Source organism: Symphalangus syndactylus, chromosome 9, assembly GCF_028878055.3.
Source record: "Symphalangus syndactylus isolate Jambi chromosome 9, NHGRI_mSymSyn1-v2.1_pri, whole genome shotgun sequence".
NCBI classification, from domain to species: Eukaryota; Metazoa; Chordata; class Mammalia; order Primates; family Hylobatidae; genus Symphalangus; species Symphalangus syndactylus.
Genome location: NC_072431.2, coordinates 104,102,627 through 104,246,805, shown reverse-complemented (window position 1 = coordinate 104,246,805; position 144,179 = coordinate 104,102,627). Strand labels below are relative to the sequence as shown.

Genomic DNA, 144,179 nt, shown 5'->3' with positions numbered 1-144,179 from the left:
GCGACAGAGCGAGACTCCGTCAAAAAAAAAAAAAAAAAAAAAAAAGAAAGTAAGTGCCATGGTTTGTGTCCCCTCAAAAACTTATGTTGAAACTTAGTCCTTGGCCAGGCTCAATGGCTCACGATTGTATTCCTAGCAGTTTGGGAGGCTGACACAGGAGGATCGCTTGAGCCCAAGAGTTGGAGACCAGCCTGGGCAACATGGTGAAATCCTGTTTCTGCAAAAAAATACAAAAATTAGTCAGGTGTGGTGGTGCATGCCTGTAGTCCCAGCTACAGAGACTGAGGTAGGAGGGTTGCTTGAGCCTAGGAGGTCGAGGCCACAGTGAGCCACGATTGCACCACTGCATACTAGCCTGAGCGAGAGTGAGACAGTGAGGAAGGAAGGGAAGAAGGCAGGGAGGGAGGAAGGAAAGGAGGAAGGGAGGAAGGGAGGGAGGAAGGAAGGGAGGAAGGAAGGGAGGAAGGGAGGGAGGGAGGGAGGAAGGAAGGGAGGGAGGGAAGGAGGAAGGACCAGGCAGGCAGACAGGCCAGGCACGGTGGCTTACACCTGTAACCCCAGCGCTTTGGGAGGCCAAGGTGGGTGGATCACTTGAGGTCAGTGTAAGATTCTCCCCGGGGCCTGAAAGCTTAAGGAGATGAATGACTCCTCCCTTCTCAGGCCCAGTCTTAAGGCTCAAGGCTACTTGTGCCAGCAGCATGCACCAGGAAAATAGCAGACGCAGAAAGAGAGCCAGCCGGAAGACACGTAAACCTGAAGATCTGAAGATCGAGAAAGAGGTCATCCGGGTACAATGTAGCAGTTATGTCAGACTAGGACACTTCTTGTTTACAGGAGACTATAAAACCTTTGCCCCCTCCTCACTTGGGGCTGACGCCATTTTAGGCCTCAGCCCACCTGCACCCAGGCGCTCATTAAAATGGCATGCTGTTTCACACCGCCTCATGTTGTCTATTGGCAGGCTTTCAGGGTTCAAACCGATAAAAGAACCTTACATCTGGAGCCAAAACCCGGGAAGAGCTCAGGTCTGCGTCCCCCACGGGCCTACCCCTCCACCCCGGAGAGCAGGCCACAGCAGCCGGACAAAGGAAGCTCCTCAGCCTCCAGTCGCCTCTCTGTGCATGCACATCGGTCACTGGTCTCGACTAATGTTAAGTTTCTCCGGGAGCCCAGTTAACAGGGAAAAAATCTCATGGCCTCTCGGTTTTTTCGGTCCGAAAATCCAACGCTGGTCCAAGAAGGCTCTAGTGTGTGCCAGGCACTCACTGATTGTCTGGTCTTAGGGGGACTACTCTAAGCCATTTGATCCCGTTCCGGGAACGAAAAAGGCAGCGGTGACGGTCGCTCCTTTTATGGTCTCCCTCCAGCTGTCCAGGACGGTCTCCTTTTTCCCTGTTCTCCCGAGCCTACCCCTCTGTTATAGGAAACTCCTGGTCCTCCATTCCAAAAAACAGTACTCTAGGCTGCCTCATAAAAACCCTGCAAACCTTAGGCCTCAGGCAAAATATCCACCCTAAGCGCCTTGTCTTTTTTTTTTTTGCAATACAGCCTGGCAGCAGTACAAATTAAATAACAGGTCCAAATGGCCTATAAGTAGAACATTCAACTTTACAATTTTAACTGATTTAAGCAATTATTGCCGACGACTGGAGAAATGGGAAGAAATTCCTTATGTCCAGGTCTTTTTGCACTCAGATCACAACCCGACCTCTGCAGTTCTTGCTCACCTGTTCAAATCCTCCTCCTTCATTCCCATGGCCCAGATCGCCTTTCTCCTCCCAAGCCTACCTCTTTTTCCTCGTTTAATCCAGCTGACTGCTGTCCACCCCTCCCAGCCCCTACCTTTTCCTCTCAACTGTCTTCTTTAACCCCCCAAGCTTCCTCATTGTCTTATCAGTTGCCATCTTCCCAGCCGCCATCTTCCCAGTCAGCTGTATCCACTTCTTTTCCTACACCATCCCCCCTCAGGACAATTCTAGTATTGCTTGTACCCATTCTCGTCCACAACTGCCCTCTCCTGAGGCTTGTAAACCTATCCCGCCACCTTACGCCCCTATCTATCCTCCACTGCCTGTTAACGCAACCCCATTTCCCGCTTCAAACCCTCAGCAAGAACCACTATCTTAAACCTTCGGTTCATCTCCCAATCCACCCCTGATATTCGGCGCAAGCTTCAGAAGCTTGATGACGGCCCTCAAACCCCACAAAGAGCCCTTCTTAATTTAGCCATCAAAGTCTTTAACAATCGTGATGAGAAAAGTAAAAGGCAAAAACCTGCAGAGTTTCAAATGCTGGCCTCCGCCATCAGGAGCCCTGCAGCCCCACGGGGCCACAGCTCCACACGGAAGCCTCCTAACACTCCACCTCCACCTGGTGCCTGTTTCAAGTGCGACAATGAACCACTGGTCCAGACAATGCCCAAACCCAGGTAAGCCCACCAGGCCATGCCCCGTCTGCGGAGGACCCCACTGGAAGTCGGACTGTGAGCAGCCCCTGCGAGGACCGCCCCCATCCCTTCCTGAGCCGGCCTACTCGGGTCTCATTGGTCTTGCTGCTGAAGACTGACAGCGCCCTGGAACGGATGCCCCAGCAACTACCATCGCTTCATCCAAGCCAAGGGTAACCCTGATGGTGGCAGGTAGGCCAGTATTTCTTTTTTAATTAATCCTGGGCAACCTACTCTGCTTTACCTAATTTTTCAGGACCCACCCAATCCTCCCACGTCTCTGTTGTGGAAATTGACCGACAAGTCTCCAAACCCCGAGCCACCCCTCCACTTTTCTGCTCCCTGCACACTTTTTCCTTCGCTCACTCTTTCTTAGTCCTGCCCTCATGCCCAACTCCGCTCCTAGGCAGAAATATCCTTTCAAAACTCCACACTACTCTCCACTTCCACATTCCCCATTGTACCCAATGCATCCACCCAGACCCCTCCAGTACTTCCAGCTTTCTTCTACTCTTTCAACTTCCCATCCTAAAACGTGCAGCCTTTCCTTGTCCTCCGTCCATAGTTAACCCTGCTGTTTGGGATACTTCCACACCCGCAGTCGCAGAACACCACACCCCCATTCGCATTACCCTTAAAGAGCCCACCCAGTTCCTATCACAGAAGCAGTATCCCATCCCCCAAGCAGCTCTCACAGGCCTACAGCCTATCATTTCTCACCTCCTCCCCAGTCACCTACTCCGCCCAACGGACTCCCCTTTTAACACACCAATTCTACCTGTTAAAAAGCCAAATGGAACTTATCGCTTAGTCCAGGACCTCAGGCTCATTAACCAAGCTGTACTCCCAGTATGTGGAACTGATATATTTTACTTTCCACAATTCCCTCTAATACTACCCATTTTTCTGTTCTAAACCTAAAGGATGCTTTTTTTTCCACAATTCCTTTACACCCTAATTCCCAAAACCTCTTTGCCTTTGTGTGGGAAAACCCCGACACCCACCTTTCACAACAGCTCACCTGGTGCATACTACCTCAAGGTTTCAGAGACAGCCCCCACCTTTTTGGACAGGCCCTTGCTCACAACCTCTGTACCTTATTTCTAAAACCGTCCACTCTCCCTCAGTATGTTAATAATCTACTCCTGTGTAGCCCCTCTCAAAGAGACTGCAACGCCCATACTATCTCTTTTAAACTTATTGCAGAACGGGGGTATCAGGTCTCCCCTTAAAAAGCACAAATATACACCCCCTCAAGTCACCTATCTAGGCCTAGCTCTTACCCCGCGAACCCGAGGGCTCACAACCGACTGCATATCCCTCCTCCAGACCCTCCCACCTCCACAAACTAAGCAAGAAATTCTCTCTTTTCTAGGACTAATGGGATATTTTAGGCTCTAGGTTCCCTCCTTCGCTCTACTTGCCAAACCATTATACCAAACTGCTAAAGGCCCTCTCCATGAGCCTTTAAAACCTACACAGCCTATTACCCAACCTTTCTGTCTACCCCAAAAAGCTCTCATCTCAGCCCCCGTCCTTACTCTCTAGACCTGACCAAACCTCTCTCCCTCTATACTGACAAACGGCATAGAGTTGCACTAGGTGTTCTAACCCAGTCTAAGGGATCCACCCTCCAGGTTGTTGCCTACCTCTCTAAACAGCTTGAAGCCACAGTTCTCGGATGGCCTGCCTGCCTCCAAGCATTGGCGGCAGCTGCTGTCCTCACCCTTGAAAGCCTAAAACTACCTCTCCATGCCAACCTAACAGTTTATTCAACCCATAACATCAAAGATATGCTAGCTCACCGCAGTGTACTAAGTCTTATCTCTGCCCCACGGCTCCTCCAACTGTATGCTCTATTCATAGAAACCCCCCAAATCCCATGCAAACCAGCTCCTGTCTAAACCCGGCCACGCTCTTACCTAAAGCTACGACTGCCCAAGACCCTACACATATCTGTGTGAACACTGTTCAAACCTTTCTTATACCTTTTCCAAACCTAACCAACCCCTTCCAGATGCCTCCTTTACTTGGTTTGTAGATGGTAGCTTCTTCCTACATCAAGGACGCCGGCATGCTGGCTATGCTATAGTGTCACCTCTCTATACTATTGAAGCCAATCTGCTCTCCTTAGGCACCACCTCCCAAAAAGCTGAACTCATCGCCCTCACTCGAGCTCTCACTCTAGCAGCCAGACAACAGATCAACATATATGCAAATCTTGGCCGGGCGCTGTGGCTCACACCTGTAATCCCAGCACTTTGGGAGGCCAAGGCGGGCAGATCACAAGGTCAGGAGATCAAGACCACCCTGGCCAACATGGTGAAACCCCGTCTCCACTAAAAATACAAAAATTAGCTGGGCGTGGTAGCACACACCTGTAGTCCCAGCTGCTTGGCATGCTGAGGCAGTAGAATCGCTTGAACCCAGGAGGCGGAGGTTGCAGTGAGCCAAGATCGCACCATTGCACCCCAGCCTGGGTGACAGAGCAAGACTCCATCTCAAAAAAAAAAAAAAAAACATATATGCAAATCCTCATTATGTGTTCCACATAGTGCACTCACACTTGTCCATCTGGAAAGAATGGGGTTTCCTAACTGCAAAAAAACACTCCTGTCATAAATGGCTCTCTCATCAGCAAACTCCTTCAAGCTGCCAGGCTCCTGCAGAAAGTTGCCATCGTTCATTGCAGAGGCCACCAAACCCCAGACAATCCTATAATAGCTGGAAATGCGCCAGAAGGTCAGGTAGCCAAAGAAGTAGCTCTACAACCCGTGCAAAGCCAGTTTCTGTCCCTGTCCCTGTTCTCTCCTCTTTACTCCTCAGAAGAAAAGGAGGACTTCTGAGCCCCAAACCTTCAAAAGCAAGGACCATGGTATATCAAGGAAGGGCGCTTTGTTCTTCCTCACTCTCAAACTATCTCTATCCAAAGCCTCCACAACTCTTTCCATGTTGGTTACAAACCTCTCTTGCAACTTCTCCGTCCTATTCTCACTTTCCTCATCTTTCCAGCTGTGTTCAAGAAATTACCCAGTCCTGCTCTATCTGCCACTCAACGTCACCCCAGGGCTCCCTCCCGCCGCTGCCTTTTCCTACCCACCAAGCCCAGGGCCAGTTACCCGGGCAAGATTGGCAAGTAGACTTCACTCACATGCCGCCTGATAAACGGCTCTGCTATATTCTAGTCTTTGTCTGTACTTTCTCCGGGTGGGTAAAAGTGTACCCAACAACTTCAGAAGGTGCAAATATCCTCACACAAACTCTCATCATGCATAAAATTCCCCGTTTTGGACTCCCAACATCCATCCAGTCCAATAACAGGCCTGCCTTCATCAGCCAAATTACCCAAGGCATCTCTACATCCTTAGGAATAAAGTGGGTTCTCCACACACCCTACAGGCCTCAATCTTCAGGCAAAGTTAAAAAAAATTAACTCTGTCCTTAAAGCCCAACTCATCAAGCTGGCTCTAGAAACCTGCCAGCTGTGGACAAAAAGTCTCCCTTTTGCCCTGATAAGACTCCACACAACACCAAAGTCATCCTCTTTTTATAGCCCCTTTGAAATCATGTATAGCCAAACTTTTGTCTTGGGGCCTCCACCCTTCTTACCAGACTCTGAGCCACTCAGGAATTACCTCCCCTCCTTAGTCCAGACACGGTCTTTCATTCGTCAAGCAGCAAATGAGGCCATGTCTCTCCCTGTTGACACCACCTTGTCCTCTCAACATAACTGTCTTGCAGGCACAGATGTGTTTATCTGTCAATCCGACCCTCGTCAAAAGCTACAACCGAAGAGGAGAGGCCCCTACACTGTGATACTCAGCACGCCAACTGCAGTGAGAGTCCAAGGACTCCCCGACTGGGTCCATCGCACCAGGGTCAAACTCACCCCCAAGGGTACTCCTTCCTCCAAAACATTAACAGCGGGCAATACCCTCAGAGTCCTTGTATATAATAACCTAAACAAAGAAAAACGATCCTTAAAGGTAGGAGGAAGCCAAAGATGACAAGGGAACAAATGGCATCTGCAACAGATCATCGAATATTATGGTCCTGCCACTTGGGCTGAGAAGGGTTCATGGGGTTATCACACTCCTATATATATATGCTAAACAGAATAATTAGACTACAAGCTGTTCTAGAAATACCAAACCGCCTCAGCCCTGGAAATGCTTGCGCAACAACAAAACCAAATGCGCACGGCAATTTATCAAAACGGGCTAGCACTAAACTACTTATTAACAGATCACAAGGTCAGGAGATCAAGACCACCCTGGCCAACATGGTGGAACCCCATCTCCACTAAAAATACAAAAACTCCAGAGAGTGGAGTCTGTGGTGAATTTAATGTCTCTAATTGCTGTCTTAACATAGATGGTAACAGAAAAGAGGTTCTAGAAATTGCTTCAAACAGAAAAGTAGCCCATGTACCAGTCCAAACCTGGAAGGGATGAGACCCAACAAACCTTCTAGGGGGGTGGTTCTCTAATTTAGGAGGATTTAAAGTGCTGGTAGGGACAGTAATCTTCATCATTGGGCTCCTTGTGTTTCTCCCCTGTGTTATCCCACTGATAATAAAAGCTAAAAGCCATTAAAATTCTTGTTGAAAGTACACTTAACAGCCAGACAATCCAGACGACGCTGCTGCTACAATGACACGATGGATACCAACCTGTCTCTCAAGAAAACCCCAAAAATTAAGTTTTTCTTTTTCCAAGGTGCCCACTCCACCCCTATGTCACGCCTGAAGTAGTTATTGAGAAAGTCGCCCTTTTCCCTTTTCTATAACCAAATAGTCAGGAATGTAAGATTCTCCCCGGGGCCGAAAGCTTAAGGAGATGAATGATTCCTCCCTTCTCAGGCTCAGTCGCGAGCACAAGGCTACTTGTGCCAGCAGTGTGCGCCAGCAAGATAGCAGAAGCAGGAAGAAAGCCGGCGGGAAGACACGTACCCCTGAAGATGGAGAAAGAGGCCATCTGTGTACAACGTAGCAGTTACGTCAGACTAGGACACTTCCTGTTTACAGGAGACTATAAAACCTTTGCCCCATTCTCACCTCGAGATGACGCCATTTTAGGCCTCAGCCCACCTGCACCCAGGCGCTTATTAAAACAGCATGTTGCTCCACACCGTCTCGTGTTGTCTATTGGCATGCTTTCGGGGTTCCAACCGATACAAGAACCTTATGGTCAGGAGTTCGAGACCAGCCTAGCTAATATGGTGAAACCCCATCTCTACCAAAAATATAACAAATTAGCCAGGTGTGGTGGCATGCACCTGTATTCTCAGCTACTGGGGAGGCTGAGGCGGGAGAATCACTTGAACCTGGGAGGCAGAGGTTGCAGTGACCCGAGATCACACCACTGCACTCCAGCCTGGGCAACAGTGAGGCTCTGTTCTTAAAAAAAAAAAAAAAAAAAAAAAAAGCAGAAAACAAAAAAAAAAAAAGAAAAGGAAAGAGAGAGCGAGAAAGAAAAGAAAAAAAAGAAAAGTCCTCAATGTGGCAGTATTGGCAGTATTTAGAGGTGGGGCCTTTAAGAGATGATTGGATCATGAGAGCTCTGCCCTTGTGAATGGATTAGTTCATTCACAGATTAATGGATTATCTTTTTTTTATTTTTTTTTTTTTTGAGACGGAGTCTCGCTCTGTCACCCAGGCTGGAGTGCAGTGGCGCGATCTCGGCTCACTGCAAGCTCCGCCTCCCGGGTTCACGCCATTCTCCTGCCTCAGCCTCTCCGAGTAGCTGGGACTACAGGCGCCCGCCACCACGCCCGGCTAATTTTTTGTATTTTTAGTAGAGACGGGGTTTCACCGTGGTCTCGATCTCCTGACCTCGTGATCCGCCCGCCTCGGCCTCCCAAAGTGCTAGGATTACAAGCGTGAGCCACCGCGCCCGGCCCAGATTAATGGATTATCATGGGAAGGGACCTAGTGGCTTTATAAGAAGAAGAGATCATGGCAATGGTGCACGACTGTTCTCCCAACTACTTGGGAGGCTGAGGTGGGAGCATTGCTTAAGCCCAGAGATTGGAGGCTGCAGTGAGCTATAATCACACCACTGCACTCCAGCCTATGCAAGAGAGTGAGACCCTGTCTCTAAAAAAAGAAAAGAATAGAGAAGAAATCACCAATTGGCAACCACCATAATAATAATAAATGATTCAGACAAGAATCACCAATAAATCACAAATAAATCACCTGAAATTTGTGGATATAAATTGGATGAGGAACAGGACATTTATGTAGTCTAAAGTATCTCATCACAAAAATAATCATTGATTATTAATAGTACAAAATACTGTTTCACTTACAGTGATGAAAAAAGAGAGACATTATCTAAACCAATGGATAAAAGTTAACGTCACAGTTGGACGTGGTGGCTCATGCCTGTAATCCCAGCACTTTGGGAGGCTGAGGTGGGGAGATCACCTGAGGTCAGGAGATCGAGACCAGCCTGGCCAACATGGTGAAACCCTGTTTCTACTAAAAATACAAAAATTAGCCGGGCGTGGTGGCAGGTGCCTGTAATCCCAGCTACTCATGCCGCTGAGGCAGGAGAATCACTTGAACCCTGGAGGCGGAGGTTGCAGTGAGCCAAGATCATGCCATTGCATTCCAGCCTGGGCAACAAGAGCAAGACTCCATCTCAAAAAAAAAAAAAAAAAAGTAAACAGTAATAGGACAAAACAGTAAATGGGACAAAACAGTAATGGGACAAAGCACACATGTGCTTTCTGATGTGTGGCAGGAAAACCTATCACTGTGTGTTTTTCACCAAAAATGCATAGATTGAATCTAATCATAAGAAATTATCAGGTAAGCCTAAATTTCAGAACAATCTACAATATAACTAGACTGTTCTTTTTAAAAATGTCAGGGTCATGAAAGACATGAAAGCCTGAGGAACTGTGCCAGATTGGAAAGACTAAAGAGGCAGAATAAGTACGTACGATTCAACCTTGGATTGGACCCCAGACCTATAAATGACATCATTAGGATGACTGGTGAAATTTGAATGAGCTCTGTGGATAAATGAAAATATAATATCTATGTTAGTTTATTTTGTGAGTATTACGTGGTTACATTAAAGAGTGGTTTTCATTTTAGGAAATATGCACTGAAAGTATTACGGGGTAATGGAACTTCCTATCCTCAATTTATTCTCAAAATGTTCAGAAAAATAGAGTCTGGGCACAGTGGCTCATGCCTATAATCCTAGTATTTTGAGAGGCTAAGGTGGGAGGATAGCTTGAGCCCAGAAGTTCAAGACCATCCTGGGCAACATAGTGAGACTCCATCTCTATTTAAAAAAAGAGAGAGAAAAAAAAAGTGTGTGGCCAGGCGAGGTGGCTTATGCCTGTAATCCGAGCACTTTGGGAGGCCGAGGTGGGCAGATCACCTGAGGTCAGGAGTTCGAGACCAGCCTGACCAACATGGAGAAACCTGGTTTCTACTAAAACAAAATTAGCTGGGCATGGTGGCACATGCCTGTAATCCCAGCTACTCGGGAGTCTGAAGCAAGAGAATCACTTGAACCCGGGAGGCGGAGGTTGTGGTGAGCCAAGAGCACGCCATTGTACTCCAGCCTGAGCAACAAGAGCGAAACTCCGTCTCAAAAAAAAAAAAAAAAAAGCGTGTGTATGTGTCTTGAGAGAGAGAGAGAGAGAATAATAAGACAAATGTGATAGAACGTCAATAATTGGGTCATCTGAATGAAAGTTTTATGGGAGTTCTTTGTAGTGTACTTGTAAGTTTTCTATAAGCTGAAATTATTTAAAAATAAAAAATTGGCCGGGCGTGGTGGCTCACGCTTGTAATCCCAGCACTTTGGGAGGCCGAGGCGGGCGGATCACGAGGTCAGGAGATCGAGACCACGGTGAAACCCCGTCTCTACTAAAAATACAAAAAAATTAGCCGGGCGTAGTGGCGGGCGCCTGTAGTCCCAGCTACTCGGAGAGGCTGAGGCAGGAGAATGGCGTGAACCCGGGAGGCAGAGCTTGCAGTGAGCCGAGAGGGCGCCACTGCACTCCAGCCTGGGCGACAGAGCGAGACTCCGTCTCAAAAAAAAATAAAAATAAAAATAAAAATAAAAATAAAAAATTAAGATAGTGTTTAAAAATAAATCACCATGCCTACAAGAAAATTGTTCTAACCTTTCAAGGAACAGATAATTCCAATTTAATACAAGGCTTCCAAAGGATATAAAAAGAAGAAACATTCCTCAATTTAGCCTATGAGGCGAATGTGATCTTGATACCTGAACTAGATATGGATAATATAAAAAATGAAAATTACAGACTAAGCTAGGCACGGTGGCTCACGCCTGTAATCCCAGCACTTTGGGAGGCTGAGGTGGGTGGATCATGAGGTCAGGAGTTCAAGACCAGCCTGGCCAACATGGTGAAACCCCATCTCTACTAAAAATACAAAAATTAGCCGGGCGTGGTGGCGGGCGCCTGTAATCCTAGCTACTCGGGATCCCAGCTGAGGCAGGAGAATCGTTTGAACCTGGGAGGTGGAGGTTGCAGTGAGCTGAAATCACACCATTGCACTCCAGCCTGGGCGACAGGGTGAGACTCCGCCTCAAAAAAAAAAAAAAAAGAAAAAAAAAAGAAAATTACAGGCTAATCCCACTCGTAAACATAGGTGTGAAACTAGACAAAATATTAGTTTTTGTTTAGTTTCAAAACTGAATGCAACAAAACGTAGAAAAGATACTACAACTTAAGTTGACTTTATCCCTGAAATATATTTCATCTAACACTAAAAATTTTTGTAAATGTAATTTATTACATTAATAGATTAAAGAAAAAAACACATATTCTCAATAGTTGCAGGAAAAGCGTTTATGGAAAAACCCTTAGCAAACCAAGACTAGAGAGCAATTCTTGTTAGCCAAATAAAGACTATCTACAAAAACCTATAGTAAACATCATTCTTAGTAAAACATTAAAAATTTTCTCTTTAAAAACCAGGATTAAGAAGAGGATGTTCACTGTTCTCATTTCTAGAGCTTGTAACCAATGCAGTAAGACAAGAAAGGGAGGGAGGAAGGAAAGAAGGGAGGTGAATAGGTACTAGGAGTGAAAAGGAAGAAACAAAACTGGTTTTATTCAGAGATGATATAAATGTTTACATAGAAAACTCAAAATCCATTAGACAAATTATTATAATTAATAAGCTTAGTAAGATAGCTGGATATAAAGTCAATATACAAAATTCAATTACATTTAGATTCATCAGCCTCAAAGAAAATATAATATCCCAAATGATACCAGTAACAATAGCAAAATAGAGAACCTACTAATAAATTTAATAAAAGATGTGCAAGAAATTAAAGGAGACCTAAATAAATGCAGAGTAAGTCATGAGCCAGGTTCCTGGATAGGGACTTATCTGCAAAATCAAGGTAATAATAGCACTTACCTCACAGGGCTGTTATGAGTATTACAAGATAATGCATACAAGAGGGATTAGAACGATGCCTGCCATGTAAGAAAGTTGTCTTGCACCATGCAGTGATCTTGGAATCAGAAGCCACACACAGCAGAGCAAAATAATCAAAGCCTTGTTCCCTGAACGACACTGCAGTGACCACCTCTCAGTTTTCATGTGAGAGTGAAATACACTTTTTTTTTTAAGACAGGGTCTTTCTCTGTTGCCCAGACTAGAGTGCAGTGGTATGATCACTGCAGTCTCAAACTCCTTGGCTCAAGGGATCCTCCCACCTAAGCCTCCCAAGTAGCTGGGACTACACGCATTCACCATGCTGCCTGGCTAAATTTTGTATTTTCTCATAGCGACGGAGTCTCCGTATGTTGCCTGGTCTTGAGCTCCTGGGCTCCAGTGATCTTCTCGCCTTGGCCTCCCAAAATGCTGGGATTATAGGCATGAGCCACCACGCCCAGCCCAGCCCAAATGCTTTTTTTTTTTCTCTTGAGACGGAGTCTTCCTTTGTTGCCCAGGCTGGAGTGCAGTGGCACAATCTTGGACAGAGATTGCAACCTCCACCCCCCGGGTTCAAGCAATTCTCCCACCTCAGCCTCTCCAGTAGCTGGGATTACAGGCACCCGCCACCATGCCTGGCTAATTTTTGTATTTTTAGTAGAGACAGTGTTTCAACATATTGGCCAGGCTGGTCTCGAACTCCTGACCTCAAGTGATCCGCCTGCTTAGGCCTGCTAAAGTGCTGGGATTACAGGCGTGAGCCACCACACCTGGCCTCCAAATGCATTCTTTTTTTTTTGAGACGGACTCACTCTGTCACCAAGGCTGGAGTGCAATGGCATGGTGTCAGCTCACTGCAACCTCTGCCTCCTGGGTTCAAGCTATTCTCCTGCCTCAGCCTCCTGAGTAGCTGGGACCACAGGTGTGTGCCACCACACCCAGCTAATTTTTGTATTTTTAGTAGAGATGGGGTTTCACTATGTTGGCCATGCTGGTCTCAAACTCCTGAGCTTGTGATCCTCACACCTTGGCCTCCCAAAGTGCTGGGATTACAGGCATGAGCCACCATGCCTGGCCCCAAATGCATTCTTAAGGGTCATACTTCCTCTTGATGTTTCACACCTAGCTTAATCTCAATGGAGGGTTTTGGAAGCCAAAGCTAGGAGATGCAATATTTCTGATTTTTGCTTGAATGGGAGAAAAAGGAGGGGGAGAAAAAGACAAAGGGGAAGGAAGAAAGAATATGAATTGATCCTTTAAAAAATTATCCTGTCACGGTGGTTCATTCCGCCTCCAACTTAGAGTGGGGAGGCAAGTTCCTGTCTCTAAATGAATTCACCAGCCCCAGCTCTCACTTTGGTGTGTGGTCCTTCTCGATGAAAAGAGTTAAACTCTGTAAAATATTTTAAGAGATTTATTCTGAGTCAAATATGAATGACATGGCCCGTGACACAGCCCTCAAGAGGTCCTGAGAACATGTTCCCAACGTGGTCGGGCACAGCTTGGTTTTATACATTTCAGGGAGGCATGAGACATCAATCAAATACTCAAGAAATACATTGGTTTCGTTCACAAAGGCGGGACAACTCAAAGCAGGGGGCTTCCAGGCTATAGCTAAATTTAAACATTTTCTTGTTGACAATTGCTTGAGTTTGTCTAAAGACCTGAGATTGATAGAAAGGAATGTTCAGGTTAAGATATTGTGGAGACCAAGTTTTATTGTGCAGAGGAAGCTCTCAGACAGCAGACTTCAGAGAGAGAGAGCAGGTTGTAAAATGTTTCTTTTTTTTTTTCTGAGATGGAGTCTCGCTCTGTCACCCAGGCTGGAGTGCAGTGGTGCCATCTTGGCTCACTGAAACCTCCGCCTCCCAGGTTCAAACGATTCTCCTGTCTCAGCCTCCCAAGTAGCTGGAATTACAGGTGCACACTGCCATGCCCGGCTAATTTTTTGTATTTTAGCAGAAACGGGGTTTCATCATGTTGCCCAGGCTGATCTCAAACTCCTGAGCTCAGGCAATCTGCCCGCCTCAGCCTCCCAAAGTGCTGGGATTACAGGCGGTGCCTAGCCATAAAATGTTTCTTATTGGACCTAAAAGGGTCCCTGGCTCTTGGTTGATTATCTCCTGGATCTGGGAAGGAAGAAAGGAAAACAAAGGGGAAAGGGGCTTCTCTATTGAATGTGGATTTTTCCCACAGGAGGCTTTGCAGGGCAATTTCAAGGTATGGCAAGGAAATATATTTTGGGGTTAAGTATTTTGATTTTCTTCCTTGTCTCATAATATTATGCCAGAGTCAGATTGGAAAGTAAGCCATGATATATAGGATTAAATAAAACCCATTTGATGAGAATTTATGGTTTGTAGGACATGACTCCCTAGACCCCTTAGAGAGGAATTTGGGCAAGATTAAAAAATCAGAGTGGCCGGGCACGGTGGCTCACGCCTGTAATCCCAACACTTTGGGAGGCTGACGAGGGTGGATCACTTGAGGTCAAGAATTCGAGACAAGCCTGACCAACATGGTGAAGCCCCGTCTCTACTAAAAATACAGAAATTAGCCAGGTGTGGTGGTGTGCGCCTATAATTCCCAGCTACTCGGGAGGCTGAGGCAGGAGAATCACTTGAACCCGGGAGGCGGAGGTTGCAGTGAGCTGAGATTACCCCACTGCACTCCAGCCTGGGTGACAAGAGCAAAACTCCGTCTCAAAAAAAAAAAAAGAAAAAAAATCAGAGCTTAGTCCTCATCCTCTTGGCCCTTGCAGTTCTCCCTCTACCTCCCTGGTAGAGAACTGAGAACCCACCAGAACATCAAAACGAACCTGAAAAAGCCTGAGAACAACTTAAGGATATAATTTTCTTCCCTGAGTACATGTGTTGGGTTTAAACTGCTGTGGAGAAAAACCTGACCAGATGTTGGAATGTGGAAAGAGACACAAAGAGGGACACAAGCAAAGAGTGACACTGGGGGAAAAGACACAGTTGCCTGCCTTTCCTTTCTTCCCTAACCTGCTGTCACTCCTGTGTTTCCACGTCAGGATCAACCCCATGTTTACCCTGACTCAGTGCCTACTGCCCTTCCTCTTTCAACAGCTTCTCCTTCTTGGACTGGTAGAAATGAACCTCAGCCTTGAAAGAGTCTGTCAGCTTGGTTCTTAGGGTTCTGTCTCACAATAAATACCATGTCCATGTGGCCCCTGTGCTGGGCTGAGAACCAGCAACAGCAGAGTTCTGAGGTTGGAAGCGTTGTTACTTCCTTCTGCCCTTCCAAATGCCATCTTCAGGACATGGTTCTATCTTGAACTTTTTTTTCTTTCTGTTTCTGAAGTGTATCACCTTTCCAGGATCTTAAGGGAAGGGGGATGACAATGTATCAGACTTTTAGCTAGATTTATTCATGTTATCGTCCCAAGCATCCTCAAAAGAGGGTGTTGTTCAACCCACTGTGAAATCATTAATAGAAACATTTGAGGTGTCCAGGAAGTAGTGAGTGAACAGGGTGCCTCTGAAAGGTCATGTGATGGAAATGAAAGATTCCCTGTGTCAGAGGCCTGTGAACCAGAGCAACTCCATCTTAACAGGAGCTGGGTAAAATGAGGCTGAAACCTACTGGGCTGCATTCCCAGACTGGTAAGGCATTCTAAGTCACAGGATGAGATAAAAGATCAGCACAAAATACAGGTCATAAAGACCTTGCTCATAAAACAGTTTGCAGTAAAGGAGCCAGCCAAAACCCACCAAAACCAAAATGGCCATGAGAGTGACCTCTGGTGGTCCTCACTGCTACACTCCCAGCAGCACCATGACAGTTTACAAATGCCATGGCAGTATCAGGAAGTTGTTACCCTATATGGTCTAGAAAGGGGAGGCATAAATAATCCACCCTTTGTTTAGCATATAATCAAAAAATAACAAAAAAAATGGGATTACAGACCAGCAACTTTTGGGGCTGCTCTGTCTATACAGTAGCCATTCTTTTAATATTTCTTTACTTTTTTTTTTTTTTTTGAGATGGAGTCTCGCTCTGTTGCCCAGGGAGTGCAGTGGTGCGATTTTGGCTCACTGCAACCTCCGCCTCCTGGGTTCAAGTGATTCTCCTGCCTCAGCCTCCCAAGTCGCTGGGACTACAGGCGACTGCCACCACGCCTGGCTAATTTTTTTGTACTTTTTTAGTAGAGACGGGGTTTCACCATGTTGGCCGGGTTGGTCTCGATCTCTTGACCTCATTATCCACCTGCCTCAGCCTCCCAAGGTGCTGGGATTACAGGCATAAGCAACCTCATCCGGCCTTTTTTTTTTTGAAATGGAGTCTCACTCTTTTACTGTGTCTATAGAGTAACCATTCTTTTATTTCTTTACTTTCATTTTTTTTTTTTCTTGAAATGGAGTCTCACTCTGTCACCCAGGCTGGAGTGCAGTGGTACGATCTTGGCTCACTGCGACCTCCGCCTCCCGGGTTCAAGTGATTCTCCTGTCTCAGCCCCCTGAGTAGCCGGGACTACAGGCATGCGACACTACACCTGGCTAATTTTTGTATTTTTAGTAGAGATGTAGTTTCACCATGTTGGCCAGGCTGGTCTGGAACTCCTGACCTCAAGTGATCCACCCGCCTCAGCCTCCCAAAGTGCCAGGCTTATAGGTGTGCGCCAACACACTCAGCTAAAAGCTAGTTTGTTGACTTTTTTTTTTTTTTTTGAGACAGAGTCTTGCTCTGTCGCCCAGGCTGGAGTGCAGTGGCGCAATCTCGGCTCACTGCAAGCTCCGCCTCCCAGGTTCACGCCATTCTCCTGCCTCAGCCTCTCCGAGTAGCTGGGACTACAGGCGCCTGCCACCACGCCCGGCTAATTTTTTTTGTATTTTTAGTAGAGACGGGGTTTCACCGTGGTCTCGATCTCCTGACCTCGTGATCCGCCTGCCTCGGCCTCCCAAAGTGCTGGGATTACAAGCGTGAGCCACCGCGCCTGGCTGACTTTTTTTAAAGTCAAGATATTTCTTGCACATCTGAGTTTATAGAGTGACATTAACATGGGTTACTTATAAATTAATTAAAGATCAGAGAAGTTAAATAACAAGTCCAAGACTACACAGCTAACAAGGAGCAGAGATGAAAATTGAATATACTTTTGCTTCTACCACCCAGGCTTTTCCCATTGTAACTTGCTACCTCTTATGCATTATGAGAATAATCTCCTTCTTCTCTGAAATTACTGCCAATTCACTATGAGCACCTGATGGAGGAAATAAATAAATAAATAAATAAAATTACTGCCAAGTAAACCACTTACAGTTAACCACAACCATCAATTTTGCCTTCTAAATACTTCTTAAAACTTTCAGTGTTCTTCATACTCAATGCCAGCACCCTAGGCCAATTATCCTCATCTCTCACTCAAACATTTGTTATCGCTCTCTAGTCTCTTTGTATTCATTCTTCTAAATCTTATTCAAGGCTGAGCTCAGTGGCTCAGTGTAATCCCAGCACTTTGGGAGGTTGAGGCAGGAGGATTGATTGAGCCCAGGAGTCAAGACCAGTCTGGGCAATATAGGGAGACCCTGTAACAACTACTCTTCTGAGTGATCTTCTCAAAATGGAAATCTGATCACATTCTTGTTCTATCTAAAACTCCTTACTGGCTTCATGATGTTTTAGGATTTAGTCCAAAATCCCTAACCTGGCTATAAGTCCTTGTGAACATTTTTGCAGCTTCATCTCTTATAACTACCTTTGCAATTTTATCTCCAGTGGTCCTCCCGGGCGCTGTGCTTCAGCCACAGGGCCTCTGAACATGTGATTCCAAATGCCAGAAACATCAGATATCATGCCAAATCTCTTTTCTCAGTGAAACCTTTCCTGATTCCTCTAAACGAGGTCGGTTCTGTCAGTTTTTACTTTTATAACACTTAGTACTTTTTCTTCATAGCACTTAAAGCAGATTATACTTCATTATTTTTGTGGTTACATCTTTCCTAATAGATTGTTAGCTTCATGAGGACAGGGATAATGTCTACTGAAAAAGCTGGCTTGTGGGCTGACACAAAACAGATGCTCAGTAAGTACCTGTTGAATGAATGAACAAGCTTAAGAAGATAAACATAAATGAAAGCAGGGGCTAAGGAGAGATTATGATGGTCTGTGGTTCCGGATTTACTTTTGTGAACCTCAGAAAATCTGAGATAGGTCTCAGTTAATTTAGAAAGTTTATTTTGCCAAGGTTGAGGATGCGCCTGTGACACAGCCTCAGGAGGTCCTGACGACATGTGCCCAGGGTGGTTGGGGTGCAGCTTGTTTTATACATTTTTGGGAGACATAAGTCATCAATCAAGTACATTTAAGAAATACATTGGTTTGGTCCTGAAAGGCGGGACAACTCAAAGTGGGGTGGGGGGCTTCCAGGCTATAGGTGAATTTCAACATTTTCTGGTTGACAATTAGTTGAGTTTGTCTAAAGACCTGGGATCAATGGACAATAGACCTGGGATCAATAGAAAGAAATGTTTGGGTTACGATAAGAAGTTGTGGAGACCGAAGTTTTATCATGCAGATGAAGCTTTTAGCTAGCAGGCTTCAGAGAGAACAGGCTGTAAAATGCTTCTTATCAGACTGAAAGTCTGTGTTGATGTTAATGGCGGAGAGGTATAATAAGGCGTGTCCAACCCCCACTTCCCTTCATGGCCTGAACCAGTCCTTCATGTTACACTTTAACAGCTCTGGCTGAGGAGCAAGTTCGTTTAGATGGTTGGGGGGCCTTAGAATTTTATTTTTGGTTTACGTTTTGATGGATCTTCTTACACAGAAATAATTGTGGAGAAAAAATAACAAGCCATTTCAATATTGATTTAAAAACAAGTAGGTATGGATGCTTTAAAAACTAGGTTTTGTTATACAGCTGAAGTACATTAATTTCTGTACAGGAAACATACTCCAGGGCAGCTCATGACTGGCTTCGTTTGGTTCACACTAACTTCCAAGAAAAGTGAATCACAGACAGTGAGACTGTCCAGATGAGCCACGGGAACAGGACAGGCTGTAATTCACTTTGTCTTATTGTTGCCTCACACAATTAAATGCTACTTGGTATTGATTACAAAGGAATGGAATGTTTCCTTTTTGTTGTTATTATTGCTGTTTTTGTTTCTGTTTTTGAGACATGGTCTCCCTTTGTCACCCAGATTGGAATGCAGTGGTGTGAACATGGCTCACTGCAGCCTAGAGCCCCTCCTTGGCCCAAGTGATCCTCCCACCCCTCCCACCTCAGTCTCCTGAGTAGCTGGGATTACAAACACATGACACCACACCCAACTAATTTTTGTATTTTTTGTAGAGATGGGGTTTCGCTGTGTTGCCCAGTTTGCTGTGTTGCCCAGACTGGTCTCTGTAAGGGTTAAAGAAAGAGGAAAGAAACATGAAAAGCAGCTCAACAGTCAAAGACAGGTTTATTTTGGAGGATAAACCTGAGAGGGATTTCTGGCTGATTTCAGTCTGGAGCACTCTCTCTTACAGACTAAGAGTATTTAAGGGTTTTAGGGCAAGAGAGCTTGTTACAGGCTTGGAATATTTCTGTGTGGAGGAGAAGTTTATTGCAGGATTCGAATGTCTCTGGTCGGAGGGGAGGTTATCTCAGGGCTGGCATGCCTCTGGTTGGGGAGGGGTTTATCTTAGGGTTGGAATGTTTCTGGTCAGAGATGTCATTTGTGGTTTATGCTCATGCTGGCATTAATGATTAATTAGGCTGATACCCTTTGGATTTAGGCAGTTTTTGATCAAGGGGAACTTTAAAATGGCAGTGCTTGTCCAAAATGACAATGCTTGTGCTCTGTCACTCTCAAACTCCTGGGCTCAAGTGATCCATCTGCCTCAGCCTCCCAAAGTGCTGGGATTGCAGGTGTAAGCCACCACAACTAGCCTAGGAATGGAATGTTTCTATTGTTAATTTCATTGTCAACTGGAAACTGAAACAGTCTCTCTTGATAGTCATATTTAAAAGCATTTCAGAATCAAAGTAATAATCTCTTTAGGGCTTCACCAAGGTGTACCTGGGGAAGAAAAGAAGAGATACCTCTATTTGAATGCTTGAAGCAAAGATATGGGCTGTTTTCTTCTCCTAATATTTGTCTTTTTCTTTGCAAGTTTCCTTTTGCTTTATGAAATAGATATTACAGGGGAAATCTACATATCCTCTTTCTCTTCTCCACACAATTTTGTTATTTAGTTGGGGATTTATTTCTATAGAAAAAAAGTTGGAGCCAGGTGCGGTGGCTCACACTTGTAATCCCAGCACTTTGGGAGGCTGAGGCAGGCAGATCACTTGAGCCCAGGAATTCGAGATCAGCCTGGGCAACGTGGTGAAACTCTGTCTCTACAAAAAATATGAAAATTAGCTGGATGTGGTGGCATGTACCTATAGTCCCAACTACTAGTGAGGCTGAGTGGGAGAATTGCTTGAGCCCAGGAGGTCAAGGCTTCGGTGAGCTGTGATTGGGCCACTGCACTCCAGCCTGGGCAACAGGGCAAGACCCTGTCTTAAAAAAAAAGAAAGAACAAGAAAAAAAGTTGCCCTTAGGATTAGCCAATGGGGCATTTTTAGCAAGGTTTTTTTTTTTCTTTTTTTGAGATGGAGTCTCGCTCTGTTGCCCAGGCTGGAGTGCAGTTGGCTCACTGCAAGCTCCGCCTCCCCAGTTCAGGCCATTCTCCTGCCTCAACCTCCCGAGTAGCTGGGACTGCAGGTGCCCGCTACCACGCCTGCTAAGTTTTTGTATTTTCAGTAGAGACGGGGTTTCACTGTGTTAGCCAGGATGGTCTCGATCTCCTGACCTCGTGATCTGCCTGCCTTGGCCTCCCAAAGTGCTGGGATTACAGGCGTGAGCCACCATGCTGGCCCAGTTTTTTTCAAGAATGTTCTTTTCAGTTTGCTTTCTGCTTGCTTTCCTTCCCCTTCCATCCTTATGACTTTATGAGGACCTAGAGCCTGTGTTCAGGTCCATATCTGGAACTTCTGGAGTCTACAGGCAGCACAGTTCCTGCCTTCAGGAAGCCCATAGTCTGATGAGGAAGATGGATATCAGCTTTGCAGTGGTGTTGGGATTTAGGGGATCTTTTCAGACTTGCTTTTCAAAAAGTTTTTCTCTTTCCTTTCTGATATCATGATGCCTACCCTGAACATTTCTTGTCCCCTTCTGTTTTATGGGCTACCAGAGAGTCCAGAATTGCAGTAAATAAGAGGAAAAGAGGTCTAACTATGAGTTTTAAGGGTCTTCCTACATGTGAAGTGTTGGGTTTTAGTGTTGGTTCTTATAATAATCATGACTATGAACTTTGTTGCAGTCAGTCATACTGGCCAGAATCCTCTAGGTGAGCAGCAGTGTAATTCTTTTTTTTTTTAATCTTATCTAAAAATGTGTAATATTTTATTCTCCAGTGATGTCAAACAAATGGGCTATTGCGGGGGTAAAGTAACATATAACAAGGAATGCCTATATTTTCCCCTATTAAATATTTTGTACTTTGGCCACTTGCATGGCAGGGTATTGAAGGATTAAGTAAGATGATAACAAGAATGCCTGGGACATGGGGCACCAATTCATGGCAGCTGTTATCAGAACTGATGCATTTTCTCAGTAACACCTGCTCTCACTGTGGGCCAGACCTGTGGCTACCTGAAGAATCCTCTGAGGCTGGGTGCGGTGGCTCACACCACCTCTGGGAGGTGTGAGGTGGGAGGATTGCTTGAACTCAGGTTCTTGAGGTCAGTTTGGGCAACATAGTGAGACCCCGTCTCCACCAAAAAAAAAAAAAAAAAATACAAATTTAGTTGGGTGTAGTGGCACACACCTGTGGTCCCAGCTACTTGGGAGGCTGAGGTAGGAGGATTGCTTGAGCCCAGGAATTTGAGGCTGCAGTGAGCTATGATTGTGCCACTGCCCTCCAACCTGGGCAAAAAAGCGAGACCCTGTCTCTAAATAATAAATAAATAAATGGAATCCTTTGAGAGGAACTTGTTGCTTCCAGTTTTCATATTTTTATGGTTCCTGCTTTACCAGATTTCTCGGTTGGTTTGTTTGTTTGTCTGTCTGTTTGTTTGTAGAGACTGGGTCTGGCTCTGTCCCCAGGCTGGAGTGCAGTCGCCATCAGAGCTTACTTCAGCCTCAAACTCCTGGTCTCAAATGATCCTTCTGTCTCAGCCTCCTGAGTAGCTGGGACTACAGGCACACAACACCACACTTGGCTAATTTTTAAAATATTTTGTAGGGACAGAGTCTCACTATGGTGCCCATGCTGTCAGATTTCTGGTTTTTATCCTTTGAATATACATGCTACACAAATTCAACTAACGTCATTGTGAAAAACATGGGAAGAAAAGCTTAGCACCTGATAATATCTCTATGCACTAGAGATTTTATATAGATAGAATTATATAGACATTTTATATAGATAGAATCATATAATATGTGGTCTTTGTGACTGGCTTCTTTCATTTAGCATAATGTTTTAAAGGTCTGTTCATGTTTGAACACATTCATTACTTAATTCTCCTGTATTGTTGAATAATATTCCATTGTATAGGTATACCACATATTGTTTATTCCTTCATCAGCTGATGGACATTTGGGTTGTTTTTACTTTTTGGCTATTACAAATAATGCTGCTGTGAACAAGTTTTTATGTAGAGATATGTTTTTATTTCTCTTTGGTATATATCCAAGGGGTCATATGGTTACTCTAAGTTTACCCTTTTGAGGAACTGCCAGACTACGCCATTTTATGTTCCCACCAGCAGTGTAGGAAACTTCCAGTTTCTTCACCTAACCAATACTCGTTATTATGCGTCATTTTAATTTTAGCTACACTGTTGGGTGTGTAGTGGCTCTTTGTGGCTTTTTGCATTCACCTAATAACTACTTCTGCATATCTTTTCATATCTTTATTGGCCATTTGTATACAGGCATACATTGGAGATATTGGAGGTTTGGTTTTATACCACTGCAATAAAGCTAATATCACAATAAAGTGAGTCACACAAATTTTTTGGTTTCCCAGTACATATAAAAGTTATGTTTATATAATACTGCAGTCTATTAAGTGTGCAAATGGCATTATGTCTAAGAAAACAATGTGTATACCTTAATTTTAAAATGCTTTATTGGCTGGGCATGGTGGCTCATGCCTGTAATCTCAGCACTTTGGGAGGCTGAGGCAGGCAGATCTCTTGAGCTCAGGAGTTCGAGACCAGCCTGGCCAACATGGTGAAACCCTGTATCTACTAAAAATACAAAAAATTAGCCAGGCACGGTGGCACGCGCCTATAGTCCCAGCTACTCGGGAGGCTGAAGCAGGAGAATCGCTTGAACCCAAGAGGCGGAGGTTGCAGTGAGCCACGATCGTGCCACTGTACTCCAGCCTGGGCAACAGAGTGAGACTCCGTCTCAAAAATAAGTAAATAAATAAATAAATAAAAATCAGGTGTGGTGGCGTGCGCCTGTAGTCCTAGCTACTTCAGAGGCTGAGGCAAGAAAATTGCTTGAACCCGGGAGGCAGAGGTTGCAGTGAGCTGAGATCACACCACTGCACTCCAACCTGGGCAACAGAGCAAGACTCTGTCTCAAATAAATAAGTAAATAAATACATAAAATGCTTTATGGCCTAAAATGCTAATGATCACCTGAGACTTCAGTGAGTCTTCATCTTTTTGCTGGTGGAGGGTCTTGCCTTGATGTTGAAGGCTGCTGACTGATCAGGGTGATGGTTGAAAGGCTGGGGTGGCTGTGGAAATTTCTTAAAATAAGACAACAATGAAGTTTACCACATTGACTCTTTTATGAAAGATTTATCTGTCGCATGCAATGCTATGTGTTGGCGTATTACCACAACAGAATTTTTTCTTTTTTTACTATATTTTAATAACTTTTTGTTCATATTTTTCTTTTGATTTTTTTATACCAGTTAGAAATCCTCAAGAAGGAAGATTTTTTTTTTTAATTGGTGTCAGTTCTTTCAAACCTTGCCACTGCTGTATCACGTTGATGGAATATTCTAAATCTTTTATTGTCATTTCAGCAATATTCACAGCATCTTCACCAGGAGTCCATTCCTGGTTTCTCAAAACACTACTTTCTTTGCTCATCCATAAGAAGCAACTGCAACTGCACATCCATTGAAGTTTGATCATGAGATTGCAGCAATTCAATCACATCTCCAGGCTCCATTTCTAATTCTAGTTCTCTTGCTATTTCCACCATATCTGCAGTGACTTCCTCACTGAAGTCTTGAGCCCTTCCAAGTCATCCATGAGGATTGGAATCAACTTATTCCAAACTCCTGTGAAAGTTGTCATTTTTACTTCCTCCCACAAATGTTCTTAATGGCATCCAGAATGATGGATCCTTTCCAGAAGGTTTTCAATGTATTTTGCCCAGATCCATCAGAGGAACCATCTACAGCAGCTACAGCTTTACAAAGTGTATTTCTTTTTCTTTTCTTTTTTTTTTTGAGACAGAGTCTTCCTCTGTTGCCCAGGCTGGAGTGCAGTGGCATGATCTAGGCTAACTGCAACCTCCGCCTCCCAGGATCAAGCAATTCTCTTGCCTCAGCCTCCCAAGTAGCTGGGATTACAGGTGCGTACCACCATGTCAGGCTAATTTTTTTTGTATTTTTGGTAGAGACAGTGTTACACCTTGTTGGCCAGGCTGGTTTCAAACTCCTGACCTCAGGTGATCTGCCCACCTTGGCCTCCCAAAGTGCTAGGATTACAGGCGTGAGCCACTGTGCCTGGCCAGTATTTCTTTTTCTTTTTCTTTTTTCTTTTTTTTTTTTTTGAGACAGAGTTTCACTCTTGTCACCCAGGCTGGCGTGCAATGGTGTGATCTTGGCTCACTGCAACCTCCACCTCCTGGGTTCAAGCGATTCTTCTGCCTCAGCCTCCTGAGTAGCTGGGATTACAAGCGCCCGCCACCATGCCTGGCTAATTTTTGTATTTTTAGTAGAGACGGGGATTCACCATGTTGGCCAGGCTGGTCTCGATCTCCTGACGTCAAGTAATCCACCCTCCTTGGCTCCCAAAGTGCTGGGATTATAGGCATGAGCCACCACACCCGGCCAGTATTCCTTAAATAATAAGACTTGAAAGTCAAAATGACTCCTTGATCCATGGGCTGCAGAATGGATGTTGGGTTCATAAACATAAGACAATATTAATCTCCTTGTACAGCTCCTGTCAGGCCTCTGAGCCCAAGCTAAGCCATCACATCCCCTGTGACCTGCGTATATACATCCAGATCACCTGAAGCAACTGAAGATCCACAAAAGAAGTGAAAATAGCCTTAACTGATGATATTCCACCATTGTAATTTGTTTCTGCCCCACCCTAACAGATCAATGTACTTTGTAATCTCCCCCACCCTTAAGAAGGTTCTTTGTAATTCTCCCCACCCTTGAGAATGTACTTTGTGAGATCCACCCCCTGCCCGCAAAACATTGCTCCTAACTCCACCACCTATCCCAAAACCTATAAGAACTAATGATAGGCCTGGCACGGTGGCTCATGCCTGTAATCTCAGCACTTTGGGAGGCCGAGGCGGGCGGATCACGAGGTCAGGAGATCGAGACCATCCTGGGTAACTCAGTGAAACCCTGTCTCTACTAAAAATACAAAAAATTAGCCGGGCGTAGTAGTGGTGGTGGGTGCCTGTAGTCTCAGTTACTCAGGAGGCTGAGGCAGGAGAATGGCATGAACCTGGGAGGCGGAGCTTGCAGTGAGCCGAGATCGTGCCACTGCACTCCAGCCTGGGTGACAGAGCGAGACTCTGTCTCACAAAAAAAAAAAAAGAACTTATGATAATCCGCCACCGTTTGCTGACTCTCTTTTCGGACTCAGCCCACCTGCACCCAGGTGAAATAAGCAGCCTTGTTGCTCACACAAAGCCTGTTTGGTGGTCTCTTCACACAGACGCTTGAGACAGCTCCATCAAGCTCTTGAGTGACCAGGTGCATTGTCAATATGCACTAATATTCTGAAAGGAAACCTTTATTTCTGAGCAGTATCTAGACTTACAATAGTGAGTAAGCCATGTTGTAAACAGATATGCTGTGATTCAGGCTTTGTTGTTTCATTTATAGAGCACAGGCAGAGTAGATTCAGCACAATTTCAGATTTCTGAAATGGCAAATGAGCATTGGCTTCAACTTAAAGTCACCAGCTGCAATAGCTCCTAACAAGAGAGCCAGCCTGTCCTTAGAAGCTAGCCATTGACTTCTCTTTACCTATGGAAGTCCTAGATGGCATCTTCTTCCATCTACATTGTTTTATCTAAATTGAAAATCTGTTGTTCAATGTACCTTCATCAATTACCTTAGCTAGATCTTCTGAATAACTTGCTGGAGCTTCTCCATCAGCACTTGCTCCTTCACCTTGTACTTTTTTTGTTTAATTTTGTTTTGTTTTTTACCAGGAAGAATGAGCTTGAAACCTTGCACTTTTACTTTATGGGGATGGTTTATTTCCTCATGAACCAACCCCCTGCTGGCTTCCAACTTTTATTCTGAAGCTTCCTCACCTCTCGGCCTTCATAGAATTGAAGAGAGTTAGGGCCTTGATCTGGATTAGGCTTTGGCTTAAGGGAATATTGTGGCTGTTTTGATCTTCTATCCAAACCACTCAGTTTCTCCATATCACCGATAAGCCTGTTTTGCTTTCTAATCATTTGTGCATTCACTGGAGTCGCATTTTTAATTTCTTTCAAGAACTTGCTTTGCCTCCTTTCTCTGCCATTGTGGTGTGTGATGTTGACTCCACGTCTTCTCACAAGACTTTCAAAATCAAGCAATTTCTGGCCAAGAAGCAAAAGCAAGACAGTCCATTCCACAGTGGATTTGGATGAAAATTGGTAATAAAATCAGGTACAACTCCAATATGTTGGGAATACGCCCCCAAAATCTGGCCATAAACTGGCCCCAAAACTGGCTGTAAACAAAATCTCTGCAGCACTGTGACATATTTGTGATGGCCATGACGCCAACACTGGAAGGTTGTGGGTTACCGGAATGAGGGCAAGGAACACCTCACCCACCCAGGGCGGAAAATCGCTTAAAGGCGTTCTTAAACCACAAACAATAGCATGAGTGATCTGTGCCTTAAGGACATGCTCCTGCTGCAGATAACTAGCCAGACCCATCCCTTTACTTTGGCCCATCCCTTTGTTTCCCGTAAGGAATACTTTTAGTTAATCTATAGAAACAATGCTTATCACTGGCTTGCTGTCAATAAATACGTGGGTAAATCTCTGTTCAGGGCTCTCAGCTCTGAAGGCTGTGAGACCCCTGATTTCCCACTCCACACCTCTGTCTTTCTGTGTGTGTGTCTTTAATTCCTCTAGCGCCGCTGGGTTAGGGTCTCCCCAACCGAGCTGTTCTTGGCACAAGAGAAGACATTGGAGAAGAACCAAGCTGGTCCTATTAGTAATGTCACATTAAGGGAGGAGACCACCCCTCATATTGTCTTATGCCCAATTTCTGCCTCCAAAGAAAGGAGAAGTAAAAACTAAAAGGCAGCAAATGAAATCCACAAACAGACAGCCCGGCACCATGCCCTGGGCCTGGTAGTTAAAGATCGACCCCAGACCTAATCAGTTATCTTATCTATAGATTACAGACATTGTATAGAAAAGCACTGTGAAAATCCCTGTCCTGTTCCGTTCTAATTACCAGTGCATGCAGACCCCAGTCACGTACCCCTTGCTTGCTCAATCGATCACGACCCTCTCACACGGACTGCCTTAGAGTTGTGAGCCCTTAAAAGGGACAGGAATTGCTCACTCGGGGAGCTCGGCTGTTGGAGATGTGAGTCTTGCCAAAGCTCCTGGCCGAATAAAGCCCTTCCTTCTTTAACTCGGTGTCTGAGGGGTTTTGTCTGCAGCTTGTCCTGCTGCAACATGAGATGGTACACATGCCTATGCTGTATCAAGGTCACTATCATCTTACCATAGCAAGCTGAAAATGTCAACACTATCTGAACAGTTGGGCATGTTTTATTGGGAAAATGTTTTTTATTTGTTTATATGCTCTGCACTAGTAGGCTGGTTCAATAATATATATGTGAGACCTTTTATTTGGTTAACAAAAAGCACTTTTCCTTGCATTCGTAACTTGGCTGTTTGATGCAAGAGGCCTAGTTTTGTCCTATCTTGGTTCTCAACATGCCTTCCTCATTAGGCTTAATTATTTTTTTCTTTTTCTTTCTTTCTTTTTTTTTTTTTTTTGAGACTGAGTTTTGCTCTTGTTGCTCAGGCTGGAGTGCAATTGCACAATTTTGGCTCACTGCAACCTCCGCCTCCCGGGTTCAAGTGATTCTCCTGCTTCAGCCTCCCAAGTAGCTGGGATTATAGGCATGCACCACCACACCCAGCTAATTTTGTATTTTTAGTAGAGATGGGGTTTCTCCATGTTGGTCAGACTGGTCTCAAACTCCTGACCTCAGGTGATCCACTTGCCTCGGCTTCCCAAAGTGCTGGGATTACAGGCGTGAGCCACTGCACCCAGCCCAGGCTTAATTATTTCTACCTTTTATGTAAAGTAAGAAATGTGTGACTCTTGTTTTCACTTGAACACTTAGAGGCCATTGTAGGGTTATTTCAATATTTTTGTGTCTCAGGAAATAGGAAGGTCCTAGGAGAGGGAGAGCAATAAGGGACAGGTCAGTCAGTGGAGCAATCATAACACATACAACGTTTATTAAGTTCACTGTCTCATATGAACACAGTTCCTAGTGCCCCAAAGCAATTCCAATAGCAACATCAAAGATCATTGATCACAGATCAACATACCGTTATCATAATTATGAAAACATTTGAAATATTGTAAGAACTATCAAAATGTTGTGTCCGGAATTGGTGGGTTCTTGGTCTCACTGACTTCAAGAATGAAGCCACGGACCCTCGCAGTGTTACAACTCTTAAGGTGGCGGGTCCGGAGTTTGTTCCTTCTGATGTTCGGATGTGTTTGGAGTTTCTTCCTTCTGGTGGGTTCGTGGTCTTGCTGGCTCAGGAGTGAAGCTGCAGACCTTCACAGTGAGTGTTACAGCTCATAAAGGCAGTGTGGACCCAAAGAATGAGCAGCAGCAGGATTTATTGCAAAGAGCGAAAGAACAAAGCTTCCACAGTGTGGAAAGGGACCCCAGCGGGTTTCCACTGCTGGTTCGGGCAGCCTGCTTTTATTCTCTTATCTGGCCCCACCCACATCCTGCTGATTGGTAGAGCCCAGTGGTCTGTTTTGACAGGGTGCTGATTGGTGCGTTTACAATCCCTGAGCTAGACACAGAGGTTCTCCAGGTCCCCACTAGATTAGCTAGATACAGAGTGTGGACACAAAGGTTCTCCAAGGCCCCACCAGAGTAGCTAGATACAGAGTGTCGATCGGTGCATTCACAAACCCTGAGCTAGACACAGGGTGCTAATTGGTGTATTCACAGTCCCTGAGCTAGACATAAAGGTTATCCACTCCCCACCAGACTCAGGAGCCCAGCTGGCTTCACCCAGTGGATCCCGCACCGGGGCTGCAGGTGGAGCTGCCTGCCAGTCCCGCGCCGTGCGCCTGCACTCCTCAGCCCTTGGGTGGTCGATGGGACTGGGCGCCGTGGAGCAGGGGGCAGCGCTCATCGGGGAGGCTGGGGCCGCGCAGGAGCCCACGGAGGGGGTGGGAGGCTCAGGCATGGCGGGCTGCAGGTCCCGAGCCCTGCCCCGCGGGAAGGCAGCTAAGGCCCAGCGAGAAATCGAACGCAGCACCGGTGGGCTGGCACTGCTGGGGGACCCAGTATACCCTCCACAGCCGCTGGCCCGGGTGCTAAGCCCCTCATTGCCTGGGGCCAGCAGGGCCGGCCGGCTGCTCTGAGTGCGTGGCCCGCCAAGCCCACGCCCACCCGGAACTCCAGCTGGCCCACAAGTGCCGCACGCAGCCCCGGTTCCTGCTCACGCCTCTCCCTCCACACCTCCCCTGCGAGCTGAGGGAGCCAGCTCCGGCCTTGGCCAGCCCAGAAAGGGGCTCCCACAGTGCAGCGGTGGGCTGAAGGGCTCCTCAAGTGCTGCCAAAGTGGGAGCCCAGGCAGAGGAGGCGCCGAGAGCGAGCGAGGGCTGTGAGGACTGCCAGCACGCTGTCATCTCTCAATGTGACACAGTTATACATCATGAGCTGTTGGAAAAATGGTGCCCATAGACTTGTTTGATGCAGGGTTGCCACAAACCTTCAATATGTAAAAAACACAGTATCTGTAAAGCACAATAAAGCAAAGTGCAATAAAACCAGGTATCCTTGTATCTTCTTTGGCGAAAAGTCTATCTAGTCCTTTGCCCATTAAAAAAACTAGGTCATTTATCTTTTTTTGTTGTTGAGTTATGAAATTATTTATGTATCTTGGATTCCAATCCTTTATCAAATATATGGTTTGCAAATGTTTTCTCCCATACTGTGGAATTATCTTTTCCCTTTCTTTTTTCTTTTTGTCTTTTTTCTTTTTTTTTCATACTGCTCCTTGCAGAGCAGGGATACAAAAAATAGCCCTTTTTTTCCTTTTCTTTAGAGATATGGTCTCACTCTGTTGCCCTGGCTGGAGTACAGTGGTGCAATCATAGCTCACTGCAGGCTTGAACTCTTGGGCTCAATCGATTCTCCTATCTCAGCATCCCAAAGTGCTGAGATTACAGGTATTAGCCACCGTGCCCAGCCTCTTTTCACTTTCTTCATGGTATCCTCCAAAGCACAAAAGTTTAACTTTTGTTACAATTTATTTTATTTTGTTGCTTGAGCTTTTGGGGTCATATCTAAAAAACTATTGCCTAATCCAAGATCATAAAGATTAATTCCTAAGTTTTCTTCTGAGTTTTATAGTTGTTGTTGTTTTTGCACTTAGGTCTATGATCCATTTTGAATTAATTTTTGCATATGGTGTGAAGCAGGGAACCCAATTTCATTCTTTTGCATATGGATATCCAGTTGTCCCCACACCATTGGTTGAAAAAATTATTCTTTCTTCCATTGAATTATCTTGGCACCCTTGCTAAAAATCCATTAACCATAAATGTAAGAATTTATTTTGTACTCATGTCTAGTCCATTGATCTATATGTCTTTCCTTATGCAGTACTACACTGTCTTGATTGCTGTAGCTTTTTTAAAAATAGATGCAGGGACTCACTATGTTGCCCAACTCCTGGGCTCAATTGATCCTCCTGCTTTGGACTCCCAAAGTGCTGGAATTATAGATGTGGGCCACAGTGCCCATCCTGATTGCTGTGGCTTTGTAGCAAATTTTGAAATTGGGATGTGTGAGTCCTCCAAATTTGTTCTTTTATTCAAGATTGTTTTGGCTATTCTGAGACCTTCACATTCCCATATGAATTTTAAGATCAGCTTATTGATTTATGCAAAAAATCAGCTGAGATTTTGATAGAGATTGTATTTAATCTGTGGTATTGCCTCAACTTTTATTTTACCCTTTAAACTTTTATTACTTATTTTTATTTTTTATTTTTGAGAAACAGGCTCTCACTCTGTCACTCAGGCTGGAGTGCAGTGATACAATCACTGCTCACTGTATCCTTGACCTCCAGGGCTCAAGCAATCATCCCATCTCAGCCTCCCAAGTAGCTGGGACTACAGGCGCCTGCCATCATGCCCAGCTAATTTTTAAATTTTTTGTAGAAACAAGGTCTCACTATATCAACCTAGGCTGGTCTCGAACTCCTGGTCTCAAGCAATCTTCCTACTTTGGCATCCCGAGGTGCTGGAATTACAGATGTGAGCCACTATACCTGGCCTTTATTATTTTTTATACAAACACACATATATAAAATTGTAAGTAAAAAGAATCATATCATTCTTGCAGTATTTATTTGGAAAACTTTTCCCCAGCTCTATCTGTTACAGATATTTAGATAGGCATGAATGGGGCAGGAGAGGACTCTCCCCCAACCCACTAGAAACATCAGGTAATGGTTCAAAAATTATCACACTGCCTCTCTAAAAATGATAATTTAGCAGCCCACCCAGGGTGTCAGGGAGAGACAATCTCCTGATGATCCACAGCTATTAACATTAAAAGTGTTAAATGGGCCGGGCGTGGTGGCTCACACCTGTAATCCCAGCACTTTGGGAGGCCGAGGCTGGCAGATTACCTGAGGTTGGGAATTAGAGACCAGCCTGATCAATGTGGTGAAACCCCAGATCTACTAAAAGTACAAAAAAATTAGCTGGGCGTGCAGCTAATTTTTGTATTTTTACTAGAGATGGGGTTTCACCATGTTGGCCAGGCTGGTCTTGAATTCCTGACCTCAAGTGATCTGCCTGCCTCAGCCTCCCAAAGTGCTGGGATGACAGGCGTGAGCCACCACGCTGGCCTGCATGTAATTTGCAATTACAAATGTAGTGACCCAGGAATGTTGTACTAACACTCACATTCTAGTAGATGCATGGCCAAAAAACAATTTGATTTCCCAAAATGGTCAACAACACTTGGAAGGTTCCCAACAAAACAATACATTTTTCCTACATTTACACAGCAGTTTGGTTCCTGGAAAATTCAGTGAATGTTAAAACCATGCAAAAATACTTCTCTTTGTGTGTATGTGGAATGGGGGCGTGTATGTGGAATGGGGGCGTGTATGTAAAACAGAATCAGCTCAGATCATTATAAACAGATTTTTATCTTACAGGAATCTCTGGTGATACAGTGGAAAATCCTAAAAGACACAAAGCAATTATTTGCTATGAAGAGAGTGTGGCATCCCTGCCGTCCCCAATTACATGCTTATAGCGTCTCAGAAAAAAAAAAAAAAAAAAAATTAGCTGGGCGTGGTGGCAGGTGCCTGTAATCCCAGCTACTCAGGAGGGTGAGGCAGGAGAATTGCCTGAACCTGGAGGCGGATGTTGCAGTAAGCCGAGATCGCGCCATTGCACTCCAGCCTGGGCAACAAGAGCGAAACCATCTCAAAAAAAAAAAAAAAAAAAAAGTGTTAATTGAATGCAGATGCCAGGGAGAAGAAAGAAACTTCTTGGGCATGTGCACTAAGAGACAAAATGGCAAAATATGACCTTCCGGGTACACTCCACCGGAAAAAGGGAAGAAAGCCTCACATGGTCATACATACAACTTCCTAAACACACCGCATGTGCTCACTTCCCAAGGTTGAGAAAAGCTCTGCACACGTGGAAAGCCCACCCTAAGGGAAGAATTATGGGAAAGAGGTGAGCCTATAAAGTCCTAGGATCACAGTTAAATGGAGCACTTGGCTCTTTTACCTTCATGTGCCCTCCTGGGGTCTCTTCCAAGCACACCTTCCTTTCTTTCTTCTTCTAAAGCCTTTTTAAATAAACTTCCACTCCTGCTCTGAAACTTGCCTTGTCCCTTCTGTTTTATGTCCCTCAGTCAAATTCTTTCTTCTGGGGAGGCAAGAACTGAAGTTGCTGGGGACCCCTACAGATAGGCTGCCAGTAACTCGGAGTAACTTGGATCTCGTCCACCAGTAACACGTCCACAACATGAACACTTCACACACTCCCATCTTTACTTCCAGATAAGCCATATTAATTACCTAGTTAATATGCCCTTTCATATTCTTCTCTGTATACATATGATCATAAAAATATATATCGTGTATATAGAAATACATATGTAGAATTATATGTACATATACAAACACATATAAACATATATACATATATATATATATATATACACATGCAGTTTTTAAAATGTGTGTGTCTGTGTATGCTATCCAAAATTGGATCATATCATACACAGTTTTAGTACCTTACCTTTTTTTTTTTTTTTGAGACGAAGTCTTGCTCTGTAGCCCAGGCTGGAGTGCAGTGGCGCCATGTAGGCTCACTGCAACCTCAGCCTCCCAGGTTCAAGTGATTCTCCTCCCTCAGCCTCCCGAGTAGCTGGGATTACAGGTGCCCACCACCACGCCTGGCTAATTTTTTTGCATTTTTAGTAAAGGCAAGTTTTCGCCATGTTGGCCAGGCTGGTCTTGAAGTCCCGACCTCAGATGATCCACCCACCTCGGCCTCACAAAGTGCTAGGATTACAGGCGTGAGCCAGCTCACCTGGCTGTACCTTAATTTTCATTTTACAATCATGAAAATTCCTCAAGTCAACTGATAGAGTGCTAATTAATTAGTCTGAATGGCTGTAAAATATTTCATGGTGTGGATAAAATGCAACCCATGCAGGCATTCTGTATTGTTAGGAGTTCAAATTTTTTTTTTTTTTTTTGGTTCTTGGCTCCTATAAACAATCACCATCCTTTAGTAAAATTTCCTTATAAAGTTCTTTTTATATAGATTCTAAGAAGTGGACTTTTGGGCTTGAAGGATGTATTTACTTTTAATTGTAGTAAATATTGCTAAATTGCTTTTTCAAAAGATGCTATAACACTCCACATTTTCAAGAACAATGTGGAAACACCCTTTCCCCTACATCCCTGCCAGCAACAGCTATTGCAAATCTTTTGTATATGCATGTATATATTCCCAGAATATATATGTAGATATATTCTGTCTGATGAACACTAAGTGATTTCTCATTGTTATTGTAATTAAAAAAATACTGCAGATTTTGAAACTTTAATATGCTCTTAGCCATTTAGATGTGTTCTTCTTGATTTACCTGTTCATATCTTTTCCCTTTCTCCATTGGACTATCTTTTTTTGTCAGTTTGCAGGAGTTTGTTGTATGTTACAGAAATTAATCTTTTGTCTATCATCTGAATTACATTTTTACAGATCCATTGTTTGTTCACAGATCTGTTGTTTATCAACTTTGTTTATGCTAACTTTTGCCATATGAAAGCTTTTAAAAATATGCCAAATATATACATTTTCTTGTATAGCCTATGAATTATAATTTTTAGAGTATAAAATGAGTTAAACTTTTTAAAAAGTCAATGGCTGAGTTGCTATTATCACATAATATCAATTGCTGTGCTCACTGCTGCTATTTTGTGTCCTATACTTTCTCAATAGACCTTTTTCTTCTTTCTGCAGCACATCTTTTTATAATTCTTAAAATAAAGATCTGTGTGTAGGAAATTCCCTGTCTTCATGCATCTCAAAATTTTGACCTCACTCTTGAATGACAGCTGGATACAAAGTTCTAGGTTGTGTTATTTTTCCCTAAGCACTTCTGGTATCTGTTGCTGTTGCTAAGAAGTGTGTAACCAGTGCACATCATTCCTGTAATCTGCTTTTTCGCTCTTCATAGATTTTCTATCCCTGATGTTCTGAAATATCACTTCAATGAGTGCAGGTGTGGGTGTATTTTATTTTTCTTTCTTGGATTTTAGAGTGCACTTTCTATGTGAAAAACCATGCTTTTCAGTAATTATTGGAGTAAGTCACTGCAAGCAGCCTCTTTTGTTTTGTTTTAAATACTGATAGATCAAGCTCATTTATGGGTCTTCATCTGGCGCTATTTTTTTTTTTTTTTTTTTTTTTTTGTGATGGGGTCTCACTCTGTCGCCCAGGCTGGAGTGCAGTGGCGCGATCTTGGCTCACTGCAAGCTCCACCTCCCGGGTTCACGCCATTCTCCTGCCTCAGCCTCCCAAGTAGCTGGGACTACAGGGGCTGGCCACCAGGCCCAGCTAATTTTTTGTATTTTTAGTAGAGATGGGGTTTCATCGTGTTAGCCAGGATGGTCTGGACCTCCTGACCTCGTGATCTGCCTGCCTCAGCCTCCCAAAGTACTGGGATTACAGGTGTGAGCCACTGCGCCCGGCCCATCTGGGGCTATTTTTAAACCTTGGTGCATCTGTAGTGCATTCGTATAAATTAATTACCTAAGAATTTGAGATAAATGACATTTGCTAAGGGTACAGGTTATGGCCACTGAGAAGAAATAGTATGGGCCCCTACTTAAAATGTGGTTGCAGCTGGGCGAGGTGGCTCACGCCTATAATCCCAGCACGTTGGGAGGCCAAGGTGGGCAGATCACTTGCGGCCAGGGGTTCGAGACCAACCTGGCCAACATGGCGAAACCCTGTCTCTACTGAAGAATACAAAAATTAGCCGGACGTGGTGACAGGCACCTGTAATCCCAGCTACTTGGGAGGCTGAGGCAGGAGAATCGCTTGAACCCAGGAGGTGGAGGTTGCAGTGAGCTGAGATCCTGCCACTGCACTCCAGCCTGGGCAAGAGAGTGAGATTCTGTTTCAAAAAAAAAAAAAAGGAAAAAAAATGTGATTGGGATGTTGAGGCTGAAAATGCCACACACGCCCTATAAGGGCATGAAAAGGTTTATTATTTATATAATGAGACTTTCTGTAGAGAGTAGGGTGGCTCCCAAGCAGGTCCAAAAATAGCTTGAGAGAGGAGCAAAAAGAGACTGGCCTGGGAGTATAAGGATATTTGGAGGTAGGGCCAGGTGAGGGTTCCATGTGTGTTTGGACTTCCTGATGGTGCCAAAGGGTGGAGAACTAGTTTTTATCAGCTTGCCCAGGTGTGAGACAGAGGGGAAGAGGAAGGTGTGAGACTTAAAAGCTATCAGCAGCCAAACATGAAAAAAAGACTATACGTGACCTGTTATTATAGTATGTGACCCAAAGATGACAATTTTTTTGATCCCAGCTAGTTGCAGCTGATACTGATGTTTCAACATGACATATTTTTATACAGACAAAATATCAAACTATTACATTTGAATTTCCTTTTTTTAAAAAGGACTGAGTCATATACACAAAAGACATTCTCACTATATCCTAACCAATTCCCAAGTCTTGTTCCATCCTACATTATTTTCGTTTTGATCAGTTTCTTTTTTTTTTTTTTTTTTGAGATGGAGTTTTGCTCTGTCGCCCAGGCTGGAGAGCAGTGGCGCGATCTCGGCTCACTGCAAACTCTGCCTCCCGGGTTCACGCCATTCTCCTGCCTCAGCCTCCCGAGTAGCTGGGATTACAGGCACCCGCCACCGCACTCGGCTAATTTTTTGTATTTTTAGTAGAGACGGGGTTTCACCGTGTTAGCCTGGATGGTCTTGATCTCCTGACCTCGTGATCCACCCGTCTCGGCCTCCCAAAGTGCTGGGATTACAGGAATGACCCACCACACCCAGCCGGATTTCTTTTTTCTTTTTCTTTTCTTTCTTTTTTTTTTTTTGAGACGAGGTTTTGCTCTTGTAACCCAGGCTGGAGTGCAGTGGTGAGATCCCGGCTCATTGCAACCTCTGCCTCCCAGGTTCAAGGGATTCTCCTGTCTCATCCTCCCGAGTAGCTGTAACTACAGGCGCGTGCCACCCACCCGGCTAATTTTTTTGTATTTTTAGTAGAGATGGGGTTTCATCATGTTGGCCAGGCCAGTCTCAAACTACTGACTTCAGGTGATCCGCCCACCTCGGCCTCCCAAAGTGCTGGGATTATAGGCACGAGCCACCGAGCCCAGCCTAAACATGAAATATCGAAAGTAAATTATTTAGGGCCTGGCACAGTGGCTCACGCCTTTAACTACTCATACACTGTCGAGTGTTCAAACTGTGTTCACATAAGGCAAACGCCAAGCTGTAACCAATTCAGCTGTTTCTTTTTCTTTTTCTTTTTTTTGAGGCGAGGTCTCGCTCTGTCGCCCAGGCTGGAGTGCAATGGCGTGATCTCGGCTCATTGCAAGCTCCGCCTCCCAGGTTCACGCCATTCTCCTGCTTCAGCCTCCTGAGCCGCTGGGACTACAGGCGCCCGCCACCACGCCCGGCTAATTTTTTTTGTATGTTTCATGCAGACGGGGTTTCACTGTGTTAGCCAGGATGGTCTCGATCTCCTGACCTCGTGATCCACCCACCTTGGCCTCCCAAAGTGCTGGGATTACAGGTGTGAGCCACAGCGCCCGGCCAATTCAGCTGTTTCTGTACAATTGCTTGAACCTGGGAGGTGGAGGTTGCAGTGAGCTGAGATTGCACCACTGCACTCCAGCCTGGGTGAGAAGAGCAAAACTCTTGAGTCACTGCTCCAGCTACTCCTACCCTGTCTCAAAAAAATTTTTTGTGTCTCAGAAAAAGAAAAAAAAGAAGTACAGAGTCCTTCTCAGGCCATGTTTAGTTTGCTTTAACAATATAAAAATCAGTATCACATTTCACTGATGTTGTGTCTAAACTCACATATATAGAAATTTAATGGTAATTTGAATTGCTTAATATTGCAAAAATACTGTAAACTGCCAGAAGCAATTGCTGCAACTACTTTACGAATTCTTCCTGCCTCCAAAACATGATTTGAAACATGAAGGGAAGAAAATGGACACCTGGTACTGAAAAATACTTTATTATGCAAGAATATACTCCATTCCTGCTATTCGAAAGGAAGGACCTCAGAGGTAACTTGTCTTGTTTAGTAACCAGTTGCTGCTGCTCAAATCCTCCCTGCACTTGGAAGTAGTGAGTCTCTGATTTTGTCAGTGACATAACCCACAATTTAACCCACGAACCTCACCTCTCCAAAACTTAGGTGCTTTTGTACGTAGAAATGTTACAAAATAAATCTTAACACATTGAAAGCTAGTGTTTATCCATGTGGTCAAATTGACTTATTTTGTATAGACCTCAGAATAAAACTTGATCTCAGTCTCAAGGAATGTCCTCTAAGGCCACAGACTACGTGCGGGTTGTGCCACGAGCAACCCTAGGGGTCACTATTCACAGGGTAGTACCTTTGACATTTTTAAATGATAATTTTCCAGCAGATGGCAGTAAATTGTCTGGAAGAAAGGTAACCTTTAAAAAATTCTCCCAAAGGTATTACATAGGCTAGCCGCTATGTTGGATCATTCCTCTCCCCAGAGGTAATCTCTTATAAAAGTTTGAATTTGTCCTTCTAGACCATATGTTCACATACATAAATATATGTACATAGAAAAATAGAAGTTTTATTATTTTAAAACTTTTTGAGAGGCTTTGGCAGGAAGATCACGAGGCCAGGAGTTTGAGACCAGCCAGGGCAACGTAGTGAGATGCCACCGTCTCTACCAAAAAAAAAGAAAAAATTAAAAACAAAATAAAATAATAAGTAAATAAATAAATGAAAAAACTTTTAAAATATAAAGAGTGAGGCAGAATAGGGTCTGGAGGCAGGGAACCTAAGGCCGATTCATACTGACTTCCTAGAACTAAATCAAAAGGAAAACCCCAACTTTCAACACCTAAGTATCAAAAGGACCAAAAACAACTCCCTTTGCAAACTGCCCCTGCCCCCCACTTTCTGCTTGGCAGATGGAAAATTGAAAGTACCTCTGATTGGTTGCTTTGAGCAACCAATCAGATGTTTGCATAGGAGTGTAACTTTGTAATTTCACTTTAGCCTCTTATTGGTTACTTTCTGCAACCAATCAGACTGATCGTGGGCCACTACATTATTTGCATGAGGTATCCACCAAATGGCCAATGGAAAACCTCTAGAGGATATTTGGACCCCAGAAGATCCTGCAATCAGGGCCCTTGAGTCACTGCTCCAGGTACTCCTACCCTGTGGAGTGTACTTTCATTTCCAATAAATCTCTGCTTTCCTTGCTTAATTCTTTCCTTGCTTTGCTGTGCATTTTATCTAATTCTGTGTTCAAAACGCCAAGAATCTGACAAGTAGCAGTCAAGACCCTGCACCTTTAACAAGTAGCGCACTATATTTTCTATCTTGCCTTTCTCAGTATGCCTTAAAGATCTTTCAATGTAACCATATGTAACCCTGGAACTAGACCAATCTGGTTCAACATTGTCAGCAACAAAATGTAACAAAATGATGAGTTGTTTCTCAGCTTCTAAGGACCCCCAGGTTGCAAGTCACCTAACCTGAGTATAGCCAGAAGAATCAAGCAGGCCCAGGTCCTGACCTCAGAGCCAGCTGGAATGAAAAAGCCAACCACAGGCAGAATCTAAGTGCTTGGACCAAGCAACAAAGACCACATTAAAAAGCAAGGGTTGCCCTGTTTTGTTGGAGTATGGACTTTTCTAAAAGCTGAGGACCCAACATGACCTCATTGCATGATCTCATCAGATCACTGCTTCTTTGCATGAACCTAATCAGGTCACACCTTATCACATCTTCCTATATACTCCATTGTTCCCCTTTGCCCATAAAACCTGCCCCAGACCCGTGCTTGAGAGACAGATTTGAGAATTGCCTCCTGTCTCCTTGCCAGTCAAGTTGCAATGACACTTTTTTTCTCTCCTTTTTTTTTTTTTTTTTTTTTTGAGATGGAGTCTCACTCTGTCATCCAGGCTGGAGTGCAGTGGCGCGATCTCGGCTCACTGCAAGCTCCACCTCCCGGGTTCACGCCATTCTCCTGCCTCAGCCTCCTGAGTAGCTGGGACTACAGGCACCCGCCACCATGCCCGGCTAATTTTCTTTTGTATTTTTTAGTAGAGGCGGGGTTTCACTGTGTTAGCCAGGATGGTCTCGATCTCCTGACCTCGTGATCTGCCTGCCTCGGCCTCCCAAAGTGCTGGGATTACAGGCATGAGCCACTGCGCCCGGCAGCTTTTTCTTTTTTCAAAAGTCAATGCCATATCAGCTTCTATGTGTGTTGAGCAGCTAGCCCTTGCTAATTTTAAAATCTGATGTATAAAATTCCACACTATGAATATACTATGGATTATTTAAACATTTCTGTATTGGTGAACATTTAACTTGCTTCCAGCTTTTTGCTGTTACCAGCCATGCTGCAGTGTCCACCCTTGTACATATCTTCTCAGGCACATGCGTGAGGGCTTCTGTAGGAGAGATACTGAGAGGTAATATTGCAGGGCCATAAGGCACATATGAGTTTAGTTTTGATAGTGAGGTAGGAGGTGGGACTCATCTCTGGAGGAAGGGCTTGGACACCAGACCAAATTGAGGACTAGCTTAAACAGGGCCAGGGTGGAAGCAGCTTTCCACAAGACATGCCCACCAGTGTGCCCTGTCAGTTTGCCATTGCCATGGCAACACTCAGAAGTTACCATCCCTTTCCATAGCAATGACTCAATGACCTGGAAGTTACCATGCTTTTCCTAGAAATTTCTGCATCAACTCCCCCTTAATTTGCATGTAATTAAAAGTGGGTATAACTATGACTGCTGAACTACCTCTGAGCTGCTATTCTGTGCACACTGCCTATGGGGTAGCCCTGCTCCACAGTTGCTGTTGTACACTGCTGCTTCAATAAAAGTTGCTGTTTAACACTACCAGCTCACCCTTGAATTCTTTCCTGGGTGAAGCCAAGAACCCTCCCAGCCTAAGCCCCAATTTTGGGGCTTGCCTGTCCTTTCAATAGGACATTGCTAAATTGCTCTCTAAAATTGCTTTTCCAGGCTGGGTGCAGTGGCTCACATCTGAAATCCCAGCACTTTGGGAGGCTGAGGCAGGCAGATCCTGAGGTCAGGTGTTCAAGACCAGCCTGGCCTACATGGCGAATCCCTGTCTTTACTAAAAATACAAAAATTAGCTGGGCATGGTGGCCCATGCCTGTAATCCCAGCTACTTGGGTGGCTGAGGCAGGAGAATCGCTTGAACCTGGAAGGTGGAGGTTGCAGTGAGCCAAGATCATGCCACTGCACTCCAGCCTGGGTGACAGAGTGAGACTTTGTCTCAAAAATAAAATAATAATAAATAAATTCTTAAAATTGCTTTTCCAATTTATACTCTCCCGAGCAAAGCATGAAACTATCTGTTGTCAATATGTGATATTCTCAATGCAAAACTTTTTTGACTTGGCTGGGTGCGGTGGCTCATGCCTATAATGCCAGTGCTTTGGGAGGCTGAAGTGGGAGGATTGCTTGGAGCCAGGGGTTCAAGACCGGCCTGGGCAACATAGTGAGACCCTATCTCTATAAAAAAATCAAATAAAAGTTAAAAAAATTTTTTGGGCTGGAGTCAGTGGCTCACACTGTAGTCTTGGCATTTTGGAAGGCTGAAGTGAGTAGATTGCTTGAACCCAGGAGTTTGAGATCAGCCTATGCAACATTGTAAAACCCTGTCTCTATGAAAAATCCAAAAAATTAGCCAAGTGTAGTGGTGTGCACCTGTAGTTCCAGCTACCCAGGAGACACATGGGAGAGTCACCTGAACCTGCGAGGTTGAGGTTGCAATGAGCCATCATCACACCACCGCACTACAGCCTGGGCAACAGAGACAGAGTGAGACCCTGTCTCAAATTTTTTTTTTTTTTTTTTAACTAAACTGTTGAGAAATGGATTCTCCTTTTACGTTTATTAGTTATTGGTACTTCCTCTTTTGTGAGCTGTCTGTTTATATTGATGGGTTAAGAATATGACACCCCTGGCTGGGCGTGGTGGCTCATGCAAATCCAGGCACTTTGGGAGGCTGAGGCTGGAGGATCATTTGAACTCAGGAGTTCAAGACCAGCCTGGGCAACATGGCAAGACCCTATCTCTACAAAAAAAAAAAAAAAAAAAAAGGCCGGGCGTGGTGACACACACCTTTAATCCCAGCACTTTGGGAGGCCAAGGCAGGACGATCACCTGAGGTCAGGAGTTCAAGACCAGCCTGGCCAACATGGTGAAACCCCATCTCTACTAAAAATACAAAAATTAGCCAGGTGTGGTGGCAGGCGCCTGTAATCCCAGCTACTCAGGAGGCTGAGCCAGGAGAATCACTTGAACCTGGGAGGAGGAGGTTGCAGTGAACTGAGATTGCCCCATTGCACTCCAGCCTGGGCAACAGATCAAGACTCTGTCTCAAAACAAAACAAACAAACAAAAATTATCCAGGCATGGTGGTTTGTGACTGTAGTCCCAGCAACTTGGGAGGCTAAGGTGGGAGGATCACTTGAGCCTGGGAGGTCAAGGTTGCAGTGAGCCATAATTGTGCCACTGCACTCTAGTCTGAGTGACAGAGAAAGACCCTGTCTCAAAGAAAAAAAGAAAAAAAAAGAATATGACCTTCAATCTGTTTCTTAAAAGCAGGAGATGAAATTCTCATGTGAAAGATGCAGCATCTTTTTGGGAGGCTGAGGTGAGAGGATCGTTTGAGTCCAGCCTGGGGAACATAGCAAGATCTTGTCTCTAAACAAACAAACAAACAAAACCCCCCCCAAAACCCCCACAGCATTCTTTTTTTTTTTTTTTTTTTGAGACAGAGTCTCCCTCTGTCACCCAGGCTAGAGTGCAGTGGCAAGATCTCAGCTCACTGCAAGCTCCGCCTCCCAGGTTCACGCCATTCTCCTGCCTCAGCCTCCTGAGTAGCTGGGACTACAGGTGTGCGCCACCAAGCCTGGCTAATTTTTCCTTGTATTTTTTAGTAGAGACGAGGTTTCACCACGTTAGCCAGGATGGTCTTGATCTCCTGACCTCATGATCCTCCCGCCTCGGCTGGGACCTCCCAAAGTTCTGGGACCACAGGCATGAGCCACTGCGCCCGGCCACCCCCACAGCTTTCTTATCAAGGATGGAAAGTTGAGACTGAGAAACTTCTGTACAGACCTTGTTAAAATAACTGTAACTGCTTCTGGGTCTTCATTTCCTTATGGGGGCTCCCATGCCATGTAAAACTTGTATTAAATAAACTTGCATGCTTTTGTCCTGTTAATCTGTCTTATGTGAATTTAATTCTCCAGCCCAGCCTAAAAGAGGACAGAGGTGGAGTTTTGCTGCCCCTACAATACCTTCAGTGCTTGTCTCTTTGTGTATGTAGATATATCTATTTATGTATATAAATAAAATATTTATATTTATTTATGCACTATATTTTCTGTATAAATGTACAGAAAATATATAAATATATCTTATAAATACATACAAAAATCTATTTATATATCTTATAAATATATACAAAAATCTATTTATATATCTTATAAATATATACAAAAATCTATATATTTATATATAGTGTATATAGAGAAATATATATAGTATTTATATAAATATATATATAGTGTGTGTGTGTGTATATATATATATATATATTTTTTTTTTTTTACTTACTCTGTCACCCAGGCTGGAGTGCAGTGGCATGATCACAGCTCACTGCAGCCTCCACCTCCTGGGTTCAAGCAATCCTCTCAACTCAGCCTCCTGAGAAGCTAGGACCACAGGTGTGCACCACTGTGCTTGGCTATTTTTTTTTTAAATTTATTTTTTGCAGAGATAAGGTCTCACTATGTTGCCCAAGCTAGTCTTGAATTCCTGGGTTCAGGCCTCTGGCCTTGGCCTTCCAAAATGCTGGGATTACAGGCATGAGTCACTGCGCCTGGCCTGTTTATACATTGTTGAATGCACTCTACATAACATTTGAATGGTTCAAAAGGATATAGATTAAAAAGCAATCCTCCTCTCATGTTTGCCCCTACCTCCTTTTTTCTCCTCACCAAAGTTTATCCTTTCAGAGGAATTTCATACATATACATAGGTTGGTTGTTAAAAAAAACTTAGTCCTGTGTATGTCCATTCACAGAAAATTGTATAAATGAGTATCGGCATACTTTCTTCTGCAAAAGTTGTCATAAAGACATTTGGATATTATGCGACCATTTATTTAGGAAAGATGAGATGTGCACTAAAAATAACAACATCAAAATCATGTTTATGAAGCTGTTTCCTACTCTGTTGCAGTCCTGGACTTAGTAATTTATATCTATTATTTCCTAATGACAACCCTGTTGGATAGGTACTATTTCACAGATAAGAAAACTGAGGCTTAGAGACATGAAGTGACTTGCCTAAAGAATTTGGGGATTAGACGGAAGCTTTTCAGCGCTGGAGCCTGAGCCTTAACCACTGTACTCTACTACCTCCACATGGTTATAGACTACAATGCACCCAATATCCAGAACTAGTACCACGTGTACAGGTACTAAAGGCTATATGCAGAGCACTAAAGAAAACCAAACCCACCCAAGACAAAAAAACCCAGCTCCTCCATGCAAGAAGATGGCTTCTCTACTGGTCTCTTGTTCTTTGGTTGAGTGTTGGTGCCATTTATACCATACTGCAATTTATATCAAAGGCTTAGAAATTAGATGATTGGGAATGGGTTTATGTTTGATATGCTCAGTAATGGCTAAGGTTTGTTTTATTTTTGTCAGTTTTAATCAACCAATTTGTTTTTAGTTTATAATAATAAAATAAAATTCACCATTGAAACCAATGCTTTTAAAATACAGCTTTTTTTTTTCTTTTTCTTTTTCTTTTTTTTTTTTTTGAGACAGAGTCTCACTATGTCATCCAGGCTGGAATGCAGTGGCCGATCTCAGCTCACTGCAACCTCTGCCTCCCAGGTTCAAGTGAGTCTCTTCCCTCAGCTGCCCCAGTAGCTGGGACTACAAGTGTGCGCCACCACGCCTGGCTAATTTTTGTATTTTTTAGTAAAGATGGGGTTTCACCACGTTGGCCAGGCTGGTCTTGAACTGCTGACCTCAAGTGATCTGCCCGCCTCGGCCTCCCAAAGTGCTGGGATTACGGACATGCGCCACCATGTCAGGCCTTAAAATGTAGCTTTTGATAATGCAAGGGCTTTTTTGTTTTTGTTTTCTCTTTCCCAGGAATGAAGTTACTTTGGTAGAGCAGAATGAGCAGGACATCACTGCAGAGCATCCCTTGGTGGTCCTGGGGAATATTGGGCAAGGTGCCTACCTCTGCTTGGGTGTGTGCTCCTGTCAGTTGTGTAAAGCCAAATGAACATGCAGCAAGTCGTGTGGTGATAATTCCCAGTATAGACACTTTAGCATTTACAGTGAGGATTGGTCTTCTTACCTGCAAATTTTGTCAGTGATAAAATGTGAGGATGTGAGATGCCCTTAGTGCTTCAACTTTGAAACAAAAATTTCAGCTACTCCTTTTTCAAATGTCTGAATTGTTACCATTTGCAAATATTTCTCTGAGTAGATTGGAATCTTGTTAATATTGAGCAATCAAATAGAGGGGAAAAATGGGATGTTGACACTGATAGGAGATTCCAACGATCTTTCCCAAATCCCTGATTTCAAATCTTGGTGTTCAACAAAACAGTTTCCGATGGTCATTGATTTCTCTATAATTAGCAAATGCTACAAAATTGAATTCATCAAATAAATGTATAGTAATGGAATTGTGATTTTCTTTGTTTTATAAATGGGGTTCATTTGAAGAAAGGGTTCCGATGCTAAAGGCGTTTGAAAAACCAGTAAATTGGATCACTGTAGAGAGGCTACTATAGGATTCTGAGAGTTGAGAGTGTCTGCAGGAGACTAGAACACAGAAGGTGAGTTCCACCATGATCTGGACAAGATGAAATGTATGGATCTTGGACCTGAGTGGATCAAAGGAAGGGATTGGGTCAAAGGAAGTGCCAAAGTTAGCGTGTTTGGGGTGTTAACTGGGAGAACAGTAGTCCACTAACAAGAATAAGGAGGTGGGTGGATGGATGAGAAGTTAAACCTTTTCGTCTTACAAATAGGTAAGGTCGCTCAAAACGTTTTTCTAGTCTTTTTTGAAGAGGAGTGCATAGGTTAAATATTTTGAAAAACTATATAAGATTGATATTCAAGAGTGGTTATTTTATTCACCATAAATCTATATTTCATTCTTTTGAAAAAACAGTAATTATAATCACAAGATCAGAAATCAAAATCCAAATTATCATTTGTTTAAATTTTTTCTTACATCCTATTATTAGTTGTTTGATGAAAGATAAAAACTATCTTCCCTACATTGCAAATATTTCCTGTGACAGGTGTCCCAAGAAGGCAGATCCATTCACGTAAATGTAAAGTGTTTTTGAATACAATGTTATGTATATTGTCAGTTAACTATAATTTCTGAACATCAAGTCCAGGCAACTTCCATTTTTACTCTCTGTGGATTTTGCAATTTTCCCAAGAGATGGAGGAAGGACAGGGCGTGGAGGTGGCTTTCCTTAATGTACGTAACTAAGTGCACTTAGCTTCGAGACAGGAGAGATTGGAGAAAAGGATCAAGTTATAACAATAGCTAAAATTTACTGGACACTTACTGTTTACCCAGCACAAGAGCTTTACCTGGGTTATTTCATTTAAACTCCACAATAGCCCTATGAAGCTGGTGTAGTGGTACATCTACCACAAATACAAGAAAGTAAAATGTTTCTCAAATGCTCCCATTACAGCCCTAAATACAAAGAACTGAGAAGATAGTCCATGAGACACAGAATAAAATATCTTTCCCCAGCAGAAGGACATTATACCAAGAGAGGCAGAAATGGTTATAATTTTTTTTTTTTTTTTGAGATGGAGTCTCCCTCTGTTGCCCAGGCTGGAGTGCAGTGGTGCAGTCTCGGCTCACTGCAACTTCCCCCTCTAGGTTCAAGCAATTCTCCTGCCTCAGCCTCCCGAGTAGCTGGGATTACAGGTATGTGCCACCATGCCTGGCTAATTTTTTGTATTTGTAGTAGAGATGGGTTTTCACCATGTTGGCCATGTTGGTCTCGGGACTCCTGACCTCAGGTGATCTGCCCTCCTTGGCCTCCCAAAGTGCTGGGATTACAGGCGTGAGCCACCATGCCTGGCCTGGTCATAATTGTTTATGTGTTTTTTTTTGTGTGTATGTGCCTCCAAGAGTAGTTCTTGTGCACAGAAAATATTGTTCTGATGCTATTTTTAGAATATTTGATTTGTTAAAGTTACAAGTTTAAGAGTATAATTATTCCTTAGTTTTTAAAGTTTTCCTAACTCTGTGGAAAAAATTTTTCCTCTGCTCTCACTCCACAGTCAACATGGAAGGCTTCTGTGACCAAAGGTGTGGGAGGTTTCTCCCCACATACCAAGCAACCAGTTAATTCTGCAGCCGTCATCAGCTGGGTGTTCTCCACCACAGCTCAATTCCTGTTTTTTTTTTTTGAGATGGAGTCTCACTGTCGCCCAGGCTGGAGTGCAGCGGCACAATCTTGGCTCACTGCCACCTCTGCCTCCTGAGTAGCTGGGATTACAGGCATGGGCCACTATGCCCAGCTAATTTTTGTATTTTTAGTAGAGATGGGGTTTCACCATGTTGGCCAGATTGGTCTCGAACTCTTGACCTCAAGTGATCCAACCTCCTTGGCCTCCCAAAGTGCTGGGATCACAGGCATGAGCCACTGCGCCCGGCCCCAGTTCAATTCTGACACCACCTACCTGGAGACAGTGTCAGATCCAACAGGTTGAAGGCTCAATCTCACAAGATTGCCTCCTCCCACTTCTGAGGGCAATTGCAAGCTCCACCCAGGCTGTTTTATCTGTGTTTCTGACTGATCAGCTATAAATTGGGGATCCCATGACCCCCTCCTTAGGTTCAAATAATTTGCTAGAGTGGCTCACAGAACTGTGGGAAACACATACATTTATCAGAAAGATGGTACAAAGGATACAGATGAAGTGATGCATAGAGCGAGGCATGAGGGAAGGGGCATGGACCTTCCATGCCCTTCTCAGGTGGACCACCCTCCATACACCTGTACATGTTCAGCTATCCCGAAGCTCTCTGAACCCTGTCCTCTTGTGTGTTTATGGAAGCTTCATTATGTAGGCATGATTGATTAAACCATTGTTCATTGGTGATCAACTCAATCTTCAGCCCTTCCCCACCCCACAGAAATTGGGGAATGGGGCTGGAAGTACTGACCCTCTAATCAGGGTGTGGTCTTTCCAGTGACTAGCCCCTTCCTGAAGCTACCTAGGGGCTGCCAGCCACTAGTCAACTCATTAGCATACAAAAAAAATCACTTTGGAGATTCTAAGGATTTTAAGAGTTTTATACCAGGAAATGGGGATGATGACCAAATATATATTTTACAATATCACACTTGATCTTATTCCATTTATAACTCTAGCAAACTTTATCAACCAAAAAGGCATTTGATTAATGTTTGATCCCATTAACTTAATCACCTCTAAACATTTTAAACTTCATTCGTGAATTTAATATATTTGTTTCCCTTGTAAAGGTCTTTAATTGTCTGATTAACAAGTAACTCAACATCTAATAAATTAAATTTATAAATGTGGCAAATCTTAAATTGTAGTGAGGGTTCCAACACTTCATTAAGTTAATAAGACTATCTTCAACTCATTAGTATCCAGCTATTAAATTACACATTTTAAAACTTAAAGTACAAGGCAAATGGTTACTCCAGTAGGCCAAGTTGTCTTACGCATTAACATGTACATAGAATTCCAAATGTGCCCAGATTCCTTAAAACAAAATATTAATATTTCAGGCTTGAATCTTTTACACATCTCATACTCAATTTTCAGTCTTCCCAGGGTTAAAATGCTCATCTATTAATAATTTTGATGTTTGTTTTTAAAAGCAATGTTTATGGTGATCTTCTCCAGGCTGGAGTGCAGTAGCGCGATCCTGGCTCACTGCAATCTCCGCCTCCCAGTGCAAGTGATTCTCCTGTCTCAGCCTCCCAAGAAGCTGGGATTACAGGCATGCACCACCATGCCCGGCTAATTTTTGTATTTTAGTAGAGATGGGGGTTTCACCATGTTGGCCAGGTTGGTCTCAAGCTCCTGATGATCCACCTGCCTCGGCCTCCCAAAGTGCTGGGGTTACAGGCGTGAGCCACCAGCCCGGCCAGTAGGCAAGGTTTCTTAACCACTGTAGAGTCCCAGTTTTTACCCAGTCCCACTGATGATATAACAGAAATGCCACAGCCTAAAAATGGTGACCATCACTTAAGTTTCCTGGATTCAGGTTGCAAGTTACCAGTCTTAATAGGGTCATAATTCTAACAGATATTCAAATGACTTTCAGTAGACTCTCCAAGGGTTTGTTGCTGCTTTGTCTACAGCTGTAAAGTCATGCTCTTGATAATAAGTTCAGAAAGATTTTAATTTTACAGAATCTCTTAGGGTCTTAGATACATGCTGCATTTTGTTTTCTACTCAATGTTTTTCTTTGCGGAGCATAGGGACAAGAATATAAAAAATACACTTTAATTTGATTTTCTTTCTTTTTTTTTTGAGACAGAATCTCGCTCTGTCGCCCAGGCTGGAGTACAATGGCATGATCTCGGCTCACTGCAACCTCCGCCTCCCGGGTTCAAGCGATTCTCCTGCCTCAGCCTCCCGAGTAGCTGGAATTACAGGCACCCGCCACCACGCCCAGCTAAGTTTTTGTATTTTTAGCAGAGACGGCGTTTCACCATGTCAGCCAGGATGGTCTCCATCTCCTCAGCTTGTGATCCACCTGCCTCTGCCTCCCAGAGTGCTGGGATTACAAGCGTGAGCCACCACACCAGCTTAATTTGATTTTCAAAAGTGATCATGGTTGCATTCACTTGTGTATCATGACTTGGGTGCAATTTTAGGAAATTAAATACCAGTGATTGAGGGTTCAGCAATACAATTTCAAGATCCAGGATGTTAAGACACAACATTGTATATTTATACGTTTTGTTAAGGAGTTAATGTAGGTGTGGTGAACAGATGCATTTTCAGGTGGGCCTGGAATGGTCCCTGGAGGATGATCAGCGACAAGCTGTGTCTAATGGGAAAATTCATGGTTGAAAAATGAAATATTAGGCTGTTTATTATTCTGTGTCATTCAGTCACTTATTAGCAGTTTAAGTGATTATTGTGGTTTCCCATGCAAACAGGTGTGGGGACCCAGCCTCAGGTGCCATTTGGGAAATGCTTTCCTCAGTCAGATCCCTTGGCAGATCTCATTAGCTTTCCCCCCAAATGTTTTATTAAGAGACATTTCAAACATAGACAAAAATTGAAATAATTTTATATAAACACCCATAAGCCCATCACCTAGATGCTATGAACATTCTGCCATTCTTGTTTATCACGTTATTTATCCGTCCTCCTCCCCATCGGCAATCCTCCCCATAACTGTGGGGTCGGGGTTAGGAAGCTTAAGGTGACTCAGGTGGCGAATTCCGAAGGGTGCTTCTGGATCACCTCCAGCCTCAGCGTCCGGACTAATGGGGTCATTTCCTCCCTAACTCAATTTCAGGAAGCAGGAGGCTAGCTCGGCAGGGTGGGGGCGCACCTGGGCCGGGCTGCGCGGAGGCGGCGGAAGCACTAGGCGCGGCGTCCACAGGCGGACGGCTGGCGCTGAGCGCGGGCGCGGGGCCGCTACGTGCGCGGGAAGCGCGGGGCTGCGCTCGTGTGCGCTCCTGGGCGCTCACCGCCCCCGCTGCCGCTGCTGCCGCTGCTGCTGCTGCTGCTGCTGCCGCCGCCGCCGCGCGCCTTTGAGTCAGCAAACTCCGCGGCCCGCAAGCCCGGCCCGGCCCTGCTCTGCTCTGCCCGGAGGAGCCGCCCGTAAGTGACAAGAGACCCGCTGAGGGGGCCTCCCCTGCACCGCCCAGGTGGGGACGGCGGTCCTTCTTTCCAGAGGCGCGGGCCCTTCCCGCTGTTCCCAGGTGCCCGCACCCTTGCGGGCTGGAATAGAGGTTTGGGTCCCTTGGGCTTGGAGCAGAGGAGCCGCCTCCTTTTCAGCCGAGGTGTGCCGGGCAGGGAGAAATGATCAGCTGGCGCAGTAGAGCGGGGAGATGGAGCGTGTCGATCCAGGGATTCTTGGCTAAAAAGACACCCCGGGGAGAGGGTGGGGCAGAGGTGGATTCTAGATTGCGGAAGAAGTGCTGTGGCACCTTACACTAGGCCGGGTAAAAGGGGGTGGGGAGGTGGTTTTTTTTTTTTTTTTATTCATTCATTAACGGGTAGCCTTGAGTTGAGGAATTGGGAGGGGTAGGCAGGTTTATTCGTGGGATTGTGGGATTGAGGGAGAAGGCCCAAGGGAGAATCCATATAATTGACTGATTATCAGATTTGGTGACCAGGAAAGCAACAGCCTGTTTTTCAGCTCTGATGCATCATACTTTTCTCAAATTACACGGATTATTGAGGGGGATCGTCACGGAATGGGGAGCAACACGTCCTGCTGAAAGTAAGGGCTTCTATCTCTACAAGACACGTTAAAAATGATGGTATCAGAAAATTAGAACGGGGAGGAGGTTTGCACATGATCTCCATCAGACATTTCATTTTACAGACAGGGAGGCTAAGGCCGAGGGAGGCCGAGTGTTGTGACCAGGATCATTCAGCCAGATGGGAGCAGAACCAGGCCTACAACCTGGAGGGCTTCTGACTTCCACCCCGGAGTTCCGTCCACCTCTGGGGCCTGGGAACTGGGTTTGGATTGCATAAGCTCCCCCTCCTCTTTCGGGAGGGGGCTGAGCTGGAGGCTGAGGCCTTCACCAGGTAGAAGCAGGGACTGCTTGGATAGTTGACCAGCTTCTGCAGGGGCTGCTCAGTGAGAGAATGGAGGTGAGGTCAGGGACTCCTGCCTTGCCTCTGCCATCACTTCCAGTGATGCCTATTCTAAGGTAGGTACATAGCTGGACCTTCATTATTCTTAATATTATTTACTTTTTTCTATTTCTTTTGAGACAAGGTCTTATTCTGTCACCCAGGCTGGATTGCAGTGGTGCGATCTTGGCTCACTGCAAACTCCGCCTCCCAGGCTTAAGTGATCCTCCCACCTCAGCCTCCCGAGTAGCTGAGACCACAGGTGCGGGCCACCACACCCCTGGCTAACTTCGGTATTTTTTTTTGTAGAGACAGGGTTTTGCCATGTTGCCCCAGGCAGGTCTGGAGTTCCTGAGCTCAAGCAATCCACCTGCCTTGGCCTCCCAAAGTGCTAGGATTACAGGGGTGAGCCACCGCGCTTGGCCTTTTATTACTATTTTTTAAAGGAAGGGTAGACCTGAGATTGACTGATAGGGCAGTTTTTAATAAAAATACAAAAATAAAATACATTTAGAAGAAACTGTGTAAAGATGTGAAATATCAGTGATTAGCATGGACTCAACTGATCGTCCTGTTTCTTCTGCCAGTCCGTTTCATTCTCACTTTTGATTACCATTTAACTGGGGAGGACATCAGTGTTGACAGTGGGACTTGCTCAGGCTGACACTGTGCCCCACCAGGGAGTCTCCCCTCCAGGCTGGTACACACTTCCTCTTATTTTACTAATGGGAAGGACCCCTGAGTTAGGTAACCTAAAATAATAGAAATAAGCACGTTCATTAAAAAAAATAAAAGTATGTTAATCAAAGAGTAACGTTAGTGTTCTACAGCAATTCTGCTGGGCTTTGGAGCAGTGGATACCTTTTCTCAGTCCTAGGATCACTACTTTCATTTTAAGGCTCCATTTTGCTCGTTAAGTTACTGGGGAAAATGACTTCTTTTTTCCGTTTTTAGTGACAGGGCTGTGGTTTCACAACCACTTGGTGAAAGGCAGACAACTGGTTGAGAACAGGGGCCAGTCTATGCAGATTTTCATTTCCTAGCATGGTGGAGAAGGGCTTTTGGCCAAGCTCATGGTTGACTCTATGGGGAATCCCCCAAACTTAGCATTGTTATCTCCAAATATCTTTTTCTTAGTCATCTAGTAGGTATGAATTAGCTCTTCTGTTCTCTAAGCCCTGTTCAAAGAGGAAGGTATACAGTGTAGTGGTTAGAACTTGTGATTCCAGACCCATCTGAGATGAAATCTTGGTATAATAATTTTCTAAGTATAGTTTTGTTGGCAGGGCACTTAACACTCTCTGAGTTTTCTATTATTCAGAAATAAAAAAGGGCGATGGTAATCTTTGCCTCCCAGAACTGTTAATACAACAGCTGACATTTATCGAGCACTTATTATATTCCAGGCATCAAGCACTTAATTATGGGCCAGCATTGTGAAAGAGTTTTTATGTGGCAGTCTCATTAAGCATCACAACAGACTTATGAAGCAGATTCTGTTACTGTCTTCAGTTTACCTCTGGAGAAATTAAGGCATCAAAGTATTTATGATTTCTCTAAACTCAGCTTACAGTTTTAACTACCCAACAAATGTGTGTCAGATTTCTATTATAAACTAATAGTTATCTAGGGCTTACTGTGTGGCAGGCCCTGTTACAAGTGTCCTAAGTACATTAACAACCCTTGAGATAGGTATTGTTTTTCTCCCCTTCTTCTTTCTTTTTACAGATGTGGAAACTGAGGCACAAAGCCCAAGGTCAAACAACGAGTAATGCGAGAGCCAAAATTTGAACTAGGAGCCTGGGTCTGGAATCAGAAGTAACTTTCAGCCACCCACCTGCGAATGTAAAGGGCTTAGCTAGGCTTCAATCAAGGGCAACTCCTATTGATACTTACATTTATTTTTCCCTAAGTAACTACTCCTTGCTCCCAGTTTCTGCAGAAGAGATGCTTTTAGTTCTATAAGTGATTCAACTTTACTCAAGGCTTTGTGATTCTGTATATATTTCTGTTGTAATCTCTGTTATTTTTAAAAGCTTGTGCTAGGCATCAGTGATCTTGCCTCTGGGGATAGGAAAATAGTCTTTATGAGATCTGTGAACCCCTTTCAAATATATGATTTCATTTTTACTTTTTTTTTTTTTGATACTTTTGTAGAGATGGGGTTTTGCCATGTTGCCCAGGCTGGTTTTGAACTCCTGAGCTCAAGTGATCCACCCACCTCAGCCTCCCAAAGTGCTGGGATTACAGGTGTGAGCTACTGTGGCCAGCCTGATTTCATATTCATTTGCAAAAGTGCATTATTCTGGGGGAGAGAATCTGTAGCTTTCTTCGGATTCTTACGTGGTCACCCATGGTGGAAAGAAAGTCATTACTCACCATTGTATTCTAATAATCTCATTTTACAAATGAGGCTACCAAGGCCCAATGGAGAGGCAGAATTACTTAATCTGAACTACACAGCTAATTAGAGGTGAAAAGGGGACTCAAACTCAGGTTCCTGAACTTCCAGTCTCATATTCTTTCCATTATAGCCTGATAGTTCCCTGTGGATTAAGTGCTGCCAGATCAATAAATTATGAATTGCCAGAGACCTCCAGCTCTCTCACCAAGCTGTTCAATGCATGAGGCCAGCAAAGCTGCCTGGAAGTGCCTGTCAAAATACGACATCGTTTGGCATGTGATCCTGTTGGCTGAGCCACTTTACTCTGATTTGGTATGGGAATCTACAACTCGGAGAGATGTGAACCAGGAAAAGAAAAGCTGTTTGGGGAGAAGAAGAGGAATGTTGCAGACATGCATTGGTTGAGGCGCAGGCAGCCATTCAGACCTCTTGGTAGAATTGTCGTATGGGAAAGTTTTTGCTAAGAGATTTAGAAATTCAAAGTTCCCTGGGCCGGGTGTGGTGGCGCATGCCTATAGTCCCAGCTACTTAAGAGGCTGAGGTGGGAGGATCGCTTGAGCCCAGGAGGTTGAGGTTGCAGTGAGCTGTGATTGCACCATTGTACTGCAGCCTGCGCAACAGAATTAGACTCTGTCTCATAAATAAATAAATAAATAAATACAAATAACCCCCAAATTCCCTGAAGTCTGAGACTTCTGCATAGTATGTGGCTCACTGGGAAGTAAGCCATCTCCTAGCTGAAGGTTGATGCTCCAATGACATAAGAAGACTAAGAGAGTTGGGTTGTGGTGGCTCACACCTGTAATCTCAGTGACTGAGGAGGCTGAGGTGGGAGGATTGCTTGAGGTCAGGACTTCGAGACCAGCTTGGGCAAAAGCTGGGTGTGGTGGCACACACCTGTAGACCTAGCTTCTTGGGAGGTCGAGGTAGGAGGATCACTTGGGCCTAGGAGCTGGAGGCTGCAGTGAGCCATGATCTCACCACTGTACTCCAGCCTGGGTGACAGTGAGACCCCAACTCTAAAAAGAAATAATAATAATAAGAAAAATAAGAAAAGCCTAAGAAGTAATGAGACCTTTAATAGTTTAGGCCAGACTTTTAACACGACTTAAATTTTACAAACTGATAATAATAAAGCTTACCTGGAAAATAGATTTGTACTAGTAGGCAATACATTTTTGAAAAAGAATATCGAGGAGAGGTTTGTTCAGCCAGCTATCAAAATATATCACCTGGAGGTAGGACGTGGTGGCTCACGCCTGTAATCTTAGTGCTTTGGGAGGCTGAAGCTGAGGATTGCTTGAGGCCAGGAGTTCAAGACAAGCCTGGGCAACATAGACCCCATGTCTAAAAAAATTTTAAAAAGTATATATCATCTGGGACTAGGAATAGAAAGTTGAGAAATGGTTTCATTGTAAAGACAGGAATTGAGTGTATGATAAAATGGACTGTTATTAAGTCTGTTGGGAAAATTGCCTCTCAGTTTGGAAAATATTAGATCCCTGACTCATACCATTTACAAAAATAAATTCCATTTAAAGATTAAATGTCAAAACCAAAATTATAAATATTAAAATATATGTAAATATAGAAGATGGTTTTAAAGAGCTTTTTGTTGTTGTTGTTTTGAGATGGAGTCTTGCTCTGTCGCCCAAGCTGGAGTGCAGTGGCACAATCTCAGCTCACTGCAACCTCTGCCTATTGGGTTCAAGAAGTTCTCTGCATCAGCCTCCCAAGTAGCTGGAGTTATAGGCACCCACCACCACGCCTGGCTAATTTTTTTACTTTTAGTAGAGACAGGGTTTCACCATCTTGGCCAGGCTGGTCTTGAACTCCTGACCTCGTGATCCGCCCGTCTCGGCCTCCCAAAGTGCTGGGATTACAGGAATAAGGCACCGCAGCTGGCCAGAAGATGGTTTTTAGAAATAACTTTGGCGTAGGAAAGACCTTAAGTTTAAAAAAATTCAGAAACCATAAAGGAAAATATTGATAGACCTAATTTCATGAAAGATTATACTTCATGTCTAGTATATTTGAACATGACCTTTGGCTACATTTCCCATCTTCACAGCTCAGGCACCCCCCGATCTGTCCTTCCCCACTGCAGACTGGCAGGGGGGATTTCCCCCAGGTCACCCTCCTTCCTTCTTTCTTCACATCTTTCTTCCTCTGCAGGAAACAGATTTTTCAGGGCCTTCCATACCTGTCCCTTTGTTTGTCTCTCCTTAGTTATAAGTAATATTTTTAGAAATACATGTAAAATATCAAGAAATAATGGCTGCACCTCTGCCACCTCTCTCTCACCTCTTATTTCGTAAAGCTGGCTCTATATGTTGCTTTACGTGCCTTAGTATATGTTTATGGATATTATACATATTATAGATATATATGTAACACATTTTTTAAAAAGTAAGGAAGAATATATTAATACCATAAACAAAGTTAAAAGGCAGATGACAGGGCTGGGCGCAGTGGCTCACGCCTGTAATCCCAGCACTTTGGGAGGCCGAGACAGGTGGACCACTTGAGGTCAGGAGTTCGAGACCAGCCTGGCCAACATGGTGAAAGCCCATCTCTACTGAAAACACAAAAATTAGCTGGGCATGGTGGCAGGTGCTTGTAATCCGAGTTAGTGAGTCAGGAGAATCACTTGAACTCAGGAGGTGGAGGTTGCAGTGAGCCGAGATCGTGCCATTGCACTCCAGCTTGGGCAACAGAGCAAGACTCAGTCTCAAAAAAAGAAAGGGCAGGTGACAAAGGAGTAAAGCAAATAGTTGCAATATCTATAACAGGCATGAACTCTTAGAAATCAATAGGAAAAACAATCCAGTAGGAATATGGGCAAAGGCTATTAATAGGCAATTCACATATATATGTAAAAATGCTTAATCTCATTAATAATCAGATAAGTGTGGATTAAAAACCATGAAACCGTTTTTGCTTAGGTTTGTAATATCCAGTGTTGACGAAGGTGTGGAAAAATAGATTGTCACTATATATGGTGGAGAGTGTAAATTGGTACCATCTCTTGGAGAGGCACGTTAGCAGTATTTATAACATTTTAAAGTTTGCATACTTTCTGATCAGTACTTCCACTTCTAGGACCTTATCCCTCTGAAATACTTGCCTACTTGAAAAAAGGAAGTTGCTCCAAATGAGCCAAAATGGAAAATGTTCATTATGCATTATATTAGTCAGTTTGGGCTGCCATAACAAAATGCCATAGACTGGGTGGCTTAAACAACAGAAGTTTATTTCTTAGGGTTTTGGAGGCTGGGAAATGCAGGCTGATTTGTTTCCTACTGAGAGTTCTCTTCTTGGCTTGCAGACGGCCACCTTCCTGCTGCGTCCTCACATGGTGGAAAAGGAGAGAAAGAGAATAAGCTCTTGGTGTCTCTGCTTGGTGTCTCACCAGTCCCATCACGAGGGCCCCACCCTTTTAACCTCATCTAAACCTAATCACCCCTCAGAGGCCCTGTTTCCAAATACCAACACACTGGGGGTTAGGGCTTTACTATATGCATTTTGGCAGGACACAATTCAACCTATACTGTATATTAAGTAATGAAAGCAAAGTGGAAGAACGGTAGGAGAAATACAATCTCATTTTTTGAAAAAATCTGGAAGGATGATATGCCCCTAATTGTAGACAGTCATTACCTATGGAGAGTGAGATTAGAATGGGAAAGGGAATGGCATTATGGAGGATTTCAGCAATTTTTTTTTTTGAGATGGAGTCTCGCTGTGTTGCTCAGGCTGGAGTGCGGTGGTGCAATCTCCACTCACTGCAACTTCTGCCTCCCGGGTTCCAGTGATTCTTCTGCCTCAGCCTCCTGAGTAGCTGGGATTACAGGCATGCGCCAACACACTCAGCTAATTTTTGTATTTTTAGTAGAGACGGGGTTTCACCATGTTGGTCAGGCTGGTGGACCTTGTGATCCACCTGCCTTGGCCTCCCAAAGTGCTGGGATTACAGGTGTGAGCCACTGTGCCTGGCCTCCAGTTTTTTTTTTTCAGCTCACTGCAACCTCTGCCTCCCAAGTTCAAGCAGTTCTTCTGCCTTAGCCTCCCCAGTAGCTGGGATTACAGGTGAGCACCACCATACCCAGCTAATTTTTGTATTTTTAGTAGAGACAGGGTTTCACCATGTTGGCTGGTCTTGAACTCCTGACCTCGTGATCTGCCCGCCTTGGCCTCCCAAACTGCTGGGATTACAGGTGTGAGCCACCACATCTGGCCTATATTTCTATTTTTTTCCCCAAACTTTGAAATAATTTTAACGTATAAAAAGTGCAGGCTGTGTGCAGTGGCTCACACCTGTAATCCCAGCCCTTTGGGAGGCTGAGGTGGGAGGATTGCTTGAGCCCAGGAATTTGAGATCAGCCTGGGCAACATAGTGAGACCCTGTCTCTGTTTTCAAAAATACTTTTAAAAGGAATAGAAAAGCCGGGCATGGTGGCTCACACCTGTAATCCCAGCACTTTGGGAGGCCGAGGTGAGTGGATCTCCTGAGGTCAGGAGTTCAAGACCAGGCTGGCCAACATGGTGAAACCCTATCTCTACTAAAAATACAAAAATTAGCTGGGCATAGTGGTGCATGCCTGTAATCCCAGCCACTTGGGAGGCTGAGGCAGGAGAATTGCTTAAACCTGGGAGGCGGAGGTTGTAGTGAGCAGAGATTATGCCACTGCACTCCAGCCTGGGCAACAGAGTGAGACTCTGTCTCAAAAATAAATAAATAAAAATAAAACAAAGTGCCAAAATAATAATTTTTTTTTTTTTTTTTTTTTGGCTCAGGGGAGTAGAGACTGTGTCTTGCTGTGTTGCCCAGGCTGGTCTCAAACTCCTGGCCTCAAGTGATCCTCCTGCCTTGGCTCCCAAAGGGTTTAGGATTACAGGCATGAGCCACTACATCTAGCCCTAAATCTTTTATTTTTAAAGATAGTAAGTCTGTTATCCTGAAATAAAATAATACTTAAAACCTGTGGAAAAAAATAACAAAATAATTTGAAGTATTAACTGGGCCCTCCTGCCTAAAGCCTCCAAGCTGAACTGCCTGGGGAGGGGGTGGTCTCTGCTAGAGTGGAAGACCTGGTCCTCCGAATTTCCAGGTGAGTGTTCCCAGTTGCCTTTTCTGCTATTTATTTTAAAAGGTTTATCCCAGCCTCCATCTCTGAAGGCAGGAGTTGTATGCAGCAAGAGTATTGCTTAATTCAGAAGGGTGATTAACCCTGGATTTCCTGGTCTTTAAGTGCTTTAAAAGAATTAGGCCGAGCGCCATGTCTCTCACTGTAATCTCAGCACTTTGGGATGCTAAGGTGGGTGAATCACTTGAGCTCAGGAGTTTGAGACCAGCCTGGCCAACATGGCGAAACCCCATCTCTATTAAAAATACAAAAATTAGCCAGGTGTGGTGGCGAGCACCTGTAGTCCCAGCTACTCAGGAGGCTGTGATGGGAGAATCACTTGAGCCTGGGAGGCGGAGGTGGCAGTGAGCCGAGATTGTACCACTGCACTCCAGCCTGGGTGATAGAGTGATACTCTGTCTCAAAAAAAAAAAAAAAAAAAAGTCATCTCTCAGTTTAGTTGTGTTTTCTGAGTATATCTTAAAACTAGCTCTGTTACTTCATCATTGGTATTCATTGGTGTTTTCTCAGCATCACTATCCCTTCCCAAATCCCCCCAAAAACCACACACAGAGTGTATGTCTAACCAGGCTTTCTGGAATTAACAAGCCAGATCTTATGTTACTCATTTGTATAGTTAAATGTGTATATTCTCTTGTGCTCAAGAAAGCTGGCTGGTAAGGCAGAATTTATAATGAACTGCAAATGTCATGTCCTTGATTTTTTCTTTTCCCTATGCGGTCTGAATCCCTTAGGAAGATACGAAAGGGAAGTCTTGAGCCCCTTTTTAGATTCAGGCTGGAAATGCCTAATAAATTCCTAATAGCTTCCAAGGTGATGTGCCTTAAGAAGCCTTGGATTCCTGGGGATGGGAGAACAAAAAGGAGGGTGAAGGGGAACCAAAGGAGGCACCAAAGGCCAAAGACAGACTTCATCCAGGACAAGTCCTGTGTCTAAGGAGTGTGACAAGGCTTTCTGACATGCTTCCAGGAACATTTTGTGTTTATTTGGCATGGCATGTTTTAGGAAGGAGATGGAAACATCTGTTCAGTACTCACGATGTACCACACACTGTCCTGGGTACTTCAGTTTACATTATCTCATTATTCCTGTGATATAGGAGATGCTACAGCCATTTTCGACAATTCAGAGATACTTCATGACTTGAACAAGTGGAGGAGACAGGATTTGAGCCAACAGCTGTTGCCATACCCATGTTTTTCCAGTACTTTAAGAGTCCCACCATTGGGTTTGCTTTTAGAGCCAAGATGCACTCTCTCTGATTTAAAAGTTTTTTATCAAGGGAAAAATTTAAAAGTCATACTGGGTACATCATTAGGCATAGGACTCTGAGGTTTCCACTTCTGATCCTCAAACATAATCCATGTAGATTATAAAAGGCTGTAAGTTGGGGACTGGGTCACACATTTTTTCCCTTATACCATAGACAACCAGGGCTTTGTAAAATACCTCAGAGCATTTTAACTTTGACATCAGTGGTGTGAGGTTATTTTCATCTCCTTTTTTTCCAATTTCCTTTCCCATTTTCCATCTCAGGTGTGCATTTTCCTTCTTTGTGCCTTTTTATGCTTCCTTGATTCTGCAAAGGTCCCTTTAGCATGTGGCCAGAGTTCTCTGGGTATCAGAGAAACAGAAAGACTCATCTCAAGCTGTGTGGGCCCAGAATCTTACACAGCTCTCATCAGTGTAGGGCACTTGCCCTGATGTGACCTTGAGAGCCAACTCCTTTGCAGGCAGGAGATGGACCCTACCCAGCCTGGCACCAGCAATGACAATGGGGGCCACCTCTGCAGCCCCAAGACAACCCAACCTCAGCACTGTGTTTCCATTCACATGGTCTCCCTCTGTGTGCAGCAAGCCTCCTCTTTCACATTTTTGTACAGCTTCTCTCTTAAACACAGTACACCTCAGCCTGGCCTACATATAGCCCAGGACCCTTGGGTAATACCTTACTCGTCTTGTGTGTTGTGCACTCTTTTCCTTTGTTTTCACCAGCGTGGCTGCTTTCTGCAGGGTGCATCCTTGGTTTCTGTTACTCCCTGCTCCCTGGTGACCACTTTTGCTGCATACCCACAAAGGCTGGGCTTGGAGTTCTGACCCCAGTTTTGCCATCTCTAGGCAAAATCTATTTCTGGCCTGGCAGGGTGGTTCATGCCTGTAATCCCAGCACTTTGGGAGGCCGAGGCGGGTGGATCACCTGAGGCCAGGAGTTTGAGACCAGCATGGCCAACATGGTGGGAGGGCGACGGAGGTTGCAGTGAGCCGAAATCAACTGCACTCCAGCCTGGGCGACAGAGTGAGACTCCGTCTGAAGGGCGACAGGCTAGTCAGAGATGACACCGGTGGCAGCCAAGAGATCTTTATTGGAGGCTCAGCATGCGAGAAGACGAAGAGAAGGGGAGGGAGAGAGAGAGAGAGAGAGAGAGAGAGAGCTGCTGGGGCTGAGTATTTATGTCCTTTAGGGTGATGTGGTGATTGGTGATTGGTCGGAGGGCAGGACCTCGGGGCTAGCAGGAGGTGTTTCCTTTTGATCGGGTGCTTATTTGGCGGGCTGTGCTTGGCGGGTTTAGGGGGCGCCAAGTGGAGGGGGAAGAACCTGGAACTGATGCCTAAGATGGCGTCTTTGATTTATCCAACACCGTCTCAAAAAAACAAAACAAAACAAAGAAAACCTGTTTCTGATAGTCTCAGAAATGAGACAGAGAGAGAGGGAGGGCCCTAAAGGAGGGGAGATCAGAGGTAATACATTGATTAAGAATCCTCCTCAACTAAAATCAGCTACTAAGAATTAGAATGCATTAGCTTCAACTCTGTTGGTGGCAGGTCCCCTACAGTCTTTGAAAGGCTTTGTCATGATTCTTTCAAGATTTACAGTATTCTTGCAAATTCATCCCTTTGTGCTTCAGCTGTTGGCTGGTTTTAAAGAAGAGAAAGTTTCCTAAGTTAGCATTGGAGTTGGGGGCTTAATGTAAGGATACTACAGACAACTCAAAGGCAACTGCTTGGAACTGGAAAGTCAAAAACTGTAGTTGCACTTTCACTCCTCTCCCAAGGCCCAAGGCCTCTAACTGCCCCTGGCTATTTCTCTGGCTGGGGCTTCTCTACTTGCACATGGTTCAGTGTGGCCTGCCTGGCCCTGCCTGCACATGGCTTCCCATCCAAGGGCTCATTGCCCTCCGATGCAGTCTTTCAGGCTCCCCCGACCCTCTTTGTACATTTTTGTCTTCATCATGACGAACTCCTCAGCTTTCCTCTACTCATCTGGCCACTCTGCTCCATTCCCTTGCTTGTTCCTCTGGTTTCTCTGATTCCTCCAGTTGACAGCTCCTTGGGGCCTGTTCTGAGCCCTCTTCTTTTCTCTATGTTTTCTCCCTAGATCTGTGGTTTTCCAACATTTTTGTGCATAGGAATTATCTGGAAAACTTGTTAAGGCAGATTTCTGGGTCTCAGTATTCCAATTCAGTAGTTCTAGGATGAGACCTAGGAACTTGTATCTTATTCCTGGGTGATCCAGAGGCTATGACACACTCAGGACAAGCTGGTTTCATTCTGTGACTTTAAGTGTTGTTGATAAACTACTAATTCCCTGGTGTGGACATCTAGTTCTCTTGAGAGCTCCAGGTTTAGATATTTAACACTGAATTTGACTGTGGCTTCTTGGGTTTGTCACACACATCTCATATTAACTTGCCCAATATTTGATCCTCTCCCTAGTTTTGTAAGGGCCTAACACTTACATAGTTTGGGGTCCTCTGTAAGAAAAGAAACATAGAATTGAGAATACAAAGCGAGATGTGGGAACGTGGTGGTGCACTGTGCAGATTAGGGCTTGGAAACTTGGCTTCTGTAGCCTTGGGTCATTCCTCTTCGGCTTGTCTACTCACCCCAACACCGTCTCCTCCAGCCTTCCCCATCTGAATGAAGGCCTGTGCCTTGCATTTGTTTGTTTAGACCATAAACCTGGGAGCTGTTTCTCATCTTCAGCCCACTTCTGAGCCCTTGAAGGTCTTGCTTGATTCTCCAATTCAGTACCCTCTTGCCCCGAATCTCAGGTTGCCATTGTTACTTTCCTATTAGCTTCTGATCGAGTCTCTCTCGTTCCACTTTGCTCCCCTCCAGTCCAATTTCCAGAGGCAGACAGAGCGATCTTTTAAAGTACATCAGAACGTGTCACTCCAGTCCTGCCATGTGTCCATAGAAATGGCTGAGCCTGGTGGCAGGGCCAGGGGTGTGGGCAGATGGGAGAGGGTCAGGGTGGGATTACACTGCACAAGCTTGACTGTCCTGGAAACTTGAAAGAAGTGGGGCTGTGTCTGGGAGGTATACAAGAATTATCAATTGCACTTGTTTAAACGTTTCAGTCCCACTTTACCACATTTCACTGGAAGAACTTGAGCTGTGTTAAGGCCTGTGAACACAAATGGGGATGGGTACTCCCTAATTCTTGGCTTTTCAGTGCATTCCTGTGGCATTTGATGCTAAATAGTGCAATCAAACTGTTTAATTACTTTTGGGGAAGAATCACACATTCTCTTTTAACCCCGGTGTCATCTTTTAACGCCGGGTTCCTTAATCTCCTTAGAGAGCTGATTAAGCTTGGTGAGAACCCACAAGTCCATGGCCCAGGGAAATCCAAAGCCCTGCCCAGGTTTTCTGTGAATTCCCTGGAGGAGGGGGTGGATGGGGGAGGCCTCATGTGCTTTCTTTTTTACCTTGGTGTCAGCCCCGACACAGACTCAGCCCCTTCCCTCATGGATGGAGAAATCCACCACCACTACCATGTGTTTTGTTAGTTGAGTGGACTTCACTGGGTTAGTGGAGAAGTCACCCTCTAGGGCTCCTGACCTTGCATAGTCTCCTGGGTCCCTCTTTCCCCCTCTCATCCCTACTCCTGACTCCGTCCCCCTCACTTGTCTATGAGCTCCAGTCTTCTTCCTCTGTAACTATGGATACTCCCCAGTTCCTCTCTTCAACTTACAAACCCAAGTCAAAGTACAGGGCAGAACAAAGGGCTTTATATGTAGGGAACCAACACTCCTTAGAAGTTATAAATAAAAACACACACAAAAGAGTTTTTTATCACACTAATTATCTTCCCCTTTCTCACTGATGTAGCAGCTCTTACTGTAGAGTGGCGTTTGGAAGAGCTGGGGAGAAGATGTGCTCTTCCTGCTGTCCCCGAAGGTCACTGTCTGGGTTAGGGGGCAGGCAGTGTTACTGTAGCTCTGGGTTCTGGAATCTCACAGCAAACAACCTGGAGTCTCTTCATCAGCTTCTGTGCAGTTGATCAGACCCTGAGAAACGAGCTCTTTCTGCCTAAACACACAGGAAACTTCCTATGTTGGGAAATCAGCTTAAAGATTTACAACCAGGCGCAAACCGGATGCTGCGATTTGCTAGTCACCTTGCTTCGCTAGTGGTTGGGAAACCTTGAAAAACAGTGGCATCTATTTTGAGGACTTTGCCAAACTGAGTCTGTAGACAGACACATGTCAAATGCCCTTGGATTACAGTCATTATTGCCAGCAAGTAAGAGTTTAAGAATAATAACTTTGGCATTTCACCCACTTCTATTATTTTTAAAATTATTTATTTTAGAGTCTCTCTCTGTCGCCCACGCTGGAGTGCAGTGGCGCAATCGTGGGTCACCAACCTCTGCCTCCCAGGGTTAAACGATTCTCGTGCCTCAGCCTCCCGAGTAGTTGGGACTACAGGCATGAGCCACCACACCTGGCTAATTTTTTTGTATTTTTTTTTTTTTTTTTTTTTGTAGAGACGGGGTTTTGCCAGATTGGCCAGGCTGGTCTCGAACTCCTGAACTGAAGCAATCCGCCCACCTTGGCCTCCCAAAGTGCTGGGATTGCAGACGTGACCCACTGCACCCGGCCACATTTCACCCACTTTTTAAAATGACTTTCTTGTGTTACTTAGGCTTCTTAGATCAAGGCCAGGCATTGGACATCCGTGAGTAAATGATCCAACTCTTGCAGGGAGTGGCCACAGTGTGGCTGAGTTTCAGACCATTTAGATTTAAAATATTCTGCTCCCTAAATATTATTATCCTATCTGACAAAAAACATGCTTGAAGAGAATTTTTTTTTTTTTTTTTGAGACAGAGTCTTGTTTTGTCACTCGGGCCGGAGTGTAGTGATATGATCATGGCTCACTGCAGCTTTCTGAGCTCAGGTGATCTCCTACTTCAGCCTCCTGAGTGGCTGAGACTACAGGCATGCACCACCACGCCTGGCTAATGTTTTTGTATTTTTGTAGAGATGGGTTTCGTCATGTTGCCCAGGTCTTGAACTCCTGGGCTCAAGTGATCCACCCGCCTCAGCCTCCCAAAGCACTGGGATTATAGGCGTGAGCCACTGTGCCCAGACGGAAAATTTTTGTAAAGGAACAAATGCTCTGTGATCATGAGGAAGGCCCCTCAGCATTGTTTATGCTGGGGGTCCTGGGAAAGTCTGAGAATGAACAGTGACTGCAGCTGGCACAGTGGGAGCCAGGCACAGTGGGAGCCAGGCACAGGCCTCCATGCTTGCTCATTTGATCTTTACAGTAGATCATGAAGCAGGCAGTTATCTCCTCTTACAGATGAGAACACTGAAGCACAGAGATGAAGTAATTTGGCAAAGGGCAGAATGTGAATTCACAACCAGGTTGTCTGGAGTCAAATGCCTCACACTACTTTTACCACTCACTGTGCTCGTCCTGCTCACTTTAGGGGGGCACTCCCTTCTAAACTGCTCCTCAGCAGTGGATCTTCATGACAGAGGCACTGTGAAGGAAAGAGGGTTATTTCCAGTGAGTTGCAATGCTTTTCCTTTAGAAAAGAGAATTTCTCTCTCTGTTTAAAAGCAGAACATTAAATGTTGAATTTTTTTCTCTCATCTGCATCCCTGTATCCTTTCCTTGTCTCAGCCCCAAGCTGCTCTCCAGATGCCTAAAGACTGTCTCTCCCGTCTGGATGTCCCTAACACCCTACCATGTCCCAGTTGAACTCAGTTTCTTTCTTACCTCTCAAAACAGCCCTCCTTTTCCAACTTCCCCATTCTGGGAACACCAGTCTTCTTCCGGTCACCCAGCCTGTGAGTCATCCTTGACTCGCTTTTCTCCATCTTGCCCTGTGTCCAAGTTTTTCTCGTTTATTCATTTTTTTTTGTATTCTTTGAGACAGGATCTCACTCTGTCACCCAGACTGGAGTGCAGTGGCATGATCTCGGCTCACTGCAACCTCTGCCTCCCAGGCTCAACCCATCCTCCAACCTCAGCCTCCTGAGTAGCTGGGACTATGGGTGCGTGCCATGAAACCCAGGTAATTTTTGCATTTTTTTTTGTTTTTGTTCCAGAGATGGGGTTTTGCCATGTTGCCCAGGCTAGGATTTTTTTTTTTTTTTTTTTAGTAGTCTTTATTTTTTAGAGCAGTTTTAGGTTCACAGCAAAAATGAAAGTACAGAGCTTCCCTGCCCCCCATAACCCACCTCTCCCATGATCAACATCAGCACCACGGGGGTACATTGGTAACAGTTGATGAACCTGTACTGATACATTATCATCACCCAAAGTGGACAGTCTGTAGTTTACCTTAGGGTTCATTCTTGGCATTGTATGTTCTATGGGTTTTGACAAATGTGCAATGCCATGTATCCGCCATTATAGTATCACATCGAATTACTTCACTGCCCAGAAAACCTCAGCTCTGCTTCTTGTTGTTTTCCAGTGAGCTTCTCCATTTTTCCTGCCCACCTGAGTCCATGAGCTCTTCCTCTGGCTGGCACATTCCATCAGTCTTTTGATGAAGCTCATGGCTTGTAATTTCTCTCCCTGGCAATCCTTCCAACACCCATCCCAGATGAATCACTGCCATCATGTCAAGCTTCTACTTACTCCATCCCTGCCTTCCAACAGGATAGAAGTCCAAATTCCTCCTTTTGTTCTTCAGGGACTTCCCAGTCCTAAAATGCTTAGCACAGCCTGTGATATTATGATATATATGTTGGTTTTGCTCACAGTTCCTGGCCTATAAATCCTATAGCCCTTGTTACAGTGTTTGGGTGTTTTAGGCCTCAGAAGCAGGCCTCAGAAAACAGTACCTCTTGCTGACTTTCTCCTGTTCTCCCTTCAACCTGCTCCTGTTTCTCCCCAAGGCTAATTTTCCCCTGTGTTTCCATAAAGAAATTCTCAGACTTACCTTGTCTGATTGTAGATCATAAGACCGTCATTTCAGGAGGGGTCCTGCCCTTTACCCTGGGGGAAGCAATGTTGCACCAAGCGGCCCAGAAGAATCTGAACAGACAGGCCTTTCTGGGTTCCCCACTCAGTCTGTTAGTATTGGGTCATGCCCTTTTTGTCCAATCACATTTCTGCATGGTTGCCCCTGCTTCAGTCATCCCTGTTCAATGAAGTCTGTGTAAAAGGCCCAAGAGGACAGGGTTTGGAGGGCTTCTGGAAGGCTGAACACGTGGAGGTTCCTGGGGGGTGGTGCACCCGGGGAGGTATGGGAGCTCCATACCCATACCTTGTCCTGTGCGTCTCCATCTGTGTCCTTTGTACTATCCTTTATAATAAACCAGTAATGAGTTTCGTGAGTGGCTCTAGCAAATTAATCAAACCCAAGGAGGAGGTCATGGGATCCCCAGTTTATAGCCAGTGAGTCAGAAGCACAGCAAAACAGCCTAGGGCTTGAGATGGGCACTTTAAGTGGGGGCAGTCATTTGGGTCTGAGCCTCAACCTCTGGGATCCGATAATGTCCCCAGGTAGGTAGGGTCAGAATTGAACTGGGTTGGAGGACACCCAGCTGCTGTCTACCGCAGAATTGATTGCTTGCTTGTTGGTGGGAAGAAGTCCCCACACACTTGGTCACAGCAATCGTCTATGTTGATTGATTGTCTTTGAGTAAGAGAATTAAAAAAAATGCTTTGAATTTGAGTTTCTCAGACAGCTCTTCAGACAAACCTGCTTGTGATATTCTGCCAGCACGGCCCTCCATTCATGGGGGACTGGGCCCCTCACTTCTGCCAAACTCATTACTACCTCTTAATCACCACAGGCTGGTCCTGTTTTCTCTGCCTGTCCTAATGCGAGCATCAAGACCTAGTCAAGCCCTGCCTTCTCCATGAAGCCTCCCCCTCCATTCTTCCTGTCAGCCCTGCTGTCAGTGCAGTTCTTCTGGCACATCACAGTGAGCATTGCGTTACAAGTGGCCTGTTTCATATCTGAGTCTTGACATCTTTAGGTATTAGAACTCAAGGAGTGTTACTTAATCATCCAAAAAAAAAAAAAAAAAATCCCTCACCAGGACCACCCAGTGAGAACGCACACCCAGTCAGTTCTCAGTGATTATGTATTGGACTGACTTGCCACTGTCCTCTGCTTAGCCTTAGGTGGCCCTTCATAGCTAGTGACCCTAACTAGGTCTGCCGAGTGAATGCACTGCACTTTTCTCAGTATTACCTCTTTTCAGAAGGTAAGTATTACATCTTTTCGTGTATCCGGCTGTTGGCTTCTCCCAGGTTCATGTATGTGGGAAGAACTCTACCGCCAACCTTCATCCCTAAAGCATTTGAGCCGTTAATAACTCAGTTTGGGTTGGTATTTTTCACTCAATGCTGTCTTTTAAGCATTTATTTCTAAGGGGGATGCTTGGGTGCCCTGTTGGATGTAGGGGTACCTTGTGGTGAGGGTGAGGGCTCCTCTGAGTCTGGCTGCCTGGGCGACGATCCTGGCTTCTTCACTTGATCAGCTGCACAGTCTTAGGTGCCTTTTTGAAGTAATAATGATACCTGGCTTCTGGGGCCCTTACGAGGATTAGATGAGATAATTCATGTTGCAAGCTTTGAACGGTGTCTGGGACATAGTAAACAATTTTTTTTGGTCTTATTGCTATTTTGGATTTTTAATGGCATAATTTTAACATTATTCCCCAGTCTCATCCTCCACAGTCCAGTGGAGTTAGTTTAGGAGGAAAGATAGAAAACAGAGGCCACTTCACTCTGCGTTGTTGCTGGTTAAATGCTTTCTTTCCTCACAAGACGAATGATTAACCGTGAGTGGGCTCACAGGTGGGCTGGCGGGAGAGGCGGCGGCAGGGCGGGGGGGGGGGGGGTGGCGGGGGGCGGCTGTCAACCCATCTTCCCTTCCCAGGTGGTTGGGCTGTTTAGAAACTTGATGGAGATGCAGAAATGGAGAAAACCAGCTGGAACTCGTTCAATCAAATTTAATTTACTGCGTATTTTCTGGCCACTGACAATATGCCAGGCACTGTGCTAAGTGCCAAAGTTATAAAGCATAAATAATTTGGGCAAGGTCCCTGCCCTCAAGGGACTTTTCAGAGGACACATAATCCTCAAGAAAATAGATTAATAGATAAATAATAAATTAATATGGACTGCGGCAAAGTCCGAGCAGAAAAATGAAAGGATAGAGTTCCTAGGGGAGTCTGCTTTAGTGGGTGGTTAGGGAACCCTCTTTGGGGAGGTGGCCTTTAAACCAAGATCTGAAGCTGGGAAGGAGCCACCTTGGTGAGTTGGGGGTGGGGAGGTGGAAAGGGGAGAATGTCGAGAGAACAGCAGCACGAGGGGCCAGAGGAAGGATCTGGCGAGGAACTATTTTTTTTTGAGGCAGAGTCTCGCTGTGTCGCTCAGGCTGGAGTGCAGTGGCGCCATCTCGGCCCACTGCAAGCTCCACCTCCTGGGGGTCACGCCATTCTCCTGTCTCAGCCTCTCGAGTAGCTGGAACTACAGGCGCCCGCCACCATGCCTGGCTAATTTTTTTGTATTTTTAGTAGAGATGGGATTTCACCGTGTTAGCCAGGATGGTCTCGATCTCCGGACCCCGTGATCCGCCCACCTCGGCCTCCCAAAGTGCTGGGATTACAGGCGTGAGTCACCGCGCCCGGCCAAGCCGAGGAACTATTAATAGTCTGGTCACTGTGAGAAGACACCTGGAGTGTGCAGAAGAGCTTGGCTGAGGGGGTGGTCAGGGAACCGAAAGGGCGAGGCTTATAGGGATTGTGTAAGTGCATACCCTGTTGTCTGGAACAGTGGTTTAACATTTTTAAATTAAATTATTTTTCTTTTTATTTTTGAGACAGGATCTGGCTCTGTCGCCCAGGCTGGAATGCAGTGGCACGATCTCAGCTCAGTACAGCCTCCGCCTCTCGGGTTCAAGGATTCTCATGCCTCAGCCTCCCAAGTAGCTGGGACTACAGGCATGCGCCACTAGGCCTGGCTAATTTTTATATTTTTAGTAGAAACGGGGTTTCACTGTATTGCCCAGGCTGGTCTGGAACCCCTGGGCTCAAGTGATTCTCCCGCCTCGGCCTCCAAAAGTGCCACTGCACCTGGCCAGTGGCTTAAAATTTTTTTCTATCATTGACATACTTGAGAAGGCATAACATACTCTTGTAGTATGGGGCTGTTGCACTGGGGGGAGGGAATTGTCAGGGTGTGTGGGGTTGAAAAGAGCCCCTGGTGATTTGGACATACCTTGCCTTCCATCTCTTCAAATTGAGAAACACAGCTCTTCACAGAATCCTTAGGCATCTGGGAACATTTACATCTCTTACTTTTCAATTAAATTTTGAAGGGTTATAGAGGCACACTATAGGAACATGGAATTCTGTCAATTGATGAGAACATTGGCTCAGACCTCTGAGGCTGAGTCACTGTTTAATTGGATTACTGTGTGGCCCACTTAGATAAATACTGTTTTTGAATAGAAAAGTTATTTTATTTTGAAATTGTATGAATAAGACTTTGGACACATCCTTTAAGATTTTCACGCACGTGGTTGTTGCCCTTTTGTTGAGAGAGGCAGTGTCGAGGAGATAAGAGAACAGCTGGCATTGCATTTGTGTCTGCACTAGGCTCTGTGGCTTTGGGCAGTGATTTAACTTCTCTGGTAAAATAGGACAAATAAGTCTTGCACTGCCTGCCTCATCAGCTGTCATGGAACAGTGCTTTATAAATTACACAATATCAGAAAACAAAAGTTACTTCAAAAAAATTAAATTTAGTTTCTGTACATTATGGCCCATAGCACATCACAGCCATAAATTACACAATATCAGAAGACAAAAGTTACTTCAAAAAAATTAAATTTAGTTTCTGTACATTATGGCCCATAGCACATTACGGCGAGGATGTAATTCGTGACCATGGAACAGAACTTTTCACTGTTCACAGATGACTGGTCTCTAGAAAAATCTAAAGGAGAATATTTTTATAACTTTGAAGTAGGAGTGGTCTTTGTAAGGATGGTGCAAAGCCTGGAAGCCATAAGGAAAACCTTCATAAGATTCATTATCTAATAAAAAGTATTGGCATAGCAACCACCATAAGCAAAACAAACAGATTACAAACCAGAAAAATATACTTGAACTTTATGTTATGTATTAAGGATTAACTTCCCTAATACAAAAAGAACTCCTATGAACCAATAAGGAAAAGAACAGGAACTCTGTAAGAAAATGATTGAAAGACATAAAGAGTTTGTATAAAAGAAAATAGTGGCCCCGGGCACGGTGGCTCAAGCCTGTAATCCCAGCACTTTGGGAGGCCGAGGTTGGCGGATCACAAGGTCAGGCATTCGAGACCAGCCTGGCCAACATGGTGAAACCCCGTCTCTACTAAAAATACAAAAATTAGCCGGGTGTGGTGGCGCTTGCCTGTAATCCCAGCTACTCAAGAGGCTGAGGCAAGAGAATCGCTTGAACCTGGGAGGCGGAGGTTGCAGTGAGCCGAGATCATGCCACTGCACTCCAGCCTGGGCAACAGAGTGAGACTCCATCTCAAAAAAAAGAAAATAGTGGCACCTAAACACAAGAAAAATGCTTGCTCTTATGCATAATTGAAAACAATACTAATCACATTGAAATAAGCCATTTTTTGCCTATCTAGGATTGACAAAGATAAAACATTTTGCAAACGGATCATGTTAGGGAAGATACAGGAAAACAACCCACTCACTTGTAAATACATTGCTTTGCCAATATCTTAATGATTGAGATGATCTGGCTTGATCCAGCAGTTCCACTTACAGAAATTTATCCTTAGCTGTACTCATGCAGGTATTCACTGCGTACTGTTCATAGTAGCATGAGAATGTCTTATCAGTGGGTGCTGGTGAAATGAAGTGTGTTGCATTCACATCATGGAATAGTGCACAGCCACAAAAAGAGAACGAGGCTAACTAAAAACCATTTAGCAGATACCTGCCCCCGCTTTTTTAAAAAAGAACATTTTATTGTGATTAGAATACTCACCAAACTTAACAAACTTTCCAGTGTATAATACAGTATTGTTAGCCATAGGTGCAATGTTGTACAGCAGATCTTTAGAGCTGCTTAATTAATCTAGTGGACTCCTGATCTTTTTAGAACCTGTAAACTGAAGTCTTTCTTCCCAATGCTATTGCTTCACTACCTGATGCACCTTTTTTGGCTAAGTTTGCTTAACTGAGCTTTTTGTGATTGTTTTGCCAGCATGGGAGGACCTGCTATATCTGGGACTCTATGCAAAGAATATTCAGAGGAATTATATGCCTTTAAAGTCTGCCTGTTAACAAAGGGTTAAATAATTTAGGTATTAGACGAATTGGGGGCCCTGCCAAACGAGTGTGGCTAAAGTCTGTCCTTTTCTTGAACATTCATGTAAGAAAACTCCACCCCCTGTTTGTCCCCACATTCTCTCTCCTAAGGATCATTGTTCCCTTGTGGCATAATAATTAAAAAAAAAATGTGAAATTGAGCCGTCATCAGACTGGTAATGAAATCCTGAGTGCTGAAGAACCTGAATTTCTTTTTTCTTTTTCTTTTCTTTTTTTTTTTTTTTTTTTCTGAGACGGAGCCTCACTCTATCACCAGGCTGGAGTGCAGTGGAGGCGCGATCTCGGCTCACTGCAACCTCCGCCTCCTGGGTTCAAGTGATTCTCCTGTCTCAGCCTCCTGAGTAGCTGGGGAGGCTACAGGCACATGCCACCACCCCACCTAATTTTTGTATTTTTAGTAGAGATGGGGTTTCCCCGTGTTAGCCAGGCTGATCTCGAACTCCTCACCTTAGGTGATCCTCCCACCTCAGTCTCCTTTCAAAGTGATGGGATTACACGTGTGAGCCGCCATGCCTGGCCCAAGAACCTGAATTTCTGACAGGTAACAAATACCATTTTCTTTTTTAAAAAGTTATTCCTTTTTAATTTTGTTAGACTGAAATGGCTTGTCTGTCAATATATTTTCAAAGGGTAGTCCATTCTTGTAAAGGACATAATGTGTCTACTGTTCAGTTTTTTTTTTTTGTGATGGAGTCCCACTTTGTCACCCAGGCTGGAGTGCAGTGGTGGTAGCTCACTGCAACCTCTGCCTCCGTTCAAACGATTCTCCTGCTTCAGCCTCCCGAGTAGCTGGGATTACAGGCGTGTGTCACCATGCCTGGCTAATTTTTTGTATTTTTAGTAGATGGAGTTTTACCATGTTAGCCAGGCTGGCAATATTTTTATATTATGACTAAGTATAATATGGGTCCTGTGTGGCTTGTTTAAAATACATTGCTCTGAAACCCTTGGGCTTTTAGTTGTTATATTGACTTGTGAATTTGCTGAGATTTAGCAACTATTTCCGTAGTATATGCAGTTCCCTTTTTCTCTAGTGGCTTTCAGTTTCATAGTTGAGTATCAAGAACATAGCCTGTGAACTGCATGGGATTCTGCATAAAGTATTTTAAGAAAAAAGAACAGGCCGGGTGTGGTGGCTCATGCCTGTAATCCCAGCACTTTGGGAGGCTGAGGCGGGCGGATCACTTGAGGTCAGAGTTTGAGACCAGCCTGGCCAACAGGTGAAACCCTGTCTTTACTGAAAATACAAAGATTAGCTGTGTGTAGTGGCACACGCTTGTAGTCCCAGCTACTCGGGAGGCTGAGGCATGAGAATCACTTGAACCTGAAAGGCGGAGGTTGCAGTGAACTGAGATTGCACCACTGTACTCCAGCCTGGGTGACCAAGTGAGACTCTGTCTCAAAAAAAAAAAAAAAAAAAAAAAAAAAATAGAAAGCAGATTAAAATAGCAGGAAAAAGAATCAAAATAGAAGCCATATGTAGTGAAAAGAGTCCACCAAAATGAATCAGAAAAGCAGTTTAAACAAAATGTATTAATTGGATTGGTCAGGAGTAAATAATGAATTTGTATGTTTGGGTGCACAGAAAACCCTATAGATGTGATATAGGAATATTTGTTTACAAGAGTTGAACCTAGGAACAAAGGCATTTTTCTAGATAACTATAATGCCATTATCTTACCCTGGAAATTTAACTTTATACAGTACATTATCTAATAAACAGGGTCACATTAATCTATCCCCATTTGTCCCAAAAGTGTCATAGCTTTTTAAAAATCACAAAATATGGCTGGGTGCGGTGGCTCATGCCTGTAATCTCAGCACTTTGGAAGGCCTTGGTGGGCGGATCACGAGGTCAGGAGATAGAGACCATCCTGGCTAACATGGCGAAACCCTGTCTCTACTAAAAATACAAAAAATTAGCTGGGCGTGGTGGCAGACGCCTGTAATCCCAGCTACTCGGGAGTCTGAGGCAGGAGAATGGCATGAACCCGGGAGGCGGAGGTTGCAGTGAGCTGAGGTTGCGCCACTGCACTCCAGCCTGGGCGACAGAGTGAGACTCCATCTCAAAAAAAAAAAAAAAAATTATAAAATACTTGATAGTGTTTTAAAACTGCAAGATAGCTAATATAATACAAAATCAAGTGAATTTATATTTTCTATTAGAAAAGCAATTTTAAAGGGGGTGATTTCTTTTATGTAAATAAAATTGAAGCTGACAAATTTGAGATTTTATATTTTTATCAAATTTATATTTAGAAGGTATCTTTTGCAACTTATTTGCTTAAAATTATACCTAGAGTTGGCTGGGCGCGATGGCTCACTCCTGTAATCCCAGCACTTTGGGAGGCTAAGGCGGGTGGATCACGAGGTCAGGAGATCGAGACCATCCTGGCTAACATGGTGAAACCCCGTCTCTACTAAACAAAATATAAAAACTAGCCGGGCGTGGTGGCAGGCACCTGTAGTCCCAGCTACTTGAGAGGCCGAGGCAGGAGAATGGCGTGAACCCCGGAGGCAGAGCTTGCAGTGAGCCAAGATCGTGCCACTGCACTCCAGCCTGGGAGACAGAGTGAGACTCTGTCTCAAAAAAAAAAAAAAAAAAAAACCTAGAGTAAAAAAATGGGATCTCATTTCATTGCAGCAGATGACAACTTTGGATTCTTGGTCTAGCTTAATTAGTAAATTGGCTTAGAATCACATGATTTCAGACCTGACAGCAACCCAGGATTTTCCAGAAACCCAAGGTTATGGATGGGAACAATGAATCATTGGTGTGATTACATTATCCTTTAACCGTAATGGGTTTGCCTTGCATTAAGTGACCAGAGGGAAAGAAAGCACCTGTTCCTTAACTCTTGTGGCATTTCCACACTCGTCTTTACTGGGCTTGTGCTAGTGGGGAAAACAAATGACAAACTGTAGTTCTGTTTTTTGGTTTTAAGCCTAATAATAATAATTAATGGCAGCAATTACTATGTGCTTGTTATGAGCCAGGCTTTAGGCCAGGTGTTTTATACATATTAACTTCTTTGTACCTTGTAATAATTATATAGAATTAGGTTCTGTCGTTGATCACTGTTTTATAGATGAGGATACCGAGGCGCACAGAGGGTAAGCAGGTGGACCAGGGTCACTTAGCAGGATTTGAGCCCAGGGTGGATGAACACTGGGCAGCCCATGCTTCATCAGTGCAGTGCCCTAAGCTGCTGAGTATTTCTGGGCGCTTTTTTTCTCCATTTATTCATGCTGTCTGTGCGAATGTGTATGGAAAACCCATTACATACCTGATACTACTAATATCGAGGCTGGAGATGCTAAATAAACAAGAATAGTGAGGAGCCATGCCATTTGTAATTTACGGTTTGGTGGGGCACAGACATTAATTCAGCATTTACCTGAATAAGGGTAATGAGAATAATAAAGAATAATTTTTATTCTCAGAATAATCTTTTATTCTTACAATAAGAGTTACAGAGGAAGATGATGGTACAAGGGAAGCTACCTAGGGAGAGCTGACCTTGTCAGAGGGAGTGAGAGCAAGCACCCTGGGTAGTGAGATTGTAACCAAGATTTGAAAAGTGAGTAGTATTAACTAGTGTCAGATGGATTTGAACTCCAGCATTGCCCTTGAGCGCGTTGGTCACTTTGTGGTGATGACCTTGAACAAGTTACTTTACCTCTCTAAGCCTTAGTATCTTCATCTGTAAAATGGGTGATTGTGAGAATTAACAACATACAACATACTCAGCACAAGGCCGACACGTAGTCATCAGTAGTCAGTAGTGGCAGTTTTTATTACTGTTGGCGTTTTCTGTTCATTTTACTGGGAACTTAGAAGAGACAGTTATTTAAGTCTGTTACTCTGTAGCAAGGGCCACTAAATACCTGGGAATAATTAACTTGGAAAAATGGAAGCCTGAATGAATATTTAATGGTGATCTTCTTCTTTTTTTTTTTTTTTTTTTTTTTTTGAGACAGAGTCTCACTTTGTTGCCCAGGCTGGAGTGCAGTGGCACGATCTCGGCTCACTGGAACCTCTGCCTCTCGGGTTCAAGCGATTCTCCTGCCTCAGCCTCCTGCATAGCTGAGATTAAAGGCGCACACTACCATGCCCAGCTAATTTTTGTATTTTTAGCAGACACAGGGTTTCACCATATTGGCCAGGCTGTTCTTGAACTCCTGACTCCATAATCTGCCTGCCTCGGCCTCTCCAAGTGCTGGGAGTACAGGCGTGAGCCACCACGCCCGGCTTTTATGGTGATCTTCTAATACACCAAATGTCCTCGGCGTCTAGGATATGGGAAGGGCCTTTAGGGGACTGTTGGTTTGAAGACACATTCAGAGTGGAGCTTACTTGAAAGCAATTGGAGTGTGCCCAGAATATACTAAAATTTTAAGATGCAAATGTTAGATCACATCACCTACATTTCTGATGGTAGTCAATCTTGAATAACCAGGCTAACGCATATTTCCTGTACCAATAGCCATACGCTATTTGCCCAGTGATTTTTTTTCCCCAGTGTTTGCAGGTATATGTGGTTATTTGTTATAGCTAAGTGTGCAGGCATCCTTGTGCATCCTTTGAGAAAGGCGAGTCTTGCTTTTGTCTCTCTGATCTGTGAAGATGTACATGTATATGCAGATACCCAATCCAGCTTTTTTATTGGAATAATACCGTTTTTTACACCTTCCGTTATTCTTATATTTTGAAGAAAAAAGTACCAATAATTCAGCCAGTGGTCATACTTATTTTTATTATTGTTATTATTATTATTTGAGACAGGGTTTCACTCTGTTGCCCAGGTTGGAGTGCAATGGCGAGATCATGGCTCACTGCAATCTCTGCCTCCTGGGCTCAAGCAGTCTTCCCATCTTAGCCTCCCGGGTAGCTGGGACTACAGGTGCCTGCCAAAAAAATGCTTGGCTAATTTTTGTGTTTTTTTGTAGACATGGGGTTTTGCCATGTTGCCCAGGCTGGTTTTGAACTTCAGACTCAAGTGATCTGTTCGCCTTGGCCTCCCAAAGTGCTGGGATTACAGGCATGAGCCACTACACCCAGCCCATACTTAATTTTTCTTGTACACTTGCTAAGTGCTTTAAGTACATTATCTGATTTAATCCTTCTAGTAGCCGTATGAAAGAGGCACTTTTTCTCCACGTGAGATCCCTTTTTCTCCAAGAGAAAATTGAGGCTTTCTCAGAGAGGTTAAGTAACTTGTTCAAGGTCACACAGCCATGAGTGGCATAGTTGAGGATTTGAACCCAGATATGAATGACTCCAAACCTGAACTCTAAACTTTGATGCTGCCTTTCAAGCTAGTTATTGAAGATGATCAAACCCCTGTGTCAGTGGAGGAAGGGAGGTCTGTGTCAAGAGATTTATTATACTTCTATGGTCATAAGAGTGGCTTATGAACAATGTCATGTCTGAAAAGCATTGGGAAGCTTGTTGAATTTAGATTTATTCACTGAATCAGTATACATAGATATTGTAGCAGTATCTTTCTAGGCTATTATGTCCTCCTTGAGGAACTCTGGTATATAACAACTGAAAATTAAATATACTTATGAAATGTTAGGAGTTTATGTTTAAAATAGCATTTTTACTTCTTCCTCATTCTTGCCATTTCTGTTCTTCAGTTTCTATGTTAACTGCTTTGCCATTTTCAGGTGAACTACTGTTTGTTGCCTTAAATCTATCTGGGAGCTGCTTCAAATCCATTTGGAAGCAAGGGGATATGTCTTTCCAACTCCACCCATCTCTGAACATATCATTTATTTATAATGTTAATAAATAACATTTCCAACTCCACCCATCTCTGAACATATCATTTATTTATAATGTTAATAAATAACATTATAATGTTATTTATTAACATTATAAATAAATGATATGTTCAGAGATGGGTGGAGTTGGAAAGACATATCAGTGAGACCGAAGGCCAGTAAAGCTTTTGTCTGTCAGCATCTGATATCACCACAAACATACTGGTCTGGGCTTAGCTTGCTTCTAGACCATCTGGATTTATCTTCAGCTGAGCTAAACCTAGGAAAAAAGAAGAAAAAACCCATTTGGATTTGCTCTGCAGTTCTTATTTTGTTTTTCTTCTAATGCAAACCCTGCTTCAAAAATTAAGTGTTGATTTTGACTGATGATAACAAAACAAAAATACAACCTGATGTGCTAGCTAAGGTGGGGGAAATGACAAAAGCCTCAGAGAGAAGGAGCCAAGTGTTCACTTCTCCAGGACGTTTTCTTCCCTAGTACTGGTTTTTCCTAATTCAGCGAAAGAGGAAGAAAGGATTGTGGGGCTCTTCTTTATTTTATATATCTATGTATATATATATATGTTACTTGTATTTATATATTTGTTTATATTTTTAATTAATTAATTTATTTATTTTGAGACACAGTCTCACTCTGTTGCCCAGGCCGGAGTGCAGTGGCGCAATCTCAGCTCACTGCAACCTCCACCTCCCGGGTTCAAGCGATTCTTCTGCCTCAGCCTCTCGAGTAGCTGGGATTACAGGTGCCCACCAGCACAACTGGCTAGTTTTCATATTTTTAGTAGAGACAGGGTTTCACCTTGTTGGCCAGGCTGGTCCCCAACTCTTGACCTCAAGTGATCCACCTGCCTCGCCCTCCCAAAGTGTTGAGATTACAGGTGTGAGCCCCTGCTCCCGGCCTATATTTTTAAATCACAAAAATAATATATACAAAAAAGTTGTTAATCCTGGAATGTACAAAGTAAAAAAATGAAAGCCCCCTCCCCCATCCCACTTCTGTTTACCTTGGCATATATTTTCTGGAATCTTCTTTTTTAAATTTATTTTATTTTATTTTTATTTTTTTGAGATGGAGTCTCACTCTGTTGCCTGGACTGGAGTGCAGTGGTGCGATCTTGGCCCACTGCAATCTCTGCTTCCCGGGTCCAAGTGATTTCTCCTGCTTCAGCCTCCCGAGTAGCTGGGACTACAGGCGCCCACCACCACGCCCAGCTAATTTTTGTATTTTTACTAGGGACGGGGGTTTCACCATATTGACCAGGCTGGTCTTGAACTCCTGACCTTTTGATCCACCTGCCTCGGCCTCCCAAAGTGCTGGGATTACAGGCGTGAGCCACCGCGCCCAGCCTGGAATCATCTTCTATTCATACAAGCATGTGTACACATATGTACACACTTAATGGAATCATGCTGCATATTGTTCAGCCATTTGTTGTTTCCTGTTTGTGCAGCATGGACATCTCTCTATCCCAGGATTTACAGATTCACCTCTTTCCTTTGAATTACAAGGTATTCCATGACTACATCCTGCTTTATTTAATCGTTTCCTTACTAAGGGACATTTGGGTTATCTTAACTCTTCCAGTTATAAGCATGGCTCAGTGAGCAGCGGACACATGTGGCTTTGCCTCTGGGTGCTGATCTTTCTGAAGGATACCTGCCTAGAGGTAGGGATGATGAGCCAAAGGTTATGTGAGCTCTGGACTTGTCAGTAGCCCTGCGTTCGGATCAGGGTGAAAGTGTGAACATTGGCCTGTTTCAGATGGAGCCATTTCTTCTTGTGGCCATTTTCTGTTTCCACAAGGCAGGCAGAGTAGCATGGAGCTCACAGCCCCGTGTGTAGGCAGAGTTATTCGATGGGGATGACAATTTCTGCCTGTTTCATCCTTTTGAAATTTATGAAGGTAAAAGCTTTTTCCTCTTGAATCTTGCTTCATTCCAGATGTACTCACAGAGAACTCTTAATATGTTAAGTCTGCTCTTGGAATAAAGCCAGTCTTGGTTTTCTTTCCCACTCCCCAAGTGCATTCGTTTTCCTTCTGGATATTTTGTTCATCTTTGGACTTTGATTTACTGACAGGATCACAAGATTAGCTTTCTTTGAAGAAGACTCCTGCTGGCTTTGTTTAATTTGGTCAGTGTTGAGCCCTTCCCACTGAGCTCTTTCCTGGCCTGCCTGCCTTGGCCACGTGTTCCTTTCCAGGTCAGGTGCACTTCAGACTCTGGATGTAATGGCTTGAGCACTGACAGCTTCCCAAGGTTTTGTTCAGGCAGGAAATGAATCACATACCAGGAGGGAGTGAGTGAACCCTGCTGACTGCTGGACACCCTCCTTACTTCATTGTCTTCTCCATCAGGGGCTGAGCAAATCATTAATTTTTTTCACTTTACCAGTTTTCTTTTTTTTTCCTTAAGAGATGGGGTCTTGCTGTGCTGCCCAGGCTGGCTTTGAACTCCTGGCCTCAAGATATCCTCTTGAGTCTCAGCCTCCTGAGTAGCTGGAACTACAGGCATATGCCACTGTGCCTGGCTCCCAGATGGTTTTAATATTGGGCTATGATACGTATTAGGCCACAGCTTACCTTTGTCAGCTGCATTGCTCATGCCACTCTCCCATGCCTTTATTCCCCAAGTCCTTACTACCCTCCTCCCATGATGGCAGACATCACTAATTGATCTTGTTCTTTTGAACACGATCCAGTGAGCCAGACAAGCCCTTGGGATCTTTCTTGATACCCCAGGCAGCCCGTCCTACCAGATTGGAGTTGGTACAACTAAGGGCCTGGGAAAACCCTTCCAGGATTCATACTTGAGAGGGGTTTTGGGGAATGCTGAGTGGTACCGAGATTTGTGGAATTCTTGGATTACTAAAATATAAAAAAGAACATTGGGAGTCTTGCACAGGATTGCTAACTTTTTGCTCTTTATATGGAAGGCATTAACACCTCCCCAAACCTATCAGATCTACTCTCTGCCATTTTATAAAAGAAAGAATATTTGTCACCCTCCCAAAATAAGAAAGACATAATCTCATAATAAAGGGGAGTCCTTTAAATTGAGATATTCTAGCTACATAAAAAGTCCAGTGCATTGTCTTTCTTTTTCCCAATTTGTTATTAAAAACTTGGTCATAGACCTAAGTACTGTTTAGGGACCATGTTGTAAGTTTCAGACTGCTAGAGATTTTTTTCTTTATATTTTTACAAAGCCAAAATTTAATTCCTTGAATCCAGGTGATACTGCTTATTGGTGTTGATGTTGTGTACTCAGATGAACATTTTATTTTATTATTTCCACATAATAGTACAAAATGGTCATTTTGCAGAATAAACAAAAAAGGTTTTGTATTCTTGGAGGTTGGAATAAAGATCTGTTCTCTTAGTGGCTCTCTTGTCCAGTGTTGGCTCATTCATTCTGCAGCTATTTATTGCCCACCTGCAATTATATGGGGCACTGCAGTGAAAAGCAAATGTCTCTACCCTCTTGGAGCTCACAATACAGGAAAAATAATTAAAAACAAATAAGTAGTATAGATTCAGGTTGTGTTAAGTGCTGTTAAGAAGATAAAATAGTGGACTGGGTACGGTGGCTCATGACTGTAATCTCAGCACTTTGGGAGTTCGAGGCAAAAGGATCACTTGGGCCCAGGAGTTCAAGACTAGCCTGGGCAACATAGTGAGATATCGTCTCTACAAAAAAATAACAAAAATTAGCCAAGTGTGGTGGTGTGAGCCTGTAGTCCCAGCTACTTGGGAGGCTGAGGTGGGAGGATCACTTGAGCCTGGGAGGTGGAGGTTGCAGTGAGCCAGGATCACGCCACTGCACTCCAGCCTGGGTGACAGAGTGAGATCCTGTCTCAAAACCAAACCAAACCAAACAAAAATAAATAAAATAGTGCGATTGGAAAGAGAGTGACTTAGGGGAAAAACGAGTTATGGTATTGCAGCAAAGATGACTTTGGAAACATGAGCTGAGGACACAGCCAAAAACAGTCTAGGGAAAAAGCATTCCAAGAAGAGCACATAGTAGATGCAAAGGCCCTGGGATGAGATGCGCTTGGTGTGTGGGACAGAGCTTTTTGCTCTTCATATAAAAAGGGACAGAGAGAAGACGAGGCAGCAGAACATAGAGGAGAGGAAGAGAGTGAAAGGAGGCACCCAGGAGGCGGCAGGGGTGGTTGGGGAAGCAGGGCCTTGTTAGTCATGGCAAGGGATTTACCGTTTATTTCTTTTGCAGTGGGAAGCCATTGGAGGGCTTTATGTAGAAAAGGGGTTTGATCTGAATTTTACCTTGAGAAGATCACTCTGAGTGCATGGAGAATGGATTGTGTGGGGCAAGACTGCAGAGTCATTAGGAGACTGTCTTAGCAGTCTGGCTGATGAATGGTGGTAACCAGGAGTAGGGTTTCAGCAATAAAGTTGGCGATGAGATTTAGGATACATTTAGAAGTAGTGCCAACAAGACATATATCTCCAGATAGCACCTACCATGGTGCCTGAAGCAAATGAGTGCTCCATAAATAAGGGCTGAATGAGGGAATCCAGTTGGTTTAGAATGCAACAGAGGACTGCCATGTTTATGAAAGGAATTTGTAAAATTTCCTCCTAATAGTAATTATATTTTTGTCACACCCTCACTTCAGTTGAAATTTCTCTTGAAGTTTATATACTGGTCTTGTAGGTACCTCACAAACACACTTTATTTAAAATGATCCTGAGCTGAATGCTCAACAATACAGGTAACATCCACTCAGGTGAATAAGATAACCCCTTATCCAGAAACATGGATATTTTTGTTGTAATGAGATTGAAGAAGAGAAAATGTAGGCTTGTGAAAACACTTATGATTATATCAATAAAAAAAATGTGTGTGAGAAAAAAACTGTAAGGAAGTAAAATTGTGATAATGATTGTTTATTGGGGTGATTTATGGTTAAGGTGACCAGGAATAATTTATTATGGAAATAATGACACTTTGTTTGTTTCTGAGGCAGGGTCTTGCACTGTCACCCAGGCTGGAATGCAGTGGTGTGATCATGGCTCACTGTGGCCTCAATCGTTCTGTCTCACGTGATCTTCCCACCTCAGCCTCCCAAGTAAGTGGGACTACAGGTGCACATACCACACCTGGATAATTTTTAAATTGTTTTTGTAGAGATGAGGCCTCACTATGTTGCCCAGGCTGGTCTTGAACTCCTGGCCTCAAGTGATCCTCCTGTCTCGGTCTCCCAACATCCTGGGATTACAGGTGTGAGCCACCGTGCCTGACCTCAATCATAGCACTTCCGAGCACAGTTCAAATGACTGAGTGGGGAATGAAGGTGCTATGAGTAATTATACATACTGTGATGACAAGAGAAAACCAAGACTGTCCTGAGCAACCTGGGCCATATGGTCACCCTAGTTATGGGCAATATTTTACTTCTCTGTTTTTCAAACTTCCTGAATTATATTATTTAAACATTAATTTAAATTTAAAAATACGTAAAAAGAATGATCTTGCTTTAGAATTATTTGCTTTCAGAGGTCACAGAACATTTCTTTGGCTCTTTCACCAAGCACTTAAATGTCTCCTGCCTTTTAAAGTGGTAGGGATACCATGGAGACACTGGTCTCAGAGGATGGGTGGTCTCAGAGGACGGGGATAATCCAGCTGGGAGGCTTTGAAGCTGTGATCATCGCCCTTTACCCTCCACCATTCTCATGAAAGAAGGGACTAGCATAGCACTTAACAGACTCCAAGATGACCTTTTTCTGTGACTAATAAGATTAGGATCCCAGTAGGTTCAAAATGACCTAAGGATTTGCTTAGATCACTTGACAGGCCTGTTCTCCTTTGCCTTTCCCAAAGCAGTGTTACAGTTAAAGGTTAGTTTGTGGGATCTGGCTTTGAATTTTTTTCTACTGAAGTTTGCCAAATATAATTTTTTTTTTGACATGGAGTCTTGCTCTGTCGCCCAGGCCAGAAGTGCAGTGTGTACTTTTTTATATTTTTGGTAGAGACGGGGTTTCACCATGTTGGCCAGACTGGTCTCGAACTCCTGACTTCAAGTGATCCACCCGCCTCGGCCTCCCAAAGTGCTGGGATTATAGGGATGAGCCACTGCGCCCAGCCATCAAATATAAATTTATATTTGACGGATTTGTGTGTAGCTTCATGGTAATGGGGCATACAAGTAACAGTTTTATTGGCTCACATTTGAAGTATACAAAACAAAATTAGAGGTTTTTTTTAAATTTTTTTTGAGATGGAGTCTCACTCTGTTGCCCAGGCTGGAGTGCAGTGGTGCGATCTCAGCTCACTGCAACCTCTTGCCTCTGCCTCCCAAGTAGCTGGCACTACAGGTGTGCACCACCACACCTGGCTAATTTTTAGTAGAGACAGGGTTTTGCCATGTTGGCCAGGCTGGTCTCGAACTCCTGACCTCAGGTAATCCACCAGCCCTGGCGCCCCAAAGTGTTGAGATTGCAGGCATGAGCCACCGTGCCTGGCCAAAATTAGAGATTTAAAAAATATGTTATGAATAGTCTTTTACAACTAAAACTGTATTAAAAGTAAATACCAAGGGGTCAGGGTGCCTATATTTATCTCCATGGACTGTGGGGGAGGTTATGCCATTTTGTTAACGATAAGACATTGAACAAATTAGTTCTTCCCTTGCTTTTTTTAGTTTTTCTACCTTCAAAAAGGAGAGAACTAAATAAATACCTTGGCTAAGAAAACAGTGAACACTTCCTTATAACTGTTCACTACCTTGTGAAAGATAGAGGCACTTTAAATCTCAAGTAAGACAATCACGGTCCTGGACTAGGTGCAGGAAGCCTCATGTCTGAGTCTATCATTTCTCTGGAGCCTCATTTTCCTCTACCCTCCCCATCTGAGTCCAGTGAATCACTTCCTGATCCCACACATGGCTTGTACCATCTTGCCTCCCTACATGGATCATATTGTACTCTGCACCTGGAACCCATGCCTCACATATTACCTCCTTCATTAATGCAGTGAAATGTTTTAGTGATGGCCAACTGGGACACCAGAGCAAGGCTGCCTGGGTTCAAGTCCCAATTCTGTCACTTAATGTGACCTTTGACACATTACCTGTTAACTTTTCCATTTCTCTGTTTGCTTCACTGTGAAGTGGGGATAATATTAGTACCTATCTTTTTTTTTGTTTTTTAAATTTAATTTTATTTTTGCATATTTTTTTTAAAGAGATGGGGTCTCGCTATGTTACCCAGGCTGGTCTTGAACTCTTTGGTTTAAGTGATCCTCCTGCCTCAGCCTCCCAAAGTTCTGAGATTATAGGCGTGAGCCACTGCGCCCAGATGAACTGACCATTTCTATGAGGATATATGTAAAGTGTTTAGAACAGCGATTATCCTTTAGAAGCACTGTCTGTGTGTTATCTTTTTTTTTTTTGAGACGGAGTCTTGCTCTGTCACCTAGGCTGGAGTGCAAAGGTGTGATCTCAGCTTACTGCAACCTCTGCCTCCTGGGTTCAAGTGGTTCTTGTGCCTCAGCCTCCAGAGTAGCTGGGATTACAGGTATGTGCCACCATCCCTGGCTAATTTTTGTATTTTTAGTAGAGATGGGGTTTTGCCATGTTGGCTAGGCTTGTCTGGAACTCCTTACCTCTGATGATCCACCTGCCTTAGCTTCCCAAAGTGCTGGGATTGTGGGCGTGAACCACTGTGCCCAGCTCCTGTTAATTATCTTTTGAAGTGCAGCCCTTCCAGTAAGCATATGTCCACTAGCCAACACAGGATTTGTGGCCTACTGACCTAGGTTTGAGTCTGAACCCTGCTACTTTGTGTTGGATGACGTGGGACAGTTATTCAACTTCTTTGAATGTTAGTGTCTTCATCTGGAGTGCAATATATCACCTGGTTGCTGGGCGCATCATTTGTGATACTGTGTGAAGTGCACTGTTTATGAAGTGCCTGGTTTAGCACTTGACAACTGGTAGATGCTCAGCAAATGTTAGTTTCTTTGGTTTGCATTTGCCTCCCTTTGTAACACCGTGTTTGTTGCCTGATGCTTGGACCTGCTTGATTGCATCTCCTCCATTAGGCTGAATATGTTTTAATTTTCTTTGTCTCTGCACATGAAAATTTTTTTGGTTTATTCATTGATTTCATCACTCATTTGTTCATTGTATTCATTCATGCATTCTTTTTTTTTTTTTTTTTTTTGAGACAGAGTCTCACTCTATCCCCCAGGCTGGAGTGCAGTGGTGCGATCTCGGCTCACTGCAAGCTCCGCCTCCCGGGTTCATGCCATTCTCCTGCCTCAGCCTCCTGAGTAGCTGGGACTACAGGCACCTGCCACCACACCCAGCTAATTTTTTGTATTTTTAGTAGAGACAGGGTTTCACCGTGTTAGCCAGGATGGTTTAGATCTCCTGACTTCATGATCCACCCACGTTGGCCTCCCAAAGTGCCGGGATTACAGGCGTGAGGTGCCCGGCCACATTCTTTTCCTTGTTTATTCAAAAATCATTTACTGAGCCACTTGCTAAGTATGTTGGGCCCTACCAATGGAATGTACCCTTCTTCCAGCTATAGTCAAGAGTAGAACTGATGAGAACTTGAACTAGGCCAGTGACACTGGAGGCTGAGAGACAGGAATGGACTTAGGAGGTGTTTAGAGAGAGGACTGTAAGGGCTGGCTGACCAGTTGGGTTTGGAAAGGAATCAATGACAGTTTCCAGGATTCTCGCTTGAGCCACCGTGTGGATGCTGACATCATTAATTAAAATGGGCAACGTAGAAGATAGTAGAATTGTCTAGGGTGTGGAAGGGCAGGGAGAAGGTATCATGTGTCCACCAGCCTGGTTTGGACACAGTAAGTTTGAGGTGTGTGTAGAATGTCCACATGAAGAGACCACTAGGAGGTGGCCAGTTCACCCTCAAAGGCAGTTCTGATTCTGGACACCTTTGCACATGATATGGGAGTGGAAGTAGCCAAACCAGAGAATGAGTGTAGAGTGGAAGGGAAGAGGGCTGCCAGTGACCCACTGGGGAAGTGCCCTGATTAAAGTGGAAGGTGACAGGGAGTCTGTGGCTTCTGCTAGGAAGCCACATGTGATGCCTCATCACTGAAACTGCCCATGTGCCCCACCAAGAATATGCCACTGTCTGTGCACTTCAAGGCCAGCCCTTGGGTAGGCAGTAAAGAAGTGAAGAGAATGCCTTCTTTCCCATCATGGGCCTCGCTGCGGGCCCCAGGCTGCATGGAATGTCTGTCTCCTTCTCCTGCAACATGTCTCACAAAGAATTCTTCTTGAATGCATGCTATGGTTCCTCTCTCCTTGTAGCTGCCCATCCTCATTTTTCTTCCCTCCACTGGATAAGCATAAGTGAGGAAACACGCCAATACCTCCTTCCCCTTGTACACACCTCCACTGCTGCTTCTCTGTCTGGACTACCATCACGTCTGGCCTGCACCATTAGTCATCTCCAAACAGGTCTCCCTGCTTCTGCTTTGGCCCCCTACAGTCTGTTCCACACCCAGCAGCCAGAGGGATCTTGTTAAAACATAAGTCAGGTTAGGTCATGCACCTGCTGAAAGTGACCCAGTGGCTTCCAGATTCCTCACTGTGGTCCACAGGCCCGGCGTGACCAGGCCCACGTCTCTGTCTCTGAGATCCTCTCCCTCATCCTCCACACTCCAGCACACTGGCTTCCTTCTGTTCTCCAGATATGCCAGGCTCTTTTGGCCTTGGCTTTGGCACACGCTGCCCACTCTTCCTGCAGTGTTCCTTCCCCAGACTGTTTTGTCCCTGGTTTCCTTTCTTCTGTCAGGTTTCAGCTCAAATGTCACCTCCTCTGATGAAGCCTTCCCTGACCACCCACATATGAAGTAGTCCTCACCAAGTCCTGGTAATCACTCTCAAAAACATCACCCAGTTTTGTTTTTCTCATTAAGCTTGTTCATTATCTTGTTCATTTATTTGCTGATATGTTTACTTTGTGTTCTCTCACTATTATGTAAGTGATGAGTCTGCTGGGATCTTATCTCCTGAACCCTGGAGTCCCACTCAACAAGTGTTAGTTTGCTTAGTTTGCATCCTCCTCCCTTTGTAACGTGGTGTTTGTTGCCAATACCTTGTACCTGCTTGAGGAACCTGCTTGAGGAACAAGGCATCAGGCAATAAACACAGCATTACAAAGGGAGGAGGATGCAAACTAGTAACCTGGTCATGGAGCCGGTCACAGATGTGGCGGGATTTTTCTTCAGTGGTGGGCGGCACAGGAGAGAAAATAGGGGAGACAAATGTTAGGTTGATACAGGTTCAGGGCCCTGAGATACAAGTGGCCGGTGTGGCAGTGGGACAGGGAACTGAGGGTGCAGAGGGAGGGCATGTAACACAGTGGAAGGATGGGAGGTCAACGGGGAGATGGGAAGGGTGGGTCAGGGCTCTAGTGGTTTCATTCAAGTGGAACAGCAGATTGGGTGAGAATGAGGAAGTGCGATCAGGAAGTGCGGGCCCTGGTGGTCAGAGGGAACTTCTAGCCTTACATTTCATGGCCAGGGCTGTGGCCACATGGGGGTTGGTAAGCAGAGGGTTAGGTAACAGGAATGAAGGAGGTAGGCTAAGGCAAGAGCCCGGAATGTTAGGGCTTTACTCACGATCAAGGCCCTCCTTGTAGGAGGTCAGGAAAAAGTGGGGAAGTCAGTGTGGAGGGGTTGGCAAAGCCACAGGCATGAGGAGCAGGAAGCTGGAGAGAAGCAGGTCTTGCTAGGAAATGAGGAGGAGGAGGTTGGTCACATTCCTAGGTTCTAAGTACTTCTTGGTAGGTTATTGTCTGGAGATAACAGTGACCAGGACAATTTGGGTTCTCCTGGTCCTGGGATAGAGGGGAGCACATGAAGATTGAGCAGCCGGTACTTGGGAGAGTTACCAGGGAGGGGCGGGTGGAGAAGCCGGGGTGCAGCTAAGATGAAGCTGCTGAGATGGGTGTGAATTAGGGCATTTGCAGCCCTGGCATGAGTTCCCGAGGCATAGTGGAAGGAAGGGTTAGAAGAGGAGAGGGCGGAGGAAGGACGGAGTCAGATCCAGGTAGAGATGAGAGAACCCCAGAGGATGGATGTTTCTTGGAGGCCCTTCAGCTTGGGCAGACATTGTGGCTCATAGGAGGAGGGTGTTTTGGACATGAGGGTTGTGAATGAAAAGGGTTAGGCCAGACATAGTGGCATGCACCTGTAGTCGCAGATACTCGGGAGGCTGAGGCAGAATTGCTTGAACCCTGGAGTTCGAGACCAGGCTGAGCAACATAGCAAGACCTTTCTCTAAAAAACAGAACTAAGCTGAGCATGGTGGCTCACGCCTATAATCCCAATACTTTGGTAGGTCAAGGCAGGAGGATCACTTGAGCCCTGGAATTCAAGACCAGCCTGGACAACATGGCAAAACCTCATCTCTACAAAAAAGAACTATCTGGTCATGGTGGCATGCACTTGTAGTTCCAGCTACTTGGAAGGCTGAGGTGAGAGGATTGCTTGAGCCTGGGAGGTTGAGGCTGCAGTGAGCTGTGATCACACCACTGCACTCCAGTCTGGGTGACAGAGTGAGACCTGTCTCTAATAAAAAAAGAGAACTAAAAAAAAAAAAAAAAGTAGATGTATTAACATAAAGAAATGGGTTAGGCTTCAGGTTTCAGGTAGCATGTTTTAAAAACAGCTTTATTGATATATGATCCACATACAGTACATTCACCCACTTAAAATGTGCATACAGGCCCGGTGCAGTGGCTCACTCCTGTAATCCCAGCTCTTCGCGAGGCCAAGGCAGATGCATCACTTAAGCCCAGGAGTTCCAGACCAGTGTGGGCAACATGGTGAAACCCTGTCTCTACAAAAAATATAAAAATTAGCTGGGCATGGTGGCCCATGCCTGTAGTCCCTGCAACTTGAGGGGCTGTGGTAGGTAGATCACTTGGGCCTGGAAGGTCGAGGCTGCTGTGAGCTGTGTTCGTGTCACTGCACTCCAGCCTAGGTGACAAAGCTAGACCCTGTCTCAAAAAGTAAATAAATAAAATAAAATAAAATATAAATAAAATGCATACAACTCACTGTTTTTTGATATATTCACAGATACATGCACTTATCACCACAGTCACTTTTAGAGTATTTTCATGACCTCAAAAAGCAACAACTCTGTACCTTTTAGCTGTCTCTCCCCTACCCATTAAGTTCTTCTCCCAGTCCCAGTCCCAGTCCCAGCTGTAAGCAACCAGTAGTCTATGTTCCATCTCTGTAGAAGTTTCTATTCTGGGCTTTCATGTGAATGGAGTCATATGATATGTGGACTGTTGTGACCAGTTTCTTTCACTTATTGTAATGTTTTCAGGGTTTGTCCAAGTTGTAACATGTATCAGAACTTCATTCCTTTATATTGTTGAATAATACTCCATTGAGTAGATATACCACATTTTGTTTGCCTGTTGATAGGCATTTGGATTGTTTCTACTTTTCACTGTTACTAATTATGCTGTTGTGAATAGTCATGTACAAGTTTTTATTTCTCTTGGATATATATACCTCGAAGTAGAATTGCCAAGTTAAATGGTGACTGTATATTTGTTTGAGAAACTGCCAGACTTTTCCCAAGGGGCTGCACAATTTTTTATTTCCACCAGTAGTGTATGAAGGTTCTGATTTCTTTACCTCCTTGCCAGCATTTGTTATTATTTGACTTTTTAATTCTAACCAGACTAGTAGGAGTAGAGTGGTATCTTACCATGGTTTAGATTTGCATTTCTCTGGTAACTAATGATATCAAGCATCTTTTCATTTGCTTATTCACCATTTGTATATCTTCCTTGGAGAAATTGTTCAGGATCCTTTGCTTGTTATTGAGTGGGGTAATTTGTGTTTTTCTTATTAAGTTGTAAGAGTTCTTGATATAGTTTAGACACAGTCCCTTAGATATATGATATGCAAATATTTTCTCATTCTGTGGGTTGTCTCTGATGGTGGCATTTGAAGCACAGAAGTTTTACATTTTTATGAAGTCTAATTTACCTATTTTTTTGTTGTTGTTGCTCATGCTTTTGGTGCCATATCAAAGAATCCTTTGCCAAATCCAAGGCCATGGAGACTAACTGCTGTGTTTTCGTCTATGAGTTTTACAGTTTTTTGCTCTTACAAAATGGTATTAGATCCATTTTCAGTTAATTTTTGTATGTGGTATAAGGTAGGAGCTCAACTTCATTCTTTTGCCTGTGTCTATCTACTTGTCCCAGCACCATTTGTTGCAAGGATAATTCTTTCCCCATTGAGTGGTTTCGGTGCCCTTGTTGGGGAAATCAATTGACTAGACAGAAATAAACCCATAGGTTTATTTCTGGACTCTCAATTCTGTTCCTTTGATCTGTTTGTTTGTACTTGTGCCAATACCACAATGCCTTGAGTGCTGTTGCTTTGTAGTAAGTTGAAATTGGGAAGTGGGAATCCTCCTACTTTATTCTTCTTTTTCAGGATTGTTTTGGCTATTTGGAGTCTCTTGCAATTCCTATGAATTTTAAAATCAGCTTGTCAGTTTGTACAAAGAAGACATCTGGGATTCTGATAGTGATCATGCTTGAATTCATAGATCACTTTGGGCAGTATTGCCATTTTAAGATGTTAAATTGTCTTCCAGTTCATGAACGTGGTATGCTTTTCCGTTTATTTTGATCTGTTATTTTTTTCCAACAATGTTTTGTGGTTTTCAGAGTATATATTTTGTACTTCTTTTGTTAAATGTAATCCTAGGTATTTTATTCTTTTGATGCTGTATTTAGGTAGTACTTTGATGGGAAGTTGTGATAGTACTTCTTACTCTTACCAGGTGAAGGGGTAGAATGAGTAGAATTGAAAAAAATGTTTTGTTGGCAGGAGAGAGGGCAGGGCATTTTCTGCTGTTCTTCAGGAGGTTGTCTTCTCAGGTTTTTCACAATCCTGGGGCAAGGCATCGAGGAATACATCAGCCTTCAAAGAATTTCATGCACCCAGCTACCAATGATTTCCCCCTTTTCCCATCCTAATCAAAACCCTGTGTGGTGGTAAGGGATGACTGATGCGTGAGTAGCTGAAGATAGCTCTTGGTTAATACAAAGGCAATCTGAGTGGACTAATTAACACTAATATTGAAATCACTAATACCACTCCCCCAGCTTCTGAGATTTATCTGCTGTTCCAAAAGATGAAAATGGTTAGCACAAACAAATCACTAATTAAAAGAACCTTGGTAGCATAAGCAAAGTGGGAAGCGGGAAAAATGCTTTTGGATTTGGCCTGGGAGGTCAAGGTAGTTTTTTGTGTTTTGTCTTTTTTTTTTTTTTTTTTTTTTTTTTTTTTTTGAGACGGAGTCTCGCTCTGTCGCCCAGGCTAGAGTGCAGTGGCGCGATCTCGGCTCACTGCAAGCTCCGCCTCCCGGGTTCACGCCATTCTCCTGCCTCAGCCTCTCCGAGTAGCTGGGACTACAGGCGCCCGCCACCGCGCCCGGCTAATTTTTTGTATTTTTTTTTTTTTTTTAGTAGAGACGGGGTTTCACCGTGGTCTCGATCTTCTGACCTCGTGATCCGCCCGCCTCGGCCTCCCAAAGTGCTGGGATTACAAGCGTGAGCCACCGCGCCCGGCCTGTGTTTTGTCTTTTTAAACTTACTATATCATAGTTATATGTATTTTTGAGGTACGTATGACATTTTGATACATATGTACAATGTGTAATGATCAGATCAGGGCAACTGGGATATCCATCACCTCAAACATTTAAGGACAGTTTTTGAAGGGAGAGAATGTCACAGTACGAGTTAGGAAGCACCTGTGCCAGTGGTCATTTCCCCTCTCTCATATGTAATTTTTCACAGCTTCTTTCCTTTTATTCTGTGTAGTAACTGGGTTGCTTCTTTTTTTTTTTTTTGAGACGGAGTCTTGCTCTGTCGCCCAGGCTGGACTGCAGTGGCGCGATCTCGGCTCATTGCAAGCTCCGCCTCCCGGGTTCACGCCATTCTCCTGCCTCAGCCTCTCCGAGTAGCTGGGACTACAGGCGCCCGCCACCACGCCCGGCTAATTTTTTGTATTTTTAGTAGAGACGGGGTTTCACCGTGGTCTCGATCTCCTGACCTCGTGAGCCGCCCGCCTCGGCCTCCCAAAGTGCTGGGATTACAAGCGTGAGCCACCACGCCCGGCCTGGGTTGCTTCTTAGTATGAGTACAAAGGGAGGTGGAGGTCAGGGCCAACATGCTCATGCAGGTATGTTCTCAGTGTCTGCATCTCAGGTAGCACTTTTTCAAAATGACATTCAAATAATTGTGAGGTTAAAATTCTATAATTTTTTTTTGTTTCTTGGATTTTAAACCCTAAATTTGGCCTACTATAAAGTTCATGACCATAAATGGAACTTGTATGTCGTAGAGATTAGCAGGTTAGTGGTTTCTTTGATTCATGTCCTATGAACCAGTATTTTTTTAGATTGCTAATAAACTTTAAAAAAAGATGTGGCTGTCATATCCTCTTTTTTTTCTTTTGTGATGAATGGTGGAAAAACTGAAATGCAATTTTATTTGTGTTTCTAACTTTAACTGAATATCAGAATTCTGCTGTTTTTCCATCTTGGTTTGCCTTTTCTAGTTCTAATCTGGGACTGAGGGAGACAATTTGGGCCTGGTTTGCAGATGGTTCTGCTTGCTCTGCGGGCCCTCCCCAAAAGTGTATGGCTGCCTGCCTTCAGCCCAGCTTTCATGTTTTGGTGCAGCTCTAATTTCTTTTTCTTTTTGTTTGAGTTCCTTTGATTGCCCAAACTGGGGTCACCTTCAAGCCACCTTGAGTAAAGGGGTGCTTATGCTAAGGACACTGTGCACAGGGAACCTCAGAAATGCTGGACACTGAAGCCACTGGGAAAGTGGCCCCAGGCAGGCCTGCACACTTTAGCAGCTGAAGCTGGCTCCTGTGATTCAGCTTGTCTGGTGGCCAATTTCTGTGGCCTTTAGTATCTTTTATCTACATCATGGCTCATATATACTTGTGTTACACGAGTACAACATAAGAACCCGGTCCTTCAGAACCCCAGCTATGATGTCATTATCTCTGCAGTTTCTCTTTCATCACTTTCCAGCCTCCATTCTTAAAGAACCACCAAATGTAGTAATATTTCCTAGGTTCAAGTACCAGGAGGGAGCCATCGCCCAGCCCTTTCTTCTTTTTGTGCCAGGCTGTGCCCTAGGTACCCTCTAGCCTGTGGACTGGCTTCTTTCGAGTCAGACATCCATCCCTGATCCTCCCTCCTGTGTCTGGGGAGGGTCATGAGAGCCAGTTGCCTGTAGATCTGCCCTAGGAGCAGGACCTTGGTAGGCTCTTCCCCAGCAAATCTGGGAGGGCCCTGGCACCACCACAGATGTGTCCAGTGCGGAGCCAAGGGCATAGGTAGTATTGAGAGCAGATACGGGAAAACTTGGCACAGAACTAAACATTGAATTTAAAATAACCTCACAGATGGAATATTCTTAAGAGATGAAAGTAAGGAGTCTGTGATTTTTTTTATTTAAATAGAAAAATAGCTGAACATTGTGGGAGAAAATGAAACAGTGAAATTAACTTGATTGCTGTTTGTTTTTTGTGGGGAGGGAATAATAAAAGTAACTGAGCACGTTAGGTTTTACTTTCTTTTAAAAACCATGTTTTGTTCTTGAACTTTAAAAGTAACAAATGCACTGTAATCTTTTGGGGAAATACAGAAAAAAAGGAAGTAAAAATCAGTCATAATCCTACCACTCAGAAATGACTACTGTTAATTTTTAACTTTGTTGTGCATAAGCTCCAGTTCTTAAATAAATAAGTAAAAAAAAAAATGTGCTTTTAAAAAATCACTTAATAATACTGTTTGAGGCCGGGCATAGTGGCTCACACCTGTAATCCCAATACTTTGAGAGGCTGAAGTGGATGGATGACTTGAGGTCAGGAGTTCAAGACCAGCCTGGCCAACATGGTGAAACCCCGTCTCTACTAAAAATACAAAAAAATTAGCCGAGCTTGGTGTGCACGCCTGTAGTCCCACCTACTGGGGAGGCTGAGGCATGAAAATCCCTTGAACCCAGCAGGCGGAGGTTGCAGTGAGCTGGGATTGTGCCACTGCACTCCAGCCTGGGTGACAGAGCGAGACTGTCTCAAAAAATAACAGCAAACAAAAAATCGACAATACTGTTTGAACAGCCCCGATCATTTAATATTCTTTTATAAAAATTTATAATGGCTATGAGGTAGTCTGTTATGCAGATGGAACATAATTCATTTTTTTCTGCTCTGCTTATGGACATTTAGGTTTCCATTTTCTTTGATTGTTTCTTAAAAAAACTGCATTTTGAACTTCTTTCCTGTACAAATATTTTGCACATGTAGCACTGATATTTTTTTAGGTTGAGTTCCCAGAGGTCAAATTATTGAGTTAAAGAATATAAACAATTTATATTGTTGCTTTTGAAATATATGGCCAAATTATCTTTCAGAAATATTGAAATAGCTCACATTCCTACCAACAGTATTTAGTTCCCATTTCTCATGATGCTTGCCAGCAGTGGATATTATTACAGAAATTTCTAATTTTAAAGAAAAAAATATAGTACTTGTTTTTATTTGCACTTCTGTTAATAGCAAGATTAAACATTTAAGTAGATTATTGACCTTCTTTCAAAAACTTTATTTTTAATTGTGGTAAGAAACACATGAAATTTGCAATCTTACCCATTTTTATAATTTTTTCACATGGTACTAGTGTATAGATCTTACCACTTTTTAAATGTACACTCCAGTAGCATTAAGTGTATTCACATTGTTGTACAATAAATCTCTAGATCTTTTTCATTCACAAAACTGAAACTCTGTATCAGTAAACAAGAATGTTCCATTTCCCCCTTAAATGCTCCATTTACCCTTTCCTCTAGCCCTTGGCAACCACCATTCTACTCTGTCTCTATGAATTTAATTTCCTTGAAAACCTCATGTAAGTGGAATAATAAAGGATTTGTCTTTATATGATTGGATTATTTCATTTAGCATAATGTCCTTAAGGTTCATCCTCCTTTGTAGCATGTGGCAGAATTTCCTTCCTTTTTAAGGTTGAATGGTACCCATTGTATGGAGAGACCACATTTTGCTCATCCATTACATTTCATTGATGGACACTTAGGTTACTTCCACCTCTTGGCTATTGTGAATAATACTGCTGTGGATGTGGATCCACAAATAGCTCTTTGAGAGCCTGCTTTCAGCTCTTTTGGATGGATATCTGGAAGTGGGATTCCTGGATCATGTGGTAGTTTTCTGTAATTTTTTGGGGAACTGCTATACTGTTTTCTATAGCAGCTGCACCATTTTACATTGCTGCCAACAGAAGGGTTCCGATTTCTCCATATCCTCATCAATGCTTTTTTGTTTTTTTGTTTTTTGGATCTATCCTAATGTAGCTATCCTAATGGGTGTGAGTTGATTTCGCATTGTGGATTAGTGATGTTGAGCATGCTTTCATATGTTTATTGGCCATTTGCACATCATCTGTGGAGAAATGTCTATCAATCCCTTTGTACTTTTTTTTTTTTTTTTTTTTTTTTTTTTTTTTTGTGAGACAGAGTCTCACTCTGTCACCCAGGCTGGAGTGCGGTGTCATGATCTTGGCTTGCTGCAACCTCTGCCTCCCTGGCTCAAGCAGCCCTACCACACCAGCCTCCCAAGTGGCCGGGACTTCAGGCATGTGCCACCATGTCTGGCTAGTTTTTGTGTACTTTGTAGAGGTGGGATAGTAACTTCCCAATGAGTTCACCTTGCCCGCTTCCTAGACAGAGCCAAGTTATAAAGATGGGAATTGCAATGGCAAAAGAGTAATTTACGCAGACCCCACTGTGTGGGAGACGAGAGTTGTTGTTGTTGTGGGTTTTTTTTTTTTTTGAGACTGCATCTCGCTCTGTTGCCCAGGCCTGGAGTGCAGTGGCGTGATCTTGGTTCACGCCATTCTCCTGCCTCAGCCTCCTGAGTAGCTGGGACTACAGGCACCCGCCACCACACCTGGCTAATTTTTTGTATTTTTAGTAGAGATGGGGTTTCACCGTGTATTTTTAGTAGAGACGGGGTTTCACCGTGTTAGCCAGGATGGTGTTGATCTCCTGACTTCGTGATCCGCCCGCCTCAGCCTCCAAAGTGCTGGGATTACAGGTGTGAGCCACTGGGCCTGGCCGGATCATAGTTTTTAAAGACAATTTTGTGGGTAGAAGCTTAGGAAGTAGGGAGTGCTGATTGGTCAGGTTGGAGATGGAATCATAGCAGGGTCAAAATGAGGTTTTCTTGCTGTCTTCTATGCCTGGGTGGGATGGCAGAACTGGTTGAGCCAGACTACCACTCTGGGTCATACCAGCTGATCCTTCCAGTGCAGTTGCAGGGTCTGCAAAATATCTAAAGCATGGATCTTAGGTTTTACAATAACAATGTTATCCCCAGGAGCAATTTAGGAAGGTTCAGACCCTTGGAGCCAGAGACTACATAGCCCCTAAATTGTAATTTCTAATCTTGTAGCTAATTTGTTAGTCCTGTAAAGGCAGACTGGACCCCAGGCAAGAAAGGGGTCTTTTCGGGAAAGGGCTGTTATCAGTTTTGTTTCAGAGTCAAACCATGAATTGAATTTCTTCCCAAAGTTAGTTCAGCTTATGCCCAGGAATGAATAACGACATCTTAAGGGTTAGAAGCAAGATGGAGTCTGTTAGGTCTGATTTCTTTCACTGTCATAATTTCCTCAGTTATAATTTTGCAAAGGTGGTTTCAGGATTTTGCCATGCTGCCCAGACGGGTCTCAAACTTTGAGCTCGAGTGATCCTCCCACCTCAGCATCCCAAAGTGCTGGGATTACAGGCATGTGCCTGGTCTTGCATATTTTTTAAATTGGATTTTTTATTTGTATAAATTTATGGGGTTCAAGTGCAATTTTCTTACATGCCACGTTGCACAGTGGAAGTCAGGCATTTAGGGTAAAGGTAGTTTTCTTTGTTGTCGTTGAGCTTGATCTTTTTTTTTTTTTTTTTGACAGAGTCTCACTCTGTCACCCAGGTTGGAGTGCAGTGGCACGATCTCAGCTCACTCTAACCTCTGCCTCCCAGGTTTAAGTGATTCTCCTGCCTCAGCCTCCCGAGTAGCTGGGATTACAGGGTAGCTGGGATTACAGGTGCCTGCCACCATGCCTGGCTAATTTTTCTATTTTTATTAGAGACGGGGTTTCACCATATTGGCCAGGCTGGGGTTTCGAACTCCTGACCTTGTGATCCACCTGCCTTGGCCTCCCAAAGTGCTGAGATTACAGGCGTGAGCCACCCCACCTGGCCGATCTTTTTTTTTTTTTTTTTAAATAAACAGTTGGTTCTGAGACTTTGATCTTGTCAAAAGAAAAAGTTACAAAAAATTTTGCTTAAAAATTAAATTGGCTTTTATTAGTGATTCATGAATCAGGGAGCACCTGATCTAAAGATTTAGAAAAAGTCTTTGCCATTTTTATTTTAAATAATGGTATAAACTGTACTTGTTATTCTTTATTTCATCATTTGAAAAAATATGTGATCCTTTCTCACTCCTCACATATATAGTCCACAAACTTTTGGTCAGTAGTTTGTCAGTGAGATCTCCCATAGGCATATAGACCAAGCCTAGCATTGCCAATGTTTTGGCCTGTTGACCTCAGAAAGGTATTAAGGTATAGTATATAAGTATTGAAGGCACAGTAATGGCTTGCTCTGTAGTAGGGGTCTGCAAACTACTGCCACCAGTTTTTGTAGATAAAGTTTAACTGGAACCCAACCATGTTCATTCAGTTAGGCATCTGTGAGTGCCTTTTCACTATGCACTGCAGACTTGAGTAGAAGGTGCAGAGACCCTGTGGCCTACAAAACCTCAAATATTTACTATCTGACCCTCTACAGAAAAAGATTGCCGAGTGGTGCTTTATAGAATTTTATCTTTGCTTCATAGATATTTTGCATTTTATAGAAAAAGTATTCCAAGGTAGAAAATAGAGGAAACTTTCTCCTTGAGTTTTCAGTTTGGGCAGATCTGTGTACCATGCTCTCAGGGCAGTGGGGTTGTGAAGAGATACATGAGTCTCTCAGATGAGTCTTCAGGACTGCCATGTTTCCCAGGAAGGGGATAACCCATGTGTCTGCTGCCTGTGTATATCCAGCTGTAATGTCACCAGCAGGTTTGAGAAATCATTCCTGTTGTTTGATATGGTTGTGAGATTTTATCTTTTTTCATTTGTTTATTTTAGAGACAGAGTCTCGCTCGGCTGGAGTGTAGTGGTGCAAATAGCTCACTGCAGCCTAACCTCCTGGGCTGAAGGGATCCTCCCACCTCAGCCTCCTGAGTAGTTAGGACTAGAGGTATGCACCACCATCCCTGGCTGATTTTTTGTTTTAAAACGAAAAATTCAAACAATATGGAAACCAAGCCACGCCCAGCTTGATTGTGAGATTTAATAATTCTTGGAATGGGCTGGGTGTGATGACTCACACCTGTTATCGAGCACTTTGGGAGGCTGAGGCAGGAGGTTGGCTTGAGGCCAGGAGTTTGAGACCAGCCTGGGCAACATAGGGATATCCCATCTCTACAAAAATTTAAGAAATTAGTCAGGCTTGGTGGCTTGTTCCTATAGTCTCGGCTGCTAGGGAGGCTGAGGTGGGAGGATCACTTGAGCCTAGGAATCTGAGGCAACAGTGAGCTATAATTGTGCCACTGCATTCTAGCCTGGGTGACAATGAGACCCTGTCTCTAAAAAAATGAAATAAAATAAAAATAATAATTCTTACAATGAAGGTAAGAGAGAAGGAGAATGGGTGGCCATCCAGGTGTGATGAGGGTTCTTCATTGGTGGAAGAGAGAGAGAATACTCTAGAGACAGCCTCGCAGAGGTCACCGGGAGGCAGATATCCATACTTGGCATAACAATCTTTCAGTGAGACAAGAATTCTCTGTGCATTTTTTTTTTTTTTTTGAAATGGAGTTTCGCTCTGTTGTCCAGGCTGGAGTGCAGTCGTGTGATCTTGGCTGACTGCAACCTTGGCTTCAACCTTGGCTTCAACCTTGGCTTCCCGGGTTCAAGCAGTTCTCCTGTCTCAGCCTCCCAAGTAGCTGTGTATACCACCATGCCCGGCTAATTTTGGTATTTTCAGTAGACACAGGGTTTCACCATATTGGTCAGGCTGGTCTTGAACTCCTGACCTCAAATGATCTACCAGCTTCAGCCTCCCAAAGTGCTGGGATTACAGGCGTGAGCCACCACACCCAGCTTTCTATGTGCATTATTATGACAGACACATAAGGTAGCCTGGGGAGTTTGGAAATCTATAATCTAAAATTTTCCAGCTCACCTAAAGGGCATAGTTTTGTCAGGGAGCAATTTCTTTTTCTTTCTTTTTCGCTCTCCTTCCTTCCTTCCTTCCTTTTATTCCTCCCTTTCTCTGTTTCTCTTCTTTCTCTTTCTCTTTCCTTCTTTCCTTTCTTCTTCTTCCTTTTTTTTTTTTTTTTTTTAGATGCAGTCTCGCTCTTGTTGCCCAGGCTGGAGTGCAGTGGCATGATCTTGGCTCACTGCAACCTGCACCTCCCAAGTTCAAGTGATTCTCCTACCTCAGCCTCCCAAGTAGCTGGGATTACAGGCATGTGCCACCACACCCGGCTGATTTTTGTATTTTTAGTAGAGACGGGGTTTCACCATGTTTGCCAGGCTGGTCTCAAACTCCTGACCTCAGGTGATCTGGCTGCTTAGGCCTCCCAAAGTGTTGGGATTACAGGCATGAGTCACTGCGTCTGGCCTCAGGGAGCAATTTCTGATTGGCAACTTTGGTTTACTACATTATAGACAGTTGACCTTTTATCTCAAACCATATAATTGTGCTGTCATTGAATTTCCTTCTCCCTACCTGTAAATGCCATGGCAAGGTCTAGTACCAAATGATACTTTCTCTTGTGTTATAAAGGTAGCATCTCTTAATACATTTGATTTTGCTATTTATTTTACATGAAATAAAAATAATTTGTGTTAAAATTACTATTTATTCTGAGAGCATTATGCTATTTACTGTATTTAAAATAATTATTACTTTAAAATGTTTAAAATTAATGTGTTACTAGAAAAGTTCAGACAATATGGAAGTGTATAGAGCTTAGAAAATGAAATGATCTCCCCCTGCCTGCCACCATTTTCACTGTACAGATTTACGGTATTAGAGATTGACCATGATAGTTCACTGTGATGTTTTGGAACAACTGGTTGAAACTGCTTTCAACTTTTCCAAGTTTCCTATTTTCTTTTACTTTTTTATTTTGAGACAGGGTCTCACTGTAACCTAGGCTAGAGTGCAGTGGCATGATCATGGGTCACCACAGCCTTGACCTCCCGGGCTCAAGCAGTCCTCCCACCTCAGCCTCCCAAGTAGTTGGGACCACAGGTGCATGCTACCATGCCCAGCTAATTTTTGTATTTTTTGTAGAGACAGGGTTTCGCCATGTTATCCAGGCTGGTCTTGAACTCCTAAGCAATCTGCCCGCCTCAGCCTCCCAAAGTGCTGAGATTACAGGTGTGAGCCCCCGGGGCCAGTTTCCTACTTCATAGTTGGACTTGGTCTGTAGCATCTTAAGGTGGCCAGTTATCAGACTCCTATTAGATAGAACTGCAGAGTTCTGCCTGGCTGGGAAAAGCTCAAGCCCTTTGGGGAAAATTAAGACCCCAACTTTGAACCATTTGTTCACATTACAGAGTCATGGAGGCAGCCTGTGGCATTGGAAGGCCACCCTAGGGAAGCAGACTGGCTTTGGTTGCAATGGAACTTGAGCTCTTGCACTCTTTCATAGTGTGACCTTGGGCAGCTTGACCCCTCTGACCTTCCACTTTCTTACTTGTGAGGTGGGGATATTCAAATCCTCACAGGACAGTTGTGAAGTTTAATTACACAAGGAAACACAGCTATGCCCTGTTGGAGAAATTCAGTCAAATGGGAGAGACAGAGGGTATCTAAATATCATGATGCAAGCGAGGTTAATGGCACCAGGGGACTGCATAGCACGCGGTTGTGTAATGGGGCAGAGAGCCTGGGAAGTGATTTCTGTGCAGAATCCTGGCAGAGGAGTGGGAGTTTGCTGGTGCCTGGAAAGGGTGAAAGCATGAGGGCAGAGGTTCAGCCATGTGGACCACGTGATGTGTGCGGGGAGCATGGCCAGATCCTGAGATGGTGGAACCCACCGGCTAACTTGGCTCTGGTGCAGGAATCCCATGATAACCGGACTTGAGCCGCTCCTCCTCCTGGCCTCCTCCCCTTGGCACGACCCAGGCCTTCTGTGTAGAGGGCCTTTTTCCTTTTGCTTTCCTGGCTATCTCACACCATCCTTTAGGCCTTATCGGAAGTGCCATTTTCTCAGTAAACCCTCTCCACCCCCACTTAGTCCCTCGATTCTTTAAAATTTTGTTTTAAATTGTAAAAAAACCCACAACTTAAAATGAACCATCTGATCCATTTCTAGGTATACAGTTCAGTGGTGTGAAGGATGTTCACCTTGTTGTGCCGTTGATCTCCTGAACTCTTTTCATCTTGCACAACTGAAACTCTGTACCCACTCAGCTGCCCCACCCCTTCTCCCTCCCATACTTGGCAGCCACCATTCTACTTTCTGTCTCTGAATTTTTTTTTTTTTTTGAGATGGGGTCTCTAACTCAAGCTGGAGTGCAGTAGCACAATCTCAGCTCACTGCAACTTCTGCTTCCCAGGCTCAAGTGATCCTCCTACCTCAGCCTCCTGAGTAGCTGGGACCACGGGCGTGCCACCACACCCGGATAAGTTTTTGTTTTTGGTAGAGATGGGGTTTTGCCCTGTTGGCCAGGCTGGTCTCAAACTCCTGACCTCAGGTGATCTGCTTGCCTTGGCCTCCCAAAGTGCTGGGATTAGAGGCGTGAGCCACCGCACCTAGCCTCTGCCTCTGAATGTGACTATTCTTGGTACTTCATACAAGTGGAATCATACAGTGTCTGTCTTTTTGTGACTGGCTTATTTCATTTGGCCTATGTCCTCCAGGTTTATCCCTGTTGTGTGTTTTTCCATTCCTATCACACGGTATCCTTTCCTATCATTTCCACGTTATAATTAGGAAGTCGTCTCCAAAGCTCTGAGCCTGCTGTATACTCCACCATGTGTCTTGTTTGCACCTCAGCTCACGGCACATTAGCAGGAGCTCCACAAAGAGTGACTGAACAGAATCTCCAGTTCCAACCCCAGTCTGTCTTTCCAACCTAATCTCGACTGGTCCCCTCTTGACTAGCTTCTTATAGCTGCAGCAATAAATTACCACAAACTTGATATTTAGAACAGCAGAAATTTATTCTCTTACAATTTGGGATGCTGGAAGTCCAAAATCCAGGGGGCGGCAGAGCCGTGCTCCCCTGCAGAGGCCCTAGGGGAGAATCCCGCCTTGCTTCTTCCAGCCCCAGGGGCTCCGTGGCTGGGGGCTGCATCCCTCCCCCTCCTCCATCTTTGTCTTCACATGTTCTTCTCTGTGTTCTCCTCTCTTTCTCTTATATGGGCACTTGCCATCAGATTTAGGGTTCACTCCAGTCATCCAGGATGATCTTATCTTGAGATTCTTAATTATATCTCCAAAGACGCTTTTTTCAGATAAAGTCACATTCACAGGTTCTGTGGATCGGGACATGGACATATCTTTATGGCAGCCACAATTCCACCCCACTACACCCTCTGAGAACCCTGTCCCCCAGCTGATCTGGCCTGGTCACGATCTCTGGACCATAGGGCACGCTTTTCACCAGGCTCTGTGGGTGTTGTTGTTGCTCCTCCGCTCCCCTGGAGGTCTTGCTTTTTTTCCTTGAACACTGAGATCCCCTGCTCTCCCCTTCCCTCTCCATGGGTCCTCTGACTGCTCCAGGGGAGAGGGACGCCCTTCCTCTTGGAAAGCTTCCTGCTGCTGCCCGGATGCAGCTCGCTCGCCGCTTCCAGAGGCCCTGTGGGGTTTCTCGTTTGTACCTCCACACGGCCCTGGAGGCGGAGCTTGTGTTCCTGCTTCCCTGTGTTCCCTATGGTGCCAGTGACATGAGTATAGAGACTCTGGGAATACGTGTGGGGGATAATATGGACCCAGAAAGTGGGCTCAGACACATACTGATATTACCAAAGTGAAGGCAAATAGTAGACCTGCAGTCACAGTCACCCTCAGTTGTAAGAATACATATGTGTGGATATAGGCAGGGAATTTAAATTTGCTTTTTGTTTTTGGTAGGGAGCAGGTGTTAAATCTAATGAGCTTACGTACCAAGTGGGTTTAAAGAACAATTGACAGTCCCAGAGACATGCAGGGCCTGGAATCAGACAACAGGCTGGCTGCACTGCTCAGAAGGCCAGAGTCAAGGTCCTGCCTTTCCCCTGCTGAGGGCCACACCATCTCTTATGTGACCTCTGGAGTAATTTAAATGTCACAGGAAGGGCCTGATCCCAGAAGGTTTGAGTTTCCGGTAAAAGCCTCAGGGCTGCCTCTGGTGGTGGATCTCTCTGCGCGTCTTTTCCAGCCAGCATCCCCCCCCGCACATGGCTTCTGCTCCCCGGCATCTCCAGCTTCCTCCCCAGTTCACTAAGGCTCCAACCCCAGCCTGACTGGCTGGCCTTGCAGTTTGAAGGTCTGTCATCGTCCAGCTGCCTTGGACTTGTTGGGGTCCAGAGTCCTCACCCCTGGTGTGGACTGATGTTCACCTTGGTCCTGCCAGCAGGAGAGGGCAGCATGGGAGGAGCCGAGGCTCACATGTCAGGGACTGTGGGGCGGGGGGGGCTCTGTCAGGGGATTTGGGTGGGAGGCCATGAGTGGTATATCCACTCCAGTTTGGATGTTCCAAATCACCCAGTGTGGATATCTTATTTTTCAGATTGATCGTGTCCTGTGCTGAAGATGTTTCCGGAACAACAGAAAGAGGTATGTCATCACAAATCCAAAAATAAATAACCCACATATTTTGGTTCACACGGGTTAGTTCTTCATTCGCGAACCATAAACCCATGGGTTGCTAGAGGAGGTTTCATGAAAGACCAAAGGCCCACCCTCCTGTACCTGCTCCTCCACTCCCACCATTGGTACCTGCATGGCCTTCATTTTGGGTTCCAGTGACTCAGCTGTGGAGCACATTCCCACCCACAGCTTGTGACTCAGAATTCTCCCAGGCTCTGCCTCCCATCCCTTGGCTTGGAGCAGTATCCATCCAGTCTGCCTTCCTGCTTTTCCACTCCATTGACTCATCCCTGAATTCTCCTTCCTTCAGGTAGCAGCCCAGGGGAATTTCTGCCATTAGTTTCAGGTTTGCCCCACTTCTTGCCTGGGCTTGGTTTCATACAACACAGGCAAAACTGGCCCTTCTGTCTGCAGCCTGGCTTCCTAGAACTCCATGCCCGCCCCCTGCCCTGACCGGGAGGAGCATAGGACAGCCCTCATTCGAGCCCCGGCTGAGTGTCCCTCTTTTGGCAGTACCCATTGCCCTGCCTGCTGTGGTGCAGTGCACATCATCACTTGGTGAGGCTGATGAAGTGGAGAAGCAGCACAGGGGCCTGTCTAGGGAGTGCGCGCACACACACACGTGCACACACATACACACGAGTCACACATTCACACAGTCACATGGTCCCAGCTCACCCTGCCCAAGTTGAAAGCACCAAACAATTTATTTCAGAGAACCTTTGCAGAAAGTCCTTTGCTAGCTCTCACATCTTTAATTTCAGCCCTATCTTTGGCTTCAGGTTCTTCTCAGCAGTCCAGCCTTACTTGCATCCCTTAACTCTAGGCTGGGCTTCCCCATTTTCAAAGGCAGTGTTTTGGTTTGTTTTTTAACTTTTAAAAATTGGGCTAGACGGGCATGGTGGCCCCTGTGCCTGTGGTCCTACGTACTCGGGAGGCTGAGGTGGGAGGATCGCTTGAGCCTGGGAGCCAGAGGTTGCAGTGAGCCAAGAGTACGCCACCACACTTCAGCCCTGGCAGCAGAGCAAGACCCTGTCTGAAACCAAAAACCAAAATAATTGGCCGGGCACCATGACTCACGCCTGTAATCCCAGCACTTTGGGAGACCGAAGTGGTTGGATTACTTGAGGTCAGGAGTTCGAGACCAGCCTGTCCAACATGGGGAAACCCCATCTTTACTAAAAATACCAAAATTAGCTGGGCATAGTGGCACGCGTCTATAGTTCCAGCTACTTGGGAGGCTGAGGCACAAGAATCTCTTGAACCTGGGAGGTGGAGGTTGCAGTGGGCTGAGATCACGCCACTGCACTCCAGCCTGGGTGACAAAGCGAGACTATGTCTCAGAAAAAACCCACAAAAAACACAAAAAAATCGGGCTATAATATGTATAGTAAAATGCATAAAGTGTTCCAATCTTACGTATGTAGCTCAATGGATTTTTGTCTTTTTATTTTAATAGAGACAGGGTCTCTCTTTGTTGCCTAGATTGGTCTCAAACTTCTGGCTTCAAGCAATCCTCCTGCCTCAGCCTCCCAAAGAGCTGGGATTGCAGACATGAGCCACTGAGCATGGCCTAAATGGATTTTTATATACCTCTGTAACTACCACTCAGATCAAAGTATAGATGTTTCTGGCTCCCCAGAAGGTACCGTGTGCCCCTTTCCAGTCAGTCCCCCTCACTTCCACCCCTAGAGGTGACCTTACACAATACCTATACCAGGCTTGCTTTTTTCCATCTCGTTTTAAGTAATACTGTGACCAAGCTGCTTGTTCCGGGAAATACCCGCCCATGAAGTTAATGAAACTGCAAGGTTAAGGGCATAGTTCCTACAGGACTGCCCTCGTCTCCAACACCAATTGCAAGTTTGGGGTTTTCCTGAACCACCTTCAAGTTTAATAATTCACAAGAAAAACTCACAGAACTCAGAGCTGTTATCCTCACAGATGCTGCTTGTTATAGAGAAAGAATGCAAACGAGAACCAGCCAAAGCAAGAGCTGGACGCATGGGCAGTCAGGTGGGGTCCAAGGGCAGAGCTTCTGGTCATCCTCCCAAAGGAGCCGTGGGCAGAGTTATCCTCCCAGCACCCATGTGTGACAGTGTGCAGAGTCACTTGATGTAGCTAGAATGATCGCCTGGCTTCAAATCCGTTGCTCTTAGAACAAAGTCAAAACACCTGCACGTGGTCTCTAGCACTCTGCAGGATCCAAACCTTCTTTCTCCAGACTTCTTTCCTGTGCCCCACCTACCACTCCAGTGCACTTCTTGTTCCTTATTTCAGAGCTTACTTTAGAGCCTTGAATGCTCCATGCACTCTGACCCCCATGGACTTTTACAGATGTTTTTTTCCACTGCCTGGAATAATCTCTTCCCCTAGCCTTCGTACTGTGTTTACTGGCTAACTTCTACTTATCCTTCAGGCATCAGCTTAGAAGTCAAGAAGAAGCTTTCTAAACCTTTAACTATAAAAGATATTTTTATCTAATCAGCTCCTCAGCAGCACCCTGTAGTCAATGCCAGTTAGAAATAGAGAAGGTTTAGGTCAAGCCTTTCAGTATCCTAGTGTCTGGTTGTTTAGTGGAAAGTAATTCAGGTTCCACCTAATTGAATATGTAAGGACCAAATGCAGTATGACTGATTGTTTTGGAATCTAGACCAAGGGTACACTGAGTATGGAAGCACTTTTTTCTCAGTACCCACAGCAAACATTACTAATTAATCATGAGGTTGGCACGTGAATTGAGATTTATTTACCATCCTCGTAACAAGATTCATACAGCCTGGGAGTGACATCTTGGTTCTATCTAAATGGTAGTACTGACCTTAAAATTTAGTAATTTTTTTTTTTGTTTTTTTTTTTACATTTTGGGGGTGAGGAATCAAATGTAGTCTCTCTTGTTAAAACAGCTTTATGACTGTAATAAATCTAGAAAGAGGAGAAAAGGGAGTGAGAATTTCCCTTGTTAGTTAAACATGTTCCATTTGCACATTGGTTTGAATTCCCAGGAGAGCAGTATCCGAGCTGATGGATCTTCTCCATAAAAAGGCCTTGGCATTGGGCCATTGTGAAATTAAAATGAATTCAGATTCATTCATGCATGCAACTTTAATTTACAATTAAAATATTATGGTTATTTTAATAAGAATAATTAGATGGACCCAACTGAATCAACTCTTCTGTTTAATGAGACAGAACCCAGACTCCAAATGGAAAGGCAGGTGGCTGTGACAGGAAGCGCATTTCAGACAGTGTCTTTTGTGGAGCTAGGCATTTTTATTCTTTTTATATTCGAATGTCCAGAGTGAGCTGTTTGATTTTTCTGCACTACTCAGGATGCTTGCCTCAGCCTTGCTGAACTCATCTTGTGGGGTGTATGAGTGAGCATTTGCTTCAGCTGCACACAGTCCCTTTCATGGAGTCAGACATTCTTGCCCAAGCACCTGCTCCCTCCTCTGTAAGGGCACTGGACTCTTTCCTTGGCACAGGGCTCACTTGATGTAACTAGACTGTTCCTCCCTGTGTGATGTGACCTGAAGTGTGGGCTGAAACCCCTTTTGAATGTATGTGTGCATGCGTGCATATCTCCCCTGCTCTCCTGGATCATGATGGCTGCATTCTACTTTTAGAGATTTATCCCTTTAGGATAAGTGCCTTTCTCCTTCCCAAATGCACATACTTCATACTAGGTATAACAGCAGCTTCTAGGCAACTACCAGTTATTGACACCTTAGCGATGATACATCCATCACTTCCTTGGCAGGGAATATCCTGAGTAGGGCAGGCCGAAGTGGGCCCCAGAGAGTTGCACAAACCATGAGGACCCCACCACTGAGGGAGGAGATGGGGCACTATGGGGATAGCCGGCAGGGAGGGATGTGTTGCCATTTTGGATGAGCAGCCCCTAAGGTTAATATTAATATGTCCAAGATATGCTTATGCTGACCCATGGTAATATTTTGGACTTGCTCTAAGAAAGCATGCTTTTGATATTGGGAAACTGACTGGAAACTGACTGGGCTGGAACTGATGAATATCATTAACAAATAAATAATATTTTCTAGGATCCTGTGATGCTGGTACTTTGATGGGAAGCAACAAGACAAAACATTTTCTCACTCCCCAAAACCTAAATTTGTTGTTCCTCTCTCCCTCCTTTCTTCTTCCTCCGTTTTTCCCCTCCCACCCTCCCTCCCTCCATTTTTCTCAGTCTCTGTTATACTCATTATTAAGAGTTCCTGTTTGAAAAAATAGTTAAGTTTCTATAAGAGGCAATTTACAGTCTTCTGTAAGCAACGAAAAGCAGCTGGGAATATTGTCTTCACACATACACACCAGGTTTCAGAGAAGGCTGCTATCATTCTGAGCACTACATTTGTGTTACAGTTACTGTGAGGACTGATATTTTTTTCTGAGCCTGTCCCAGAGAAAGCTCTTCCTTCCTTTTTTTTTTTTTTCTTAACACTTCTTCCAGATTTTAAAATAATTGTTCACTGCAGAACATTTTTGGAAAAGTATACAGGAAAAAATAAAACTTTGAGCTATTTCTTTCTAGTCTTTTTCTATACATATATATGTCATTTTTAGAAAATTGAGATCATACAGAATTTATAGTTTAATATCTCACTCTTCCAGCTTAGTGTTCTAACACATTTCAAGAAATACTTCACCAGCTCTGATTAAATTAGAAGTGGCTTAGAAAAATAATTAGTAAACATAAATTTGAATCTTCACATTGTTAAGAAATGAAAAAAGAATAACTTTACAGTGGAGAAAGCTGACAAACACTTCCTCAGCCAGGTGATCACTGTTAACACCCACAGTGGTGTTACGTTACTAGCATGTGGAAGTGATATCACCTGGAAGTGATAAAAATGGCACTTTACCCTCTGAAATAGATAGCCTTCCTTCCAAAAACCTATAACACCAATCATGAGGCAAACATCAGACAAATCTGCAAAATACCTACCAGGGCTCCTCAAAGTGTCAAGGTCATGAAAAACAAGGAACGCCTGAGAAGCTGTCACAGCCAAGAGGAGCCCAAGGAAACACAATGACTAAATATAATGTATCTCGGGTGGGATCCTGGAACAACAGATGAATGACATTAGGTGAAAACTAAAGCAATCTTTTTTTTTTTTTTTTTTTTTTTTGGAGACCGAGTCTCGCTCTGTTGCGCAGGCTGGAGTGCAGTGGCGTGATCTCGACTCACTGCAAGCTCCACCTCCCGGATTCACACCATTCTCCTGCCTCAGCCTCCCAAGTAGCTGGGACTACAGGTGCCTGCCACCACGCCTGGCTAATTTTTTGTATTTTTAGTAGAGGCAGGGTTTCACCGTGTTAGCCAGGATAGTCTAGATCTCCTGACCTCGTGATCCGCCCGCCTCGGCCTCCCAAAGTGCTGGGATTACAGGTGTGAGCCACCAGGCCCGACCAGCAATCTTAATAAAGTATGGACTTCAGTTAATAATAACATGTCAATATTGGTTAATGAATTGTTACAAATGCAGCATGCTAATATAAAATGTTAATAATAGAGGAAGCTGGGTGTGGGATATGTAGGACCACTCTGTACTATCTTCATAATTTCTCTATATCTAAAACTGTTTAAAATAAAAGGTTTATTTTAAAACAAATAGCATTGACATATATATGCTCACATGAAAAGATCCTGAAAGGTTGTACAGTGAATAAACCAATAAACAAAATAGTATTTATAAATGTAGGTTATGCTCCTGTTCGTGTTAAAAAATTGCATAAAGCTGGGTGTGTTGGTGCATGCATGTAATTCCAGCTACTTGGCCAAGGCAGGATCACTTGAGCCCAGGAGTTCGAGGCTGCAGTGAGCGATCATCAATAGCCACTGCATTTCACCCTATGCAATGGAGTGAGACCTTGCCTCTTCAACCCCCAAAACAAAAAAATACACAAGGTAGAGATGATAATATAATGAACCCCCATATATGTACCTACCAACCAGCTTCAGCAATTTACTAACTCATTATTAACTCATAGCTGAGCTATATCCCCACCCCAGCTATTTCCTCCTGCTACCACAGTCAATTATTTGGAAACAAATTCTAGACATTATATAATTTCATCTGTAAATATTTCAGTATGCATTTCTAACAACCTTTTTAAAAAATGAACCACATTATCACATGTTAAATAATTAAACAATTCCTTCATATCATCAAATATTCAATGTGCAAATTACCTTGATTATTTTGAAAAAAATTATATACTTGGTTGTTCTAATTCTCTATTTAATTAGGATTCAGATAAGGACCACACGTTGCATTTGGTTGATACATTGTTTAAAGTCTTTAATTCTCTCTTTTCCCCCTTTTGCAATTTATTTGTGGAAGAAATTGCATCTTTTGCCTTATGGAGGTTTTCACATTCTAGATTTTGCTGATTGCATCCTTGTGGATGCCAATTATTTCTTATTGCAGAAGAGGAGGTTTTTTTTTCTGCACTTTTTCTAATGTGTTACAAGATCCAAAAAGGTAACTCGCTGATTTGGGATACTACTTGTGTAAAGAAACTTGCAACATTGTGAACTATTATAAGTCATATAAAAGGCAGGTCTAGCTAAATCTCATCCACAGTTGTTTATCCTGAAGTAATAAAAGCTTTTCAAAAAATCATCATTCAGTACCACCAGAGGATGGTATTTAAACATACTCTATGCTGTAAAGTAGCAAGTAATATCCCTAGTCATACGTCTGTTATTTGTTACAGCTGTTAATTAGGAACTAAAGGAAGGTTGCATGATATATTCCTTTTGCCCTTCGATTTTGTTATTTGTAAAGAATATAGTATATGACATGTACTAGATTTTAGTTGTGAGATTGTTATATGGGGGTCCTGAATAGCACTCTGGTGATTAACACACTGGCAAATGCTTTTTTTTTTTTTTTTTTGAGACAGAGTCTTGGTCTGTCGGCCAGGCTGGAGTGCAGTGGCATGATCTTGGCTCACTGCAACCTCTGCCTCCCAGACTCAAGCAATTCTCCTGCCTCAGCCTCCCGAGTAGCTGGGATTACAAGTGTGTGCCACCACACCTGGCTAATTTTTGTATTTTTAGCAGAGACGGGGTTCCACCATGTTGGCTAGGCTGGTCTCAAACTCCTGACCTCAGGTAATCCGCCTGCCTTGGCCTCCCAAAGTGCTGGGATTACAGGTGTAAGCCACCACGCCCAGCCCACACTGGTAAATTCTATAATCATTATATGGAAAAGTACCTAGCGCACTGTTGTGGCACAATATATTTTAAGTGAATGAATGAGTCCCCAGTGTAAATACATGAACATGTAAAACACTACTTTGAAATAGGAAAATAATGTCCCAAGAAAGAGGAACAAACTGAGACAAGTTTACATTTTTATGATAGAGAATTCTCATCAAAGCTATGAAAATTAGTATTCACTTAACACCTAGACATTCTGCTTTATTAGCTTTCGTCTTTTGTGATCTTTCTGTAATCTAAGTAAATATTTTTACAGTTAACACCTACTCATCTTTACTGTGCTACAAAGATTCAAACTAAGCTATGATGGAAAATTTTAAAAAACAAACCTATCACAATGGCTAAAATAAAAAATAGTGGTAATCCCCCTGGAAACTGTAATAGGTATGTATGATATATCATTGTGGGGTTAATTGTATTTCACTAGTGGTTAATGATGTCGAACATCTTTCTACGTGCTTGTTTGCCATCTGTATGCCCTATTTGGGTGAAATGTCTCTTCATGTCTTTTGCCTGTTTTCTAATTGAATTCTATTTTTTAAATATTGAGTTTTTAGAGTGAGTGAATGAGTGTTTTGAGACGGGGTCTCTCGTTGAGGCTGGAGTGCAGTGGTCTGATCTCAGCTCACTGCAACCTACCACCCACCCGCCAGGCTCAAGCAATCCTCCCATCTCAGCTTCCTGAGTAGCTAGGACTACAAGTGTGAGCCAGTACACTCAGCTAATTTTTAATTAGTTTTTAAATGTTTTGTAGAGACGGGGTTTCACCATGTTGCCCAGGCTGGTATTGAACTCCTGAGCTCAAGTGATCCTCCCACCTTGGCCTCCCAAAGTGCTGGGATTACAGGAGAGAGCCACCTCACCCATCTGATAGTTTTTTTTTTTTTTTTTTTTTTTTAATATATTCTAGATTCAAGTCCTTTATGGGATGTGTAATTTGCGAATATTTCTTCAATCTTTAATTTGCCCTTTTAACCTTATTCACGGAATCTTTTGCAGAGCAAAGATTTTTAGTTTGGTGAAGCCTGATTGATCACTTTTTCCTTACGTGGATTGCCCTTTCGAGATAAGTTTAAGAACTCTTCTCCTAGTCCTAGGCCGAAAGATTTTCTTTGATTTTTTTTTTCTAAAAGTTTTTCTAAAAGTTTTCTCTGATATTTTGTGTTTGACATTTACATCTGTGGTTTGGTTAGTGTTGATTTTTGTATAAGGTGCCCGCTTTAGGTTGAGGTTCATCTCTTGGCCTGTGGATGTCCAGTTGTTCCATAACAATTTGTTGAGAGGCTTTTCCTTCTCCTTTGAATTGTTTTTGCACCTTTGTCAAAAATCAGGTGGGCATATTTGTGTAGGTCTCTTTCTGGGCTTTCTGTTCTCTTTCATTGATCTACTGTGTCTATCCCTCTCTAGGACTCCATTGTCTTGCTACTGTAGCCTTAACATTGGGAAGAAGGCTTCCTCCCACTTTATTCTTTTTCAAAAATTTTTTGGCTATTCTAAGACATTTCCCTTTCCATATAAATTTTAGAATAAGCCCATCTATGTCTTCAAAAAAATCTTGCTGAGATTTTTTATAGGAATTGTGTTAAACCTACAGATCAATTTGGGGAGAATTTCTCTCTTTACTATGTGGGGTCTTCCAATTTATGAACACAGTGTGTCTCTACTTTGATTCCTTTTGATAGCATCTTAGATTTTCAGCATAGAAGACCTCTGCCTTTTAAAAAATCTTACTTGTCAATCAGTTGGTTAATTCTGAAACATTTAATATGCACTTACTATGTGCTAGTACCATGCTTGGTGCTAGAAATACAAAAATGAAATACAAAGCTTTAAGAAGCCAGAAGGACAGAGTTTGAGACTAGCATGTTGTCTGAACTGGCATTTTAGCTAATAAAAGCAGAAAAAACTTCCCCCTCCAAAACAATACAATTACAATGAATTAGAAATTGCCTAATATTTATTATTAGTAAAAGAATCACTAGATAGAACATGTTTGAGAGTACAGTCTTTGGAACAAGGCAGATCTGAGTTTGAAACTTAGCTCAGACTGGTCATTTGACTTTGGGCCAGTTGCTTAAGCTTTAGAAGCCTCATTTAAAAAATCTGTAAAGTAGGATGAGAATATACTGAGCTCTGAGGGTTGTTGTAAAGATTGAAGAAAACATTTGTGAAACAGTACAATGCCTGCCACATGTCAAGTGCCCTGGTATAATACAATACAGTTATTTTTATTATTAGTTTCATCTCACTTAAGGGCTAAGGAGAAAAAAGGGTAGAAGTGGATAATGGTCAAACCTGGGGTGTGGGGATGGGGGAAAAACAGGGAACATTGAAATCAAAGGCTGATTATTATAGGATAACACAGGAATTAGATCTTCAAAGAGTCTAGGAGTCTTTCTTTAGAAGTCTGTTTTCACATGGAGAACAGCAGGAACAGTTAGTCCCTAACAGTTAGACAGTTAGGGAATTAAATTTTTAATTCCACTCTGCCTGGCTTTTTCATACTACATATAGTCATTAGGCCCAAGAAGTCATTAAAGTGTTTAATAAGGTTATTAAATTGACTAACTACAGCTGCTGAAGCAATTTTCCTAGGAAATCCATATGATTCTAGGTAAGGGGCTGTGGAACCGTCCTCTGTGGCTGACAGCCTGTCAACATTCCTTTGAAGGATGGCGGGCAGTGTCGTGACGGATGTGTCTAATTAAGAGATTAGAGGTGAACCTTGGCTTCCTGGGTGTGCTATTTGTAGCTGAGAGTATGGGGAAACTTCACTAATTCCTACTAATTGCAGAGTGGGGGAGGAAGAGACCCATGTGAATTATAGAATATTTTAAAATAAATGTACTTTTATTACTTTCAAGTACATATTTTAACTCCAACTAGGCTAACAAATTGTTGCCTGGTACAAGTCTTAGGGGACTAAGTTATTGAAGCTATCAGAAGGATTTTCAAGTATTTCTATGTAAATAGGTGCTTCTGGAGTTCTTTAGGGTGCTAGAAAACAGTTTGTTCTCCCAGATCTTAAACATTGCTCTTGTATCCTTATGCTGTTAATTGGCACATCCTTAGAGGAAGGGGTTTGTTAAATTAAGATAAACTTTAGACCAGCTGCTAAATAACTTATCATTAATTCATGGAGCCCAAGAACCCAAGTAGATGAGGTTTTAATTTCAAATGAAGTTTGATTTTCCTTTCTTGAAGGCAGTTTGTTTATTCCTGCAGGCATTTATTTATTCATTAAATGATACTAATGGAAGGCATTGGATGTAGGAGGCATTCAAGTCTTACAAGACAGCCTAAGCTCCCCTACAGGAGTTTAGCGTCTGCTAGAGGAGGCCTACAGGGAATTACAATACAGCACAGTAGGGCGTGGTGAGTAGGGACTATGCCCAAGGCAATCCCAGAGACGTTAGGGGCTCAGAGGAGGGTCAAATAAGTCGTACTGGGTGAATCTGAGAAGGGTTCCCAGAAAAAGTGGTGACCGAGTTGCATTTGAAAAATGAATTGGAGTTGGCAAAAAATAGTAAAAGAAAAGAGAAGATAAAAAAAAAAAAAAAGGCAGTAGGGTGGCCTAGCAATCCAGGCAGAGAGAACAGCTTAGTTAAAGGCATGGAAGTGTGAAATGGCATGTTGCTTATGGGGACCTACGCTTAGCCTTTGAAGATAAGCAGAGTGAAAATCATGAAAGGCTGTATTGTGCTAGCTGAGGAGTCTGAACTTGAAGGTTATGGGGCAGCCTTTGAAGGATTTTCAGCAGCAAAGCAACATCATCAGATACGTGTTTTGGAGCCATTCTTGTCTTCATGTGGGGAATGCACTGGATATGGGCCCAGAGATAAATTAGCAGTTCTTGAATTAATGTTGGGCAAGAGGTCCTTGAACCAAGGCAATAGCAGAGGGAATAGTTGTCAGTGGTTCCAAGAAGAATGACTATGAAGGACTTGGTCTGTGTGGATTTGGGGAATGAGTCAAACAGAGGGGTCTGGGAGAACTGGGTTTCTAGCTGGGGTTGGTGGGAGATGCTCTTCACTGAGAAGGGGAGCACGATGCTGTGGGAAGGGTATGGACACGACGTGCTCAAGGGACTTCTAGGTGGATCAGGCTAGAGGCTGGATCCATGGGAGAGGTGCCTGCACTGGGATGGAGCTTTGGGTGGGGACCATCAGCTCATGCAAGGGGGTTGAATGTGTTTAGATGAGGTCACCCTAGAATTGCAATAGCGTGCAAAGAACAGCAGCCTGGGATGGCTCTCAGGCACAGAAACGTTTCAGGATGCAGAGAGGGAAGAAGTTTGCCATCCACAAGAGAATAGTGATATTTAGCACTCCAACCAAATTAAAGATTTTCAGGATTGAAACAATATGTGGAGTCTTAGTGCTGCAATTAATTTTGAGTGTGCATTTAAAAGTTTAAGAGACACACACACATACACAGTGACAAGAGATGGAGGTGAAAAGCATAGATCAAGAGCAGAGTACCTGGATTTTTGCTTGTTTCCATCCCTGGGCAGAATCTGCTTTATCACACTGTGATTAGGGGATATTATGGATATTTGGTTTAAAAATGGTTTTTTAATCCCTCTTATAATTTAGAATATGCTTTTAAGAAATGACGGTTGTCTCTTAATGCGCATGAAAAAATAAAGAAATAAGAGAAGAAGAAATAATGGCCAGGGCACAGTGGCTCATGCCTATAATCCCAGCACTTTGGGAGGCTGAGGCAGGAGTGTTGCTTGAGCCTAGGAGTTCAGAATCAGCCTGGGCAACATAGCAAGACCCCGTCTCTACAAAAAATTAAAAAATTAGCTGGGCATGGTGGCACCCGCCTGTAGTCCAGCTACTGGGGGCAGGGTCGGCTAAGGTAGGAGGATCATCTTAGCCCTGGAGTTTGAGGCTGCAGTGAGCTGAGATCGTACCACTGCACTCCAGTCTGGATGACAGAGTGAGACCCTATCTCAAAAAACAGAAAAAAGAAAAGAAATAATGGCCAAAGAGCATCACTATAGTGTTATCTTGTGTGTGTTTTTTTTTTTTTTTTTTTTTTTTTTTTTTACCAAGTCTTGCTGTTGTTGGCCCGGGCTGGAGTGCGATGGTGTGATCTTGCTGCAACCTCTGCCTCCTGGGTTCCAGCAATTCTCCTGCCTCAGCCTCCTGAGTAGCTGAGATTACAGGCGCCCACCACCATGCCCAGCTAATTTTTGTATTTTTAGTAGAGGCGGGGTTTCACTATGTTGGCCAGGCTGGTCTCGAACACCTGACCTCAGGTGACCCACCTGCCTCAGCCTCCCAAAGTGCTGGGATTACAGGTGTGAGCCTTGCCTATCTTGTTCTTATTCTGTCCCCTAAATGATTTTAAAAATACACAATGAAAATATTTTAAAATAAAACTTTTTGGAACAGTAATTCATAACCTCTGTCTACTGAAGACAAGCAGTGGGACAGAAGTCTCCAGTGCAAGGACAACGTGTTGCCCTAGAAGGTGAAACTTGATAGGGGCAAAAGTTATTTTCAGAGTGTGGTGTATTTTTTTGATTAAAAAAAAAATCCTCTGTGATGAAGAGTCTCATTTAATTATCTGCGTGACTCAGTGGAGGTGCTTTGTCCAGAAAGCCCCCGATCTCTCTTTTTCTTCTGCTCTCAAGCGTTCATAGCCTGCCTCTCAGATGTGCCCCAACAAGCAATAAGAAATGCCTGAATTCCAGCCTTGGACTCCCAGTCTTATCAAAAAGCTGTAATATTTAAAATCAAACTCAGCAAGTTTATGATCACTGAGTAAATAAGTTATACTTAAAAACTTACGTGAAACATGATACTTTTTTGCTGTACCTTTTCAAATTTTTAAACTAAATCTATTTAGTAAAGAGCACCTGTTAAAAAGTATTGTTTTAATTTTTTTTTTTTTTTTTTTTTGAGATGGAGACTTGTTCTGTCGCCAGGCTGGAGTGCAGTGATGCGATCTCGGCTCACTGCAACCAGCACTTCCTGAGTTCAAGCAATTTTCCTGCCTCAGCCTCACAAGTAGCTGGGACTACAGGCACACGCTACCACGCCCAGCTAATTTTTGTAGTTTTAGTAGAGACGGTGTTTCACCATGTTGGCCAGGATGGGCTCAATCTCTTGACCTTGTGATCTGCCTGCCTCAGCCTCCCAAAGTGCTGGGATTACAGGCGTAAGCCACTGCGCCCGGCCTATTGTTTTAAATTTTACCCCAGGTTTTCTATTCTTACTATCTTTATAAAAGAACAAAATTATCTACTGTATATTATTTTTAATATCCCTAACTTCTGTGTATAACACAAAGATATTATGAAGATGAAATGATTTAACGTAGGGGAAATGTATTTTAAAAATAGAAAAGTATTGGCCGGGCGCAGTGGCTCACGCTTGTAATCCCAGCACTTTGGGAGGCCGAGGCGGGCGGATCACAAGGTCAGGAGATCGAGACCACGGTGAAACCCCGTCTCTACTAAAAAATACAAAAAATTAGCCGGGCGTGGTGGTGGGCGCCTGTAGTCCCAGCTACTCGGAGAGGCTGAGGCAGGAGAATGGCGTGAACCCGGGAGGCGGAGCTTGCAGTGAGCCGAGATTGCGCCACTGCACTCCAGCCTGGGTGAAAGAGCAAGACTCCGTCTCAAAAAAAAAAAAAAAAAAAAAAAAGTATTATGTAAAAGAAGGTGTTCCTCTTTCTATTAATAAGTTATTATTGCTTATTCTCATGTGGCTGGGATGCATGCACAAAGTCAACTTCAACCCTCTTTGCTTACTTTTCCCATGAGCTTTGGTATCTTTTCTTTTTCTTCTTTTGATACAGGGTCTCGCTCTTTTGCCCAGGCTGGAGTGCAGTGGCACACTCAAGGCTCACTGTAGCCTCCACCTCCTGGGCTCAAGTGATCCACTCTCCTCAGCCTCCTGAGTAGCTGGGACTACAGGCATGCACCACCGCGCCTGGCTAATTTTGTATTTTTGTAGAGATGGGGTTTCGCCATGTTGCTTAGGCTGGTCTCAAACTCCTGGGCTCAAGAGATCCTCCCAAAGTGCTGGGATTACAGGTGTGAGCCGCCATGCTTGGCCTGGTGCCTTTCTTATTTGTGTCCTAGGAAGCAACTTACCCAGAAGGACCCATTGTTTCAGTTTAGAGAGATGAAGAAAGCAAGAAATGATCACTTTTTAAATTTGAAAAAAACCTGAACCAATTATTTAAGATTAAAAATTAAAAATCAGTTTTACAGTATACTTTGTCTGCAGATAACCAGTAAAACTACCCAGAAGTGCTCCCACCTCAGTTTTGCATTATCTGAAAAATTCCATTATGTGGCAAAAGTGTTTTCTAGATTTGCTCGTGGTGCCTGATTCATTAACTTTACTTCTTGTTTTTTAAAGGATTACAAGTACCACATTGGTTAAAGCTCATTTCAGTTTTGTTTTAGCGCAGTCGTTTGCTCAGTTCTTTCCAGTCCTACTTGCAGTTCTGAAGAATATTTCTTTGTTTATTATGCCATTACAGGAATTTGTAAGTGTCTGGGTTCGAGATCCTAGGATTCAGAAGGAGGACTTCTGGCATTCTTACATTGACTATGAGATATGTATTCATGTAAGTATGTAGTCAGTAGAAATAGTAATTTTGAGGGACTTTTATGGGATACATTTTATGGGATAAAGTTGACACTTGTAAAAGTTTTTCTCATTCAAAGAACTGAATTTGAATGATTACAACTAATGCTTTTATCTTACATGAACTAGTAAGATGGTTCCTAAAGCTGAAAAATTACTTATTTGAATCCCTTATTGTTCCTTTGTTAATATTAATATTTTAATGTTTATTGCCTTCACATTTGAAGATGTGCATGCATCTAAAATGCATGGGTAAAGAGTACTTATAGCTCATTAATGGCATTTCTCATGATCTGCTGTAGCATATTTCTGGATAATATAATGCCTGATAACCTTCAAGTTTGAGAGGATATAGAGTTCTTTGGAAAAGAGATGTGTGGTGTTTTATATATAGAATCAGAAGATGGGAAATGGATATGTGCAATTATTGTGATTAATTTGTCTAGAATCTGAGTAATTAATGTAATGAGTAAGCAACTAGAAATGATGTGCCTTGCGTGGATCCTACTGTATCACAATCTCTTGAACAATGTTGTGTGGTGTGTGGCCTTCTGTGACCATCTTAAACAAGGGTAAGCAAACTTCTCTGTAAAGGTAGTAAATATCTTCAGTTTGTGGGCCATACAGTTTCTGTCGAGACTACTCATTTCTGCTGTTGCAGGTGAAAAGCAGCCACAGACAGTGCATAAATGAATGAGCATAATTGTATTCCAATAAAACTTTATGTGCAAAGACAGGTGTCAGACCAGATTTGGCCCTCAGGCTATAGTTTATTGGCCCCGATTTTGAGGATAATACTTTTTGCATCTAAATCAGATGCATATCAGATACAAACTAAATTAGTTCAATTGGGGAGCACAGAAATTGACCCAGATTGTATCCGTGACTTCATAGCACAAGTGGAGTAAAATTTAGCCATTATTTAATCTTCCCATTGTAAATAGCTAACTTGGTGTATTGGACACCCAGACACCAGCCGTAGAACTTTTCTTTTTTTAAATTCTCCTTTCTTCTCTTTTTTCTTTGAAGTTTCCCCAACTTCGAAAATAAAAGAAAAACTCAGAACTGCTTTTTTGATTGTGTTGTAAAGCCATATTCCATGTATTTTGATTCTGTTTGGTTTTACTTATAATCTCACACTAGACTTGCATTCTGTGTGGAAACTTATGACTGTATAAGAATAAGCATTTGAAGTAAAATGAAATATTTTTAGTTGCCTTCTAACTTTCTCTAAAAAAAATGTGTGTCCTTATCACTCACTTCATGATAGGCATGAAATTTAATTATTCCCAGGAGTTAATGAAAGTATAGATTCTGCTCTGCTCTATAAATAGCCTGATGTAAATTCAGAAATCTCCATCTGGAGCCAGAAATGATGGGTTCCACAAATACTATTTGATGGTGTCCTGGCACTTTTTTGAAATGCCAATAAATTGACAATGGATAAGCCTTGGCTTGGTGGACAGCAAAAACAAGCAAATAGATTTAGAGGAACTTAATCAGTTAGTGACCTCAGTATCCTCTAATCTTGAAGAGACTTCCACCTGTCATACAATTAAAAGTGAATGGCAGAGCTAGGGAGTTCTGGTTGGCTTCTCTTAGTTGTTAACCCATAGGGCTTTGGAGGTAGAGAAGCTGGTCTTTAATTTGTTTAAATTAACCTCAAGGGAGATGATGTCACACGACTCTGGGATCTTAACGTTTACTTGGAATTTTAAACTAGTAGACCCTAGAGCTGGGTAGCCATCATAAATACTCCCCTGAACCTGCCCTGCAAATGAAGGACTTATGGATGGACCTTAGTCTGGTGTAGATACCAGGTGGATTTTTAGTTATTGACAACCACGGTGTTGTGAGCAGAGAAATTAAAGGGAATTTAAATGGACCCAGCCTGTGTCTGAGATGTCAGGAATCCCTGTAGTGGTCTGGCATTGTTTAGGGAGAGGGTACTGGGAAGATACCTGCTCAAGCCTTGTTAGGGGACTAGTTCTGGTATAACATGGTCTGCAAACCTAGTCCCCAAGGAGCACATTAGAGTGAGGCCCTGGTGTGTTATAAGTCTACCCACAGGATGTTATTTGCCACAAACTCCTTCCAGTCGGTTTTGCTGCCATATTGTTAAAGATAATAGGATTTAGACCAGTGGCTACCTTGGGGATGAGCCTTTTAACCTGTCTACATTCTGAAGTTTTCTGAACTTTACAAAGCATAAGCATACCAGGAACCATGTCATATATTTCATGAGAACAGTTTGAGAGCTAATGCACATAATTACTTAGATTTCCCAAGGAAAACAATCGCTGGGCATATTAAGTGGTAGAATAATAATTTTGAAATAGTACTGATCTTGGGGGTAAAAAATGGTTTCTCATTTAGATTAGAAAATCGGATTTTGAAATACAGAGAATAGAGATACTCATATTTTCAAAAATCAGGAGAAACAAATATTTTGCTAGTCGCTTGTTTTACTCAAAGGAGAATATTTACTCTTGTCTTATGTTTACCCAAAGGAGAGGCATTGCGGCTGAGCTTAGCATGGGGACACCATCGGTGGCTTTTTCCAAGTCTGCCGTAGGGTAGCTGGAAGGAAACCAACACTTAGTAACTAACAGTATTATTAATAGATAACATTGGCCAAGTGCTTATTATCAATCCTCACAACCACCCTGTGAATTAGATATATACTAGTTCATCCCATTTTAGCACTGAAGAAACTGAAGTTTGAGTGACTTGCCCTGTAGCAGAACCAGGACTGGAATTCCGGTCGGCCTGTCCTCTATGTCAGATGCTTATCCCCACGTACCATGGTCATTCTCTGGCTCGGACAGACATGCTCCCTCTCACATACAGTAGAGAAGGGAATGCTGTTCTCTAGGATTTCTGGTGATTTGTATGATCTGCAGGGTGGCCATGTCAAGGAGATGAAGATTTCTGCAATGTCTCATAAAGGGTCGTGAGGAGGTGCCTCTAAGCCCCAAAGGCTCCTCCAGCTTACGTGGATGGTGGTAAAATGCAACGGATGAACCTGAGCTCCTACCTGTCATTTATATGTTAGGATTTTTTTTTATGATTTATTCTTGAAAGCAGTGCTCATAGGTGAGTAGGAGGCTCCTTCAGGATGCAGGGAGTGGCCAGGTCATACCTCACCCTGGGGCAACGCTGCTTATTTCCATCATCCTGGCTGTCTTCAGGGCTGTTATGTTCCTGGGTTATGTGCAAGATTTCAGAGTACTGGCATAAATATAAATATATGTTTGGTGGTTTAAATCCTATTTAGAATGAATATTGAGATCATATTGTGAATTACAGATACAAGAAATGCATTTTTTTCCTCAGGTAAGACTCATTTTTCTACTTTTTCTTTACAGACTAACAGCATGTGTTTTACAATGAAAACATCCTGTGTACGAAGAAGATACAGAGAATTCGTGTGGCTGAGGCAGAGACTCCAAAGCAATGCGTTGCTGGTGTAAGTGATTTAGAGTATACTGAGGAGACTTTGTCATGATATTCAATATTTAAAATTGATGTTCATTAAGATATATAAGATATGACGGATTTTTATAGGCTTTTGCCTTGATTACAATATGTAGCTTTAGTTTTTTAGCTACTGCATCTGAATTTAAAATTTATCACTTAAATTTCACCAACTTTGATGGGTATAGGCCATGAAAGGCCTCAGAAATGTTTAAAGATGGGTTTTTCTTTAAGCTGACTTCCTCATACCCTTATTATATAACTATATAATGTATAATCATAATTATAGAATAACTGTGAGATAATAATCATCATACATAATTTGCCTTCACTTTGAGGGATTTCTGTAACAGAAGCACCTTGAATTAATCATTTAAAAACATTTTTTTTTCTTTCTCCTAAGACAACTGCCAGAACTTCCATCTAAAAACCTATTTTTCAACATGAACAATCGCCAGCATGTGGATCAGCGTCGCCAGGGTCTGGAAGATTTCCTCAGAAAGTGAGTGTCCAGAAACTTCTGTGGCCAGACAAGGGGTGTGAGCAAGTGCTTTGCAAGAGCTGCATGGTGGTGTGGGGAAGAATGTTCCTGTTTCTGAAATGCAAATCATCTGCACTAGAGCAAAACCCAGTGGTCCATTTCCTATATTAGAGCACCATCTTGTGGCTCACATCATCTCATACATATTTGGGACCAAGTCTTCTAGAAAGAAAACGATGAACAAATTGAATTAAATAACAAATATATGGTCCTTTAAGCTGTCAAGCAGATCCAAATGACATGGGCGTTTAGCTGACAAAAGTAAAAATTTGCCAGGAAACAAATATGCCTAATTATCAAAAGGCGCTTCTTAAAAACTGTCTTTGTTTACAGTGCTTAGAATTTACAGACCAAAATCAGCTCAATAACAGGCTGCTAATATCCTTCTGGGTTCCTGTAATGGTTTAACGCTGATCTTTGAAGGGAATGTTTATAAAGGAATATTTGATGGCGTGTGAACAGTCTCAGTGAGTTATTAACTCTGGATTACTCTGTGATGGTGGGTATTGCAGTTAAAGCTGCCTGAGTTCACACTACCAGTGATTTCCCTCCCCCGCTCCACTCTTTGGAATGCTGGAATACCCAGAATGCTAGAGGCCATATAGCACACTGATTTACACCTAGACTCCGGGGCCAGGCTACCTGGGTTCAGATCCTCACTCTGCCACTTACTAGCTGGGGGCTTGGGCAGATCATTTACCTCCTCTACCTGTGTCTTCCCATCTATAAAATGGGGTAATCATAGTACCTACCTCATAGGGTTGTTGAGAAGATTAGACGAGTTAGTGACTGTAAAGCACTCATGACCGTGTCTGGCATGCAATGTGTGCTATCTTCGTGTTATTTCTTAATGCACTAGACATGCACTTAGACAGTTAAGATAATGCTGTTATTATCTTAATGCACTTAGACATGAGACAGCTTTTGCTTTTCTAATTTCCAATTTTGTAGATAAGGAAATAGGCTGAGTCATGTGACTATTAGTTACTGACAGGACCCAATCTCCCGAACTGTTTCTTTTTCTAGTAGTTTCAGGATCTGAAGTCATCTCCTTTGAGGTTCACTAAATAGGACCTTAGATCTAGCCTGAAATAATATACTGCCTCCTCCCCATTTGGCTCTCTCATAAAGGGTTTGGATATTAAGTATGCACATTAATATTAATTTTTTTTCTATTAGATTGACTTAGTGCCTTTCCTTTGAAGGTGTCCTAGAGGCATACAGAAAGATCTAAGATTATAAATTGAGGGAGAGTGGGCCAATGAAGAGAAGCCAGAGGAATAAACATGGCAAGAGACCAGAAGAACTGATTAGCAGAGCCAAGTCCTCCAAAAACATTTCATTGTATTTTTGGGGGTATCACAGGCATGGCAGGACAGAGACCTGGCCAAGTTTTTCCTGCCCTTTCCCCTAGAGGAGTCCTCTGATTTTAATTGTTGTCTCTATGACGCCCAGGTGGCTGATGGCCTCTCCCTTGAGATGTGGTCCCTGCCACACAATTCTGCAGAATTGCCTGTCACTCTAGTGTAGAACATGTTGTCCTCGGGGAGCTATGGCAGCTTGTCTTCTGTAGGAAAGTCTTATTTCAGGTCAGAAGACAGCACGTGCCTCTGAATTACATTGCTAGTTAAGTGCAGGATATGTGTTTTTGACCAGGAATTACTTCGTTGTTTTGAACACAACCTTTCTATCCACAGTTGATCTACCCAAATTAATGACCCCGTGAGTGTCATTCAGCCATAGTGGGGTTATGCTTGTGCCAGGTTATTTTTGCATAGTGCATGGTTTGACTGTTTGCTGGTTGTATTTGATGCAGATGTCATAGTAGAAAGTGTCCTGGTTCAGGAACTCAAGAAGCCAGGTTCTAGGTCTCCCATAATCATGGTTCCTGATTTTTTTTCTAGCTGCATGTGAGCCTTGGAACAGTCACTTCATTCATTTTAAGCCTTTGTTTGCTATAGAGTGGGATAATGTTACCCACACATAGCCAACCTCACTGGGTGGTTGTGTCCTACAGATGAAAAGGACTTGAAAAAAACTCCAAAAACCATGCAGCGATCCTTCATTCAACAGATGTTGATTAAGTGAATGCTTTGGGCCAGGCTGCATGCCACGGACATAGGACTGCAAGAATGAACAAGTCCTTGTCCTCCTGACACTTCCATTCTAGTGGAGAGCACTGTGTACATATCCAGGGCTACGGCTAGATTCATTAACACTGAATCTGGATTGTCATCCGACTGGATTGTCAAATCATGGAATTGGCAGGGGGTTCTCTTGTGATATCATTTGTTCCACTGTGGTATGTGAAGATTTGTCTACAAGTTAATATTTCACTTTAAAAATGAAAGCTGATGCTTCTACACAGCCTAAACCTGAAAGAAGTGAGGAGTCAAATACCACAGGGCTGGCTTCAGGCCTGACCTGAGCTCTGCAGCCCCTGCTGACCCTCCCCAGCCTCCCTTCTGTGTCCTTCAGATCTGTGCTTGCCCGGGTTGTGTAAGGTAGCACCCTCCATGTCTTTGCCCCTGGTGCCCCCTCCCCTCACCCAACCTGGGTCCACTTTAGGAAACCAGATGTGATGTGTACCTTGGCACTGTGTCTTGGCCCCAGTTTGACATCCTCTGAGCCCCCATTGGTTACCTGTTAAGTAGGGCCAGCCATCAATAGCCCGTACCTTGTTTGTAGAGGAATTTTAGGAACCACAGCATTAAAACATGGAAACATGCTTGTATTGTAGGTTTTTACCATGTATTTTTAAAGCCTGGTTTTCATGTGAGTTTTGAAGTTATGAACCAGAAGCACTAAATATGTTCAAACCTTTTGGAACCACAATGTCTTTGTATATGTGTATATATACCTATTTTTCTTTAAGGTCATTTGTGAAATGATACATATGTAGTAAGAAAGTACTGATCTTTGTAGAGGAATTAGAAAATTGTTTCTTTGACTAGGTGCCAAATAAAAATAATTTCTACCATTTATCGAACACTTTCTACGTGTTTGGCATTTTACATGTTTTAGTCTCAGTACTAAAAATCTTAGGAGTTGGGCATGATCTCAGTTTTACAGATAAAGAAATTATAGGAAAGGTGGATGTACTATATGAATCCCAGGACCTGGTAAATTTAAAATTAGCAGTACTCTTAAATGCTGGCTAAATTTGGTATGATTGTGAGATTTTTCAAATATATTCATTTTTCTTCAGTCTTAATTATAATCTTCCTTTTGTATTCTTGCCCCTGAGTAATTACAAACTTAAAGTCCCTTCTAATAATTATGAAAAGAAAGTTACTGGCTAAAAAATACAAACTCAGTAAGTCTCTAACTATGAAAAATGGAATTCCTACTAATTTTTAGGTTTGAATGGGTTTCCAATTTAGGTTTGAACAGATATGTTCATGACTGGGAGCCGCTTCCCTTCTTTACTGAATTCATCCCATTAATACAACTACATTTACCCTACAGTTTAGACTTTAGTATCATGGTTTTGTATTTCTTCAAATATTAAGGAATATTAAAGTTTTTTTACAAAAGGCTAGTGTTGAACCATGACAGCTAGTTTTACACACACACGATTTTTATGTCTTTGTGTTCAGTAGAGGGCACCACAGCATAGATCATGAATGTCTTCAATGAAGATTTGTAGGTTTTATTTTTTCTTATAGTAAGAGCTAAACAGGCTGAGTTAATTTTTTTTTCTACATCAAACTGCTAACCTTCCATGTACTATGCAGATGTGTATATATATCATTGTATTGGGTTCAGCAGACCCAGGACATGCTTAGTTAGGATGAAATGATTTTGCATAGCTATATATTGTTCTCAGCTAAACCACCATGTAATACATCTAATAAAATCATGTTGAGGAAAACTGTGCTTTTCAACTGTGTCCAGTTTAGGGAAAAAAAACAGATTTTGCTTTGTTTAGTCTAAAATTGTTATGGGGAAAGGAATAACTTCTGATCTGCACTATAAATATCTTTTTAGAAATTCTTTTAAAATCCTAGAGGCTATTTTTTATTCCTTTTATAAAGGTTTGAAAATCATATGCTTTTTAAATGGAGGTTTCTACAAATGACATTTTATTGACTGTTTTACAAAGTACTCTTTATATTAGGTTTGAAATTGATTTTGGGCCATTAGATTTGTTTGTGGAAAATATGGCACAAACATGACTAAGGAAAAAATAGGATTTAATATTATGATGGTGGCAGTCACAGCCCTCTCTGATAGTAAGCCAAATAGTACTCAAAATAAATTAATTATGCTCACCTAACCAGAAGGGAAAACACTCTCAAAAAATTTCATTTTAAATTTCAGAATGAACCTATCTGACTAAAATAAGAAGCATATAAATACATTTAAAAATATTTTTGCTTATTTAAAACTCATGGAGTATGGTGGCATGAATTTAGCCAGAGAAACAGAGAAGATTCCAAAAACCAAAGCTGTGCCTAGCCGACTCACTGGTTTGAACTCTAGGCCTGGGGGAGTGTTGAGATGTCCCCTCCCTAGCCACGTCTTTCTCCCTCTTTGGAATTGTGAGCTAGGTGAGCCTGGCTCCTTCTCTTTTCATCTGTGTGTCCTCCAGATGGCAGTATTGAGCAGAAAAAGAAAACGCTGGGAAATAATGAGTCTAATGTACAGTAAAATTGGAAATTGAATTATAGCTCAAGAAAAAGGACAGTAGCCTTGAGGTCCCGATCAACCTGGACTCTGATCACTTTTGTTTGCTGTACCCACGTGTTAAGTTACTAGCAAGTTAATAGCAACACGCGAGCGGTTCAAGGCTCAGTAGAATTGCTTCAGACATGAAATAAAGCTAAAATGAATTTGTGTCCAATATCATTGGCATTAGTGCTCATTACTTTTGTGGTGTAATGCCTCAAACCATCTAAAATCAATTTTAAAGATTACCCATTATTTTATAAAGAAAATAAAACACATTTCCAACAGAAACAAAGCCACGAGTACAATCCCATGAACAGTTCCTTGTACTTATGGCAGGCAGGAAACCGCTGACAGAGGCCACAGGAAACACTCTGCTCGGACTTCACAGACTTCACGATCCAAGTTCATATTAATGGATTGTTGCTCCATAACTCTTCTCTTAATCTGAAGTATTTAAAACAAGAATGGTAAATATTTGTAAGTGTAGAAAATAAATCTCAAAGAGTAGTAAGAGGGATTTACTACTTAGCTACTTGTACTTGGTAAATTAATCATTATCATGTGACATGGTCATCTTTTGGGAGGACCCAGGGCCGAGGACACAGAGGGAAAAAGAAGGATTTAGCTGCTTTGCTTGAGGTTTTGTCTTTTAAAAAGCACAAAGGTTTTACTTTTCCTTCTAATAGACCAGTAAATAATATTTTCTCAAACTGTAAACCTGCTGAAGCAAAGGGGACAGCTAGATTTTGGTTTTAATGCTGTGCATTTTTAGGCATTTTCGCCTTTGTTAAGAATAATTGTTTTATTTTGTAAAAAAGGACTTGGTTAAATTATAATGACCTTGGATTTTCACTAAATTGATATTAATGGCCAAAAGAGATTTACTTTCCTTATTACTTGTTTAAACAAGCAGAATATAAGGTAAGGTTCATTTGGTCTGAAATACATGATCTATTTTTCACAGATCGTTATATCGGAAAAATCTTATGTTGGACAAAATTCTACTTGGGTTTTAGTGTGTTAGTTTTGTCCCCTGTATCTAGTCTTAGTGTCTCCTCTTACATAATTATTGAACTATTAGTAGAGACTAAATTATCATATGTCAACATCTTTGCTAAAAGATAAACCAGTTTTTATTTAAATATAAAGGTATACTTTGATTTGATTTCATATTCTAAGATGTGCATTTCAGAGAAAACACATTCACTAATATGAATTTGAGCATCTATAGATTTTGCTACAGGATAGTTTTTAATCTTCCATGTAGTTCTGATGCCCTGGTTGAAATCTGTCCTGTATTTGTAAACTTTGATCTTAAATGTGGGAAGAGCAGTATGTACTCATCACAAAATTATCATATTTTAATGATATATATGGTAAAGTTGGCTGGGATCAATTTTATTTGGTTGCTCATTTTGACAACACAGAGATTCAGTGTTCCTAAAGATTTTGGAGAAATTTACAGTTAACCTTAAGTATTAAAAAAAGCCATCTCTCTCATGAGCTGTCATAAACATGCCCTTAAGTTTATAACTATACCTGTAAAGTTTTAAAATGTAAAATATGCTGAGAATTGTATTGACTTCTTCATATAATTTTTAATAGTAGTTGAAAGTTTTGATGTTTCATGACAGCCTATCCCATAAAGATCACTGAATTGACATGCTGTTGGCAGTAAATTTTTTAAAGTAGAATAACTTTTTATGACTATATAAGCAAAATATTTCCATAATTAATCCACATGGTAATAACAGATGGGTAAATTGAAGAAATGTCCTTGAAGTTATTCTTTTAACAGATGTTCTTAACTATTAGCTTCATGTTTTTACCCACCTAAATTTCCAAATAATTGAATAAAAGTTAACATATGCTTTCCTCCCCTTAATGGGCAGAGCCCATAATTGATAAAAAGTTTACCACAGTAGAGAAATTACCTTCAGTGGTACATTTCTAATGTTTTTCTTTCTTCTACCCTATCACTGACCATCCTGTTCAATTATTTTTCCTTTTTTTTTTTAATATAGAGTCCTACAGAATGCACTTTTGCTTTCAGATAGCAGCCTTCACCTCTTCTTACAGAGCCATCTGAATTCAGAAGACATTGAGGCATGTGTTTCTGGGCAGACTAAGTACTCTGTGGAAGAAGCAATTCACAAGTTTGCCTTAATGAACAGACGTTTCCCTGAAGAAGATGAAGAAGGAAAAAAAGAAAATGATATAGATTATGATTCAGAAAGGTATTTCCTTGCATTTTGATTTAATGTATATGTATTTATATAACACATAGTATGCACATATTCATGTGTATAGATATATATACACACTTCACTTTTTTGTTGATGTAATACTAAGATAATGAAAAAATTAATTGACTGAGATTTTATTGAGCTGTGACAGCTCATCGTAGTAGTCTTCACACACACCTCCACACTGAATTAATGAATGCAGTAGAAATTCAATTATTTGCATTCTGATTATGTGACTTTCATTTAGTCAGACTTGAATTATTCGCGTTTAAATTATCTAGCTAAAAAAATATCCAACTGCACTCCAAATGGCTAATTAAAAGTCCAAATTTCCTGTCTCTCTTTGTGACTGGAGATAATTAAAGTCCTCCTCTGTTACTCAGGCTTTGAGTGTGTTGTGAAAACCAATTTCCTCTTTTTATTATTTTCCCCCTCTCTTCTTTTCCAGTTCATCCTCTGGGCTTGGACACAGTAGTGATGACAGCAGTTCACATGGATGTAAAGTAAATACAGCTCCGCAGGAATCCTGAAAAATAATTCTAATGTTACTATCTTAGGAATAGCAAATTATGTCCAGTCATAGAGAAGAAAGCTTTATAATAATACATTCTTACCTAAAGCTCACTGTCATGATGTTAGGTATTTAAATTCTTAAAGATGTTGGGTTGTTTATTAGTGGTATTTTTATGTTGTCTTATTTTAGGTAAGCTTCTGTGTAAAGCTAAAAATCCTGTGAATGCAATACTATCCTTTACAGGCAGACATTATTGGTAAACAAGATCTTGCCCTCCAATGAAATGACTTACATGCTTTAAAAAACCTAGTTGGTTTTATTGAATTTAAAAAGATAGGTAACTAAGTAGCATTTAAAATCAAGATAGAGCATTCCTTCTTGTATCAGTGGGGCAGTGTTACCGTAAACACGGTGTATATGTTGTTAAACCCTGTAAAGAGTAACAGTGTAGACTAGACTGCCTCTCTCAGACATGTGGCTGATATTTTGTGGATACCTCCCGTGCACTGGCAAAACACTATGCTTTTGGGTGTTTGACTGAAATATTTTAAGAGTATTTAACCTTTCCAGTATTCTGTTTCACGCTTAGATGGAAATGTATCTTATGAATAGAGACATATTAAAATAATGTTTACATCTTAGAAAAAACATAGATAGTGCTAGTAATATTACTTATAATTACAATATATAGATTCAGAAATACATTTTCATTGTCCAAAATCAGCTTCAACAAATGGTTTCTGGAGACAAATAATTTGTTTTCATTATCATTGTATAATCAGGTTAATGATTTATTTTTTGACTAAATGTGCAATTTCTTATCACTAGATAACTGTCAGTATCAGTGGTGGTTACTTATTAGAGGAAGGATTTTATAAAGATTAATAAATTTAATTTTACCAATAAATATTCCCATAATTTAGAAAAGGATGTCGACTTGCTAATTTCAGAAATAATTATTCATTTTTAAAAAGCCCCTTCTTTTAAAGCATCTACTTGAAGATTGGTATAATTTTCATAAAATGTCTTTTTTTTTAGTGTCCCAAAGATATCTTAGATAAACTATTTTGAAGTTCAGATTTCAGATGAGGCAACATTTTCTTGAGATAATTACCCAAGTTTCATCCATGTTGAATGGTACAAAATATTTCTGTGAAACTAACAGGAAGATATTTTCAGATAACTAGGATAACTTGTTGCTTTGTTACCCAGCCTAATTGAAGAGTGGCAAAGGCTACTACAAAAAGCAACCTTTTCATTTTCACTAGGAGTTTAAAAGCTATTGTATTATTAAAAAGTCTTTACAATGCTTGTTTCAAAGAACCAACTGAAAAAAAAGCTAAGAAAACTAAGAACTAACATTTAAAAAATTAAATTTAGAATGATTTCTTTAATTTGTCCTTTTTTTCTTTGGTCTAAAACATTATTAAATTTTTGTAAATATTTTGATTTAGTGTGTCTTAGATGCTCATTATTTTAATACAGGAAAAGAAAAGATTTAGTAATTTCTTACCATGCTAATAAGTAAAGTTTATGCCATCCAGGCATTTAAGAGCGATCCTCATCCCTTCAGCAATATGTATTTGCTATTTCTGTTTTACAGCAGTTTTGAAAAACACATACTGTGCCACCAATTGTCATATTATTTTTAGATGATGTAACATAGCCATCAAAATTAATATTAAGTAATGCCTAATACTTAGTATGTAAATGTCATGAGATCATTTTTACATTAAACGTGAAAAAAAATCAACTTTGCCGGATCACTTATTTTATACAAGAGAATATATTCTGCCTTAGACTCAAACTCAGTGTTTTTTATTTTTTATGAGGAAATTTGGTAAAACATGGTTTAATATTAGCTATAGTTGTACATATTTGAGGCTTTTAGCCTTGGTTTAGTTGTTTCAGTGTCCACACACTGGCTTCTTACAACTGATTTCTTGCAGCTGAAATATTTAGATGAACTTCAGTTCCCAGTGGTTTTCTTGCTTTGTCTCTTATTTTTCTCTGGCATATTTTTTATAAAGCTTTCTTTAGGAAAAAGAAAATAATTACTGATGTAACTAACTTGAACAGATGTTTATTTAACACTTTTTAAAGTGACTTAAATGTAAAGAATTCTAATCCTGGATTCTTTATGATTACAATACAGCAAAACTGCATTTTCCCTGGCGAATTCTGAAAGGGTAAACTATTCACCTATAAAGCCAACTTACGTGTTTTGTCGTAGAACTAGATTTATATATAACCCAAAGGTTTCAACAGCACTGGACGTCAACAACCTGTTACTTCGGCTTCTTATAAAGTCTCACTTAGAAGAAAGTTACTTAATTCTAGTTAAAATTTCAAGTTTTAAAAATTACTAGGGACAAACAAGTATTTATTTTTAAGCAGATACTATTCCTTAAGATATTAAGTATCTTGCCAGTTTTTCAAACCTAGTCCACATTTTACTGAATAATTAAATACAAACAAGTGATATGCAGTATAAAGTAAAAGAACAAAATTTCTTTTATGACAATTAAGAAGTTAAACAAATTCATTTAGCCTGGCTACAATCACCGTTATATCCAACAGTAAACTGGACGTTGTTTTGAATTTGGTTTGTATTTTTTGGATGCCTTAAGGATTCATTATTACTGAGCTACTGTGGTACAAATAAGGTTTTCAGTATTTGAGCTATAAAAGATGACCCCTTTTCATTAGAGGCCTCTTAACATTTTAAAACAAAACTAACAAAGCTTATTCTGTTTCTAAATAGTTTTCCTCTTAATATTTAAATTACTTAGCTGGTATCCTATGAATACAAGGCAACATCTTTTCAATGAAGGGAACAATTTATTTCAATACAATTTTGTGTTTTTGTTTGGAACATAGACCTTTTCGTAGTTTATTATATATAAACACATTTTCAAATACAAAATACTGTCTGAAATTAGTTACTGCAATTTGACATTCAAAGCATAGAATTTTCTTTGCAAATAAAGGTCATAAGAAAATAATTTTAATAGAGTGGAGTTCAAAAATTTCAGAAGGATGTAAATAAGCAACAATTTCTTTAACATTTGCTATATATACAAAGGACTTTGGTTCTATTCTTTGCCATATGCATCTTACAAACAAGTCACCATTGTCCCTTTTTAGCAGACACAATTGCGCTTCCCTCCTACTGGAAACTTTTCTAGATCATGAGCAGGGTATTGGACACTAATTTATTTTAGCTGCGCAAACTCTGGTAGTTACTGACCCTTTCACTTTCTCCAAAATTCCAAAGACTTCTTTTCAAAAGATATAGAGGAAAAGAGGAAAAAAAAAAAAAAACCATTAAGCTACAATTTCCTGCTGAATTTAAACTCAGGTCTAAAGACACTATATAAATGGCTTATGCTAAAAAGGAAAATACCCTTTCTCCCCCGACGAGAAGTGTAGATTCATCCAACCCGACACCGCTTGTCTTTGCTGCTAGAGGCACAGCACGGGCATAACTTGTGGTTGTGTTTTTGCTAGTTTCTTACCTCTGGGCCTTCTTTATAGCTTTGCCCCCCACCCCACTGGCGGTGGCGCTCCCCCGGCTGCACCCTCGGCCGCCTGTTGGCTGCGGCGCCTCCGTGGCCCGCGCGCATCCCCTGCGCCGCGTCCCGCACACGCGCGCTCCCGCCGCCTCCCGCCCAGGCCGCTCCGCCGGCGGCGGCGACTGGGCGGCAGGTAGCGAGCCAGCCGGCCTCGGTCCGGTAACCCATGGCAACCGCCCTGGTAACCCATGGCAACTGCGCGGCGGAAAGGAAAAAAAAAAGCCAGGGGGGCGGGGTGCGGGGGGCGGCGGGCGGTGAATGGGAACAACGACCGCAAAGAGACAGCGATTTACCGCGCGGGCCTGCGGCTCCCGGCCGCACCTGCTGCAGACTGGCCCGCGAGGCCCCTTCCCGCGCTACCATGACGACTCTGGCTGCTGGGGAAAAGAGCAATAAGCAGAAGGCGCTCGTGCAGAGGGGTTCCGGGCGGTGCGCTTGGTGTGGGAGGCTGCCTTAAACGCCGATGACCCTCCGGGCCTCCGCGTGTCCCGGCTTCCAGGGCCCCGCCAGGCTGGAGAGCGCGCGTGGAGCGGGCCCTGCCGCCTGGGGGTTGGTTGAGAGGCGGCCGCGCCAGGGCCAGGGCTGGACTCCAGGCTTTGTTCTGCAGACGCTCGCGCCCGGCCGGAGGAGGGGCTACACCATGCTGCCCCGGCCCGGTGGGGCCCGGCCCCCGAGGGTCCCCGCGAGCGGACGCGGTGGGGCCGGGCAAACTCTACGTGCCCTAAATTTTGTCATCTGCACACGCATCGCACACATTAGTTAACCCCTTTCCCTTCTAGGCCCCCGAGAACTTAACCTGCCCGGCGGGCGCGCGGCTGCGTTAACCTGCCCCCTCCCGTCTGGAGAGGGAGGGGACGGTCGAGCCTGGTGGTAGGACTGGGCTACTGGGGAAGAAGTGCGTGTCTCCAGGTCCAGAAACGGGCCTGGATCAGGGTGCTCTGTGTGTGTGTGTGCGTGTGGTCGGTGCTGTGTGTGTGAGTGTGTGAGAGAGTGTGTGTGTGTGTGTGTGTGTGTGTGTGTGTAGGGGGGTGATACAAGTTTTCCACCCGCTTTAGGCTGAGGCCCCATAAGCTGGACCGTGTTCTAGTCCCCGGAAAAAGCGCGCGGCCTCTGACACATCAGGTGCCATGCCGCCGAAGGACAGAAGGGGGCGCTGCCGGGCCAGTGCGGAGGCTGCAGCCGCCCTCTTCAGAACGCGCCCTTGGTTGGGTCTGGCGAGCTGCCCGCGTAGTGGAGTGGTGTTAGGGCTCCCAAGTAGAAAGAACCTGTTCCCTACGTAGGTGTCGGTTGTACTTAAGAGCATCATTTGGTCGCTCGTATATTCGCAGAACCCCTAGCCTGCAATAAGATGGTTCAGGAAACACAACCAGAACCGGTCCCATTCGGTACCCAGCAGCTATGTGCATCCAAGTCCACAGAGGCATGTAGTGGGGTGGAGGGACCACGCTAGGAATCTGGAGGTCACACATCCAGGTCGAGTTTTAACTAGCTGTGCTTCCAGGCACATTGTGATGTTATAAAAAGGAAAAGATTTGGCCTGGATGATTATGAGGTCCTCAGACCACTCTCTGTAGGTGTGTTACAGTGACAAATCCAAATAGCAAAGCCATCTGGAATATCTTTTTTTTTTTTAAGGCAAAGGCCTATGCAAATATAATATGCACACGCTTCTGAAAGGTGATTAGATCAACAGTGTTTAAGATATCCCATATTTTTACTGGTAGACAAGGGAAGCCGGCTATGTAGAGAATCCTATTTTAATCCTTTCATAAAAACAAGAATCTTAGATCTTAGGGAAACTTGGCTTATTTTCACAAATATGCATGTTCTGGGTTCCACTGCTTATAGAGGACCCAGTACTGGGGAGCATGTGCTGTTAGAGGTAAAACACAGGTGCTGACCTGCCCTGGGATCCGTGCAGTACAATCCCAGCTCTCTGCATAGCGGTGTACTGGGAGCCCTGTGCTTTCGTTTAATTTTTTTTTTAAACAAAAGCAATTACAGAAAAGTGCAAATTTAACGTGTGACATTTAACATTTTGCCGTGGCAGGCAGCCTCCACTTAAATGGGGCCTTTCTGCGGAACAACAGGAGCCAAAAGGCCTTGTGTCATGGAGTAATGTAAGACACAATCTGGGCTGCAAACGCACAATGAATCGGGAAGGATTTATGTAATTAATTGACCAGTCTTAACCTGTTATCGTGATGTAAGGAATTTGGAACTCATTAATTTGGGCTCTGACAGATTTCATATTAGAGCTGGCAAATATGGATTGAGCCTCTTATTCTTGTAGCAGCTGGAATTTCCGTGACAGTGAGGCTTAGTGAAGAAGACCTATTGCTGGAGTCAAACTGCCTCTTGCTAATCAGTAGTCCTGCTCTGTATTAAAGGGATAATGAAAGAAAAAAAAAAAGGAAAAAGCATATTACCTAGTTGGGGGAGTGGAAGGGGCTTGTGTTCATTCTGCTAGTACGTGGGTTGAGCTCAAGCATTTGTAGCTGAACCAAACATTAATTGCAATCATGGAGTTAGGTGATTTCTCAACACCTTGAGAGAAGAGAAGGTAGAATGGTGTCAGGGTCAGGTTTGATATGATCCAAGTTAAAGAGGGATTAAAAGACAGAGCCTCTGAATTTCATCTGTGTGCACATAGAGACTGTATGAAGAAAGAGACAGAAGTCTTATGAGGGGCAAATGGGAATTTTTTTGGTAACGTCATATTCATAAATGAGCAGTTCAGAGCCCTGAAGGAGAGACTGCCTTTCTCAGGAGCCACTTCCTCACTCCTGGTGGGAGCTCCCTAGTGGACCCCACGAAACCCAGAACTCACATAATGAGCGTTTAGTTGATAATTTAATCTGTGTCCTCTCCAAATTTTATGATGTTTACCGAATCACCCATTTGGAAATGTCCAGTTTCTTCTTTGAGATTGTAAATAAACTCAGTAAAAGTCTAACTTTCATTTTTTTTCCACCCTTGACAATCAGAAAATTGCTAGGTTCAAAATAGGTCCAAGAGATTAAACAAAATGGTTTTTTTTCTTCCTTCACAATAGTTTTCCCCTATTGCTGTACTATGTGATAAGGTTAATATAACAGCTGCCATAAGGATCATTAATACAGGGAGATAAGCAAAGTTGCATGCTGGAAACATTTGCAGGGTATCATTTGCCTTCTTCTGCTGATAAAGAAGCCTTAGGTAACAAATACAGATCACAGGCACTGAATATTTAACTTTTTAGACAGAAATTCCAATCGATCTTTCCTAATATGTTATTATTCATAAATACTCTTTAAAGTTGGGTACTGACTGCTCTCAAAATATGATTTTTAAAAAACATTTGTATGTTACCTACCTTTTAAAGTTTACAGTCAAACATAATTTACTTTTTAATATGACAAATATGCAAAAACAAAGATTTCCATGCCCCTCTCTTCATTCTTATTTTTCTTTTTTGAAAATTGTCTTAAATTCAACCAAATTCCAAAGTAAAGAATTTTCCTTTTAGTTAGTGATAATGGGATTTGATCTATCAGTGAAGTGCTCAGTACAAGGATTTGTTTTTGATTATCTTGTTAACAAGTGATTTCTTTAGTTTTGGCTCCATTTAAATGAATGCATAAAGATAAATGCTAGAAATTTGCATCAATATATTAATGTTATCCTTCATACTGAGAGCAAAAAGGGAGCTAGTATTTGTTATTGGTAGTATTATTTCAGTGAGAAGGCAATAAGGATAAACAATTGATACCAGCAAGACTTGGATAACCAGTATAAACCATGACAAGGGCGATTAATAGTGTATATAAACACACTTCAAGTTTGTATACATGATCTCAGCTCTCACCTAGTGATTTCTTTGTATTTTTCTAAAGGGTGATTTGTAAGTTGGCAGTTACAAGGCTATCAACTCATGTGCTGTGTGTACTGTTTATATATTAGAGGTATGGAATAGACATACTGAAGTGTGATTTACCGGAGAGAGTGTTGATTTGGAAGGATGTCTGGTGAATCAGGTTCTGGCTCTGTGGCTGGCACGTACCCAAAGGCAGTTCCCAACCTCTCTGGACCTCAATTTCCTCATCAGTACAATAAAAAGACTGGATACAGAACGTTCTAAAGGTGTTCCCTACAGCGCTAGTTCTGAGGAATGCTAATAAGTTTACTAAATGCTAATAAGTTAAAAAAAAAAAACAGGATGGAGGTTTCCATGGCCAGTTACATTTTTGGACACGTTGGACTAAATAAAGTTTAATATTAATTTTTCTGCAGGACTTCTCAGTGACTTTCATATGGTAATATTCACTGTGAGGCCAGCATGGTGGTTCACACCTGTAATCCTAGTGCTCTGGGAGGCCGAGGCAGGTGGATTGCTGGAGGCTAGGAGTTTGAGACCAGCCTGGGCAAGGTGGCAAAAACCCATCTCTACAAAAAAAAAAACAAAAAACAAAAAACAAAAATTAGCTGGGTGTGGTGGCACATGCCTAAGGTCACAGCTACTTGGAGGGCTGAGGTGGGAGGATTGCCCGAGCCTGGGAGGTAGAGGCTGCAGTGAGTCGTGATCATGGCACTGCACTCCAGTCTGGGCAACAGAGCGAGACCCTCAAGAAAAAAAAATTCACTGTGAATCTCTAAGTGTGTATGTGTGTCTATGTGTATGCGTCTGTGTGTAGGGGTACTGTGCACAGTTTTCCTAAACTGATTCGAAAAAGAAAGGGTGAACAGTGATCCCTTGAATCTACAGTACTTTGGAGTCCTTCTGAAAATGATTAAGGGGCACTTGCATTCACCCTAGGTGTTCTTGAGGCCAGGGTGCAAGGAACATGGGATATCATTAAATGAGAATGATTCTCCTTCAGAAGACAGGTTCTACAGAGAGGCAGGGAGTATGGTACTAAGTTTGTTTGTTTAATTACTTATTTATTTTTGAGACAGGGTCTTGCTCTGTTGCCCAGGCTGGAATGCAGTGGCACAATCATGGTTCACTGCAGCCTCAACCCCCCAGTCTCAAGCCATCCTCCCATCTCAGCCTCCCGAGTGGCTGGGACTGCAGGTGTACACCACCATGCCTGGCTAATTTTTTTATATTTTTGGTAGAGACAGGTTTTGCCATGTTGCCAAGGCTGGTCTCAACCTCCTGAGCTCAGGCGATCATGATGGGATTACAGGCATGAGCCACCTTGCCTGGCCTCTCAAACTTAAAAGCCTCTGTTTCTTTCACTCTCTCTTATCACCCTACCAGATGCTCCTTGACTTATGATAGGGCTATGTTCCAATACACCTATGGTAAGTTGAAAATATTGTAATTCAAAAATGCATTCAATATATCTAACCTACTGAACATCCTAGCTTAGCTTACCTTAAACATATTCAGAACATTTACTTTAGCCTACAGTTGGGCAAGAACATCTAACACAAAGTCTATTTTGTAATCTAGTGTTGAATACCTCATGTAATTTATTGAATACGATACTGAAAGTGAGAAACAGCATGGTTGTATGTGAACTTGACGTACAATTTCTACTGAATGTATATTGCTATCATGTCATTGTAAGTCAAAAAGTCATGAGTCAAACCACCCTAAGTTGGGGACCATATAGAGTCATGCATTGCTTAACAATGGGGACATGTTCTGAGAAATGTGTCCTTAAGCAATTTTGTTGTGTGAATATCACAGAGTTTACTTACACAAACCTAGATGGCATAGCCTACTAAGCACTCTGGCTACAAACCTGTATAGCATGTTACTGTACTGAACACTGTAGGCAGTTGTAACACAATGGTGAATATATGTGGTCTAAACATAGAAAAGGTACAGTTAAAATACTGTATAAAAGATAAAAAATGGTACACTTGTAGAGGGCAGCTCCATGATACTCATGGGACAACGGTCACACATGCAGTCTGTTATTGACTGAGATGTTACTATGCAGCACATAACAACATATCTCTCTCTATCCCATTCCTCTTCAGCTTCTTTTCAAACTCCTGACAACTTTAGCCTCTTTCTGATTTTCCAGACCCAGCCCGCACTGGCTCTTGTCTTTCTCCCCCTTTTCTTTAACCCTCCAGATCTATTCCTCACTGTTCTCCCGGTAGCTGTCAGAGTAAGTACATCTGACACGGCAGTCCCTGGCCCTCTCGGCTCCTCCCCACTCGAATTCCAACCTTTGCAGCCATAGCTTAGGAACGAGTCTGACAAAGATGGGATTCTCCTGAGGAGTCTGGGGTGGGGGGCATTGGGGCAGAGGTGGTGGAGGTAAGGGGAGGGAGTGGTAGGGGAGTGGAGGAGGGGAGGGAGAGTGGAGGGCGGGAGCAGGTGGGCACACCGGCTGTCACAGTGGTGATCAGAGACAAGCCTGCAGTCTAACCCTGTAAAAGGTTTTCCTGAAACTCCTGATTTTGTTTAGTAGTAATGAACACCACTTGCATCCAATTTTTGTTTTCCTCTTTGTTGGTCTACCTACCAAGTTTATCCCCTGACCTTCAGGGGAACTCACCCCAAAGCCACTGTGTGAAAACCAACCTTATTTCTAAGAATATTTCTAAGGTCTATGACCTTCTTTGGTAATCCATGACGAAGATTAACCACTCTTTTTAGAAAACCATTTTGTCTACATGCCTCATGCTCCCATTAAGTCCAATATATGGGCAGATCACAGGCCTCAGGATAAATGTGGAAGAAGGCCTTGTGCAAGGCCACCAGGGAGGGAGGAGGCAGTGGTGCCCTCTAAGCACATTGACATTCAGAACTGAAATGCTGTGTAGAACTGTGCCGCATTTGGAGAGGGGAAGCTAAAACGTGTCTGTGGGTTGGAGTCAGCTTGCAGGGTTTATAACACAACTGTATTTTACATTTTTTTGAAAAATATTAAGTTTTCCTGAACCTTTTATTTTCTAGTTGAATTAGTATTTCATCCTAAGTTTTGCTTTAATTTATGGTTCTTTTCTGAATCAAAAGCTATGTTAAATAATGACCTCCAAACTCAAATGTGAAATTGGTGTAAAGGTTTTGACAGTGAGTTGTATTGTGAGCAGTTTAATTAAAGTTGTCTTAGTGGAGTCTAGTTGTTTCTGTAGTTGGTGGTTCAGCCTGACCTCAAAACAACAAAAAAATGTAACCATAGTAAACATTTCTTGAGCTCTAACATTGTGCTGACCTATAAGAGAGTCAGAAATAAGTAAAGGTTTGGTGAAGCCAGGTAAGATTATACTGTCTGTTAGAGTAGAGGAGATGGTTTGAAATAAAATGGAAATAAATAAGGAGCTAGAGTCACCTGGACAACACTGTAGCTGTAACAAAGACACCCCAGATGGCAATGGCTCCAGTGAGGGAGAAATCAATTTCTCTTTCAGGTAACTCTCCAAAGCAGGTAAGCAAGCCCTGCTCCAGGAGGCCGCCCAGGGACCTGGACTGGAGGAGTGGCTCTGCCATCCTCAACACGTGCTTTCCCGGATTGCTCCAGTCAGCCCTCTTTCTAACCAGGATAGGAAAGGAGAGAACATAACTGGGGAAAGCACCTTTTAATTTTTTTTTTTTTTTAGACAGGGTCTTACTCTGTCACCTAGGAGTGCAGTGGTGCAATATCGGCTCATTGCAGCCTCGACCTCCTGGGTTCAAGCAATCCTCCCACCTTAGCCTCCCAAGTACCTGGGACTACAGGTGTGCACCACCATGCCTAGCTAATTTTATCTGTTGTAGAGATGGGAGTCTTGCTTTGTTACCCAGGGTGGTCTCAAACTCCTGGGCTCAAGCATCCTTCCTCCCACCTTAGCCTCTCAAAGCGCTGGGATTACAGGTGTGAGCAATCATGCCTGGCATAATTTATTTTCCTTTTTTCTTTTCTTGTCTTTTTTTTTTTTTTTTGAGATGGTGTCTTGCTCTGTCGCCCAGGCTGGAGTGCAGTGGCGCATCTTGGCTCACTGCAACCTCTGCCTCCTGGCTTCACGCTATTCTCCTGCCTCAGCCTCCAGAATAGCTGGGACTACAGGCACCTGCCACCACGCCCGGCTAATTTTTTGTATTTTCAGTAGAGGCAAGGTTTCACCGTGTTAGCCAGGATGATCTCGATCTCCTGACCTTGTGATCAGCCCACCTCGGCCTCCCAAAGTGCTGGGATTATAGGCGTGAGCCACCGTGCCCGGCAGCATAATTTATTTTTCAGTAGAAATTTTCAGACATACACAAATGTAGGGATAATGCAGTATAAGATATTCCCGTGCACCTATCACTGAGCTTAAACAGT

The 144,179-nt window shown here is 43.2% G+C and overlaps 1 protein-coding gene, 1 long non-coding RNA gene and 1 pseudogene across 14 annotated transcripts; 2 read left to right on the top strand and 1 right to left on the bottom strand.

The window, feature by feature from the left end:
- LOC129490752 (transcription factor NF-E4-like) overlaps positions 1–2,623 on the top strand; it is a 10,332-nt pseudogene extending 7,709 nt beyond the window's left edge.
- Positions 2,624–50,720: 48,097 nt separating this feature from the next.
- SNX10 (sorting nexin 10) lies at positions 50,721–133,807 on the top strand. 13 transcript variants are annotated; one of them, XM_063609008.1, is made up of 9 exons: positions 50,870–51,101; positions 66,817–66,954; positions 68,690–68,821; positions 105,965–106,011; positions 120,800–120,886; positions 124,275–124,375; positions 124,787–124,885; positions 131,623–131,835; positions 132,293–133,807. In XM_063609008.1, exons 4-9 carry the CDS (start codon positions 105,988–105,990, stop codon positions 132,372–132,374), a joined length of 606 nt encoding a protein of 201 aa, XP_063465078.1. In that variant the 5' UTR covers positions 50,870–51,101; positions 66,817–66,954; positions 68,690–68,821; positions 105,965–105,987; the 3' UTR covers positions 132,375–133,807. The 13 variants fall into 13 exon arrangements, with proteins under 13 accessions (XP_055149577.1, XP_055149578.1, XP_063465080.1 ...); XM_055293603.2 differs by lacking the exons at positions 66,817–66,954; positions 68,690–68,821 and adding an exon at positions 84,032–84,133 and having other exon boundaries at positions 50,813–51,101; XM_063609010.1 differs by lacking the exon at positions 68,690–68,821 and having other exon boundaries at positions 50,815–51,101.
- Positions 131,821–135,858, bottom strand: LOC129490128 (uncharacterized). The gene is made up of 2 exons (XR_008660176.1): positions 135,765–135,858; positions 131,821–132,370 (listed from the first exon to the last, which is right to left on the bottom strand). It is a non-coding gene; the product is annotated as an uncharacterized lncRNA (long non-coding RNA).
- Between the last annotated feature and the right edge of the window lie 8,321 nt (positions 135,859–144,179).

Bases quoted from the DNA above. Each gene is read 5' to 3' on its own strand.
- SNX10 (XM_055293602.2), top strand. From the start codon at position 105,988: ATGTTTCCGGAACAACAGAAAGAG. The intron at 106,012-120,799 runs GTATGTCATCAC...ATGCCATTACAG, and splicing joins TTCCGGAACAACAGAAAGAG to GAATTTGTAAGTGTCTGGGT. The intron at 120,887-124,274 runs GTAAGTATGTAG...TTTTCTTTACAG, and splicing joins ACTATGAGATATGTATTCAT to ACTAACAGCATGTGTTTTAC.